Consider the following 144,179-nt stretch of genomic DNA (forward strand, 5'->3'; position numbering starts at 1 on the left):
CTTATCTGCAGGGTTTGATCTGTGATTTATTCTCCCTGGTGCCTCACGATTCAAACAAATGGATGGATAGATGTTAGTTTAGAGGAGGATATACGATCACACAGGATTAGGCATATGGTGGGCAATTTAAGGTGGTCTGGGGGAAGGGTCTTCCATCAGTTACATTCATAGAGAGTGGAGGGGCCGAGGGTCTGTAAACTGTAACTTCTAAATGTGGGGGTTGAGATGGCGCAGGCAGGTTTGTGGAGACGGATGGGCGCGCAGGCCAGGGTTTGCTCTGGTCACACAAAGGGCAATGAGCTCAGAGGAAGAGAGAAGGATACTGAATACTTGCAACAATACATGGCCAAACTTCCATAAGAAATGGGTTTGTTTGGAGCAGCCAGGAGGTGGAGGGGGAGGCTGGGCTTTCTGTGCGCAGTGCTTGACAGAGGAAGAGATGGCTTTTTAGAAATCATGGTGTGGCCTAGGAAAAGATAGGCATTTTAGGGTGGTACAAAATGGAGTCTGTACGTCTCACCAGATAGCTTTGTTTACTGTCTTTTTTGTGGTTATGTTAAGGCCAAATCATCGGAACCGACAAACAAACATGGGGACGTCTCCCGCCATTTGGGTAAAACAAGATACATTTCACGCGGGAATGTCAGAGGGGTCTGAAAAGACCACTTCTCTCTAACATTCCCCCCTTTCAATACTACTAAAGTAACAAATGCCCTGACCAGAACGCCTATGTTCCTCTGCTTTCTTTACTGCTGCATCCGCTGCTGGAGTGCCTTTTATTGGCATCCATGCACAGCATCCATTTCTCAGACTGTCACCCCTTATAGCATATTCTTCAGGAGTGCATGTTATGTAGATACAACCCCCATCTGCAGCAATGTATACCCCTACCTCCTGATTGTTTTCTAAGTCTTGGGGTTCGGCAATGGTTGTATGCCACGGATTATCTACTATATCTCCTGTATCATATACTGCAGTCATGCGATATTTGGGCTTATTATTTTCACCCGTTTGTACTTGTGTTTCCCTAGCATCGTGAGGTACCTTATTTTGGTTACCCACTGTCACCATTATCATGGCACTACTTTGGATTGCTTCAGCACAGCATCAAACCCCTACCTGGCACACACAGAAAATCAGTAGCATAAAACCATGATAGGGACCAGCAGCTTCATTGCAGTCCCGAACCATGATGGTACCCAGTTGAATACTGTGTTGAACCAGTCTCTGAACTGGACCCCTCCTTCTTTCCTCCTTCTTTCTCCGAGGTCATGCGCGGCAGCAATAACATGTGGCAGTGTCCCATTGTCAGCATCTGAAGAAGGTATAAAAGTGCAACATGCGCTCCTGATTTCTCAGCAAACACTGCTTTCCATTGCTGTGAGGAGGTCCAAAACATAATGGTTCTGCATCAGCATCAACCGCAGGCATCTGAGTTCCACCTTGATGACGTTGAACCCTTCCTCAGTGTCGTTAGCCAGTTGGATCAGCCCCCATCTCACGATCTGCAAGCATTTGGCATTCACTCGAGCTAGGATGCTCGGTATGAGTGATACAAAACATTTCTCTGCTTAATTAAATAACTTATACTGATCAGGTTCTGCGCTAGGCGGTCAGAAGTGTTTCTAGAGAGGTAGTTGGATGTTCTCTTTTTGTGCGATACCTGATCTTGCAGCTGGTCCCCTGTCAACACATTATGGATGTGGGGTTCTTCTTTTCTTGACTGGGGTGCTGATGACGCCTTGTGGGCACCCTCTCTCCCTAGACATGCCTCTCCGGGATCACTATCAGGGCAGAATGCAGCGATTCCAGAGCACAATCGCCCCTCCATGATTGCGGGAGATGCATGTATGCCTGGTTGCCACATACCCAATAATTGTCCATTAAGGCAGCAGTTCCTTTTCGCATATTAGGGATGACAAGTGTTCTATTGCAATGTTTGTGTCATCCCAAGGCCCCCTTCTCCACAAAAGCAAAGTTTGAATGTGTCTTCATGCTGTATTTTGATTGGTTTCTTGAGAGCTGTGACCTAAGTGAGCTTTGTGATGTGTTTCAACCACGTTCCAGCGCATGTGTCTTCCATCCATTTCAGTCTCTCATCTGTCTGTTCGAGTATTGCATGAGCCTTAAACATCACGGTTGCGTCATGCCATTTGCTTTCAGTAAACAGGGTCCCTTTAATTTTGAAAAACGGTTCTTTGAAGCATGAAGCAACTTCCGGCTTATTTCGCATAACTTTTTGTCAGGAGGGAGTAGTTGTAGTTTTACTGTGTGGGCCTGGAAGGTACTTTGAACTCTACACAGTGCTTGATGAAGGAGACACTGGACTTCCACTATGGAGTTTCTTGCGGCACTAATACATTAGGTGTTCCTGATGCATCGGTCATCAGTGAACACACATAACGGCTTTCATTGGTAGCCTGCTTGCTGGTGGTGCTCATATCTGAGTACCATTTGTTGGACTGTTCTGGGTGATGCGTGTCTTCAATTTCATCTAATCCCAGTGAGTGATAAGCGTCATACTTGTGCTGTTGTATTTCCCTTTTCCTCCTCCCTTTCCCCTCTAAGCCATTATGCGCATACTTAGCATTCTGGAAATAGATGTTAAAAATACCTGTGTTCGACATGTCCTCATGATTATTTTTATACTGTCATTACTGTGCATCTGGAGGAGTAGCAAGTGTGGTAAATTGGGACATAGTGTACATGAACTCACCATTTGAGGTAGGATCAGAGGTTGTCTGTAAATGAGTGTGTGGTGTTGTGAATGCTTCTGCAATTGGTTGATCGTCATCATATACATATATTACATTTTCACTGGTATTCATTATAGGTAAGTCAGGTTGGAAAGGGTTAATTGTATGGTTCTTATGCATCGTGGTGAGATTTGCCTAAGTATTGTGGCCCCATATCAATAATTTTACCCCATCCCATATTAACTTAGTGCCTTCTTGTATTAGATTTCCCCCTTGCCCCCCTTCTTTTACATTCCCAATGATAAAAGACAAGCTCCAGTATAAACCCAAACATAATAATAACATTGAAAAGACAATCGCCAAGTAAAGACCATAGTTGTATGAGTAAGCTCTAGTGACACTAACATTATCCCTACTGCAATCTAACTCTCTTCTTTCTGTATTCAGAGGTCTTGTCTCAATCATTGGCGCTCCTAAAGAGTGGAATAAAATGGGCTAAGTGCATTTTAAGTTATAAAACACTCACATGTTTGTTAAAAATACTTATACTTTGAAGAGAGAGAGAGAGAGAGAGAGAGAGAGAAAGAGTTTTTCATGTATACATTACACACTTTGATTAGCTACTCTTTTTTATTTTTCTCTTTTTTCACATGTATAGAATCAGTACACAGTACTCCTCATTGTCATTTTAGTACTTTAGCAGGTACTACTTGCCTACTCAATATTTTCATTAAGGCATGGCTACTTCATGTTCTGTGTTTCTTTCCCCTTAGTGTGCGTGAATGCACGTGCTTGTACCCCTACCCTTCAACCTTCAATATTTCACTTATACCTTCAAATCCATGGATACATCGATTACTTATGCATTGCAATTATAGGCATACAGAAACTTTAAACATTTATCCAATTAACAGTTAAACATAGACCGACAGATGGACTAACAACGTTGAACATAAAACATAAAACCGTAAAGCCTGCCCCTTCTCCCTAGTCCTTTGTCAATCAATTCTCTGTTTTTCCCGCTCACACTCAACATTCACATCACCCTCGCCCCTCCTAAGCCTTCCTCCAAAAGATTATAGATGCTAAAAAGAAGAACTACCACTGTTTTCCTAAGCCTATTAACTATGCGAGGCTCCGACTTTTATCCTTTTCCTCCTTTATATTCCTGCACTGGTCAGAACAGTACCATGCGGCGCTGCCTTCCACCCCGTCTTGGAGCGAGGTTCCTGTATCTTCTCTTATTTCATCACCTCCTTGAATTCAGCAGTCACTCTATTTACTCATGTCCAACCCAACCCGTAATGCCGCCCCCCCTTATTAAATCTGCTCCATACCCTTCATTCTTCCCACCTTTAATTCTTCTTGCATTCAATACTCACATGTCTGTGGTATTCCGAGAGGCTCCGTTTACGGTGTATCCAGAAGGGGGGCCTACCCGTTATCAACCCAAAAAGTGCCATGTGTGATGAAATGACATAGTACAAAAAAACTATTTCAATTGGTTAGTTCTCATGGCACAGTATATTTCTGTAGGTACTGCCAGACTCCAATTTGTTGCTGGGTTTCAGGCAGTCAGTTGGCACATGGGTCAGCTGGGCTCGTCTTCACAAATGAAGGTCAGGCTTAGTTCACAACTAATCTAAACTACACAATGATCATTGACATGCAAAGAATAATGTTAGACATAAAACCATTACTTGAATGCAGGTCGCTATAAAAATGTGGACAGATATATGTATATTCTAACCCATGCCTTTATGGGGGCAAGGGTACCTTTGGCCTTCCTCCCAGGTGCCTTATCTGCGGGGTTTGATCTGTGATTTATTTTCCCTGGTGCCTCACAATTCAAACTAATGGATGGATGGATGGATGGATGGATGTTAGTTTAGAGGATATACAATCACATGGGATTAGGTCTATGGTGGGCAATTTGGGGTGGTCTGCAGGAAGGGTCTTCCATCAGTTACATTCAAAGAGAGTGGAGGGGCCAAGGGTCTGTAAGCTGTAACTACTAAAGGTGGGGGTTGAGATGGCACAGGCAGGTTTGTGGAGTCGGATGGGCACGCAAGGCAATGAGCTCAGAGGAAGTATGGAAATATACTGAATACATGCAACAATACATGGCCAAACTTCCGTGAGAAATGGGTTCATGCGGAGCTGCCAGGAGGTGGAGGGGGAGGCTGGGCTTTTTGTGCATGGCACTGGACAGAGGGAGAGATGGCTTTTTAGAAATCATTGTGTGGATTAGGAAAAGATGGCATTTTAGTGTGGCACAAAATGGAGTCTGTATCTCTCACCAGATAGCTTATCATCTTTTTTTGTGGTTATGTTAAGGCCAAATCATCGAAACTGACAAGGAAACATAAGGACGTCTCCTGCATTTGGGTAAAGACAAGATCCATTTCACGTGGGAATGTCAGGGGGTCTGAAAAAACCTCTTCTCCCTAACCCAGCCATTACAAAAATAGTAAAAAGTCAACAAAAAAATGACCACCAAGGGACAACATGTTGTCCCTTCTCCCTTTCCATGGTGGCGTGTCACAGATCGGGAGTGGACACGCTGGCGACTGAAGTGTTTGCTGCATGTCTGCTCCCAAATATGAGCAAAAACTCAGGTAAGTGGGGAGAAGGAGGGATCGGTGGAGGCAGACAGGGAGGAAGGGCGGTGGGGTGCGGGAGCACTTAACTCATTCCCCGGCGGGGGAGGATGGCAGCCTGCAGCCCCGAGGAGGCTAGGAGCAGCGGGATTGCCATTTGGTAATGCCCCCATTCTGAGCCTTCTCATTGGTTGAGAGGATGCCACAACCCCCTGCATGGTACTAATAACACAACAGTCTATTTTTCTTTAAAATTAATGTTATTATTATTTTTATTTTTGTTGGTATTTAACATGATTCTTTCCTGTGTCTCTCTTCTTTTTCCCTTTCCTTTATTCTATTTTCTGATTTTGTTGTCTATCATATATGTTCATATATGTTGAATCTCATGTGCCAAACATTCTATATTTATTGTATTTATTATTTGCTGCATTAATGCATAAATAGCCCACCCTTGATAAGGACTGTTAAAAGGTCAAAAAACGTGTTGGCATTTGGGAATCTGTAATTTTAAAAAACCACATAGATTTTGGTTGGAATATGGAATCACATGGAATAAATAGTTTCACAGAAATGTACAAAAATGACTAAGCCTCTTTGATTGAATAAGGTGATCTAATTTCAAGACTCCTAACTCACTTCTACAATACAGGTTAATCAGCAGCTAGTAAGCTTTCAAGAGCCAAGAACATGTGCCTGGCCTGAGGTGTAAAAACATGTTTCCAATACTTTTGTCTATAAGCAGTGGGGAAGCCTTTATACACCGTTCCAAGCAACAGTACACACAGCATTCACCTCCCAAAGTGCAGCCACACATAATTTCCCCCACACCATTTCGACATAAATTTCACTTACATTTCTCTGACACCATTGACACATGTAGGCTTAAGAGTAAAACATAGGATTCACTTATAACTCCTTATTCTAGGGGTGGTTGTTCTCTAGACATACAGAATCATTGGTTTATAATTTGGACGAGAATACAAAATAAAGATTGTGGTATGTTTGGCTACTTTGTCTACAGGCTTGGTTTTAGGATAGAAGCTTTTAATTTTGGAGAGCACAAAGTCTTAATTCATTTATAGGGTTGTGCAAGCATGAGAGTTTACATTTGAGAGAGTAAAGTAATCAAAACATCATTTAAAGTGGCATTCAGGCGTCCACTTAAGGTAGAATGCTTCCTGTTCTCTGCAATGTTATTTAGAAAATGACATTGGTTAATCAAATTGGCAGCATTTTCTTGAAAATGTAGGGGCACTAACTTCCTTCTTATTCCAATGTAAGTGATATACAACTCTATTCAAGATGTCTCGTTTTATGTACATTTTGTTTTTCACAGGTCAAGTAGTCTATAAAGTTTGGGAAATCTATGGATCACGTTGCACACTATGTTGCAAATCCCTATATAAAGTGTCCATGTGAAAACTTGGGTATTTATTTTTGGGCTAAATCTAGTCAATATAGTATAATTGCACAATCATACAATTCTGCAGCCTACTGTGTTGAAATGGAATACGCTTTGCAGGAGTACAACGATGAGTTGGGGTAAAATGGCCCCCTCAGTCCTCACACATCTGCACACCAAAACACGAAACAATTATAAAGGTAAAAAGGGGGCAATCAAGATATATACCTCCTTCCCCTTTTGTGGCAACCTGGGCTGAGGGAAGGCTATCCTCTTAAGAGGGCTGTGAATATAGTAGTTACCCAACAACACCGTAGCACAGTCCAAAATTAAGGATATGTCCAATCAAGTTTATATAAAAATAGAATACTTTAAACATATCATCTGGAAGTAGAAAGAACATAGTTACCACACAAAAAAAGGAAAGACCAGAGAATGTAGCACACTGAGAGTATTTACAGGGGTGGTAGGTAAGGTGCTACCAAAAAAAGGATATTGGGTTGAAAACAGGAGCAATCGTGACCTAAATAGTCTCTAGGGTCCAAGTGGTCATTGGGGGCAGTTCAGTATAAACACTACTTGGATTCAGTTCTTGGTGGTCTGACGCATCAGATCCTGGAACGAACACTGATGCAAGCTGTTCTGGCTCAGTTTGGGTATGTAGGATTGTGGTGGCACTGGCAGCAAGCAGGGATTAAGTAGAGGTGCATGAGGATGCTCTGTGTGGTAGAACGGCGGCTCTTCAAAGAGGCTTGTTGGGGAGGTGCCAAGAACACTTCACAGTTGGTCAGCGTGGGTTCGGCTTGAACTGCTTTGAGGGGTCAGCAAATTACGCTCCAGCTGTCTGATTCAGCTGATGACGGTCGTCAAAGTGGTGATTAAGGGTGTGTCAATGTATGATCAATGAGGCAGCAATTCACTGTCTGGCTAGGCTGATCTATGGTTGTTATCCCCAGTTAGATTCGGCAAGTTACCCTTCAGTGATTCAGTTTGGGTTCCAGCATTGAGCAGTCGCTACTGGCCAAGTAGGTGACATGCTTCACTAAGACACAATACAGTATAGAACTGGGTAATATACAGTGCACAGGTTTGGCTGGATAGAGTAATGCAGACACCAGCCCCAACCCCTTCCCAATTATTCACGGTGCAGGGAGCATGGAGTGACCAGTTCAGTGCGATAGAACAGAGAGCTGGTCTGGCCCTCCGGTTGTTGTGATGCCTTCGCAAAGGAGTCAAGAACAGGATGCTTCCGATCAGGGACTGCTCCCCTAGCTTTAGGAGATCAATTGCAGAATGGTTGGTCCTGGTCCACAGCTCTGGTCACTCCCGATGTGCCCTGGGATTGGTTAGGGGACAACTCATCCTTCAGTCTTGGATGTCCTTGAACAGTGCAACTGTCCCAAGTGAAGTCCAGATGAGAATATTCAGAACTTCTCTTTGGCCTCAAATGATCCTAGTGGAACTGAGGGAATTCTGCTGAAGGGGTGCAAGCCCCCTTCTTGTTAAGGCACAAGTCCTCAGGTCATATGTCTGAAGCTAGCCTGCATAAGGGGACCAATCCCTGTTCCTGGATGATGTGGATTTTGCCTGGTTGATGTCACACCCAACCTGCTTTGCTCCAGAGGAAGTACTGAAGACAGAAAAGGGAAAGAGAGACAGTGAGAAACAAAATGTTGGAAGGTTTCTCACAGTGGCCAGTGCCCTCTGGCCTATCCTACACCGACCCCCTTCCCAACTTCTGACAACAAATGCCTTTGGACATGCAGCACCCAGGTGTGAGGCTACTCCCCTGAATGGGTGTGTTCCTTTGATACCTGGGCCCGGGACATCTGCCTCTTGTGTGATTGTCTCTGAGCGAGGGGGGTGTCAAATAGAGGCAGGGTCCTCTGAGTTTCGGTTGGCCAGTTGGCAGTATCGGCCCATCTGCCCCAAATACCCAGTCCCCTCCACAGCAGTGCTGAAACACAGGAGCTGACATATGTGCAATATTAATTGGGATGTGGTGGCCATGATCATAAGTGGTGCCATGAACTATGCCTCCTTAACTCAGGCATAGCTTATTTTTAGTGATTACACTGTCACCAGCATGGGGTATTCATGATCTTCATAGATTTGATACAGGGGGCATATCTTAATAGTCGCTGCTGTGCTGCAGTTGCTTGGCTATCACTGTGGTGGTCGAGTGGGAACCTTGTGACCGTTGACTCTGCTCTGTGCCATGAGCAAAGTGAGTGCTTCATATCAGGCTACTGAGGCAGCAGGGCCCAAGTACACTATTCTATTGGCATGGAGGTGTGACAAGGGGGGATCTGGTTAGCAGATTACCCCTTTGTAGAAGGAATCACCTGCATCATTTTATGTACTAATAAAAATACCTTCTTAAAGTGTTCCTCTTTTCATTTGTTAGTAGCAGTTTCACTAATTATTGGCACATGTATGATAACACACAGGGGTTATTGTTTTCACTTTTGATTTGCCGCTTTAGTAACATCAACAGCGCCAGGCATCTACACCACATAAGATCAGCTCCCACTATTTCTTCTGCTTTTAAAAATCCTCTCAGGCAATTTGATTCAGTTTTGTCATCAGGTTCTCTATGAAAAAGGCTTTATTAAGGGGGATTTTCATCAGCTACATCCTGGTGGAACCCCAATCAGCACTACTCCTGTCTGACATGCTCATTTAATCTCCATATAGCCGAAGAACCCTCTTTTTTGTGTGTGTTGGGCTTAAAAACTTGGTAAACTCTGCCCATGCAGCATCATTTGATGTGAACTATGTTAGGTTCTCCTTGGAAACTGGCACTCCTAAGTATTCTCCCACTCATTTTGATTGGTCCAATGTATTTTGCCGTATAACAAATGGGAGGTCTTTCATCTCTCACATCCAGAGTTTTGATCAAACTGTCCTGAAATCTATTTTTTCACACATAATTACAGTTGACTTGTACTATTATTCAGGCATGCATATCAGGAATTGCAAGTACGTTCTAAATATGTTTTCCAATGATTGGTAATATGAGAAAGCTATTGAAACATGTACACTAATTGATAATTTGCACATATGAATGTATTGGGGTTTATAAGTGTGTGATGTGGAGCATGGTGCTGATCACAAAAACATCTTTTCTCTTTTTTTAAATCATCAAACAAAGGATTAAAAATGTATAGTTTATAGACAAGTGTTTCAGCCAGTTGATGACACCTCCATTCTTAGAGCTAATTCTGGTGATTTCTTGGCTTACTAGTGAGTGTTAAAACTTAGTTTACGACTCAATTTGGGTGCTTGCACAGGTCAAATGGGGGACTAATTTGCCCATGTATTGTTTCTTTTGTCTGCAGTTCAGAATGTGATTCATTACACAAAACTGGTGAGTTTCTTGCCATATGTTTTTGAGATAAGTAAGCAAATAAGGTTGCTTACATTGGGTAGTACGTGGTGGTCCTGTGTATTATTGAACCCAAAAAATGTGTGCACAAGATATTTTGTACTTTTGTAGAATCTTGTTCAATTGTCCTGATGAAAACTACAACATATATAGCCGAATGTTGAAACTAGACAGAGCACATTTTCTCAGCAACTCCTGAATGAGCTCACATCAGAAAACAACCACTGTTGTTTTTGTTGTCTCTTCTAGTTGACCTTTCTTATGTGACCTTTTTGTGCTATAGAGACTGTCTCATGCTCTAGTACTTGGATTGTCCTTTACTCTTATTGAAATTGGTCTCTCCTATGAATGATGGTTTATGGTTTTTGAAATAGATTCTCTCTCTCGCAGGGGTTTCTGTTGATACATCTTGAAAGTCAGTATGTTTATGCATGTATGTGTGATGTTTACAGACACCAGCAATTACGTATTTTCTATTCAGTCTTGTTATTTCAGTTGTTCAGTTATTTGAAATTTATCTTCTGAACAAAAAATGTCAATATACTCATGCTATGTATGTTTGAAATGAAATAAACACTTTTATGGATTTTCCCACACAATTGTGGGCCCACACGTCATTCTTTATGTGAGAGTTTGATTTCTGATAGCTACTTGAGTTGCATGTTGCATTTATATTTCCTTATGACAAACGTTTTTGAGCTTTTCTTCACATGCCTTTGTTTTGTTTGGTATTGATTTCCCCTGTGTGAATATTCCCCTACCTGTTTCTAGCACTAAATCCAAACAAGGCTGACTTACATTCACACTGTAAACCCATTTCCATTTAAAAATGTTCAGCATTTCACATGTTTTATAATAAACATGAGTCTGTTTCTGTATTGGACAAGAATGAGGCAGACCTCATTTTTATATCATATATTTTAAACAGCTACTCATGCCATTGGTGGCCCAAAAATGTATTTGAGGTCACACCTATTTGGTGCTGCCTAATTGTTGCTACCCAGAATGACTGTGACATCATGTGAATGGGTGAGAGTGGAATGTTGTAGAGAGCACTTGATTTAAGAAATAATACCTTCTGTAGTGGCTGGATCCTTAGGTAATGGACTGAAGCCTAAGTTATAGGCCAGATTGAAGCATAGGCATTTACATTGGGCCCAATTGTCATTACTGGTCAATCTATCCCATATTCATGGGTATTATTGTTGGGTAACACCCAAGCTCCAAATACTGTGATTTGTTTTTTAAACATCGGCATGCACATTTCATATGCAACATAGCCACCATGCAAGTGAAAACAGAAGTTCTGTTCATGGAAGCAGGGGTTGCTTCTAAAGCCCCTGATTCAATTTCCCTCAGAGGAGATGGTGGAGAGAAGCTTGTCATGCAGGCGCAAATAAGATGCAGGACACACAGGGCAGAAGACAAGACATAATCTGAAAGGTAGGATGAGGGAGCATTGTGGATGGCTGAGAGAAGAACTGTGGAGCAAGAGCTGGGGATGCATGGTGAATAAGGATGGCACCATCGACTGGCAGCATTGAACACATGCTTAGATTGATAGCTGAAACTGTGTTCTCTTTATGCTTCTTGTCCAGCTGCCATCCTCTAGTTGCTAATATAAAAATGAATGTCAGTTGTATTGAAGCAGTAAGTGTGAAAGGATGGTCTGGACAGTGTCCCATATGACTGTAACTAGAACTGAAGGATCAAGGAAAAAACATACTTCTACAAATTAGACAAAGGTTAAAGTGACACTGCAACATTCCACCAGTAAGGTTCCCCCATTCCTTCCCAAAGTAGCATCACTTTGCAACCGACCCACCTCTATCAAGTACCAAAATCATGACAGCCAAACTCTTAAGCAGTCCAAATGAAGCAGGCCTGTCTTCTCCCATCAATGTTCCTGTCACCACAATGTGTATTGAAACTGACCTGATTCCTTGTCACCCCATCCCACTAGTCTAGTGTGTCTGGCATGTAGTACCTGGTATATGCCAAAAAGGCTTAGGTCAAAAAGACCTACTACCAAAAGTCTGACCACCCCACCCCCATTTGTTCGCATATATATTTATATATATATATATATGTGGAGGTGGTAAAGTTAATAGAAAATATATTGGCGTAAGGTGGAAGTTGTGAGGGAGGTCTCCCCCCACATGCGAACAAATGGGAAAAAAAAAAAAAAGGTCAGACTTTTGGTAGTAGGCCTTTTTGATCTCTGACTTTTCACACATGTTCGTATCACCTATGTTTGGCAAAGAAGTGTTCAAAATAGAAGGTACAGTGGATTTGTCTGTCATGAAGGGATCCTTAATTGCAGAAGATGATTTAATGTTCTTAAAGATAAGTGCCATGTTCTCTCGTCCACGCACACATACTTCACCCTTGTTACTAGCAATTATTAACTTTGCATGCCAATAAAGTGCTAACAACCCTTAAGATCTCAAATGTTGCTTCGCTTTAAAGTATCCAAGGATGCCATGTTCAATGGCAGACGTATTCAATGGGCTTTAAGAGAGCAGACATTTGTCACACCTGCACCCCACTATTTATGCTGTGTGACTCAAATTAGGTGGTAGATGCTCCCCCTAGTTTTACCCGATGGACATTTATACTGTAAAGGATTTTATTGTAAAACCTGTCACATGGATCCAGTATAGTTGATGTGTAACAGGTAACTGGGAATTTGAAAGTATAGTGCAATAGATTTGTTTAGCCTGGCAATAATTTAGGTAAATAGGTCAAGACTCATGACATAGAAATATTCATTAAAAATAAATTAATAATAAGCGACTATGTTCTCATGACTCACAAAGAGTGTGCTGTACAAAACAATACATCAAGTCACGCCTTTCAATTTTCATGCATGGATTGTCCTGTACCACATAGTACCGTTCATTTAAAATCAATAAATTATGGATGTACTGCATGGGGCTGGTAAAAAGAGTCATATGAGCACCCAGGGAATGAATGCTGATTGAGCAATGGGAAAGTATCAAGGATGTGAGGTGTCACATATTTGGCCTCATTATAGGTTTGGTGTTATCCTGTTGGTAAATCCGGCGGGATACCACCAAACGGTAATTCCGTTCACGCCACTTGGTCTGGAGGTATTACAGACAGATTACAAGTGGTGGTAAGTGTATGGAATAGTATTCGCCTACTTGACCTAAACATTTGACAAAATGACCAAATTGACCTTTTTTGTATGGTCTAAATTGACCTTTTCTTATGAGGTCCAAATTGACCTTTTTTCCTTTCTTAACTCCAATTACCACGTCAGTAAATAATAAAGGATGCTGTGAGAAAAATATGTCTTCACTAATAATTAGTTTCTGTAACTGTATTGCCTTCATTAATTTTTCGTTTATTTACATTGTAATGAAGTTCACTGCAAAGGCGATGCTAGATAAGTAATCAGACATGGTTATTGTTGCATACTTTTCAGCTATCTCTTTGAGTTTTCTCAAGTTTTGCACATTTTTAGTTTTATTTGTTGGCAGATTATGGACACTCCTTTTTTTAATTATTGTGTTTTCCTGCACTCCTTGCTCCGTTTGTAACACACTCAGAAACTTCCACAGTGTCGGTTTTGCATGATTCATGGCCACATTTAGGTCATGATGTCACCCCTCAAGTTTATTGTTAATTTTTGTTGAGCCCTTTATTACTGTGAAAAACAATTGCATGGGTCAATTTTTATCTTGGGACGTGTACGGCCAAAACATGTTTGTCCACCAATCCATGTTTCTTCATAGCAATTAAAACATTCTGCCATTTCATTCTCATTTCTTTTAGAATATGTCTCGTTTATATATGCTTCCACTACATCCTCATTTGGTTTGAATGCTAATAAGCACAGTTTTCCAATGTTGAAATTCGTTATTGTCGCTCTATTTCTTTTGAAGCCCATTATTCTGAAGGTTGCGCCCCAAGGCTTGGCTGTAGTGAAACTAGTAGCCCTGTATTGCATTCATTGGGAATATTTGGTTAATCGCTTTAACTGCTGCTAATTTATAGTCCATTGAGCATGTTTTCCCATCTTTCCCTGAATTAGGCATACCTTCTTTCAGTTTAGTAAACACTTATTTGTCGTATTTTTCTCCCTTTTCTCTCATTAATATGTATACTAGTTGGAATAATGATGTATCTATTTGTCTATGCACACTATACAACTGCACAAATGGTTTTGGACAACATTTGAATGTGTCATCAAGCATCCAGTTTTTGCTTAATTCTAATCGAGTTAAGTTTTGTAGTGTTGCAAAAATAATATATCTGTTATCCATTGTTTTTCTATCGTAATACATAAAATGTTCACCCTGTAGAGTTTTTTGTAAACTGTCTGGTATTTCTAATTGCCCCACCTTTTTCAGGATGATTGGTAATCTTCTTTTTAAATTCCTCTGGTATAGTATTCTCTTTTTTAGTCATTTATTACATGGCATCTCTCCAGCCAAATGTGGTGGGATCTCCCCCTTTACTTTTATTTTTGCTATGTTTGGTTCATGATTATGATTTCGTGTTTTTGTCAATATTGTCTCCAGTTGTTATTGCTCTTCATCTACATTTCATTGACTTATATTCTTTACATTTCCGCCATCTCTTTTCACGTTTAAATCTTTCCATATTATAAATATAACCATTTGTTTGAATTGCTCTTTCCCTCTGGTAGACACAGGGTAAACTGGCTTTTCCATTACGCCGTATTTCCTCAATAAATAAAATGAGATACTCTTCATTCAGGTCACATATTTCAATTTCATTATTTGTCATTCATTTCATTTTACTTATTTTGCATCACTTACCGTCCTTGTTTTTGTTCCAATACTTTCTGTAAACTAGAAAGACTGCAATAAATAACTATTGTTTTTATCTTCACACTTTCCGTGCCATCAGTTCAACTCCTTCAATGTTTTAATTTTCTTTCAAATCTTAACAAACTTGGTTAATCTTTGAAAGCAAATCTCGCAAGATTTCCACTGTCCATTCATTCCTCTAACCGCTGTTTCGATTCCTGTATACTGAGTACTTTCTGTTTCTTCCCATGATGGTGTATCGCGGCGCGCAGCAAGCTTTTCTATTAATATTATTTGTCTCAGATTTTATTTCCTAAGAACAAGGCATTCCCCCACACCTAGCTGGCGATGTGCGAGGAGTTACATCAAAAAACAAAGAAATTAATATCAGCATGATTGCGGAACCGAAGTGTTCTGTTCTGTTCTGTTATACATGTGTGTGTTTCGAAACATTTGATCTAATTGTCCATTTAAATGCTCCTGTGGTCAGTTTTTTTTTTCTCCATTTTACCACAAGCACATTTTTTACGCTCAAACAACACCAGTCCTATGGAATTCCACATTCAATTCAGTCCCATAGGACTCCATGGGGGTAATAATGACATGTTGTGGTGGTTGGGTGCCAAAATTACCGGCAGCTTGGACCTGCAGCTAACTCTGGCATCCCCACCACCAAACTCAGAGTATGCCAGTCTGGGAAACAGTCAGATTAACTCCGGACCGGCATACTTTTAATGAGGCCCATGTGACCTCCACATCCTCTAACACCTGCCAGAAGTAGAGGCTGCATAGGTGGTGTAACCCCCTACTAGCAGAAGGGGAAAAAAGAAAAACAAAGTGAAGTATCCCCTGGCACATAGGGGACCCTTCAAACAACACATAAATTCACTTTAAGATAGGTGGGCCCAGAGCACCGATGGGACAGTTAGAAAAGCCTAAGCCTCACAACAACTCTGCTCAGTGCCATTATTAAAAAAACATACCTGGTTGATCCTTCCTTTGTTGACTGAGATGCCCCATTCCCAGGAGGGGCCCTCACCTTTCAACACATCCACTGTGCCAGAGGTCACAGCTTGGTGCTCTCTGTTAGGACTGGGAGTGCCCAACATCCCTGTGATGTCCACGTGATGACAGTCACATGGACAAAGTAATAAATGGAAGCGTGAGCCCGCTGAAAGGCAGTTCCCGCTATGACACTGACAAGGTGCCTGAGCATGATTATCAGGGCCTGAGCTGCATCACGCTAGGCCCAACCTCCACACATCGTACCAAGCATCACATTGGCAGATAAGGACAGGATCTGTGAGACTGCCTCACACGGACCCACAACAACAACGAGCACAGCTACAGCTAGCCTGACTGGTGTCTGCATTTCTCTGTAGACCCTAAGGCCCGCCGAGGTACTTGCGCCTTTCTAGGGGCCCAGAGGGGCGCTGTGTAAGAAAAAAAACACACAAAAGAATCCACAAGTAAGTGTGCTGCTTGTGGGGACCAGCAGGAGGCTTACTAGGCACGTGTTTGGAAGAATAAAAAACAGAATTTTTCAAATTTCTCTTCCACACACAACACGTTAGGTGCACATCTAAAAAATAAATTTAAAAAAAGAGAAAAGTTTCAAGGAAATGATGTGCTGACATGGAAAAATAGAGATTCTAAAGGACTTGTCTTCTTCATATTGTAGATAGGATTTTCATTCACAATCACCCTCATTATTTATTTGCATGACTACCCTCATAGCAAATAACAAACATCAACATAACAATGCAGTGCCAGGGCCTAACAATTGAAGCCCAAAAGACAGAAAACTGGAACTAGCACATCCTGCTTCAAAAAGAAAAAAGAAAATATATGTTGCATGCACACAACTCTACGAGGTGTATCAGAACCACTGCTGCTGCCACAAAGAACAGAGGCCTAAACCACGTGACCCAGCAGAAACACTACGACACTCATAAAGTGATCAAGGAAGATCACAGACAAGTCAAAGAAAAGGAGCTCTGCATACGCCAAGCAACCACAGCTCAAACAACATAGGGACGCTAGAGTGCAGGAACACAATCCAGGTCCAACACAAAATGGCAGAGGACATCACAACTCCGCAAAGACAACAAAACCACAACCCAGATACTAGCACATGGCTAGACACCTCGCAAGGCACATTCATGCAACCATTCCAACCTTTTGGACCATGCACAGGCCTCCGGTGGGAGTTGTGGATACAGCAATTCAAACTGTGCATTCTGACGTATGACATTGGGCCTCATTACACAGACGGCGGTAAGGGTTTACCGGTACCGGTAAGGGTACCAGTGCTGGTAAACCCTTACCGCCTTACTACGAGGTCCCTTTGTGGGACCCTACTTTAACGGCTGGTTTTACCAGCCATTAAGGACGGGACCCGCACAGGTACCTTGGACGTAATTACGGTACTGCAATTTGCGGTACCGTAATTACCGCCTTCCCCATTCCTATTGAGCCCTATGGGGGCAAAATTGGAATGGGGAAGGGCCATGGTGAATGGGGAATTACCGCCCCCACACACCTTTGAATAGCGTGGTAATTCCGTCATTCACCATGGCGGACTCGGTAAAATAGCGGCGGCAACCATGGCGCTAATAGCTAATAGTAGAGATGGTCGGGCTCGAGCTATCGATGGGGTAGACACTGATAGCTTTAGCAGTAATGAAGAACAATCCAGCAGTGAAGAGTCCTCTGTTCATGATGGCAGAACTAGTAACTTCAGAAGAGACAGGGTGTACATGATCTCAGCAGTAAAACTAGGCCATAGCAGTCAGTCAAGTGGGGACAAGACACGGTGTTGCACCTTTTCAGTTGGAGAGGTCCCGGTAAAAATGATGATCGATACTGGGGTGACGGTAAACGTCATGCCAACCACCAGCTTCAATAAACTGGATCCCAAGCCCAAGCTCAGGAGACACTATGCTTTACTCTATGCATATAGCTGCAAAACGTGCATCCATGTAGTAGATTCCGGGATTGAAACTCTTCTTAGTTGCCCAACAGCGGTAAGTCTGGAAGTCATTCAGTTCAACCTAGCCATCCAACAGGATGACATTGAATGTCTACTGAAAAAACACAAGAACCTTTTCACAGGCATTGGCTGTCTCAAAAGTAGATCTGTAAAACTGCATATTGATCCTACCATTGAACCACGGCTGTGTGACGTAGACGAGTGCCATTCCACATGAGTACCGCAGTAGAAGCAGAGCTCTGCAAACTAGAAGTCCTCAAGATTATTGAGAAAACCTCAGGACCCATCCTGTGGGTCTCGCCAATGGTAGTCACTGCCAAGCCAAAGCAACCTAATGCAGTCCACCTATGCATTGACATGCGACTCCCCAATGCTGCAATAGGACGAGAGAGGCACATCACCCCAACAATAGATGAATTAATCGTTTATTTAACTGGTGCAACCATTTTTAGTAAACTTGATCTTCGGTCGGGCTACCATCAAATCTGCCTCACAAAGGAATCTCGATACATCACCACGTTCTCCTCGCACCTAGGTCTCAGGCATTACTGCTGCCTCAATTTTGGAATCTCTTTGGTGGCAGAAGTGTTTCAACACAAAATAAGGAAAGTTCTTCAAGATTTACCAGGTATAACAAACGTCAGTGATGATATCCTAGTTCTTGGGAAAACAGAAGCTCAACATACAAAACGACTTGCAGCTACCCTCCGACGACTTGAGGACTTGGGGCTCACGCTCCACAAGGAGAAGTGCGAATTTGGAAAACATACTCTAAGTTTCTTTGGCTTTGTTTTTAACAAGCAAGGAGTCTCACCAGACTCTAGCAAAGTCATCAACATCAAGAATGCACAGGCACCAACCACGGTTTCTGAAGTTCAGAGTTTTCTGGGCATGGCCACTAATTACTGTGGCCGATTCATTCCAGACCTGGCCACTACAGCTGCCCCCTTACGTGAGATTTTTCGAAAGCTAAAACTCCCTGGCAATGGGGCATCGACCAAGAACAGGCATTCAAGAAAATCAAGGAATCCCTCTCTGGTGATGCCACAATGGCGTTTTTTGACATAAACCGCACAACGGAACTGCTTGTTGATGCAAGCCCGGTAGGGCTAGGTGCAGTGTTGACACAAAGGGATAGAGAAGGAACAGTATTCACCATTACATTCGTGAGAAGAGCGCTCACATCAACAGAGAAAAACTATGTCCACATTGAAAAAGAGCAATTAGCAATCATCTGGGCGTGCACACATTTCCACGTGTACATTCTGGGACACCCAGTGAAAGTCATAATTGACCATAAGCCACTCATTCCTATCTTTGGGGGATCAGCACCACATCCTCCTGACCGGATTGAATGTTGGCTACTCCAATTACAGCAATTCGACCTAGATGTTCAGTATTGGGCAGGCGATGACAATCCAGTGGATTTCCTATCATGTCATCCTTGGCCAGCCGCTTCCACAGAACTAAAAGAAGCGAAAGTGAGAGAAGAACATGTATGTCAGGTGATTGCCTGTGCTCGACCCAAAACTATGAAGATTGAAGAAATCATGGGGGGCAGGGAAGCACTTTTGTTTCTGCCATTTTGACGGTATTCACAGCTATATTTGAGGCAACAAAAGACTAAAGATAGCCCAGGGTATGTGCAGTTCGTAATGCACGGCTATCTAGTTTGGGGTGTCAGTGTTTTAAATGTTTTTGAAAGTTCTTTGTTTAGGTATAGTCTTTCCAGGGGTGAAAAAAGCCCTGGCCTTGAGACTTGATAAGTATTAGAGACTTGGTAGGTATTAGAGAGTCTTTTTTATTTTGGATGTGTGTTTTCAGACTTTTGAGCAAGTGAGACTTTGGAGAGAAATAGAAGAAAATAGTTTAACAAAATTAATATGTAAAGGAGGAAGTGTAGTGTAGTTTTAGATGTACAATAGAATGTATTTTAGGGTGTGTATTTTCAATTATGTTTTTATATTGTATGGCTGTGGAATGTTATCCTACCTAGTTTATTGTCACATATTTTTATTATTTTTCAGTTATTTCATATAAGCATTGTTGTTCTGTACTGATTATTTGAGTTGTTTAGTAGTATAAAAGATAAAGTCAGTCCCCTTCTCAACTAACTTTTTGTAACCAGTCGGTGAAACTGCATGAAAATCTGGGATTTGATTTCAGTCTTGGTTCTAAATGGTTTTAAAAAGTATGAAGCTGTTTTGACAAGAGGGAAAACATTTAGAAGGGGGATCCCAAAATATTGTAAAGGCTTATACATGTAGTGCCATTTGCCGAACCAACACAAATGTTTGCAAAACGATTTTAAATCTAGATATACATATTTTAGTAAAGTTTGGTGGGTTTTTCTAAAGAGGGGGCTAAATTAGAGGGGGGGTCTCAACATTTTTAGATGGCTTATAACTTTGTTGCCATTTGTCGAATGTGAGCAGAAGTTTTCAGAAAGATTATAAACCCAACCTTCAATGTTTGTGTAAAGACTGCAGGGATTTAGTTAAGTGGGGGATACGTTATATCACTATTGTAGGTACATACATTTCGACACTTTTGAAAAAATAAAACATGGGCAGATTTCAAGCAAACTTGAGTTAGGAGCTTTGGCAAAGGCCTTAAAGCATGGTTTTGCAAATGTGCCTCTGTTTTATTTTTTAATAAGTGTCATAATGTAGGTACAAAAAATAGTGATATACCTTTGGTGCCTATGGCCACGGGCAGTATTCAGATTGTGCGGGTCATGGTATAATGTCATGACCTGGACAATTCTGCTACTGCCCATGACCGCGAGGGATGAAAAATGGTCTTAAAGTGTCCATGTCGACCTGTGACTGGCTATGTGGGAAAGTTATTCGAAAGTAGGATAGGTTTGAAAGGGAAACAAATATGCTTGTGATTATATGGTCAAAGGGTTCTGTCTTCGCCTTCTGCAGGATGCCATGGAAAGGGAAGAAGGGCTCTGTACAGAGCCCCACCTTCCCTCTTTTTTGGTGGCCATCTTTGAAAAGAATTTTCCTTCCTACAGCGCTGTATGAAGAAAAATCTATTTTTTAGCACCCCGGGTTCCCACTTTGGGAACCAAGGGTGCTACTGGCCTTCATCCCCCATTTCAGGGGCTGCAATGAAGGATAATGGTCCAGAGCTCCTGTTATTTATTTATTTATTTATTTGTAATGCGCCAAAGCCCACAGGCATCATGGCGCACACAGACACACTTCGCTTGGGCCGATAACTTGGTCGAACGCCACATTAATCCCATTAGCACAACCCAAAATGCTAATGGCAGTGTTGGAAAAACGTATTGAGTCTTTGGGCCTCATTACACGTTATGCAGTAAACCATGGTGCTATTAGCACCATGGTTGCCGCCGGTACCATACCAGTACCACCATGGAGAAAAGGGGAATTATCACCCGATTCCAAGGTTGGCGGGGCGGTAATTCCCCCTTTCTCCATGGCCCTTCCCCATTCCCATTTTTGCCCCATAGGGCTCAATGGGACTGGGGAAGGAGCTAATTACGGTACTGCAAATTGCGGTACCGTAATCAGCACCAAGGTCCCTTTGCGGGTCCCAACTTTAACGGCTGGTGTAGACCAGCCGTTAAGGTCGGGTCCCGCGAAGGGACCTCGTAGTAAGGCGGTAAGGGTTTACCGGTACCGGTGCCCTTAACCCTTACCACCTACCGTGTAATGAGACCCTATGTACTTTACTGAGAAATGAAAAGTAGATGGAGTCTATAAGATTTTTTTTTAGTTCTAATTTTAACTGTGAAAGGTGTTTCCTAAAGGAACCTTTCTTTTTTTTATGTTTGCAGGATAGGAGCTGCTTTCTTGATGCATATGGATAAACCTGATCTTTGACCTGGGGTATTATGTACTTACCCTTGAACACTCATAATCTGTATAATATCTATAGTTTGTGTGATGGTTTTTGTAATGCCCTTTTGTCTGAGGTATAGTATTTTGCATTGAAATTTTTGGTTTATGTCTTCTACTCCTACGCTCTTATTCTCTTTCTTCCTTTTCTTTTTCTTTTTCTTCTTTTCCTTTCTTCCTTCTTGTTCTATTTTTGATGGTTATATGTTTGGATTGTTTATGGCGAATTGATTACTTTGCTTTCACTTGGTTGATATGTGTGTATCTCATGGACTGCTGTTCATTTATTTATGTTTGCTTAATGTGAAAATAAAAATTTGAATTCAAAAGGATAGGTTAAAACAGGTGAGGAGCGAAATGAGGGAAGAGAAACCAAGCACTAATATGGAGGGGCAGGTGGAAAGGGGAAGATGTTTTGCATATGTTACTTCTGAGGTAGGAAGGCATTTTTCTCATGCTCCTTGATTACAGCTTCAAACACACTTCAAAATTATTTCCCCCTGCAGAGTGGTGTGTAGCAGTATATGCAGAGGACTGTTGTCTTCCAAAGATATGGATCAACAGCCTCTTTAAATTCCTTACAAGGTAGCTGGTGGGATTTTGAGTCCCACAGATTGGTTGAGGAAGATGATGTGGAGGAAGAAAGCCTACTTTTTACTAAGAAAGGAACAATCTTTCTGAAAGGATTGCAGTAGTTGTATTTGGTTTGGCAGCTCATGGAGGTTCTCCTGTAGGAATAATGGCCAGATAGTCCGTGACTAAGTACACATTTCACTTTTATAGCTTTAGCCTTTGGTACATTCCCAACAGTGGTAAAGAACTGCCCCACCCATGATTCTCTCTGTGTGCTGGAGGTAGGCACTTCCTCTACCTCATCTTCATGGTCCTCCTCATTGTCTTTGGAAATACTTTTATGTTGTGTGGGTCCTCCAGCTGGTGGTGGCTCTTGGGGTGGAGGGATGGCAATAGCTGATGCCATGTTTAAGATAAATAGCAGTTTTGCTACTATTCTTCCAAGTATGTGCTTTGTACTGGATTGTTAATGGATAATGAGTAAGAATAGGTGTAGGAGCTATGCAAGGGTACATTTTGAGCTTCAATGTTCCTAGATCAGTAGAAAATAGAGTTCTGAACTGTCTTCGAAGCAAGGACCCAAACGCGAAGTGCAAACGCGTTCATCGACACGTCAACAAGCCGTGCGCGAGCACATGGTCAAGTGGCACTGTCCGGATGGTCCACAATGATGTCAGAGGTTTGTGGACATTGACGGAAGCAAAAACAGTGGAAAGAGTATAGAATTGTTGAAAACGATGCTAGAAGGTGGGAAATGGCAGAGTCTTAATGTGAAACTGTGTAAATTGGACAAAAATGTTGCTATATTGGAGTAAGTATGATATTAGTAAATTGTGGGAAAATAGCATGCACTGGTAAATACCCATGGAATTCTCTGAAGATACTTTGTTAAAGAGACGTTATTGTTAAGTTGCACCAATAAAAACCTATACCATTCATTGAAAAAACTTTGTTAATGGGACATTACGGTTAAGTTGCACTAATAAAAACCTATGAAATTCAATGAAAAAACGTTGTTAAAGGGCTGTTATGGTTACAACTAAAACCGAAAAACCTCAGAAATTGGCCAGTTATGCTAAGATAAGCAACCATAAGTCGCGCCACCACCGTTCACTGCTAAGACTAATACACAGGACATTGAAGATGACATCACATTTGAATGATATGTTCTAAGCCAAAAGCTTGTCATGTCCCATCCTCCCAAACTAGACTATTTGTGAAAGATTTGTTTAAACAATTAAAAAGTTATTAAGAAAACACAACATTTTGTTTTTGGTCTTCTCCCATTAATTTTCACATGGGAAAAAAGTGCAATTTGTATGAAGCCCAAGCGCAAAAAACACTGGATGGATTTGGACCAAATATGACACTTGAGCGAAAAGTATTGACTCGATTTCTGGTACTGTTTTGAGGTTAATCCGTACAGTACTTTTTAAACCTTTCGACAGAGTAGTGCCCTCTGCTCTAAAAAAATAGCTTATATTTGCAGCACAGAGGCTGATTGTTTCCAAAATTCTATGATTAATAACCTTTGACTGGCTAGATGTATTAAGATGACTTTTATCCAAGCCAAACGTTTTCAAGGCCCTCACCCCTCAGCCCCCTCGCCCTCACTGGAGATTTTGGGAACACAATGTTAGAAAATGAAAAAAAGTTCTTAAAGAAACCCTTCAGTTTTCAGCCCAATCATTTTCCAATACAGAAAAAGTGCAGTTTCTGAACAGCTGTAGCACGAACATCACTGGGCAGATTTGGACCTAATAAGAAATTACTTGGGCACAAAGTATAGACTTAATTTCCTTGACTAGTTTGGGGTAAGTTTCAATGTAAAACCATTACAATGGCCTTTGGTAATTTGCAGCATAGAGGCTGAAAGAGGCTAAAATCTTTTGACCTGGTAGATGAATCTGGATGACAATTTCTAAACAACCTGTTTGTCATGGCCCCAGTGAAATAAGAACGTTTGGGAGCAATTTGGGAAAATAATGAAAAGATTATTAAGAAAACATAAAAATTCAGTTTTCTACCTGCTCCCATTCTATTTTCTCTAGAGAAAAAGTGTTGTTTCTTAATAGACATATGGCCCGATTCATGGAATAAAATTGCATGGACAAATGCGTGCTTTCATGCAAAACACGCTCAAGTGCCCATTCGTTGATTCATGGAACACATTGCGGGTGGCTTACCCGATACTTGCACTGAATCCGTGCAGGCCTAACACGTCACTGTGACACCAGGAAAGCCTTGCGCGAGACACCCAGTGAAGGCGCTTACCGTCTAGTGCAGTCACCTAAAAAGGGGGCGGAACACGTGGAATGGGGAACAACAAGCGTAAATGCGAGCATTAAGTGGGAAATACCACAGTAAAATACTTGCAAAGCCCACACGGAAAATGACACGCTAATCTGGAAACACGTCCGCCACGCGACAGCTGGCATAAGCGTCACCGCACACTAGCACTAAAAACAATAATGCATAAAAAGTGCACGCAAAAGCCAACGTGCATATACAGATACGATGAATGTACAATTTTTGTCAGCCGTGATCGTGGGACACCGCAGTATTAGGAGGATAGCCATGGTACGCATTTTTTTTACCCAGCACCAGTCTTTTTGGGATGCCTGACGACCAGGTCTATGCCAGGTATAGATTTCCACCTCATATCATTTTAGACCTGGTCACGGAGTAGGAAGATGACCTCCCATCCCCCACCCTGTGCTCCCAAGCACCAAGCACCGTGGAGAAGGTGCTCAATGTACTGCATTTTTTGGCCTCTTAGTCATTTCAGCGGACACCTGCCATTGTCGAGGGCATCTCACAGGCCACGCAGTCACGCTGCCTACACCAGGTGTTGGCTATCATGACTGCATGCCCCTCAGACCGCAGCCACATATACATGCCCAGAACACCCGCAGAAAGGCTGGTCGTGGTCCAGGATATTTACAGGGTGGCACACTTCCCCAAAGTTCTTGGTGCCATTGATTGTACCCATGTGGCCCTACGTCCACCTAGGGCCACAGAGCACATCTATCGCAATCGCAAGCACTGGCATTCCATCAACGTGCAGGTTGTATGTGATTCCAAGGGAATCATTACCTCTGTATATGGAAACTATCCAGGGTCCACCCATGACAGTCAGAATGAAACCCCTACACCAAGCCTTGGAAGTTGGGAGGCATGGCAACACATGGCTTATTGGTGAGTACAAATGGCCCTGTGAATGCATGCATGACTCACACAGACAAAACCACACCACTGACAACATATCTCACCTCCACAGGGGACAGTGCCTACCCTCTGAGCACCTACATGATGACGCCAATATGGAACCCCACCACACCACCCCAGGTAAGATAAAATGCAGCCCATACTGCAACTAGGGCCATAGCGGAGCGCACATCCAGAGTGCTAAAGTCAGTTATATGCACCACTAGTAGTGTGCAGGATCAATGTGGCAGCATGTGTCTGCACAATGTTGCAGCAGAGCGTGGCATACCAGTGAACATGGTGATGTCCCCACATCCCCAACCACATGCATGGCAGCTGCGCATGGGAGGGGAAAGGGCATGTGGCAAGGCTGCCTATGCCCAGCTTGTGGCACAATTTTCCACCTAAAATCCATACCCTGCAGATTGCACACAGCCCTGACACATTCCAGGTGACAATCGATGATGTCAAAGGGACAATCATCTGTCCCAACCTTACCACCCTGAGAACCTGTCCTTGGAAGTGCCACATTGTGTGCATCCCTTAGAACTTAAACCAACTCAATCTGGTGTGCACAAAAGTAGCACATGGAAGATGTAGCATGTCACTAACACCATGGCAAAGTACTCCTCTAAATACCGGTATGTCAACTAAATCATCCCACACTCCATGTCACCTGGTCGCCACACCTTAGCATGGCATGCAATGTCAAAAGTGTAAATCAAAAGCCATCACTCAATTCCACTGTCACAAAGTGCTCAACAATTAACTGAACCAGTTCATACACAAGTCACTCTCACACATGAAACTATCAATGTACACAGGGACACCAATTGGGCAGTACAACATACCAGATACATGGGCCCTAGTAGTAAATATGTCTGACCTGACAGTGACCAATCATAATTGCACAAGTGCCTCAACATGTCATAACTTGCACATGCCACCCTTCTATCATTTTGGGTGGCCCTGATAACTAAAGTGGGCAGGGAAGCACATACAGACCGAAGGAAAACAATAGTACAGATAGGCAAGCCACTACATGAAGATGGAACATGATCAAAGCATGGATCTCAATGTACAACAAAAAGGGATGGCAACCATGCACTGGACATACAATCATGATTCCCACTTGGGGTGTATACACAGGCCGGGCTTGAGATTGTCCACAGATAGAAAGGAAGCCCAATGTGCCTGTGTAAGTTACTTTCACACGCTGCCCTCCTTGCAAGCCCATGAAAAGGGGAAGCAGGAGTGGCATATTTGTCTGGACCCAAGACCCAAACACCAACACAAGACAAGCCACTATGGGTACAGCTGGAACGTACAGTGGATGCCCTTGGATGCCACACAAAGCAACACACTGTCACATAAAAGCACAATAGACAAAAAACATTAAAAAAAACACCCATGGTGGATGGAGGGCTCTGGGGGGGTGAATCAGGAGGGTGGAGGGGCAGGCTGCATGTCAACACCCACATGTGCAGGTGTTGAGAAGAAAGAAAAATCTTCATGGGTTCATGGGCTGCACGACTATCATGGATTGGGTGAGCTGTCACTGTTGTCACCACCCTCTGCTGTAGCATTAGAAGGTGGTAGTGTTAAGGGATGATCACGACTCATAGCCCTGGCCTGGTCCACCATGGCATCGGCCATGTAGGACTGATATGCTCACATCTGCAACATAATGGCTTGGAGGTCCCCATGGAACACCTCCCGGGATGCACAGAGTTCCTCTGTGATGGTATGAGTCAAATGTTGATTCTGCTGTTCAGACCGTCTACTGCGGGCTTCGTCAAGTGCAGTCAGTGTAATTCTGAGGGACCAATACTCTTCCCTCGGGGAGTTTCTGTATAGCATGACCCTCTGAAACCAGGGATGCAGGCAGAGCCCTCAGTTCGATCCGTAGGCTCCTGTTGCTGGCCTCCATGTGCAGCGTTCGTGAGCGGCATGTGGACCAGATTGCCTGCAGCTGGAGCTCCACATGTCCTTTTGAGGGCATCATGAAATTGGCCACCCTTTCCATGCCCGGAGCCATCATCTCATATGAAGCCCACTTTTGCCGTGCAGCACCATTCATGGACTGCTCCCACACAGTATTGCCAGCTGCACACAGCCACCGCGTTGGCTGACCCCACGCCTGGCAGGCCCCAGGGAACCTGGCCCTTGATGTGATGTGCCTGTCTGTGGCTGCAGGACTGTATCCCTCCCATGAGCAGCTGTCCCAGGACCAGGACCCAATACTGTGAAGTGTGACCCTGCATCCGTAACCAGCACTGACTGGCCCTGTGAGGGGTCTTCACCCCCTGCAGACCTTTGGGACACAACAGCAACCACAGTTGATCCACTGGGCTGCGACAGTTTTGGGTAACCCATATCTGGTTCACCACCAGATCCAAAGGAATCATCAGAGGTGGAGTCCGACTGCGTCAGGGCCACGATGGACTGTAGCACCAGTGGATCTTCATGGGCTACCACAGCATGTCCTCCACTGGTGGTTGGTAGCTGCTCAGTATACCGTACCACCTCCTCCTCACCCTCTGCATAAAGTGCCTCATCACCTGCACATGGAGAGAAAGGGAAATTAAGACCCATGTCAATTGCACAGCCCACACACACAGCAACCACAATGTTCACATGCAACACATTTACCTGCCATGTCACCCATGGCACAAAAAACATGCATGTACTCAATGTAAATGCAAGTGAAGGGAACTATGAATGCAGCCATGGATGCCTGCTCAATGGATCAACAACACATGTAGTGCATGGTGCATTGCACTTGCTTCACACACAAGCACCTGACGTGCAATACACAGATGCCGCATAGTCATGCAAGAACTGCCAAACGGAATCAGATGGAACCTGATGACTACAGTGCCTGAGCCATGTCCAATAGTTGTGAACTTACATTACATTGTACTCACAAAACCAAAATACACAAGTGTCAAAATGTGCAACAATGCTAGGGTGTCGGAATCGAGTGAAGACAAGCACACTGATACCATGATGCAAGGTCACATTGACGTCACACCAGTGAGTAGGCATGTTGAAGGGGATACATGGGTTTTGAAGTGATGGGGGCATAGCAGAACATGTGAACGGCCTCAATTTCAAACATAAACACGTCACCAGTAATGCAAATGTTGTGGCCTGTTGGCAGTGGAAGTGCAAATGCACACATCAGGTGCGAAGTGGCGGTAGTGTGTTGCAGGGAAACTGTAAGCACACATCAAGTGTGGAGGATGCCCAGTATGCAGTGCATGGGTGAAAATGTTAGCTCAGAGGACCGTGTCAGAGAAAAGATTGTTTCCAGGTCGCTAGTGATTCATTTCAGTCATCCTGTACTACAGCAGGGGAGAGGAGGAGAGTATGTCCAACACATGAGGAAGCATCAGATGTTCCTACATACCTGGAGAAGGTTCACCTCCAGTTCCATTGAGGCAGGGAGGCTGTACCAGAGGGAGGACCAAGCCAAAGACAGACATTAACCACCAACTCATTGCAATGAGGAGCTACTGACCAAGAGTGAATGGGAAATGGATGAGTGAAGTATGGGCCTCATTACGAGTTTGGAGGCTCCCTCCAAACCGGGCTTCATTACCGGGTTCCTTCAATGAGGAATAACCGGGTCATTCCAACTTTGGAGGACCTGGTAATTCCTCCTTGAAGGAACCATTCCCCATTCCCATTTGAGCCCCTATAGGGCTCATTGGGAATGGGGAGGGAGGTAATAACGGGCACATTACAAATGGCCCGTTATTACCTCCCTCTTCCCCTCGTGGGACCCGGAAAGGACGTCTGGTTTTACTAGACATCTGTTCCGAGTCCCGCAAAGGGAACCTCGCAATAGGCGCTCCCATAATGAAGGGTGCCGGTCCCGTACCGGCACCCTTCATTACGGGAGCACCAGGGTCGTAATGAGGCCCTATGACAGGTAAGCAAATAATGAAGATGGAGTTGAAGAAATATCGGCCGCAGGACACCTAAGGACTTGTAGACAATGCACAGGGTTCAGAAAAGACCAGTCGTAGCCACTGGGAGACAGTGGCCTCCTCACAGTCCGAGGGAGACACAATCCCTGGCCCTAACAAAAAAGGACACTTCCCACAGTCCTGGTCTGGATGAGTAGCAGAGCCAAGCAAATCCAACCATCTAAATCTAGTAAGAGTCTGTTTCAGTAGCTCATCATAGGTAAGAACAGTCCTCTCTAGACTGTGAGCTGCAAGGTTAATGAGAGGAAAGGTGGAATACTGCTGAGGAGGTGCATCCGGCAGGGTGACGTCTCAGAGACGTCACAGATGTGAGTAGAAAAGGAGAGTGTTGAGTGGAAGATTAACACAGGATACCCGCCATCAGAGGTTGGAGCAGGAAGAGGGCCACGAGAGGCTGCACAGAGTGTGACATGGACGGAATGATAATGGGTGGTGAGGACGAGCGTCAGAGTGTGCACCACATTTCATGCATGCAGTCTATTGGACAACAACCACATGTCAGTCCACCATGACATGCCCACCCATGGCAGGCATGTAAATACAGTCATAACAGCCGGATAATCACAACAATCCATCCAAGCAACATACACATGTCATGGACGCACACACATCAACACTCACCGGACATATCCTCATAATTTGGCAGGTCTCCCATGCCTTGGATCTGCTCCACATCAATCATATCACTGACTTGTTCTTCATGTTGAGTGGGCTCCTCGTCCTCTTCTGGTGGCCTACCTCCAGTCACCAGACCCAGCTTCTCTTTGGCTCAGCGTCAGAGGTCATTCCAATGCTTCAATGTCTCAGAAGCTGTGCGCCGCTCGTTGCCCAAGGTGTTGATTAGATCAGTGAGGCGCTGCCAGTGGGCCATACGCTGAGCATGCGTATGTGTGCTCCCTGCCTGCACCAGCATGTCACGTTCATGTTCCCGCACGTAGTCCACGAGGATCTTGAGCCCCTCATCAGTGAAGCTCCCCTTCCTCGATGTGTGGGTCTCCTGTGCCGTATCTTGGCTACTAAAAAAAAAAAAAAAAGGACTACTAGAGAGCTATATATAGACCTCTCAAAATGGCGGCCCAAACATAGATACTAACCAGAACAGGCGCAGGCACCCATGAAGGAGGATCTTACAGAAGGAGCTAAAATCAGCCCATAGAAGACACCAGCCCACAGGGATACCACTCCACCCTGTAGTGGCACCATTGGGAATGACTAGAGACCAAGAAACAGGTAAATCATGATACACACGGTAGCCTGTGCAAAGTATTGAAATACAGAGAAGTAAGATAGCACTTAGATTTAAACTCAGCATTTGACTTGCATTTTTTAACATCCTTTTAGCATTTTTTTAGCGCTTTTCTAGCTTTAAGAATAGCTGGAGAACAGTTTTACTGAAGTCTTTTTTTGAACTGTTTTCAGCAATGGGAAACAGGAATCCATTTAGAACTAACGGATACAACCCGTGTGGTTTATTTCAGAAACCAATTGTAGAAGCCTCTACACAGAAGCTAAAACTGCATTAACACATCCGCAAAACATCGCGGCAAGGAAAAGAACAGAGAGAGTTTTCTGACTAAACCACTGGTAAGCTGACTAAAATGCGACCTTTTTAAGAACCCATGCATAAGGGATAAGCTATTATGATCTCGCCATTATGTTTAAAATACGTTTAAAATATATAGAAACCATAACCAATTACTAAAGAAAGGACACCACTCCTCTCCAAATTAAACGACCTTGCAGAGGAACTGCAATGACCAGAATGCTTTGTGTTTTCTAAGCTGAAGGCTGGAGTAGACGATCTTGTAAATAAAATAATTTGTTGTTTGCAGATTCGGTAGGAATATCCTTCCTCCCAAGAAATTGATGCCCAACATATGTGGACATTTTTTCGCCTGCTAATCAAGAAAGCCCCCACACTAAGAAGACCAGGTAACCAAATGGACCCTGTAGTCTTTCTTGACACCTCTAAACATGTCTAAAGAAACATACATTGATTCTTTTTTAATGTTTCTTTATCAACAGTTATTATCATCTTAAAGAAGAGGCCAGAAGAGTTCATACTTAGCTGAAGCCCATTCTAAACCCCCCTTATTGACCACTCCTGAAGAAAGTCCCAAGACCTACACAGAGGACTGAAACATGTGGAGAATTTTTTGTCAGTCGAATTAGTTAAACTGTCTGAGTGAATTGAAAATTCCAATGAAGGGACAATCTAATCCCAATTATTGAATAGAATTAGAATAGAAGAATTAGAGATTAGAAAGTCATTATCTCTAAGATCTTTTAGAATTGTATGTTCTTAATGTTTGTCTTTGTCAACACGATACATGTATTTCAGACTATTTTGCTATTTCCATTAAAATGTGTACTTTTTGAATTAACCAATGGCATTCAGATGAATGGATAACTGTTGATAAAGGATTAAGTCCTATCTTTTCGAGTCTTGTATAGCCTGTCCCGCTACTGCACGCTTTGCCATCTTGCAAGACTGTGCAGACCCTGAGTGGCTGGGACCATTTGGGTCATTAGGGGCTGGAGGACTGCTGGACTGGGCCATGGCATCTCCCACTGATGTCTGGACAGGAGGTTGCCTTGCAGGTATCCGTACCTGTCTGCAGGTGGCCGCCACTTCCCCAACAAGTCCCTTCCCCTTGGAGACAGGGACTACTGCACCTGGGTCCCTGTAGAACTGTGCCTGGACCACAACAGGGCTGTCTGAGTGACCCTGAGCCTGGGCGGCGGGTGCTGCAACTGCCCCTGCAGCTTCCTGACCCTGGCTGGTAGGGACAGCAGATTAAATTGCTGCTCTGGTAACCCTGGTGCTAGTGAACACCATTTTCCCAACACGTCCCTTTCCCTTGGAGACAGGGACTACTGCACCTGGGTCCCTGTGGACCTGTGCCTGGACCACAACAGGGCTGGCTGTGTGATCCTGAGCCTGGGCTGTGGGCAGGGACGTAATTTCACCAAAATGCCAGGGGTAGCGGAAGGAAGTGATGTCATTTGACCCCACCCCGAAGTGATATTACAGGAAGCAATGGAACCCGACCTTTCACCTGTTGACAAAACAGGAAGTGGCATCACATAGCATTCTATACTACGGAAAATATGGTTACGATGTCACTATAATGTGATGTACATTTCATACAAGAATGGATCGCCCTATGTATCGTTAAGATCAGTGTGTATAGGCCCATATTACCAAATTACTGTGAATGCAAGCAGACGTCCATGACCAAATGGTAATGATGTGTTATTATACAGCACTTATTCTTAAGCGCTTTATATAGAAAAAATATACACCCAATATCACCCAACCTGTGTTGCTACTCATTTATCGACCTCAGAAGGATGAAAGGCTGAGTTGAGGTGTATAAGAACAGACTAAATCAGTGACTCACCCCCAGACAGAAGTGTGCCTGAAATAAACCTTTAATAAGTCTAGCAATTATTGTATAGAATTCCAGAAAGACACATTATTTGGTATCCCTATTTTTTCTTATTTAGGGTCAGTGCTGAAAGTGCTAGACTTGTGGCACTCCTGTTCTTATGTTTTTTCTTTTTTTTAAGGGGCCTTAACAAGAAAGCCAGCCACTCCAGAAGTGAACAGCCACATGCTGCTGGCCAAAGCCCAGGAGTTTGCATTACAAAAAAACAACAACAAAAAAAATCTTTTTTTTTAGAGGTCGCAAGAATACCACAGAGGTCGCAAGGGAGACCTCAGAGGTTGCAGTGGCAACCTCTGGTGACCCCTAAATGACGTCCCTGGCTGCAGGTGCTGCAGCTGTCCCTGCAGCTTCCTGACCCTGGCTGGAAGGGACAGCAGATGACACTGCTGTCCCAGGACCCTTGGTGCTGGGAAGTCAGTATCAGCTACATCTGCCTGACCCTGTTGGGTGGGGGGCACAGCTCTCCCTGCATGTCCCTGGCCATGTCGGCTACGTCGACCTTAACCACACGTCCCACTTGTTGCCCTCTCAAGCATGTCACTGATGGAATTGTGCAGTGGGAGGCGCATATCAATTGTCAGTGAGGTGGCAGTGTACGTGATGTTAAACGTACCAGTGTGCCCCATGCAAGGCTCAATGTAATCCCTGCGGAAAAATAAATGAGCCACGTAATGCACAGGCACCCCAAAAATTAAAATTACGTGTACGTAACCCCTCGTTAACCCACGTGTAACGTAAAAACCTAACACATAAAGCTGTGTCACCCACCAACACAACAAATTGCATACGTAAATGACACGTAGGGTAGTATGACGTCGAAAATGGGGGTACACGAGACACGGGGGAACCCACTTTATGCAAAATGTGTACGCGACTCACTGCCAGCCTCAAAAACAAAAATCAAAATGCATGTGCGCGGAGACAAATCACCCACCAAAAGAAAAAGCTTGCACTCTCGCTATAGGGTAGATATCACGTGGAAACTCTAGAATCTGTCGCACACTCACTGTAGGGTTGAGATTGTGTGGAAACGCTAGAATTGCAGAAGTCCACATGTCCGTCTGCTATCGCTAGCACAAGTGTGTGATGGTCTCCAACGCACTGATTTATACATATACTGTACGATAAGGGCCAACGTCCAGCACGTGTCGCGTAATTTAGGCGCCTTGGCCCTTTCCTCTAAATCCATGCTAACGTGCTGTTTCCGCACTTACGGAGTCACTCTGCTCCCGGCTGGCCACACAAGTAACACGGAAGACCCATGCTCGTGCCTACCAGCCAATTAACCTGCCTCCAAGTGCCCCGAGCTGCCTCCTACGAACCATCTGCTGATGCCTGCCCACTGTGTGTGCCTGCTGCTCACGTGCCCTGTAATTTTGGTGCCTGCTGTACAGTCATTGCCAGAGCTCCTGTCATTGGACCTGTGACCATATCTGCTGGTCCAGATCTGGGAAGACATCGTGGGAGCCATCAACACGGAGGTGGTGGCACCCTGCGACTACATCCATGTCCACAAGCGCTGGGAGGACCTCAAAGCCAGGACCTGCAACAAGGCCCGGTGCTTCCTCAAGGCTGGCATGGGCCAAGAGGGGCACCGGGGCCTGTTGACCACCGACAACAAGCTGGTCCTGGAGCGGTTCTACCAAGCGTTGTACCCCCAGGTCAGGGATTTGGAACTCCATCTGTAGTCGACCGGTAAGAGTCCATGGGCCTCATTATGAGGTTGCCGGTCTGGATACAACGGTACCGGTAAGGTAAGCATGCTGGTACCATTATATCCAGACCGGCAAACTGTGAGTTGAGCTCACGTGTGCCTTTCATTCCGCCAGGTCTGACCTGCCGGGCAGAGCGGAACACGTGAGCACAGCATATAGGATTCACCAGCACCGTTACGAACGGTGCTGGTGCATCCGCCCTCCCCATTCCCATTCAGTCCTATGGGGCTCAAACGGCAATGGGGAAGAATTTTTTCCAGCACCCAGGAATGGGCAAATACCAGGTACGGCAAGGCCATAATGACCCAGTAATTGCCCATTTCTGAGTGCCGGAAAAAATGAATACCAGTGGCAGCCATGCCTATATTACAGGCATGGCTACCGCCAGCCTCGTAGTGACACCCCATGTGTACTTGTCTACCATAGTGCATGTGCATGTTGATGTATGAAAAGAAGTAGTGGAACTATGTTCCCTGCTGGCCTGCACCCACTCCCCACAAACCCCATCACCACGTCCCTTCCCACACACAATACACACCCCCAAACACTTGCACCTGCTGTTTAAGGGACCGTTCAGTGCAGTGCATTGAAAGTGCAAGTTTGAACTTCTTCCTACACTTGTATTTTAAAACGAAACCATTCCGGAATGGTTTCTTTTTAGAATAAAGTATAAGAGCTGTAAAAGGTAATTTTACAAAGTAGAGGAGCTCCGCTCCCGACCCCTCCCGCTCACTTCGACCACTGGTCTGGTATGTATCTTGTACATATGTCTGTGTGCATGTCCGAGACAGTGCTGCATGTGAGTCCATTCAAGCATGTGTGACAACAACAGTGTTTGTGTAGCAATGTGTGATGCACGGCAGCATGTGACGATGTGCCCATGGTTGGTTTCATGTGTCTGGACTTGGCCATGTGAGAAGTGTCACACATGTGTGCTTTTGGCAAAATCATGGACATGCATGACACATATGTGCATGTGTCTGAAGAGTGAGTGTGTGACTGGCCAACACTCCCGTATGGATGTCACTTGAGCATTAGATTGTGTGATTGACTCATGCCAAATTGACCTCTAGTGCACTCGGACGTGATAGCTCCATGATCTGCTTCATGACTGTCAGCTGATGTGTGCGAATGAGATGTGTATGTCCCATGATGCATGTGAGGCGAATGCACAATTCTGAGGTGCTGACAGTGGTTTGTCCAAGGATGTGATTGTCTGGTGAGAATGCCAGACATGATTGTGCATGTGTGTTGATTGCACTAACCTTTGTGTTGTGGACGGTGATGATGGTTGTGACCTTTTACAGTGCCACTCATGTACATTTGCTTTATGCAAAACAGACATATGTTCAGTACCCTGATGTTTGTGCTCTATGTCTCCCTATCCACAATAACGATGGAAGAAGAGGGCAGAGAAGACACTGTGGATCAAGGCAGTGGGGATGCTTCCACCAGGCGCAGATGCAAGCCCCAGTCAGGCTCCCAGGAAATGTCATCTTCAGGGAGCGATGGGTGTGTGGGCTAGCCACTTATGTGACCCCCTCCTCGTCTTCCTCCTCTCTGCACCAGTCATCCACCCTGCCGTCTTCCGGCCCAGATACCATCAGGGCCTCCTGTGTACCTGTCCCAACCCTGGCGCCCAGTCTGGTGGAGATCCCATCCCTGTCAGAGTCGGGAGTTGAAGTTGGATCAGCCGAGGTGGTCACCACGTAGATCCAGCCGGCGACAGGAGCTGTGAAAATGGAGGAATAGCAGGCATCCAGGAGCAGGGCACATGCGCGACAGCCCCAGGGCTTGACATCATCCCGGAGACTGTCCTTGAGGCACGACACCAGGCTATTTGGCAGCAGCAGGCTCGGAGTAAGATGGTACAGGCCTCAGGGATTTCAATGGCAGAGAGGCAGGTATCAGCCATCAGGCAGGAGGCAAACATGAACCTTACAACAAGGATGTAATCTGAGTTGGAGCGTTTGGGCCAGCAGATCGGGGCAGAGGTGAAGCAGGCACGGGAGGCTAGACTCACCATAGCCAGGGCGGAGATTTCACTGCGTCGGGCAGAGAGGCGGGCTGAGGTCCTTGAGGAGACTTGCAGAGAGTTTTAGAGGAGCATGTTGGAGTCCCTGCAAGCCCTCGAGGAGGAAGCACAGGCATGCCTAGGGGAAGTTGACGCGATTTGGCTGGGTTGCGGCTGGAGTAATTGCATGAAAACAGCCAAATCGTGTGGAAACTCATTGTGTACCCCGAACGCACCCCAGCCAAGTCACGTGGAAACTCATTGTGTAGCCCAAACATACATACCCCAGTCGAATTGCATGGAAACTCATAACGTACCCCAGACACACCTCAGCCGAATTGCGTGAAAACTCATTGCGTACCCCTGATGCACCCCAGCCAAATCGCATGGAAACTCATTGCTTACCCTGGATGCACCGCAGCCAAATCGTGTGGAAACTCATCCCGTATCACGGACGCATCCCAGCCAAATCACATGGAAACTCATTGCGTACCCCGGACTCACGCCAACCAAATCGTGTGGAAACTCATTGCGTACCCTGGACGCCCCCCAGCCAAGTTGTGTGGAAACTCATTGCATAGCCCGGACGCACCCCAGCCGAATGTCATGGAAAATCATTGCGTACCCCGGACACAACCCCGCCGAATCACGTGTAAACGCATTGCATACCGCGGACACACCCCAGTCAAATCACGTGGAAACTCATCACGTACCCTGGACGCACCCCAGGCGAATCACATGGAAACTCATTGCGAACCCGAGATGCACCCCAGCCAAATCACGTGAAAACTCATTGTGTATCCCTTACCACCCCAGCCAAATCAGGTGGAAACTCATTGCGTACAATCGCATGGCAACTCAACGCATACCCCGTACGCACCGAGTTTTCACCCAATTTGGCTGGGGCGGATGTATGCTGGACCTGGGTTGGCGTGGGGGGCTTGCACCATGTTATGCATTTTGCTGGCTTTTACTGCATGTGGGGGTTTGTTTGGGGGTGTAACTGACACTGCTTGATGTTCCTTGCGCCAAGGGTAGTGATGCCTCGGGAAATCCATGAATAGCATGATGCACAATTGTTTCTTTGCACCATGGCTGGCTCACGCATGGTGCACGCTCCTTATCGGCGCAATGCGCTTGAGCCTTTTCTGCACAGATTCCATGAATCGGGCCCATAGTGTGAAAACAGGGGGGGCATATTTGGACCAAATAAGAAACAATTTGGGCACAAAGCATTGGCTGAATCTTGTCTGGTTTCGGGTATATACATCCAGTCATTTTAAAAGTATATGACAGAGACATGGGGAAGCCCCCTGAACCTTAAAACCTGTATATATATCAGCCTTGGTGCTTTTCAGTAGAATGGGTTTTAAGAAATGAACACCTGCCATTTGTTTTTGCTCAATGCAAGCTATCCCTGTGATAAATCTTCAAGAAGCTGAAAGTGAAAGAACTCAAAACACTATTTGGAGGAGGAAAACTTTTGCCATCAAGCTTAAAGAGTCTAATAATGTGGACAACTTTAGATTGAGACACAACACTCTTCTGTTCATGTAGTCACACCTTTGGGAACACTGATTGATTTCAAAGACTGCGTTTAGATGGCCTGGTCGTAGGAGCTATATAAATATCAATACAAATAGCATGTTGGGGTGGGTTGCGGAGAGAGTTACCGGTAGAACATTTTTGGCTTATCTGACCACAGGAATTTCACTAGATCACTGCAATAATGACACAGTAAGAACACAGAAAAAAGTGCATCCATGAAGTGATTACTGACAGAGGGTACTGTGAGAAGGTTAGGGAGGAATGGAATCATTGATGTCACCAGTGATATCATCACTGCTGTCATCATTGTGGTCATATGCTGTGTAAAATGGATCAAGTAGTTAAAGTGGCTTTGCCTGAATTGTCTTCCGGAATTCAAGGGTTTTGTTGCCTTAATAAAGACCTTAACATATATTTTTTTAAAAGGTTTTGTTGCAATGTAGTCTCCATCTTAACTGTTTTCAAACTAAAATATGTTTTCAGTCAATTTCAAAGGCTTTGTTGCTAAGTATTTTTCACTTTAAATGTGATCACCATTTCTGAAAAGTCACTCTGCTGCATAGCACCAAGACCGATAAATATATATAGAGAGTTTTTAAGGAGCAGGGGTGCCCCCCATTTCTTTGTTAAATATTTTGAAAACTCCTGGTTGGATTTACCCGAAACCAGTAAAGGAGAAGAAGTCAACAAATTGTTTCTTAACTGGTCTTAATCGGCCATGCAGTTTACTGTGAGAAACCCAAAGGTGTCTCACCGCTAGTCCACGCGGATCTCTCTCTCAAGTGGCCAGGGCACGACCATCGCCTCTGGATACAGACCCTGAGGGTGGACCAGTGTGGGAGGATCACCTGGGTGAGAGGTCCTTGGGAGTGGGACACCGGATGGTGAGACGCAGTAGCCCTCTCTTCCCTGGAACACCATTATCCCATACTATCTGATGGGATATTTAGAAACTCACCCCCTCCTCCTTTTTCTGCACAACACTTTCTCACAGTCAGCCTGCTCTGGGAGAAAACAGACTCACACCCAAGCCATGTACATAACCTTTCCCATGACTACGGTCAGACAAGGTCAGGCAATTATTGACAATCACTCACACCTGACTTCCGTTCCACTTCTCCACATGTATAAAAGGTGGTGCAAAAGAGCACACTCTGATTAAGTCAAAGCACACAAAGGTACAGCAGTTTCGAGTTGGCAGTTGAACGAGGGGATAAAGAGAGCCAGGCACAAGAGGTTTGGGAGAGAGGCAACACCCATGACCTTGTTGACAGGAAGACATTACTTTCAAGAAACCTCAATTGCAAAAAATGTAACACCAGTAAACAACGCCAAAGAATCCTGCATTGTGTGTCAGAGATATCAAGGGTCCTCGCACGTGACTGACCAAGGCGGAGAGGAGCAGCAGATGCTGTGGTATCGTCCTTGGCTTCAAGAACAAAGAAGAGACAGAAAACAACACAGCCAGTGAGTTGGGGAGACCGTTCTGGGTTGAAGTCAAGTTTGCAAGTGACAAAATTGTAAAGTGAGCACTGGAAGGAACATTGTTAAACACATGTGATAAAAGACGCGAGTGAGGCTAAATTGCTGGTAAATATTTAAACATTAGAAGATACAATACCATTGACAGAGTGGTCTGGCACTGTGAATGTGCTCAATCGAAGGTCTTACAAGGGTATCGTGATGAAAGGAAACAAAAGCAGAATATTGTTGTGAAGTGTCAATTGTGTGAAGTGAATCGAAGTGGTCCTGGAACGGTTTAAGCAAAACCTTTTGCACATTTGTTAGGCAGAATCATATGCAGAACCCTTTGGGAACACCAGCCACAATCAAGACTACAAGTGACAGTACAAATTCACCTTCGGTGCAAGCCTGTACTACACAGTAAAGTGGTAGTGATGGCTGAGCATCCAGACTTACCTCAAGAGTAAAGTGAGCAGTATCAACAGTTACACAAAGGACAGCAATTACTATGGTTCAAACAAACACTGACTCAAGGTTTCTGAGTAAAAGAATATACATTTATTTACACATTCATTTGTAAAACAGTTCACTAAATAAAGCAGCTGAAAAATCACACTCTTAATATACTACACAACACCCAATCAATTCTGGACAAGTTAGGCTCAAAATGAAGTGTGAGCAAAATGGCACTCCAGCAATTTAAAAGGGAGGGAAAGGAAAGGTTATACAACATTAAGCAGCATCAACAAGTAAGTAGGCAGGGCAATCTAGAAAAGGCTTGGTAAAATGAGGATCCAAATCAACCGGCATGGGCCAATATTAATGGTTCAGAGTCTTTGCAGAGGATCAAACAATTCAGAGTAGTTTGCGGTTAAGTCTTTGCCAAGAGTTCGGAAACGAAATTGGTCGAAGAAAAAGTTATTTAAAAGAGTAGAGAAGGACAGGCCCTCGGATTGGTGAAAGATTTCAAACACTTTGACTACTGCGGTCGGACGGAACGAACAACTGGGTTAGAACAGTACCTTAAATGAAGAAGAAGGCTGTAGCTGAGGCAGAAGTTCCTGGCAGATCCTACAGGCTCACGGTTCCTGATGCAACTGTCACATTGACAGGATGTAGGAAGACTGGAGGGTCCTGCACTGCCCAGGGCAGAAACCAGCAGAGCAAAGCAACAAATAAAAGGTGCACTCCTTACAACCCAAAAAGGGTCTGGTCCTCCTGGCTACCCGGTTCACTGTATATTGTTTTTCACCTCTTAGCCTGCAACACGCAAACAATATAAAATGTTAGGAGCTTCAGAACGTGTTTTTTTTGGGGCCCGCTAATTTGAAGTTAATATGGTGACACTTGTATTGTATTGCGACACATCAGTTTTTACATGTGAGAATTTCAGTGACCACTTTTTTGGCTTCACAAAAATGAGAGACAATAATGTGGCTTAACACACCTTAAATGGAATTTTTGTGCATATTTTCCTCTCTGAATCTGTAACTTTAACCCTTTTCGATTCACGCATTAAGAAGGAAACAGTAGCACCCCATTCCAAGAGGGCGTGCATGACAATTACATTTCTGAATACGCGCACGTGATGTACGCGTCACAGAGTTTGTTTTCTTTAAACTTCCGGGTCAGAATTGGTCACAGTGACAACACTGTCGATCGGCAATCGCACCGAGGACACATGCGGACCCAAACACATCGTTCTCAAGACTAAGCTAATGAAGCACTTTTTAGTCTGCATTCTGCTGCCTTACCAATATTAATATACACGCGCAACTTGGTATTTTACGTTTCACTTTTTACTTATTCCTCGAATTCCGGATTATTTACACATGTACATTGCCTCCATCTAGTGACACCATTGAAACCATTTAGGAGCCACAGCGACACAAAACAACTTACAATCCACATTTTTCCAAATACGAGCGGGTTGACCATGTAAGTTTATATATATTTTTTGGAATATGTTCTATTAGTGATTGCCCCACAAAAACCTGTTCTGAAGACCATTTTTAAATTAGCACATTTTCATTATTCTTATATTTTTTCCTTTATTCCACCAGGTACTTTGGTGTAATTTACATCACCACAAACAGACAGAAGAAAGTAACTTAGCACTTTTTTGAACTTATCACCATACAAAACCCCTGAGGAACCGCCAGACAATAGGCGGGGAAACACGTGTCGGGAGTAGATTGGATTTATATACCGAATTAAGTTGGATTTATGTAACCACAACTAACTATATTTTTTTGGGTGGAAACACATCGAATTGAATGAAATCTATAATTCAATTGAATATTTTCTTTGGAATAAACTAAGGCTAAGATAAACTGCTATTTTTTGTTCTTTCTAAAAAGCAAATTGGCTTCCAAGCTTCAACATATTTTGGCTTACTATGCAAATCGTCTTTTTCTCAAGTTGAGCGCGGACCATAGCAAGGTCTAATTTACCACTTTTCAGTTCCTCTTTCCTTCTACAGTCTGAGGGTAATAGACCTTTGTTCTGCTGCTTGTACTTTTCTAATCACGATTCAGTGAGTAGCGCCGGAATCAGCTAAAGACTGGTTGGATTTGTAAACTATCCGGTTCACTGCAGCTGTGCACAGCAAATTTGACCAGGGGAGGGAGACCTTGCTTGGTGTTTGGCAAACTGGTTGGTCCCACCAGCTCAAGGGAAGAAGATTCCTTGCAGATCTTCTCTGTTGTCGAAGTTTGGAGATTCGGACCTGCAGCAGGGCTTCACCGGGCGGTTCAGTAGTGGTAGTGGTCCTCTTCTTTGAGCTTCTCTTCGGTTCTCTCAATCCCGTGGCGACTCTGCCTTCCTAGTCCCAGAGACCTGCTTTTTATGCAATTTTCCCCCATTCACCCAGCCTGGCTGTCAATCACGCAGAAGAGTGACTGTCCTGGAGGGACAGTCACCACAGCCAATCATACAGAGTGAGACATGGGTCTCCAAGGAGGGAGTCTCAAAACCCTCCCTCACATACTGTCCCCCTCAGACATTCAGGCGTGTAAGGAGGGCTTCTATGTGGAAGCCCGCCAAAGGACGGCGGACAAAGGAACCAAACCTGGTTTGGCGCGCAGAGTAAAACACGCGAAAGACCTTTACAAAAAGAAATGGTGAATAAACCCAGCAGGAACCAAATAAAAGTAAATGGGGTCCAGCGGATTTAAGTCCTAGGCTACTAACTTAGCCTAAAACAGTATCAAGGCTATTTACATAGACCGCGGTAGGATAAATAGGGTATATCCAATGCCACCAGCCTAATCTTAAAGAAAGGGGAATGACATAATGTTCCATGAGAAGCAGGCAAAAAGGGATAACTATTAACCCTTTCCAGTACTCTATGTAAGATAGTTTGTACTGGGTCTGTGCTTTGAAAAAGACTAATAAAGTCAATGGCAACTTTACATGTTCTGGGAGACAGTAGTCAGTCCCAGAAAATGGAGTTTAATAGTGGGAAGTCTGAAAAACACAACACTGTGTCACTGCACTAAAGGTGCTGTGTAACACACAGTAAAAAGATGATGCCTATGGAGTAGGAGAAGCAACATACTCTATGAATACAAAAATGTTAAACACACAGCAAAACACATGTAAGAGTGGGAAAACAGGCTCATGCACTTACCAGGTGAAAAAAATAAATCCTACAAATCCAGCAAAGCTGCTGAGGGACTCAGTAGGTAAGGGAAATTAGCCATTCGGGAGAATTCTCACTAACAACATTTCAAGGTCTTCATTTCTGGTAAGAAAAGGATATCTGAGCCCGGACGAGGGGGATCCATGGTCCGAGCATGAAAGAGGGAGACCAAGATGTGAATATTGTGGAAAAAGGGATCTGAGTTCAAACGAGTGGATACATGGTCCGAGCCTGAACAAGGGAGACGAAACTGTGAACATTGTAGAAAAGGGGTCTGCCCCCGGACGAGGTGGACCCATTGTCAGAGCCAGAAGGAGGGAGAGCAGTCTAGAACTTGTGAAAGTAAAACCTTGATAAAGTAAAGGAACTTATGTGTTTTGTTTGCTGCATCAGACCCTGAGCATTGAGAGAATGTCATTACGAGAGAGACTTTGGTGGAAGGCCCTGATGCCTATGTTTTGAACTGTTACCTTGTGGCCAAGTAGCTAGAGTGTGTGCTAAACCTGCATGTGCCACCTTCTGTCGTTCTGAAAACATGGAAAAGGGAAGCTAACTGCTCAACTCTCCTGACATATCATTTCTTCATCACTTTTCTTTTCCATTCATTGTCATCCCATGCCATTTTGTATTTAGAAGAAAGGATTGGAAATAGGTTTATTAGTATAGGTCATTTTATTTTCACAGACTCCACTAGGACTGCATTATTATTATTGGATGATAGGAGCTTACTCCCATCCTTAGATTTAGGTTTTACCAACCAATTGAAGTTCAATAAACACCCTTGAACTGTGATCGCTTGTGTCTGTCATCACTGTTTGATACCATGCCTTCAGTACATGTGGTTCAGAAGTGGGGCGTTACTCAATTGTGACAAATTGGGGACGATAGATTCCAGAAACTTAGTCACAGAGCCTCAGATCCCTTCACCGCCATGAAAGAATCCATAGGCTTTGACATTTGTAGTAGCAGAGATACTACTATCGCTCCAGGGTAAAGAAGGATGGTTCCCACTGACTTAGTCCTAATACCCCTAAGGGTTATTATATAAGAGTGGCCGCAAAATCTGGCCAAGCCTGAAAGTTTGGTCTGGATGTTTTTGCAGGCATCATAGATCCTGACTTCCGGGGAAACATATAAAGTTTCTTCTACCGAATCACGCCGAAACTCCCTTTGAAATGTGTTTTGGGGACAAAATTGCACAGGGAATTCTTGAGAAGGCTCTATTTCCCCATGTTAAGGAAAAAAGTAAACCAGACGGAACTGAGAGAGGCCGTTTAGGCCTTGGAGAACCATCTACCTTTGAGGCAAAGAATCAAGAAGAACCTACCATCCTTCCCGATTTAGCCTTTGCCGAGAGAAATGATCGAGCACTTGCAGAGGCTTTTGTACAGATGATTCCTAAGAGAGAAGGACAGGAAAGCGGAAGCCCCTTTTTCTTCCTGAAACATTCATTACTGCATAGAAAGGAAACCTCCAGAAAAGGTCTAAGTAAGGTGCAATTAGTAATCCCCAAGACCCATCGTACGATCTTGTTAAAGATTTCACATTCTCATTTGACAGTGGGACATTTGCCTAGTATCCATGGTGATATAAAGAACTTTAACCAGACATGTGAGATATGCCAGAAAAGCAGCACATATATGCCCTTACCTGCCCCTCTGAATCCCTTACCCAGTATCGAAGTCCCTTTCTCCCGAATTGGGCTGGACATCATTGAGCGTTGGAAACCTCTCGACTGGGTAATACATACATCTGTGTAATCCTTAATTGTGCCACCTGATAACCAGAGCTGTTCCCTATGCAGAAAAGTGAAACACAACAAATCTTAAAACACCTTTTACCATACTTTTCTAGAATTGGTTTCCCCAAGGAAATTCTAATGGATCAGGGATCTAATTTTATGAGCAAATGGATGAGTGAAGTCAAGGAATTACTACATATCTCCACTTTAAGAATCTCATTTTACCACCCCCAAATGGATGTGCTGGTTGAGAGATTCCATCAAACCTTTAAGATGATTTTGAGAAAATTGTTAGATCAGGATGGAAAGGACTGGAATAGTATCATCCCCTGAGTCCTGTTTGCAGTGAGGAAAACCCCTCAGGCATCCACTGGTTTCTCTCCCTTTGAACTACTTTATGGTAGAGAACCAAGAGATGTCCCAGACATGCTCTGAGAGACCTGGGAAGAAAGGGAAAAGGAACCTTTTCCCCTTTCACAAACAGCTACCTGATTACGAGAGCGTAGTAACCAGTTAGAAATTTAGTTCACACTCACATGGAAAAAGCTCAGGCCCAATACAAGTCCACCTATGACAAGAAAGTACATTTAAGGATCTTTTCAGTATAACAAAAGGCATTTGTTTTCTTACCTACCTCTGAAAATAGACTTGTCTCAAAGTGGCATGGGCCACATGAAGTACTAGAACAAACAGGCACCTGTAACTATAAAATAGCCCAACCTGATAAAAAGCAAAAGACCCGCCTTTACCATTTAAATCTCTTAAAGGAGTGGAAAGAAAATCCTTCCACCACCTCCACCTCGATATTGTCTTGTTTAATACCGGAGGAGATATGCAGCTCAGAACTTATTGCCGAAGAGCTATCTAGATAGACGCAAGAAACCTTAAACAACCTCGTCATGATATTCCCTAATGTATTTTACAAAAAACCAAGGATAGTACAAGGTACTTAGAATTGTTTCAGAACTCCAAATGGAAACATGGTCCATGTAAACCCTATAGACTCTCAGAAGCCACAGAACAAATAGTGGTAGAGGAAGTTAAAAAGATGCTGATGGCTAATATTATTGAACCTTCTTCCAGCCCATGGTCCTCCCCTATTGTATTGGTAACCAAACTGGGTAATTCCTGATGGTTTTGCATAGACTTGAGGCGGGTTAACACCATATCCACCATCGATGCCAATCCCATTCGCAAATTCATGAAATAATTGTTAAACTAGGAAGTACCTTCTTTTATCGACCCTAGAACTGACCAATGGATATTGGCAGGTTCCCGTACATGGACCTGATAAAGAAAAGACAGCCTTCCCAAAGCCCGAGGACTATTCCAGTTTAAAGTCCTCCAATGGCTCATGAACAGGAAGTTACAGTGAAAGAGGCCCCTAGGGGGCCCTGACGTCTATGGAAACAAGGTGAGTCACTGCACACGATAGATACGCCAGACACGAGGTTGTATTCCCAAAGCTAGGGTTTATTGTAAAGCAAAAGTCTCAGTTGGCCAACTCGTTCTCACGCCCCCCGACATGTATCTCTAGACCTCGAGGGACGCAAGAGAGTGAATTACGTACATCAGTTACATATATACAAAATGCATATCAAACAATCAGCTATGACAAGTTTAACACCCCCCTTTATTGGGTTTCTTTGAACTTGGTGTGATGATGGACATCTCTGACTACTATGACACCTTCAAACATCTATTCTAGTAACAATTTGCAATTTGTGAGTGCGAAGGCATCTTTCAGTTGTTGAATAGAACACAGCGCTTCTGTTCTTGGAAGCGAGCTACATACGGGGGGAAGAGTTGCATTCCGGACCTTGCTATCTATTAGGTGCTATTCGCGTCCTGGGAGCCGACACGCTCTAGCGGGCTCAGCAAAGGGGGGCCGCAAGAAAAGCATAATTCAAGCCTTTAGCGGTATTATTCTAACATATTCTACCATATGACGAGACTGGCTGGCCGCTGCGAAATGATTAAATGCCCTGCAGCTCTGCTTCAAGGCTACATTCGGGAGGGAGCCGGGCATTCTTCCTGGCGCTGCCTACGTTTGTGTTTCAACAAACTCTTGTTATCCTCTCGGCCCTGCTGCCTTGTCCTTTTCACATACAGACAACAATGTTTTTCAGTCGAGCAGTGTAAGCGGAAAAAATACTGCGAAGCAATAGGAAAAGAAAGCAATGAGCAATGGTTAGAAAACAGAATGGCGATTCTTGTTACATCAAAATGGTCGTTCATTGGCAAACTTGAAAACCTATATTCTGTCATATCGTGCATGAGACGGTTGGCCCACGGCCACCAAAATGCGTTTGCGGTCACAAAGTAGAGGTATCCATATTTCTAGACTGACAACAGCCCTATTCCGATTTCTGTGGGGCTTACATTGAGGACATAGTCATTTACAGAAATATTTGGGAAGACCATATCTTCCACCTGTATCCCATCATGAGAACCCTCAGAGAAACCAACTTAACTGCCATTCCAACCAAATGTAAGCTTGCCCAATCAGCTGTGAAATACCTTGGCTTCTTTGTAGGGAATGGCAGTGTCCAGCCCCAATGAGAAAAAGTGAAAGCCGTCCTAAATACCCCACACCTAAGACTCAGAGAGAATTCAGGTCTTTCCTAGGATTGGTTGGTTTGTACTGTAGGTTAATTACACATTTTTCAGCTAAAACAGCAAGATTAACTGACAGATTAAAGAACACTGAACCCCAGAAGCTTCATTGGACTGATGAGGATGACATATGCTATAATCACTTAAAACACATCTTGTGCCAGACCCCAATCCTAAAGGTGGTAGAATTTTCAAAGGAGTTGTGTTACAAACTGATGCCTCTCTCACAGGGTTAGGATCAGTTTTATCACAAATGTGTGATGGATTAGAACATCGTATCCTATTTACCAGTTGAAAACTCTTCCCTCATGAAGAGAACTACTCTGTTTTCGAGTAAGAGGCCCTTGCCATCAAATGGGCAATCATTCATCTAAGATACTACCTTTTGCAGAAGAAGTTCACCCTTGTCACAGACCATTCACTGTAAGTATGAATAAGCCAACGAAAGGATTCTTACCCTCAAGTCATGCATGCTCTTAGACCTGCAACCATACTGTTTCACTGTGGAACACTGAAAAGTCAAAGACCAAGGGAAAGTCAATTTCCTTTCCCGGTTTCCCTGTAAAACAGATATGGTTTTATCGCATAGGGCAAGGGTGTGTGAGAAACCCAAAGGTGCCTCACCCCCTATCCCCTGTGGATCTCTCTCTCGGGTGGCATGGGCACGGTCATCTCCTTTGGATCCAGACACTGCTGGTGTGGAACAGTGCAGGAGCATCACCTTGGTGAGAGGTCCTCTGGGAGTGGGAGTGGGACACCGGATGGTGAGACATAGCATTGCTCTTTTCCCTGTAACACCTTTATCCCATCCTATCCGATGGGATCTTTAGATACTCAGACAACCCCCGTTTTCCTGAATGAACACTTTCTCATGGACAGCCCACTCTGGGAGAAAAAAGAATCACACCTGAGCCCTGTACATGACCTATCCCAATACTTTGTTCAGGTGAGGTTAGGCAATTTTCTCCAATGATTCACGCCTGACTTCTGTTAGACTGCCCCACACGGATAAATGGCAGAGCAGGAGAGCACACTCTGAATGAGGCAAAGCAAACAAAGGTACATCAGCTTTGAGTTTTGGCAGTTGAACGAGGGGAGAAAGACAGCCAGGCTTGAGAGGTTTGTGAAAGGGGCAACACCCTTAACCTCGTTGACAGGAAGCTGGTACTTTCAAGAATCCTTCAAGGCAGTAAACGCATGACATGGAAACAAGGTTAAAGAATACTGCATTGTCTATCTGAGATATTGAGGGTCCCCCCGCGTAACTGACCAAGGCGTGGAGGAGCAGCAGAACAAGAACAAAGAAGTGACAGAGAGCAACACAGACGGTGAGTTGGGGAGACCGGTCTCTGTTGAATTCAAGGTTGCAAGCGGCAACATTGTAAAGTGAGTGCAGGAAGTAACATTGTTAAACGAGTGTGATGAAAGACGCAAGTGAAGCTAAATTTCTGGTGAATATTTGAACATTAGAAGAAAGGATACAATACCACGGACAGAGTGGTCCAGCACTGTGAATGTGCTCAATCGAAGGTCTCTATGCAATATCGTGGCGAAAGGAAACAATAGAAGAACATCAATGTGAAGTGTAAATTGTGTGAAGTTAATCGAAGTGGTCCTGCAACGGTTTAAGAAAAACCCAACACACATTCGAAAGTCTTCAATTCTGGTATCAAAAGGGGATCTGAGCCTGGACGAGGGGGATCTATGGTCCGAGCCCAAACGAGGGAGACCAAGTTGTGAAAAGTGTGGAAAAAGGAATCTGAGCCTGAAGGAGGGGGGTCCATGGTCTGAGCCCGAACGAGGGAGTCCACACTGTGAACATTGTAGAAAAGGGATCTGAGCCTGGACAAGGGGGACCCGTGGTCCGAGCCCAAAGGAGGGAGACCAGTCTTCAACTTGTGAATGCAAAACCTTGACAAAGGAAAGGAAATGTTGTGTTTTGTTTCCTGCATCAGATCAGGCCCTCTGCATTAAGAGACTGACATTGCAAGAGAGACTTTGGTGGAATGCCCTGATGCCTATGTGTTTACTGTTAGCTTGTGGCCAAGAAGCCAGAGTGTGTGTGAAGCCCGCACATGCCGCCGTGCCCCGTGTTGAAAACATGGGGAAGGGAAGCTAACTGTTCAACTATCCTGACACATCATTTCTTGAACACTTTTCATTTGCATACATTGTTATCCCGCACCATTTTGTATTTAGAAGTAATGGTTGGCAAAAGGCTTATTAGCATAGGCCCTTTTATTTTGACAGGCTGCACTAGGACTGCAATATTAATATTTAATGGTCATAGCTTGCTCCAGTCATTAGATTTAGGTTTAGATATGCGTTTTACCAACCCATTGAAGTTCAATAAACACCCTTGAACTGTGATCACTTGTGTCTGTCTTCATTGTTTGATATCATGCCTTCATTACATTACACACTATGCCTGTTCGTATACTACACTGTTTCTCTATGGGAAACATGAATTGTAATAGGTTGGAAACTGTGGTGTTTTGCTTCTTTTTACCTTTTTAAAGTTTTAATAAATCCTTTCCAAAATGTCCTTTCTGAGGAAGGAGACCCTTAACACACTTTTTGTTTGGTAAATATCTGCCAAATGTGTCTTGCAAGTTAAATGTTATTAGCAATAGAATGTTTGGATTTCCTATGACTCATAGCTATCACCTCAATATATTTTTCTTTTAATAAGTATAAAACTTCTGACTGAAAGTGAGATTTAAATCATAAAGTGCAAATTTGCCAGAAACATATTTGTACATTTTACTGGAAGAGACCTTTTAAAGACAAAAATAGTTTGTGAGCGTGGTACCTACAAGAAAGCAGATCGATTATCAAGAACAAGCCTCTATGGAACACGTGTTGGCATGAACGTAAAAAGCAATTATTGAAAAGGATTTAATCAGATTGAAATACTAGCAAACATTCAACCAAACAGCAAAGCAAGTCTCAACAGTCAGATGATAGATGTTCACTATCCTGGATGATCAAACCTCTCAGAGGATTAGGATTTATAGTAAATTGTTCAATATTACAAAGAAATCATTTAAAAAGATTTTGAAAAGTGATAATAAAAAGAATTTCCGGAGCGGAAGTGTGGCAGGCTGTTCCCTGCTGTTCCCTGATGTATGGGAAAGCCGGAAGCCTGTAAGGTGTGGAGGAAGAATGGAGCCAAGCCAGTAACTGATGTACTTAATGTGCTGTAATATCCTGGCACATTTCAGAGAGCGGACATGGGTGGGTTGCTCCCTACTGTTGCCTGAGGTCCATGACACCCCTGCGGCTGGTCTCCTACAAGATCTTTCTCTAGTAGTACAGGGCATCCAAGAACTGGTTCTGAGTCTCACACCACCATCGGGGGAAACCAGTGAAATTATAGAAAGATTTGGAAGAACTTGGGAAACGTTCCTTGGCTTTGTGAAAATGCAGGCAAGACACCTTCCCCATTGTCATGTCTGTAAAAATTAGTGTCTCAACATCCTCCAGCAACTTTACACAATCTTTTGAAAAAGAAAAAAAACGGTGGTTGCTTTCGAAACCCAGATAGCACAAATAGAAAATACCATAGCATACTCTGGCAACTCTTCTATTGTTCTGACAACCATTCTATTAACTGAATCAAACAACACACATGTTTCAGTCTCTGCCTCCATCATAACTCTACCCCCTGATTTACTCTCTTCACCTTCTGTCCCACCTTCCATCCCTGCAGACAACACCGTTTGGAAGTTGAATGACAATTGCAATGGAAATGAAAGCCCCTTTTGGCGGTGTGTAATGAAAAAGACAACTAAGCCCCCTAAAGCACATAAACTGTCCATGGGGGGCATATAAGAGGATGGGAGAGTCAATAGCATTCATTTGAGAGGAAATTCAAACTCACTCCTTCACAAGCAGCCCAAAACATTCATCACAAAACAGGGGAGCAAGTAAAACCTTGCTGAAATTAAAAGTCGCATGAACATCTTGCAGGCCAGCCCCCTCTTCTTCCCAAAGAGAGTGCCACATTTAAGTTTATGCCAAATGGTATGCAAGTAGAAAATGCAATTGTAGTGTTAGTAACTGTTTATTGAGTGGATGACCCTGAACCTAGCATTGTGCATGGGAAGATTGTAGGTGCTACTTGTGTGCCTGATGTAATGTCATATGTGATTATCAGATATGCAAATGAAAAGGCATTTATGGAAAAAGGAACAGCACCCTCACTCCCTAAAAATCAAGTTCCTCCTTCGCAGCTCAGGGGACTTTTATATCTACACCAACCACCAATCAAAGAGGTGTGGGGTCAATAGGGTAACTGTATCCATACAAACAATACAAACAATCCTTCAATCTTCTCATTATACTCCAGCAGTACTAGTCCAAACAAATGTACTTCAGAACATGATTCATGTGTTTGGGAAAGATATGGCAAGTCTGATCAACAAAAGCATACATTGGCTAAATATAAACTTTCCTTTGAGCAAACCGATTGCAAAGATGTACTGATGGCAAGAAGGGTCACATATACTTGTTATTTCCCTAAAACCACTGAAAGAGACTGTGTGATTTTAACTTTTAAAAATCTGGGGAAATCTGCAAGTTTACTCTACTCCTTGAAATGTGTCCTTGCATCAATATCGTCAATTAAAATTGTACATTTTTTTTTTTTGTTCGACCGTCCTCGGTACATTCAGTGTAACGCTAGGATGTAATGCTCTCTTTAAATTCTGAATATAAAGATACTTAGAGAAATAACGCCATGTCCTCTACTCGATCAGGACTAATAAAGTGTGTTTGCCTAAACCTATTTCAAGCACTAGCGTTTCTTGAGAACCTTGATTGAATTCGTATGCCAAACGGGTTACCTGTACTAATAGGTTTTGATGCAATAAGGAGAAGTTGTACTAAGAAGCCTGTAAGTGATTTACTTCCCAACACAGTTACTGTTGACTCCTCAAACATAGGCGTTATAACACAATTAATAATACATGAACATTGTATTAGAAGATTAAACATCCTTAAGTTATAGGAAACGTGAACAGATAGGCAGCCAAGAATTGATGGATATATGAGATTTTATGCTTATCTAGGTTAGCCTTGAAAAGAAAGAAAGAAAGGAAGAAAGGAAGAAAGAAAGAAAGAAAGAAAGAAAGAAAGAAAGAAAGAAAGAAAGAAAGAAAGAAAGAAAGAAAGAAAGAAAGAAAGAAAGAAAGAAAGAAAGAAAGAAAGAAAGAAAGAAAGAAAGAAAGAAAGAAAGAACTGTTAGTTTGGGTTTCTACAACTGGGAGCAAAACAGCAACAGATCTAGTTATTTCCCAAATACAATTTCAATCTTTTTTTAAATATAAAAGTAGCAAAAAGTACACTTTTTCCAAATGAGTTCTGTGGACAGACATGGCAACACTCTCACAAGTTGTTGAAAATCAATGATCCTGTAGGTCACTGTTAAAATTCGCTTATCAACTGATGTTCTTTGCACTCTGACGTAAACTGCACTGAGAATGGGCGTGTGTGGCTGGCTGACACACTCCGGAGTAAACGTTGTGGGGAGGAGAGAGTTGGTGTGCTGCTGCATATTGGCACTTACTGTGCTCCCTCCCAACCTTGTGCCTTACCCTGGCGTGGTGCAGTTCGTTGTTGTGCATTGCAGTGCAAATGTCCCAGAAACCGTGCATTCTAGGGTTGAATACCGGTCCTTCTACAACCACATTGATGTTTCGCCAATTTCAGGCAACCGTCTCATGTGTGAAGGTGCTGAAATCCGGGGACACCGGTGGGGTGTCCCAACGTTTTGTACCCATTAATGTCCGGAGCGTCCTAACAGGTGACTATGCACAATTTGGTGCAGATGGATGCAACGTTGTGGAATTGTATAAGGAACAAACACTTTGCAAGGCCACAAACCCACAAACACATTTTGACTATTGCTGAAATCCAGGGAATGTGGTGGGGGGTTCAAATATCATGTAGCAAGTATTGTCCAAAGGGTCCTAACAGGCAACTATGCAAAAGTTGGTGCAGATTGGTGAAACTGTGGAATTGTATAAGGAGCAACGCTTCACCAAACCACAAACCCACAAACAAATTTAGCGTTTTGCGGAAATTCAGGGAAAGGGGTGGGGTGTCAGCCTGTCATGTAGCCAGTAATGTCTGGAGGATCCTAGCAGGTAACTATTCCAAATTTGCTGCAGATTGGTGAAACAGTGTGTAAATGTATAAGGAATAATGCTTCACCAAGCCACAAACCCACAAACACATTTTGACTTTTTCTGAAATCCAGGAAACGAGGTGGGGTGTACACATGTAATGTAGCTAGTGTTGTCCAGGCGGTCCTAACAGGTAACTGTGCAAAATGTGGAGCAGATTGGTGAAACGGTGCAGAATTGTATAAGGAAAAATGCTCTGCCGTGCCACAAACAAACCCACCCATTTTCACTTTTATAAAATATAGATAGATGGCTAGCTATCATGAATTGGTTTATGCTGATAAGTTGAATGTTTTGCATCACAAGGCAGCTACTCAACAGCTCCCACTTTCACACATCAGCTCCACTCTCTCTTCCAATCGACTCTGTCAGAACCACATATAGCACGTTCCATACTGTAGAGCAATGCAACACTCCATCTTCCACACCAGGCTTCACAGCACTGAACATAACTTTTTTGATGTCACAGAAGAGCTAATCCATGCAATATGGCTGGCAAAGTAAAAGGATCAAAGAAGGGATACAAATGGGTTTTGGCTCCATTCTTATCTTTTTGACTGTAGACTAATATCCCTAAATGTCTGAACAATAAATGATAACTCATATTAAACAACATACACAAGAATTACGAGAAGAAGTAGTGAAAAAGATCATTTGGCATATGTTGCACATATGGAAGTAGTAATTCTTATGAAGAAGATCATAATCTGTTTGCACTCAAACATACTCTCAAACAAGCAATTAAGTCTTAATGTATCAGAAGAAGATGTGTTAATGATAAGGTGACCAACAATGTCCGCTATTAGCCTATTTGACCTAAAACATTTGACCTTCTGACCAAATTGACCTTTTCTGAGTGGTCCAAATTGACCTTTTTTGCATCCAGTCCAAATTGACCTTTTTGTTTTAGGTCAAATAGGTTAATACTTACTTACCTGAACATAAGGTGCGAGGGTTGTGGGGGTGTCCCCGGTCCTCATGTTCATGTAAGTAGGTCAACAGGATGTTGCGGGGGTGTCCCCCACTTCCTTAACAATGGAGGTCAATTTGGTCAAAAAGTCAAATGTTTTAGGTCAAATTGCCGAGGGCAATTTGCATAAGGTTAGACATACCCAAACCCAACGTCCAGGGCCTTATATGATTCGATCAGCGGTTTTCGGAAAAGTGACAGAGTAAAATCCCACTATATTGTTGATGACATATTTATTCCAGGAAAATGGTGATCACATAATAATATAATATTTTGAAAATATTCATGTAACTGTTAGTATTTCTGTCACATAGATAATACTCTCGAAGGAAAGGTCCAAAATCAGGTAAATTGGTTTAAAATAGATTCAATGTGGCCATTGAACATCTTTTGTCATTGACAAAAAAAGTGCCAAACACTAAGGAAGATGTAACAAATATTAGAATGAAATACAAAAGAGTAATTATCAAATCAAAAAGGGCACAGAAAGAACCTCTGAAACCTTAATCCAATTAGCTAAATGGCAATATTCTAGACACTTCTGGGTGTTAGTTACTGTGGCCTTCAGAAACCCATAGTCGAGATAAATGGAAACAGTACTGGAGCCTTATGAGTAAAATATTTCCGTACTCTTTATGGTGCTGCTGGAAGCAGCATCTTGACTCTTGCCAATGATGTCACAAGTGAAATTATCCATTTTATGGGGGTCACCCATATCCCACACTGTTATATGCAGTTGATGCAGTTCTGTAGGTGAGTACCCCAAATGATTGTCTAAATGTGATGTGATGTGATGAAGACCTTTGTGATATCTAAGGACATAGGCATGTTCATGCATAATTCCAAGTTTAATTGTATGGCCCTTGCTCTTAAGAAAGTACCCTCTCAACCCCTTTTGTGGAAAGGTTAGATGCTAGAGTGTGCCGAGACCTATGAGTATGTGAGCATCTCATCTCAAACAAGCTGTCCTGGTCACAGTAGGTTGACAAGGTATCTATGCATTAAACAATGAGGTGAACATGGTGCTCTTTCCCATTACCAATTAAACAGAGAATATTCTGATGTTGGCAAAAATGAAGCCATATCAAGCAAAGACAGCTGCTTTGAACAATATTGGCCGGGAGTGTGGGGTTTTAAAAGTATAAATAACCATCTGTGGTGGAAAATCATTTCCAAATGAGTATTTTAAAGGTTCTTCTGTTGACTCCATCGTTCATCCTTCAGACAAAGCTTGGAGCCCTTTATATAGAGGATTGCATACAAATTCAACCAGCCTTATTATTGTGGTTAGTCTCACACCAGGATCTTGCCCAAGGAACCTATAAGCAGAACATTAAATGTAAATATCAAGAAAAGCCACAGGCTGCTAGTGAATAGACATGTCCAAGGAAACTAAAAAGAACACTCTGTGATCCATTAAAAACTACTTTATTTTCGGAACAACATATTTTCTCATTTAACCCTGACTAAATACAGATTTTATGTATTGCCATTGAAAAAGGTACAATTGCCCCGGCGAGTGGGCACAACTACACCTGAAACATTGTTGACATTTGTTTTACAAAGTATGCTGTACTTCATCATCGTACCTTGCTACCAGTTTTGAGGAAACTGGTTATAGACAGTGCTGTCCTGCACTCAACTTTTTACTATTATTAAATGTGCCTTCTGTGTGTTTTGCCGTCAAAGGGTGTCTAATTGGTGCTAAGAAAATACTATTGTCGGTCGCTGTTGTGGTTCATGATGTGCATTTAATACTATTTTTTGCTTGTATATATTGATCACGTTTTTAATATTTTAACTTTTATGAAACGTTTTAAGTTTCTGAACCAAGTCTCAATGAATGATGAATGCATGTATGTATTGTGAAATTTCAAAAACCTAGCGTTGTTTCCCATCAAAATTCACATGCAGCATTGAAGAGAGAAAATTATCCTCCAATAATTACTTAAATATGCTACATGAAGAAATTGAGCATGAAAAAATCATAGAAGCTGAACGGAACAGACTAAACATCCTTCTAACGAGCCAAAACCTTCAATTCATCCCACACTGCACTGTGAAGCACACATGTCAAAGCATAATGAATTTGTTGCAATCATTCAGGCAAGTGGGAGAACACACCATTAATAAATAAATAATGAACAATATAGAATACATATATCCTTTCAATTCAATTGTATGTAACATAGATCACTAACATTAACAAAATGTATGCTATTGTAAAATAATAGCAACGTATTTCCTTATACATTAGCGCCAAGGGTGGTACAGGTCTTAGTTAGTTGATGAAAGTCATGTTAACTTGTGTTCATGACTGGTGAGAGGCAGGAGATATCAGTGTCCATCCCCTGCAGTAAGCAAATGGCCCTTGCCATCAGAAGACACTTGTGTTTTTGATAAGGAAGAAGAGAACATCTCTGATGGCACCCCTCTAAGTGCTAAGCTTGTGTGATTTTTGTTGGAGAATGAATCAGAGATTCATGGGGGCTAGACAAACCCTTTAGTGCCTGTCTATTTACGTGAGTGAATGATATATGACATATGTCAGGAATGGTGTAGCACAGATCTAGTGACTGTGAGTGGTGCCATTCAGTGTCTCTCTGTTGTTGTGAGTGAATAAAACATATGTCATTGGGTGACACTTGGGGGAGAAGTGTATCTCTGAGAGAGGCTTGTGCTACACTCACACTCATGTCATGTCTGTCACTGAAAGTAGAATAGTATCAGGGAGATCTGGGAGGTGGGACATACTGTGAGTAAACAACACATTTGGACAGCATGTCTTTAGAAGACAAATAAGCCAAAGGCAGGACAAGATGTGCAGCTTGTGATGTGTTCACATCTGGTGCAGCTCTTGTTATGTGCTCTAGGGATGCCAGAATTGCATGTGGTCTTTTAAAGGTATCACATAGCATGTCACCTAGCCCATGCACCACACCCCTTTCACATGTTGATCTGGTGTACGCGCATCAGTACAAGTACATGCACATGTATTGTACCTCGAAAGTAAGCAGCCACCTAGTCTGACAGAGGAGATTGCATTGTATTTTTTCCGTCCACATCTGGGACTCTTAGTGGACTCACTAAGTAAACTTGTAGCGCATTCTAGCCTACCCAGCAAGAATATGGCCTCACAAACTAATGAATCCTCCTGTCCTAATGCTGGAACCCGGATAAGCAACCTGGACAAGGCTTGTCAATTCAACCCTCAAAAAGAGCTACTAGATAAAGCCTCACAATCGGACTACCGTAGCAAGGTAGTTCTGGCACCATAGACCAGAGAAATTTCATTATCACCAACATCATTAAGGTAATTGGCCATGAACCTAAAGAAGCCCTGCGATTTAAAGTCCTAGCCTGGCTCAGACAGAGAACTGGGCCGGGTGTGGTCAGATTATCAGATCTTAAAATTCTCCACAGGTTGGATTTGAGAGACTGGAGCTCACTTGACGATAAGGACTGCGTCCTAGTGGGATGTGGGACCACTTCCCTACCGGCCTTTTTAAGACTATGCAGATACATCCCGAGGGGATCCACTAGCTGTAACCTGATTATTTGACTATTCATTCGGCCTAAGGAGGTTTCCCTGGCCGTGCATATTGCTGTGGATACTTTTTTCGCTAATTTTTGTTTCATGTAAGAATTGTCTGTATTGTTTGTTTTTTCAGTTTGTCTGCGCCCTTAAGCCTACGGGTACCTGGAGCGCAATATAAATAATAAACATAACCATAAACATAAACACATAAACACTATCTCAGGGGCAAAGGAGGTAAGCAGTGCAACTTGGATCAAAAACAACTGGGTGGAGTTGAATCGCAGTAGAAGTTAGAAAATTCTACAAATCTAACTCAGATGACCCATCCACTGAGTCGGGCAATATTGATGTTTAGGGTGATATTGGTTATGATCCACCAGAGTCCAGGCAGGAATGTGCATTGCTACTGGTACATAGTGATACTGAGATGTAAGAGAATGACTCCACAGATATAGTTGATGTAGTCGTAAAAGAAGCTCATCCCAACTTTGTACAAACTCTTCAAGAAACAGCTTACATGTTACAGATCCTAAAACACATTTGTTTTTAATTTATTTTGCTTAGTTAAACAAGTTAACCTTTCAGAATAGCTTTAAAAAACTTTTTAAAAGAATCAATATGAATCCATTACATAGACAGCAATAACTTAATAACTGAAGGCATGATTACCGCTTATACAAAGTTCATAAAATTTGCAATTCATTGACTTTCATTTCAGACTTAACTATGATGCTTTTAAAGATGTTCGTTACATTAACTCATATGTTCTTCAAAATTCATGATATTTCTTTCACAGTCAACGTCGAATTTAAGAACTGCATAGTTGCTATTCAAAGTTTTATTTAGCCAGTGGTGAATATTTCGTGCCAAACTTCTAATTGGATCTTGGAAGGGATCTCACCAACATAAATTTGGAGAAATAGAGCTTCCTTTGTGTTGGGACAGAATCACATTCGACCACAAGATGTTTCAATGTCTTTCGAATACTTTTGTTTTTACACAACCGACAGAATCGTATTTCAGTGCTAATGAGGCCTCTTGTTGCTAGTATGTCGTTGATGGGACATACATTCAAACAGAATCTTAGAATTTGAGATCTCAATTGGTGCGATGGGCATTTTATAAGGTAGTCTGCCATACAACAAAACGTTTTGTGGCCAAATAGTGATCTATCAAAATCAGCCAACAATAAACATTTTTGTTGGGTGAGATGCCAATTGTGATGATATAACTTAGTTTTGGCTTTGGTCAGATTTTGAACTAACAGCTCGACTGTGATGTTTGCTTCTTCAAGGGCTACATATAACAATTTCCCAATTCTTCTGGGAATGTATGATTAGATAACAATAGATACTTAGCTAAAAAAGTTAATATGTTGCCAGTTATTAAACCCAATAAGCATTTTCAGAAAATGCAGCACCTCTTCCAGCTTACTTGTACATGTACTGACAACAAACCCAACTCAAAACGTAGTAGAGCTGTAGAAGTATATTTTGCTAAAGTTAAAATCTTCTTTCAAAAACATGAGTCTATTGTATCCCAATAGAGTTGTTTCTGTGGTATCAATGTTTCGTCCCCATAGGTTATAATGGGGACCACTTTTTGTTGAAAGAATGTCATAATGTGTGAGCATGAAAATGTACCACATTTATAGTGTAACATTTTGGCTTGGGATGTCAGCATTGTCATTTTGGAAGCTAGCCTGGCTTTGTGGGTGCCATCACTCAGAGAGTAATTACATGTAATCCCCAGATATTTGTATTCATGCATCACCTGAAGAGCCTGATCTTGAATGCTCCAAGTGAATTGATTTGAGTATTTCACCTGCGTTTTACCAAGTTCCATTATTTGCGGGTTTTTTTTCAGATTTATGATTAGATTATTCTCTTTTGCATACAATTCCAATTGGGTCAACAATGATTGGAGCCCACTTGGTGTCTGGGAAAGCAACACCAGATCATCTGCATAGAGTAACCATGCGATGACCTGATTACCAAGTTTGGGAGCACCATTAAACACTACCACAACCTCCACCACCATGCTCTGATGAACCCAAAATGTGGGATGTTATCCCACAAGGACCATGACATGTGTGAGAATTCTTCACACATAATCAATCAATCAAAATGCTGTATTCAACAGTTGTGTTTTACACCAGCATCTAGAACACACAATACATCATACCACATATAACAATAATAAAAAACAATGCCACTGCTGCAACAAAGCAAACATAAACTAACATTCCATAGGAAAGAAATCAGTTAATAACGCTGGCTGAGTGCACTTCATACAGAAACATTATATTCACAAAAATATAAAATGAATTAAATAGCAATGATTTAAAATTCCAACGATGGGAGGGCAGTAATTGTATTTCTCTTCAGCCATGCTCAATGGACAACTTTTCTCACTGCAACAATGACTTATTTTCTGGCACTCTATACAAACATATAAAAGGTCAATTAAACCTAGATATGTACACACTGGGCCTCATTACGTCCCTGGCGGTACGGGGTAAATGGCACCTTAAAAGGTGCCAGCACCGTTTACCCCGTACCACCTCATTACGAGGTCCCCTCGCGGGACCCAGGAAGCAACGCCTGGTCAAACCAGGCGTGCTTACCGGGTCCCGCGAAGGGAAGAGGGAGCAAACAATGGGCCAACTCGTAATGGCCCGTTGTTTGCTCCCTCTCCCATTCCCATTCAGCCCTATGGGGGCTGAAAAAGGAATGGGGAAGGACTGGGTCCGGGTCCTTGGAGGGAGGAATTACCGGGCCTTCCGAACTCGGAATGGCCCAGTTATTCCTCATTCTGAGGACCCGGACGCGATTTCGGCGGCAGCCATGCCGCCAATAGCGGCATGGCTACCGCCGAACTCGCAATGAGGGCCACTCTGTCAGAAAACTGTGTGCCAAGGAATGACAGGGACAAAGTTGGTTACTACATCGATGTGCTGCATCCCACCATAGACGTGGGAAGAAGTGAACATATCTAAGGTGCTACCCTGCCCATACCTTTGGACAAGCAGCATATCACAAATAGTCTTCACAATTACTGTCAATAATACTGCAACACTGTCATTGCTTGGAACACAATGGGCCTCATTACGAGTTAGGAGGTAGCCATGGTGCTATTAGCACCATGACTACCCCCTTACCGCATACCGGGTCTGGGTTCTCGGAATGGGTACTTACCGGGTCATTCCAACATTGGAGGACCCGGTAAGTCCCCATCCTGAGAACCATTCCCCATTCTCATTTGAGCCCTCATAGGGCTCAATGGGAATGGGGAAGTAGCTAATAACGGTACCACAATTTGCGGTACCGTAATTAGCTCGGAAGTCCCTTAGCGGGTGCCGTCCTGCACACCTGGTCAGACCAGGCGTTAAGGGACCCGCTAAGGGACCTCGGAATATGGAGGTAAGGGATTACCAGCACTGGCACCCTTACCAGTGCCAGTACTCCCTTACCTCCTACCTCGTAATGAGGCCCAATGAGCTATCTCTAGTACCCCAGAAATTAATTGCAGCAATCTTTCTTTCATCAGGCATGTTGTCTAATGTGAGCAGAATTGTGGTATCACTTGAGGAGGTGAACATTGATCCCAATTCAAATGACAGACGTTACCTGTTCGATATTGAATGGGCTATAATGTTGGCAATAGACAGCTTGTCCTAGTCTTTTGTAAAAAGATACTGGATTCGGGTGGCTAATAGGAAAAGTCAATCAAACCATACACGGTTTTATTCCTGCAAGGTGATACTGAAATTACATGATACGGTTATGGCTGTGGTGGGGTGTGCACTATTGCAGTTGATAGGCCCATAATTCCACTTCACCATAGACATGTGGACCAGTGGTTAGATCACCGACAACAAGGTCATCAGGCAACATTGTCCATGCAAGGATTTCAGGGATGAAGCAACAGAGAAGTTGACTTCTAGGAGAAAATGGTGAAGGTTGCGTCATAGTGTCTAAGGTCTCATTATTTGCATTTGAGCATTGTTGCAGCAGACAATGGATGGAACATCCTTGCTGGTTTACAAACTGGCACAACAATGCAATTCCCCTTTGTTCATGTCCTTCACCTTGTTACCACATGCTTGATCAGAAAATATTTCTGTCTGTGAAAGATATGGCTACTTAGGCCCAGAAGCACACATTTCAACCAGGTTTTCCATGACGAAAATGGATTGCATGATTTCCCCCTCTAACTTGGATGCTCTGCAGTGCTGCAAGGTCCATATCCATGAGCTAGCACCAATAAACAACAAAGGTTTTTCACCCTCTTCATACATCAAGAGGAAATTATCCTTTTCCTTTCAGGAGAAAGGAAGGTCCTCCAGCCAAGCGTCTTTTTTTTCCAGTGCATAAAAATGCAATTGACTCCTATACAAAAGAATTATAATTGCTGAACCAGTGAACCAAAAACAGACAGAGAACTGCACCCAAAGAACATGAAATAACACCAGAGCAAAAAGGAAGTAACAAAAATACCAAATCAGGACATCAAGAGAGATGATGACAACCAAAATGTAAGGGCGCAATGTTTTATTTGTTTGGGGGTGGGGTTTGTACGGGGAAAGCAAATTATTTTTGCTTTTAAATTTTTATCAGGAGAAACAAAAGGTACAAAAGAAAGGGGCATTGTTTTTAAATCCAATGGAAGTTAAGAAAAAACTGTACAACAACTAAGCAGGTAAATGGCTCAAAAACGCATAACAGAAACTCTTCACACAACACCAAACTACTCAAAACACAAGCATCAAAGTCCAAAACCTACTCCTAAAACTGCTCATAATGCGTTTGATGCTTTCCGATCATGAGCTGGTCTGCTTAACACTTTCCCACAGCCTAGCAAAACCACAACAGAACTGGAAGGGAGCTCAGCCTATTAGAGAGACACTAGGAGATTCTAAGGACCTGCTGGTTTAACAAACTTTACAAATCAACCCAAGAGGGCTCAGACTGTCTGAAAGAACTTCACAAATCAACAAGAGACATGAATCCATACATGCCACTCCTGATTCGATCTGCCTTAACACTCACAAAATACAACACATCATGCCAAATGATTTCATGGCTGGCAAGTTGCACTTTTACTGTTCATACGGATTAATGATGTCTTTCATTTTTGAGATAGTGTAGTTTAATCTACATACCAGCAATTATTTTCAGCGTGTTGCCCAGTGTTGTTGTAATCACTCCAAAATGCACAGCAATGCACTTTCATCCAGGATCATGGAGACATGAGAGGACGCTCAAAAAAGTCGCTCAGAGTCACAAACCATTTGCAAATTAACGATTTCTACTGCAGGCTCCTGTTGCTGAAATATATGCTATCTTTCCTTGGATGGTTGAAGGGCCATGTGTGTGTCCACCATAGGAAGAATCGTTTTGGAGAACCATACTATTGAATAAAACCAAGATGTAATGCCAAGGATGGCAACATGATCAGCTGAAAAGGATGCATGGCTGTTCATCTTTATGACAAAACTTAAAAATATATGTGGGGTCATGTAGAAACATCGGGGCAGGGGATAGTATGTGCTATGGTCACTCTGTGCTGGATGGTGAGGCAGCAAAAAATCGTGAGCAGCTTCACCCACAGGGGAATGTTATGAATTCCCTCTTGGGCTCTAAGCCATGCTCTTTTTCTGCCAGGAGGTGGAAGATGAAGAACAGGTGGTAGATGTTGATGACCTGCTGGTATGTCTAGAGTACATTGGACTGTAAGGGCCTTTAAGTCCTGGGCATGTATGCCCCCTGCCCTGTGCTGCATCTGGGGTAGCTTCATGGCAGGGTAATTGGCTGCCTGCTGTGGGGCAGCAGGGCAGGCTGAGGGACATTGTGCTGGTAGCCTTCTTCTGATGCTGGTCCAAACGGATAGCGTCCAGAATTAAAGGAATTTGCCTCATGGCAAGTCAAATGTGTTCTTCTCCATATGTGGCAGTGCAGTATTCAGAATGATGTAGCTTTGTCCTATTTATGCTGTCAATAACCCGGTATTGGCTGTTGTTACCATATGCAGCCTGCTACAGTAGCTGGTCCCGCTTATTCAGCTAATTGTGGCTTTCTGTGTGACTCCCCAGCCCTGCTTACACCTCCTCTGAACAGATGTTATTTTTATGAGTACTTTTTGGTGAATGCATGCAGGTAATAGGCGAGCAATATACTATATGCCATGCATTCTGCATAGATAATGTGCATAGAAAGACAGCCCATTTCCAAACAGAAAAAGACCCCATTTCCTAGTTACAGCAGCATAACATGTCCAGTTTACGCACAGACCGTGTTCGCCCAGACTTTACTGAATTGTACCCAGTCTGTGATTTGGTTTGAACCGTGCACATGTGAATTACAGAGCGACTTTACATACAGTGTACACTGTTTCAATATCATTTGGAGGCTACACGTCTAGTGGATCTGATGTTACCCACATGAATGTTATCTCTGTCATTTAAAATGATTTCTGAAAGAACTGCTTCTTGATACTAAATTGGCAAAATGTTCAGCCTCTGACTTTGCTTTATCCTCTTTTGGAGTATAACGTTTGCTCTGCCTTTTAGATGTCATTGTCATATATGTAATCTGATATTATTTCATGTTTGTTTTGTTCCCAATCAATTGTGCCTTGCAACCTTAAAAATCTATGGAAATTGGGGGTAATAAACTAAACTAAACGTTGGAATCTATACTTAGTTTATTTCATTAGACATTATGTTGAGGATATCTATCTCATACACATTGACTGTGAGATTTGAATGATCATTGCATTTATTTCTAATCATAGTCCAATGAATGGGACGAGCCCCCATTCTGATCATGGACTGCCTGTTTGCAGGTGCTTAGCTTGATATATACCCATGGGAAATATGCATGTGGTGTGGATAAACCATGCATACATGTCTGTTTTTTAATGGCACCATCAGCATGAACCCCAAAGTTACACATTTACCAGTGTGAACATTGATAATTGTAATACATGCACAGGCATGGGTGTAGAACCTTATTGTTTCTGAAAAACCGATATATTTCTAGATATGCGCGTTAGGACGTTTTTCCATATGTGCATATGTGCATGCACATTGAATTGCTGTTTTTTCTCTGCCTGATTAACTATTTGTGCATAACATATGCAAATGAGTACATTGTAGATAAGTATAGGATCCAATGTATTCACATTTCTTCAGAACATACTTTTCTCGTCAAATAACACATGTTGTACACGTTCTTATATACGACTTCCTGATTTATTTGTTTGCAAATCAGGTCCACCAATTCATATATAAAATGTATGGGGCCAATTGTCTAAGTAATTGTAAAAGTGCACACTTTAGTTTACTCATGGTTTTGTAGAAGTTGAAGATTTCCTGCGGGTGACGCAGCAACACATACATGCAAATGCTTGAGGTCCCCTGAATACAATGAACACTTTATGAAATATGACCTTCTATATATGCTTGCTTGTGACAAGCCTGCAAAACCATGCTGTGTGGCTGTTAACTAATTTGCATTTCGTTTGGAGGGCCTCTCTTCTAAAACTTAGGGAACCACTTTTTTAATGATGATGGGGGGAGCTTTTTTAAGTCCCATGGATCAGTAAATAAGGTGGCAAAAGGGGAGGTACACTTTTACAATTTTACCAACAATTTCTTCGATCGGCAGGATGTTCTCTGATGGCATGAAGTTTCCCCTGAAATTACCAACTCATGAAAGAATGTCGATTCCAAAGGAATCCATTGTAAATGTCTCCTGTAATTTATCATTGTGGGAGGCATCTACTCGTTCCCGGAAACATAGTAGAAATTTGAAGAATAAACTGTTTTATTTTTAACGTTTCCAGTTCGTGATGGAAAAGAACACAATTGCACAAGGGGGTACTTTTTTCATGCGTGCACACAGCGCCAGTAGCCACCATGCAATTTACACTTAAACAAACATGACCTCCCTCTATAAACACATCCAGAATATATGTATATATCCTGTCCTTCTTCCTTATTGAGGGGTCCAACGTGGATTATTTGTTGCAGGTGTACGAAAGCATTATGAGAGTTCTTGGTAGTGGCCTGAGTAAACCTAGGCCTGTTACTAGCGGTTGAGTTAAGAGTAGCACACCCTGGTATGATGGGATTTGTCGAGCTGCCAACAAGGTCCTAATTGAGTGTGCTAGGTGCACCAGGGACCAGGACTCGAGAGCCCTTGTGGATGCAATAGCGCAGTACTTCAAATTACTTAGGGGGAACAGGAGGAATACTTTGAGATAACCTTCTCCGAACTGCTAATTCCAGAGATGCCAAAGGTTTCTGGCATCATGTCAATGCAGGAAATAGTAGGGTGGACTTCCCGGCTCAGGATGCCATATGTGAGGCGACTTGGGTCTTGCACTTTGGATGCCTGTATTGCAGGGACAGTGCCCCTAATGCCTTTAGCCAGGAGCCCACCGTCCTCTATAGGCCAGACGTGAAGGCTGCCACCCAATTGGTGCTATCGATGCAGGATATTCAGAGGACGACAATGACCCAGAAGCCAGGGAAAGCTCATGGCCCAATTAAGTTCTTTTTGAATGGTTTAGACAGGAGCCGACTATATGGCTCTCCTGCCTGCATAAGCTTTTTAACACTCTGCTGGTCGCTAACAGGGTTTCCTGTTCTTGGACCCAAGCAATCCTTGTCCCCATATTTAAAAAGGGTGCCAGGAGCTGTTCAGCCAGTTATCGCCCGATTTCCCTCCTCGATGTGGGGGGAAGAAGCTTACAAAGGCGTTGCTGGGCCACTTGGAGGCCTGGTGCCAGAATGCGAGGGCTGTTCACCATCTCAAGGCTGGCTTTCAACGTGGTGCCAGCATGGTTGACCAGGTCATGAGGCTCTCGTTGATATTGCAGAAGTACACAGTGTTAAAACCTATGAAGATCTATGCAGTCTTTGTGGATTTGAAGACTGCCTTTGATGGTGTAGCGAGGGCGGGCTTGTGGGATGCCCTGTCCAATTTAGGTCTGCAATCTGGCATACTGGGGGCAATTCAGTCACTGTACTGCAATAAAAGCACAGTTATTAGGTACTCAGGGCCCAGGTATCCTCTAGAATAAAATTAAGGCTGGTGTACGCCAGGTTTGTGTTTTTGCCCTGATTCTATTCTGTCTTTTTTATTAATAGAGTGATTGGGATGCTACTGGCCGAACAGACCAATGACCCATCTTTGGCACAGGAGGAAATCCCCATTTTGTTAGTTCCCGATGACGCAGTGTTGCTTTCTCTGGCCACCATGGGGCTAGGGAAGCAACTAGCAATTTGTGAGGCTTTTTGAGTGGCCAATAAACGTGAATTAATTTGCATAAAACTCAGTCCATGGTGTTTTGCAAAATCCCGTGCCAAGAAGCACCTCCATCTGAAAGTGGCTTTGAGGGGTGGACCAATTCTACAGGTCGCAAGCTTCAATTATTTGGGAGTCCGTTTAATGGCCCACTGTGCCTGGACGGAACAGGTAAATCGGGGCAGCTTAAAGTTGTCCAGGAATAGTGCAGCCATATCTAGATTCATCAATGAGCATGGGGTGGGTCCGGTTAGTGTAACCCTGCAAATTTATAAGAGTCAGGCAATGCAGGCAGCTCTGTATGTGGCCGAACTGTGGGCTATATGCAATCTAGAAAATCTCCATGCTGCAGAACAGAAATTCCTCAAATCGGCTCTGGGACCCCATGTGAATGAGCCAATTGCATCGGTACTGTGGGATCTGGGCCTGCAGAGTATTGGATGTATATCTCTGTTGAGGCTGGTGTTTCTTTGGGCTAGACTGTGGTCCCGTGGTAAACCGGCCCTGTATAGGAGAGCAATCAGTGATGTTTTGGCATGCCTGGGTGGCCCAAGTCTACCTTGGTTCCGGGCTTTCACAGGGAGTAGTCCACAGTAGGAATGGAAGGCTACTACCTGCAGCCTGACTCCATCCCAAGGAACTTCAAAGAATTATTCAAGAAGGCCTCTAGGATTAGATGGGAGTGAGACACTAGTGTGATCCTTGCGCGCTCAGCCAATCTAGCGTCCTACCCTGCCACGAAATTAACCCCAGGATTTGAATGTTACCTGGATGTTCTACCCCCTAAACTAATGAGGGCCATGTACATGAAGATGCACATTGGCATATTGCCTTTGGCCTCTCTTAAGCATTCCTGGAATGCGTCTTATTCGGATATTTGTCCATTTTGTCTTTTTGTGGTTGAAAGCATTGAGCATTTAGTTTTATTTTTGGCCAGCCTATAAATACGCGAGGAATAAATATTTGCTACCCTTAGTTATGCTCTCTAACTCTAATAGGGCATCCTTGGTGTCACGTTTTTGCCTGGCTGGCGATCCTAGTGAGATTATGGTCCTTTAGTAACGTGCATGTAATAGATGGGATCGCAGAGTAATTCTGAGTCCAACTAATTGAACCAATTCAGGAAGATGGCAAATATACTGTTTTATTAACAATTATCTGAAACAGGGAGATTACTACGGACATCAATGGACGTTCGCTCAGGCTCTCGATGATTTTCTCATAAAAACATCCTTATACGCAAAGAATACATCAGAAGTGATGTCATACTACGTGACACATTATAGAAAACTTATCAAAGGTTAGGATTGGCTACAGGAAACATCTAAATATACTTTCTATAAGTACTAGGATTGGTATTGTTTGCCCACTGTCAGGTGGACAACTTATGTCTACCTCTAAATACATGTAATCTTTAACACTATTAAATACACAATGTATCACTGGTCTTCACACTATAAGGCCCTTTCGTTATGTGGCCCTCTACAATTGGTTGGCATGGTTGTGCCATATCTGGAACATTTGGTTCACTTAGCAGCTCAAACCCAGGTGCCTTGACTCCCCACCCAATTAGCCCAACATCTCACATCACCCATGCCTTCTGCCATGAAGATTGTCTTTGAACTTGGCCTTGAAAAGTATCCTTGTCTGTGGGAATATATGGGAGTGCAGGCTCTAACTATCGTTGTTCTAGGACTCCAAGCTCAACTCCATTTCTATCCTTGGTTCACGTGACAGCAGACCATGATTTGGTCCATTTTACAACATTTAAAGGTCTTAAATGAATAAAACTTGACACTCTGGGTGTTCTTTCTTTGCACCTAAACAAGAGATGATTCATCCTTTGCACATTCACTGCTTTCAAGAATAGATAACCAGCCTTGGCTGCTTCAGTTTTGATACCAGGCCAGACAGCCTCACGAAGTGCTTCCATGATCTCAGCTTATTCTTGCTGCGACACAGTTCTCATTCTTTCCTCTCAATGGGTCCAGGCTTACTAAATTCATGACACTGATGGCCAGCTCCTATAAAATGGCGGCTTTGCCTGCAGTCTAAATACTACATATAACCAGCTTCTATGAATGACTTAGTCTACTTGCATTATAGCATCTGTACAATTGTTAAACGGTTGATTTTCTGCAGCACTTTGTACACATGCAATCTTCTTTTCGTATATGAACGTTTACTCGATTCTTAACTTTGTCATTAGTTTCTGTAAGATCCATGCATTCTCTTCAGCCAGTATTCTCGGGGCGTCACACACTCCTTATCAGATTCCTTCAGGGAGCTCCTCCCTCAAATTGTCCTATCTTTGGGAATACTTTTGGTAGGGTTTTCTGTGTAACTGCTCCTCTACACGAGCGTGCTTTTTGGCATGGGCCCTTTCTGTTGTTGGCATGGGGGAAGCGCCTCGAGCCCATGACCGCTGGAGGGCACGCTTTATGAGCTGTATCTAATGCATAACTTTAACTGATCTTTTTTTAATGTGCATTGTTTTTACTCTCAGCATGTTTTACACTGTCGTGGTTTTATTTCACAGAGTCATTTTATTGTCTTTTTGTGTATATTTATGACTTTTATGGCCTATGACTGGTTAAAATAAGGTATTGAATTGCATGTATCATCTGTCCATCTTGATGGGGGATTGAATAAATACATGGGGGTCATGCTTGCTTTCAGGTGGATCTGTATGTATGTCGGTTTAATTTTACCATCATTTTTACTGATCTGCAGGGTTCTTTTCCATTTATCAGGTAGAGTTGGGGAGCAGGACATAATGTACATGCTTGCCTGCTTTTCCCACTCCACCAGAAAAGGTAGCTGCATTATAGCCAGCATGCATTTTCATGCTGCCGGTAAAGGAATGTCTTCCTGTGTAATCCTTTACCCTTGACTTTTGAATGGTGGAAAAGTTAAACATTGCATCGAGGGTACCTGTAGCACTTAGGTGCAAATGTGCACAGTGCTGTCTATGCAGTTTTGGATACAAAAGAATATGATGCCCCTTGCCTAATGTTCACCATTCTGACCCATTCAAAGTTCACCTGACATCAGCACATAGAAGCTATGTGTGTGGTACCTCTGACCCTATGCACATGCAATATTCCTCATAATTGGCCCTCCATTGGGCGTAAGTGCTTGTGTTTCCTGTTTGTGTTCATTAGTGAATGCCAGAGCGATCACAGTCTAAGATCATTTGTAATCATGTTGTTAGCACAAGACAGTTTGTTCACGCCTGGGATAAACAAGAGCATGCATATAATTAATAGAAGGCAAAGAAAGGTGAAGCACAGACTGTGGTTATTGCACGCTCCCATATCAATCAGTGTCGGAAGCTAAGATCTGCCTAGCCATAATAAATAGAAGATGGTCTGCGTGAAAATGCAGGGGCGCAAGGATGAAATGAGTGTCCGCTTCCTAACAATTAAGAGAGAACAATCAATTAGATCGGGCGGGCTGATGTCAAAGAAGACAGATGTGGATGGCTGAGAATAATGATCATCATGTAATTGAGATGGAAAAGTCATTATCTCGCATGCCAAAGCCATGTCCTGAGGTTCTCCTTCCTCCTTGGAAGCAACGAGGACTGCTGCATAGCAACACAAGCCGCATGTTTTGTTTTTCTAATGCTTTGAACTCATTCCACTATAGATATACATCCCGAAGCAAATACAGGCTGGTGGCCAATAACCTGTTATCTTGCAGAGGTTGTTATCAACAAGTTTTTTTTTCCTTGTCCTTCCTGCTCTTACTTTAATTGGATTGTGTATCGCCTAAATGCAACGTTTCTCACTATTTGAGGAAAATGAATGGTGTGCAAACATTATTTATATTTGAGACGTAGTTTGTGAAGCCAAAAAGTCTTCACATTTCCCCATCCGCTCATGACCTGCAGTTCTAATATAGATTTAAATTGCGTATTCCTCATATCACAACATAATGTAATAATGGCACACCGAAGTAAAACTATAGAAAATAACATACATCACAGTTCCTTGCACAGCACTTAGAATCTCTTCACCTATGCCAGCCTCCCGGTAGCAGCTGGCACGCTTTGGCTATCCCAGCCCCTGATGCTGCAGAGCACAAGTTCCCTTCCCACTGGTGATCCAGGTATCCCGACTTCTTAGTACCCACATGCCAAACTCATAGTGTGGCGGTGTGGTGGTGCAGTAATGTGCCCGTAAAAGAATTTCCGCCACATTACCACAGTTTTTTCACGCATCACCGTACTTGTAATGAGACGCCAGGTGACAAAATGGTGGGCATTTGTATATAAAGGCGTAGCGTAAAAAAACATGCATAAATCCTTTTTTACACAATGCATTCTTTGCATCGATTTGTTTAATGGGGAATGGGGGGCAGAGAAAGGATTTACTACTTCTACCAACCAGTCCGCGCCCCATAAAATTCAATTTCCACGATCATGATATTTTCATGCTCGTCAGTAGTGATGCATTGGATTGCTATGGAATCCGCTAAATATTTACACATGCTAAAAGCAGTTGGATTTCATCAAAGACATTGGGCCTCATTATGAGTCCGGCGGTAACCGAGCCGGAAAAACCGGCAGGTTACCGCCGGACCCGTATTACCATTCCACCTCCGTGATTCTCGGAATCACCGGGGTATTACGACCCCGGTGACCTGGGAATTCCAGAGGCGGAATTGTGTAAGCCCCCATTCTCATGGAGCCCCATAGGACTGCATGGGGATGGGGACAATGGAAACACCGGTTCCGTCCATGACAGAACCGGTGTTTCCATGTCCGCCTGCAGGCGGGTGGTGTTAAACCCGCCAGGTCAGACCTGGCGGGAGTGAGACCTCCCGCCTGCAGGACTCTTAATCATCTGGTCGGGAAAGAACGGTGGTGGCAGTTTTACCACCACCGTTCTTTCCGGACCGGCAGGGTCGTAATGAGACCCATTGTTTGTAAATGTTGCCTGCCATGCGCAAATTGCCTGGAGGGAAACTGTTTGCACGTGAGTGCAATGTGGGCAGTTCCCTTTGTGCTATTTATGAGCACTTGAAAAATGAGCTCCACAGTCTGTCTCTGTCCCTCTGTGCCTGTGTTAACGGCATGCCTCTCTTTGTCTTTGGCTGTAATTACGCTCTCTTTCGTGATTTCGCTGTGTGGCTCAGTGGCATGTATACTGACTCCTTGTGTCTAGTTCTTTGACAACCGCTGGTGATCTTTCTTTGCATCAGTATTTTTAGTTTGCACCACTGATGAGCCAAAATGATTCCATAGGAGTACAAATAGGAGGAAGATGGCATGTGAGGCGGGATGCATATCTTGTAGCTGTTGTTTGGTTACTTACCCACGGCTTGATTGCCCCGAGCCATGTTAATCCCTATGGCCATTGCCACTCACTACCTGCCCAGCTGTGCACAAAACATATCCACCTGGGATCTCTTTGAGCTAGCTCTGTCAAGCAGTAACATCCAACGTTGGCCTCCCAGTGTAATTTCTAAGGTGTCTACTGAGAGTTAGTGGTCTAATTGCAGTTGTAAAGTGCTACTGCTATAATACACATGTCTTCCTTAAGCCCCTTGTTAGTTTGGCTACTAGGTGGAGCAGAAGCACTACCTATATGCCAAACAATTACATTGTGGCATGGTTAGGAGGGATATGGCATTTGAGGAACGAACCACAGTGTGTGGGCGCTGTTTTATTATTTTCCCACACATTGACTGCAAATTCCTCTGGTCATTCCCACCAACTATTCATCACTCTCAGCCTAAATCACATCCTCCTAGAATCCCTCTAAACAAGCTCTACCAAGCAGTAACATCAAACTTTGGTCTGCCAGTGTTATTTCTAAGCAGTCTGTTGCAAGTTCATGGCATAATTGCTGTCGTAGATGCACTATCAGTGTAATAAAATGCATTAAACAGCAGTGCCTTCAGCCGTTTGATGTATACCTCTTCCTTAAATGCTGTTAAAAACAAACACTGACCAAGCCAAAAGTTTTGGCTGTTCTATCAGCGTAAGAGCGGCATTAGCCATGGCTGCTTAAATATTATGGCAGTTCCTGGCAGTTCCTGGTCAATGCCTACACCATGCCTACAAAAAAACCCAAACTGTTGGGTTTGCCAGTGCCGAATATTTTTGTCATTGACCCTATTGTGTGGCGATCATTATTTTTGAACTGCAATTATTGCAAAATATTTATGTGGATGATACTTTCAGGGTAGTTGGCAATATTTTACCCACCCTGTTTCCACAAGTCACTCACATGCAGTAATTCCCAAACCATGTGTAGAAATGGAACTGTAATAATTGTGATCTGCAAAGTTTAACTAGTATTGTTACACCAAGACAGGCACTTACTTTACTTGTGCTTTACAATCTTTCATTGTGCATATTGCAAAACATATATACCTGAAAAAAAAACGTTCTCTCGACTGAGCTTGGCATCTTTCTCAGTTCAAGTTCATTTCCCCAGTGATATGCTGTCACGACTCTGGAATTTCAGCAACAACAGCCAGATACCTGTTTGCGAAGTCTACGGGATGTAGACTAATCACGGTTTAAGTTTAAGTTGTTTGTGCTTGGAGAGAAGATATTTGCCAAGCCAGTGTACGTGGATCATACTGCAAAGCTCAAGGATATATGCTCCTGGTTTTATCCAGTGACTGTATCATGAATATTCACCTCACATATTTTTCAGTGCAGAATATTCAGTGGTAAACGCCACAGAATATTAATAATTAGTACCCGGTGAGGGGGAGTGGCGGTCTCACAGCCAATGGGGAGGCTCATAATGTGGGTGTTGCCAGAAGGTAATCACGCTGCCCTGAGATTCCTCAGGGCTGGGGTCCACCATCTCCCTTAACTGGCGAATAAGATATGTTTTCTGACTTCCACTCCCCCTTCCCCACATTTCCCTTTCTTGCCTCCCCCACACTTTCTTGCTTTTCGGGAGCAAACGTGCTGGAAATACTTCTGTCTCCAGTGCGTCTGCTCCCGATCTGCGACATGGCAGCCATTTTTATTTTTTTTACTTTTTCCTTTTTTTTGAAGGCCACCATGGAAAGGGAGAAGGGACTAATTGTAGTCCCTTCTCCCTTCTCATGGCTGACATTTTGTTTCTTTACTTTTTTTCATTGTTTTCAATGGCCTCCATGGAAAGGGAAAGCAGACTTAATTTTCCCTTTACGGCAGCCATTTTTTGTACTTTATTTATTCTGGTCCAAAATGCCGGCGCGATTTCTAACAGAAAAAAATGCTTTTAGTACCCTGGTTTTATGGGCCCGAGTACAACTAGCAATAAGCACCAAGCGGGGGGGAATTACCACTTCAGGTAATGCCTAGGGCCTTCATTAACTATGGGCCCCCCTGGGCATTATCTGAAGTGGTAATGCCCCCATGCTCTGGGCTTTTTGCTTGAATAACATATTGTTGGTTTGGCGAATGGCATGCTTTCGAACCTAAACAACGGTCCCCTATTTTTATTTTTTAAATTTGAGTTTTATTGATTTTTAAACATGAGGGCAATACATACATATATGTGCATGTTGCTTTTGCATTGTTGCATCAAGATTGTATAATTCAACAACAAGAAACGAAGAGAAGAAAAAAGGAACAAAGGCACATTGGTCCATGTTATTTTATCCCCCCCATTGTATTGAATTTTTTTTAACCCCGCTCCCTCCCCCCTGCCTCCCCAGGGCGGCTTTCTTGATCCTTCCAGTTCTTTGGCAAAAGTTCAGCTTGTATTTGGCACGAGACGGGTCATCTATCTCTGGCTGTCTTTCTAGGCATGGACTGTTGAGCAGAGTGTGCGACAGGCTCGGTCAACTTGTAGCTTGCCAGCTGATTTCTGCTTCCTGCAGAAAGAGTTGCTCTCTACGGTCCTTGGTGTGTTGGGTTGTTTTCTTCTGTGCATGTGATATGTAGGTTAGCGAAGTCGCACCACGTTTCTTCATGTCGTGCGGACTTATTGTGTAGGGGAGGCGTCATTTTCTCCATTGTGTAAATGTTTGCTGCAATCTTGACCCATTCCTTTTGCACTAGGAGGCATGGGGATTTCCATTTAATGACCAGACCTGCCCTCGCCGCCAATAGTAGTGGGGATGCCAGTCCCTTTATCCTGATTAGGTCCTCATCTTCCTCTTCCAGGCCAAATAAAGTCAGGAGGGGGGGCGACTTCTGTTCGATGCCATCTATCTGTTTGATCCAGGCTAGGACCTCATCCCAAAATATGCGTACTTTGGGGCAGCCCCACCACATGTGCCAGTAGTTGGCATCCATTCCACATTGTCGCCAGCATTTCAGGCTGCTGGTCTGGAACATTTTAGAAAGCCTGTATGGAACGTACTGCCATCTGTGAAGTAGCTTTGTTGCGTGGAGCTTATATTGTGCTGCGATTGATATTCGGGATGGTGTTGCGCAGATTGTGTTCCATGCCTGTTGGTCAAATTCTCTGGAAAAGTCCTTTTCCCATCTGTCTTTGATTTGGAGGTTTGGAGCTTGCTCCTTACAGATCAGGGTACTGTACATGCGAGCTATCAAGCCTTTGTGGTGGTCGTATCTAGAATTTTTTCAAAGGGCGTAAGTCCTCTTTGCATCTTGCCTTTCCATTCCCTTTTGGATAGGATGCCTTTCAATTGTAGGTACAAGAAAACCGGGATTGGGTGCGAGTGGAGGGTTCCTCTAGTTCTGTGATCGGTATGAATTTGTCCTCTCTCCACAGATGGCCAACCCTTTCAAGTCCGGCATCGAACCACGCTTGGTATCTGGCATGTTCAGGGATTTCCTCCATGATTCTGAGGGACCAGAGATGGCTCAAGGGGGGTGGCCATGTGGTGATGCCGGTCATCCCTTTCCCTTCCTTCCATATGTTCCATATTGTTCCCAATATTGGGTGATTGCGTAATCTTCTCGTGAGCCTCGGTCTGGGGACCCATAGCCATTCTGCAAGGGTTGCAGGGGTTAGGCTGTCGTTGTCCAATTGGACCCATTGTAGGTCCTTTCTGTCTCGTAGGTGTGGAATGAGGACCCTTAGTTGGGCAGCCTGGTAGTATCGCTCGATGTCAAGGAGGCCAACCCCTCCTTGCTCTTTGGGTAGGATCAGGGTTTCGTACAGTATTCTTGGTTTCTTTCCGTCCCATAAGAAATCAGTGAGTGCTCTTTTCACTTGTTTAAAGAAGTGTTCCAGGACTGTCACGGAAAGTACTTGAAAGGGGTATAAAAAGCGTGGAAGGCTCACCATCTTGATGGCGTTCAGGTGCCCTAGCCAGGAGATCGTGAGAGGTCTCCATTTTGTGAGGTCTGCTTTGAGGGCAACGGGGAGTTTGGGAAAGTTTGCCTCGTACAGGTCTGCGATGTCCCTCGTTAGGTTGACTCCTAGGTATCGTAGGGTCGGGGCTCCGATGATTAGTCCGAGGCGCTCGAGGTCGATTTGTTGGTCCGTAGTGGGTTCGTGGAGCGGGAATAGAATGGATTTGGTTTTGTTCATTTGAAAGCCTGACAATGCGCCATAATCTTCAATGAGACAGATCGCTTGAGGGATCGATGTCATTGGGTTCTGCACATGGAGCAGGATGTCATCTGCATACAGGGCCAGTTTGTATTCTCTGCCGTTCACCTGCATCCCCTCAGCACCACCTTTTGTTCTGAGAGTTTGCGCCAGCGGTTCCAGCGACAGAGCAAATAATATTGCTGAGAGTGGGCAACCCTGTCTCGTCCCTCTAATCAGGGGGAACCAGCGCAAGTGCTGGGAGTTCACTACCACGGACGCTCTGGGTGCTGTGTAAACGGCCTTAATTCCTCGTCGGAGTGCAGGGCCCAGGCCTATTTTCTGTAGCGTGGCTTCCAGGAAATGCCATTCGACTCTGTCAAACGCCTTCTCTGCGTCGATTGAGAATAGTGCTGGTGTGTTCGGCATTTTCTTGGCTTCATGTATGAGGTGAAGGGTCTTCCGGGTTGAGTCGGCTCCTTGTCTACCGAGGATGAATCTCACCTGGTCGTTGTGGATTATGGTGGGCATGTGCGACTCCAGTCGTGCGGTGAGGACCCTCGTGTAGATTTTGGTGTCCGTGTTTAGGAGGGAGATCGGGCGGTATGACACGCATAATTTGGGGTCCTTGCCTTCCTTAGGGATAACCGTTATGAGCGCCTCAGAAAAGAATTCTGGAGCAGAGCCCGTTTGGAGCATATTATTGAAGAGCTCGACCATGAATGGGCGTAGGGTGTCTATGAAGGTCTTGTAGTACCCCGCTGTATGGCCGTCGTTTCCGGGGACTTACCCTGTTGGGAGCCTTTTGATCACATCTTCTATCTCCTCACCTGTGATGGGGGTGTCAATGGCTTGCGCTATGTCCAGGGGTATGCTTGGAAGGGATACCTTGTCCATATATTCTGTGATCGCTTCTGGGTATGGGGCGGCTTTTGAGGTGTATAATTTCTCGTAAAAGCTAGCGAATGTCTCTGGGATATTCGGCGGGTGGTTTCCATGGGGCATTTCATCACTTTGTATTGTTGAGACCCATCTTTCTCTACGTTGCCCTCGTAGTCTTGCAACGAGTAGGGCGTCTGCATTGTCGCCTTTTTTGTATTGTTCTGTTTTAAAAACTGGAGCTTGCGAATGATGCAATCGGTTTCTAATTGCCGCAGTTCCTCCCTCTTGTCGTTGGCTTCCTCTATATTTCGGGTTCAATCGGGGCCGGCCGATTGGGCACTGAGATCCAGTTGAGTCACTTTGCTACGGAGCTTGTTTTCTATGAGTTGACACTCTCTTTTCTTTTTTGCTCCTTCTGTGATGAGTATCCCTCTCCACGTGGCTTTTGCCAGCTTCCCATACTGTATTTACGGAAGTTTCACCTGTGTTGTTTTGATTGAAGTACTGCTCAATGTCCTGCCCAAGTTAGTCTCGGAATATCAGGTCCTTCCAGAGAGTCTCATTGCAGCGCCACTTCGAACTTCTGTGGGGGAGCACCATCCGGTTGATGGTGGCCTGACCATGTCGTGGTTGGTCCACGTTACTGGGGATATTCTGGAGGCGGACAACGCGTCTGTGAGGTCTGGGGTGAGGTATAGATAGTCAATTCTGGTATACGTGGCATGAGGCGCAGAGTAGAACGTGAAGCCTGTCTGCCGTGGGTTTATGTGTCGCCATGCATCTTTGAGTTTGTAGGCTTCCATCATGTCTGCAACCTGTGAGCGACCAGCATCCGGTGGAGTAACTGCTAGTGGATTGCCGGCTTGTCTGTCCCGCTCTGGATCTATCCACGTGTTGAGGTCCCCTACCAAGATTACTTCGCCCTCTGCTTCGGTCATACCTTTGGGGACTGTATGTTGTAGGAATCTGGACTGCCCAGAGTTGGGGGCGTATATGGATGCAAGTGTGATGATGGTGCCCTGTATCCTGCCAACCAGTACAAGTGCTCTTCCGCTTACGTCAGCCCAGGTTTTCGCGATTTCGAACCGAAGCTCTTTGCTGATGAGGATGCCGACACTGGCTCTCTTGAGTGGGCTGGAGCCCCAGTGTTCGGAGCCTGTCTTAGCGTATAGGACCTTCTTCTCCTCTCCCCCGCTGTATCTGGTTTCCTGTAAGAAAAGTATGTTGAGCTTTGCCTGCTTGAAATCCTTGGACACCAGTGACCTCTTGGTGGGGGAATTGAGACCCTTGACGTTCAGTGTGCCAATTTTAATTGTGCCAAGTCTGTCGCTTGTCAAGTCATGTCTGTCGATCATTTGTGTTCTTTCTTGGATTACGCGTCGAGACCCGTCTTCTGTCTCTAGGTGCTGCCGTCTTGGAAGTAATCCAGTGGTTGCCCATTGCCGTCTGGAGCTGTGCTGCTTTCATTTGCCCTCCCCCCTCCTTCCCGCTAGAGGTATCCAACGTGATACCCCTCGCCCTCTGTTCACTTTCTTCGACTTTTCCCTTTTCAGCGAGGGCCTGCATCTAGGTGGCGTCCGGATTGGTCCGGCTGAATGCAGCCAGTCCAATGTCACATGACCAGTGGGGACCGTTACCTCACAGTCCTTACTGCAAATAATATCAATGTAACATTTTGAGCCCCTATCCCACACCCCCAACACTTTAAGTCTCAACAATAGCTGTTATAAAAGAAAAGACTGTAGCGATACATGCGGTTCCATGGGTCGTCGCCATCCGTCTCTTCCAGTCTGCCTCCGAGGGGAGGCCTTTCTCTGAAGTGGGCCTTGCATTGGAGGTGCATGAGTTGCATGGGGATCTGGCTAATATCGACTCCGTGAAGTCCGGATGACCATGCACGGGAAGTAGAACATTGAGGTGGGCTGTCATTTGTCGCTGTCTGGCGTATCGTTGGGTCTCCTATACTTTCTTGATGTAACGATCACCTGATTCCCACAGAGGCGCTGACCCGTTCTGGACTGCTACCAATTCTTCTACAGTAAAGCGCAGGGCCCAGAAGATGGACGGGACTGGCCCTCCCCCGAATCTCGTCTGTCTGGCTCGTAGGATAATTTTTCTGTAGGTGGGAAAGAGGGAGTTAATATCTGCTGGAAAGAGTATCTGCTCCCCCTATCTCCCCCTTCTAAATCCCCTTGTCGCTAGTTCGGATTTTGTGGGCTCTCACCTTATTTTCTGTAAGGATGAGCCCTCCATCCTGCTTCTGGTGCAGGGGCGCGTTGATTCCAGTTACTTCACTGGGGTATTTAGTGGGCGCGATTCCTCTGGCTGTTCGATCCCACTTCGGGATTGCCGTAAGTATGTAGTCTTTAGATTATATTAAATGTCTTTTCCCCTTTGGGGCCGGGGTCTAGAAAAGGCAGAAAGGCCCTTCTGACCCGAATGGAGGATTGAGTTCAACCAAAATCTGGTAAGTCCTTAGGTGAGTATTCCCTCCTGTATCAAGTCCGATGCTCACCTTCTCCCCTTTTGCAGGAGCCGATTAGCTGCCGGCGTCGAAACCGCTGTTGTTCGTGGTAAGGCCTCGTAAAGGTAAGTGGAATAGGTGTGGCACGGGGTGAAGCGGAGCGCCTCTAATCGTGTCTTTCCCCTTTTTGCAGGTGCCGAGGTGCTGCAAGCTTTGTAGCCATTTCTGCACGTGGCGCGGCCACGATAAGGTAAGAAAAAGCGGCGCTGCGGCGAGCGTTGTGGTGCGCTGCTAACCTTGTGCTTTTCTTTTGCAGGATTGTCGGAAGAAGGTTTCCCGAGTGCAGGATTCCGGTGAGTAAAGCTTTGGATGCTTGTCTTTTCTCTCCTTTTGTCTTTCGGTGTGTTCCAGGAGCTGCGGGCGTGTCAGGAGCCAGGATGCAGGAGCCGACTCGGTGAGCGTCCTGCTGCTGATGCAGAATAACGCGAAGCACGTGAATTCCTTCGGACGTGGTTTAAATAGCAGAGGAGTGCTTCAGGTGAGTATCCTTCCTCCGGCCCCACCCAGGTAAGAAAAAGAGTTCCTGAAGAGGAAAAATAGTTCCTCCCAGCCTAAATGGCTGGAGACCTCAGCCAGACTGGATTGCTCTGGGTGAGTAAGCAGCATGGTCTGCCTCAGGTAAGTCCACCCAAGCATTATGACATGTTTTGACCAAATGAGCCTGGCGCCTATGGCGCCAGGACTGAAGCCTTTTATGAGCCTGGCGCCAAAGGCTCCAGGACGTGGTCCAAAGGGCCCAGTAGCGGTCTGCTGGATCCGGTGATGTGGGTGATAGGTCTGCTTCCGGGGACGCTGGGCCTGGCCTGGCTCCCCGGGAGCAGCCATCATGACACTTGACCCCTTCACCCTTTTCCTCCTTGCACCTTGAAGTTCCCATCGCATTCCGTTCCGTTAGGGTTCCTCTTGATCTCATTCTTTCGGGCCCGCTCCGAGGGGTCTGAAATACAGTCTCGGATCTCCTCTTCGGATCGCAGCTGTATCCTTCTGCTTCCGTGCTCGAAAGTGAGGGAGAAGGGGTATCCCCACCTGTATCTTGTGCCTTGCTCATTGAGCCATTTCGTTAGGGGACTGCAGAGACGCCTCAAGGCTAGAGTGAGTGAGGACAGGTCCTGGAATATGGTTATCTGTGCCCCCCCAGCATGAGGGGGCCCCCGACCTGGCTTTCATAAGTATACTTGTTCTGTCTTGATATCAGTGAAATCGAGCGAGGACTGACCTCGGGCCGCCTGGTGGGCCTCTGGATCTATGTATTCTCTCAGTTTTAGGCTCGTCAATGTCCTCATCTGCTGTCAAGATTTTGATGATATCGTGTATTTTTTTTTAGGTCCTCCTCTGTTTCCCCCTCTTGCTCCGGTATCCTGAAAAATCGTAGGTTGTTCCTTCTTTCTCTGTTTTCTAAATCGTCCATCTTCAAGCGAATTTCGACTTCTCTCTTCTCTATGTTGTGTATCCTGAGGTCCATCTGGGTTTCAAGGGTGTCAATTGAGGCTTGATTGTTCTCGACACCTTCCAGTCTCTCTTCAATGTTATCCATTCTCTGTGTAATCTTGTCAATTTTGCCTCTGAGGCTGGCGCCCATGTTCTTGATTTCGTTCAGGAGGGCCGCAATGTCACCGTTGGTGGCTGCCGCCCCCGTCTCTACAACATCCATTGGCATTGTGGTTCCGAGTTCAGGGCGCGAGGGGGGTGAAGTGTATGCATATCTGCCTAGCTTGCTTTTAGTGTTCATGAAGCGGTTGTTATGCCAGAGGAGGCACACGCCCCTGGTATGGGGGCCTTACCCCCTGTACCACCGCTTGGGTGAGTGTCTTTAGTATGCTTCCATGCCATAGGGCCGAAACATGGTCTGCTGAGCTTGTTGCGTCTGCGGGACAGGAGGGGGCAAACGCCCTGGGATCAGGGGCCCTTCCCTCCGTTTAGTTGATTGTCAGTTGATGGCTCTGGCATGATTCAAATGGTGGGCCAGTGCTTTGTGGATCTCGTGCGGGGTCTCTGGTGGATGCACGTGCAGCCGATATCTTCTCTGGATGTCTGCATAGTGTCGGTTTTGCAGGGGGGACGTGGTTGCCCTGGAGTTCCTTCTTACTGCGAACCACTAAGGTTCCCCCTGGCCGGGGGCTATTGGAGTTCCTGTCTACTACTGGGGGGTCCCAGTACTGTGGGCCATTAAGAGGGGGCACACAACCCGTATTTTGGGGTCCAACCCCCTAGACGGTCCACAGAGTGGCAGTGATGTCTCTACCTTGACTCCCCATGGACCACAGCGGTGTGCTTTGCAGGGATTGTGTCATTTAGGCTGGGTGGGGGAGGATCGACGACACCGTGAAGTGCCCCAGTGGTGAGATGCCCGCCACAGCGGGTGGGGAGGAGGTTTCCACGGCCTCAAGTGTTCTGGTGCCAACGGAAGTTGCGGAGGAGGCAGCTTTATGCCCAGGTCAAGGGGGGTCGGCGGCTTCAATGCAAGTACTGGTGTCTTACCTTGTGGGACAGAGAGTCGCTTTACCTTGCACGGTTTGCGCAGGCTTGTTGTGCTCTTGGGCTCCAGGGCCTTTCAGGAAGGTACGAGGCCCTATGCGTTCTTGTCCGAGCCCTGGTGCGTACTTTGGAGGCAGAGGGTTGTGATGTTGGAGGCTGGAGTGGGGGCCTCCCCAGGAGTGGTGGATCCCCTACATATTCACTTGGGGGGCCGTGTGCATGCTCTGCTCAGGAGCTGCGGCTGGGCCACGGGGCGCCGCAGCTCTATTCCAGGGCCCCGTGTGACCCACGACGTCGGGAGAGTGTGGCGTGTGGCGGGACCTTTTCGCGGGACTCTGTGCCCGTAGGCAATGGGAAGGCAGAGCGGCCTAACCGCAAGTCTGTTTATTAAGTGGGGGGGGCGCTCTCCCCTCGCTGGCTAAATGAATATCATGCACCCGATTCACGGATCGGGTGCATGTTAATGGTTGGTGGGGTCCCCTTTGTGCGCACAGTGCCGGCAAGCGCTTTCCAGAGGGGGGTCTGCAGACCAATCCTTTTGTTTGATCTGGCTGAGCGGGACGCAGGGCCTCGCTCCCTCGGATCCTCCCACGTTGGCTGTCAACTTCTCCTGGCGGAGCAGTGGGATTGCGAGAGGCAGTCTACACGCTGATAGGGGACTATGGGACTCGATGGGAATGGGGATCATGGAAACACCGGCAGCATCTCGTAATGCTGCCGGTGTTTCCTCGTCCGCCTGGAGGCGGGCGGTGTTAAACCCGCCAGGTCAGACCTGGCGGGAACATCACCTCCCGCCTGCAGGAGTCGGGATCAGGCGGTCCAGAAACAACTGTGGCGGCGGGTATACCGCCACCGTTATTTCCGGACCGCCTGAGTTACAATGAGGCCCATTGTCTCAGTTTAGTTTTTTATTATTTGTTACTGACATCTGGTTATATATGTGTTAGATTCAACAAGAGATGATTTGATTTGATTAGCAAAAGAGTATGGGGTAGATTGAGTGTTTTCTGTCTTTCATATTATTTTGCATGGTTGCTCTCCTGACTATAATTTCCTGGTTTGCCTCTGCAGTCTTGGTTTTAAATACTGCCCATTTTAAACTTCATTGGCTGAAGCAACAGTATGCATGGAAAGTGGATCTGCAATTGCTGTCTAAACTAAAATGCCATAAACCTCCCGGAAGAAGGGAACATAGACGGTTTGGAAGCAGTACACATTCTGAGAGTGGAATTTAACAAAACAAAAGAAATAATTTTCGCATGTAATAGTTAAGTTAGGCCTAGGCAGTCTTAAGGTGAACCTCCCAAGTTGCCTACAATTACTGAGTGAGAGGCTTGAAACACATAATGGGGAAACAGGGTTGTATTTAATGTTCCTCACATAGGGCCTCATTACAGGTTTGGTGGTATTTCTGTAATAAAATCCTCTGAGATAGGGGTGTCACCTGTTGCTAGAAGTACTATCTCCCTCCCTTGACCCAAACTTATCTACCAACTACAGGTCGATTACCACAGTGCCATTTATGCTCAAAATACTGGACTGTGCAGCCTACCTCCAGATTCAGGAATATTTGGAAGCTAACAATCTCCTTGGCTTAAGGCAATCGTGCTTTCAGCCCAGGCATGGGACGGAATCTGCCCTCATCGACTTAAAAACTCAGATCGAGACACTGAAAGACAAAGGGAAAATAGCCTTGCTACTATTACTTGATCTTTCTGCAGCATTTGATTTGGTTAATCACCACATCCTTTGTCAGCATCTCATATCAGCTGCTCACTTTTCAGACACTGCAACCTTGTGGATCAGCTCCTTCTTAAGCAACAGATCTATATGGGTTTTCTCTCTGTCAGCATCTGCAGAGCCTGCTCCCATCAACTGTGGTGTACCTCAAGGGTCATGTGTGTCACCTACTCTTTATAATGTGTTCACTAAACCTCTCTTTGATGCTCTTGATTATCTGGGTGTCTTGTACACTAACTATGCTGACGACATCCAGATACTCATCCCCATCACAGGTGACTATACAGCGGACGCGAAAGCCTTGAATGACGTCTACAGTTTATAGTGATAATTTCGAATTACATTATGTCGAAAGTCATAATGTCAGAAAAAAAAGTCGCAAAAATAATTTCAAATGTCTATTTTTGTTTGTTTTTTGGTTCGAAATGGGGGGGTTCCCCCATCCCTCCTTTTTTGTATTTTTTTTGTTTTACCCCTTTTTTTTAAAGCGGAACCCAAAAAAACATGTAAATAAAAAAATAAAACATTAAAAAAAATGTTTTAGACATTTTTTTTTCTTCACATTTTTGGCATTCGACTTAATGTTTTCGACTTTTTCACTGCACACCGACGTCTACTTGGTTGTTCAGGCCTGGATGGCGCAACATGAGCTTTGCCTCAATGATGACAAGACGGAACTGCTTATTATGGGTTCACACCAATGTCTAAACAAACTTGACCCTGCCTTCAAGTCTTTCATCATTGACGGCAACGTCATCAAAGTCACTAAGGACACTAAACCCTTAGGAAGATACCTCGATTCTACATTCTCACTATGCAAACAAATCAATGCTGTCACCTCAGCATCTGCATACACCTGCAAACTTATCGCGGCTTGTAGACCATTCTTGTCAACTCCTAACTGCATTACCTTGGTGAGAACACTAGTCATGTCCAAGATTGACTATTGTAGTGCCCTTTACCTAGGGACCAGTGAATCTAACCTCAACAAACTACAAGTCATTCAGAATAATGCCATTAGAGCAGCATTTAACATACAGAGAAACCACCATATCTCGAACCACAGACGCGACCTACACTGGCTCTACCTAGCCAACCTATTCACACCACATATGTCCATTCGGCCCATGAGAGCCACCCAAACGCACAGCTTACCCATCCTAGGTTTAACAAACAAAAAGCAGGCGGCGCCATTTTCCCAGTCCTTGCCGCCAAGCTATGGAATACTCTTCCTAATGATATTAGAGCCGAGCCTTCCTTCCCAGTCTTCAAGAACAAAATCAAAGGATGGCTCTCAGCACAAAAAATATGAGACTTTGATGTCACGCGAGGGCTCTCGCCTTCTTGTCACACACTGTAGAACTTTGTTGTATATATATAATGTGTGTATTCCCCTTGCATCCACTTCTTGTATTATGTTTTTTAACACATTAGTATATGCCCTTGCTTATCCCCTTGTACTCCTATGATCCTCTGGATAGAGGAACTGTCTGCTTTTCCATTATGCCTGTACTTGATATATTGTATATTTTGTGCCGGTACTTGAGCCCTTCCTGCACTTTTCTGTAAGCAGGCACTGTCTTCTCTTCCATGTATGTAATTTGCAACTTTGCCTCCTACGTTATCCGCCCTGATGCCTTAGGGCCTGACGCGCTATACAAATAAACAAAATACAAAATACAAAAAATACAAATACTATCCATCATTATGGTACGGATGGGAGGGGATCCATCTATTCTGAGTGAACAATGTACATTCAGGAGTGAGAAGGGGTAAGGAGATGTGTGGCTGTTCACAGAAGGGAGATCAGACCTTTCTGCACTGAATGAGAGCCCTCCCCTATGCCGACTGCCTCTGGTGTTAAGGTTAAGTTCATATCGCCTCTGCATCTTTGGTGCGCCTCGCCAAACAATTAAGAGCATCACTGCAGGAGCGTTGCACATTTTTATATGAGCACATCATGACACAGTGACATTGACTGCATGTTTGTGTCATAACACAGATTGCAGCTGGGACATGGTGGATGTACTGAACTTCTCTCTCTGGATCTATAGTGGTGGAAACAATTAACTGCTATATTGGAGTGTCTTTGTGGTGTGTAATGTCACTCAGAAAAAAATTAAATAATCTAAAAGTATGAACTTCACAGTCATTATCCATCTGCTTTTATACTAAGCTTCACTTGGCTGCTTCTTTATATGCTTCAAGATAATGTATTTCATTGGAAAAGATGACAGACTCGTCTACAGCCACAGAATGCACTCTCTTATGTTCAAATAATAATAAAAATACATTTTCTATGAATGCAAACAGTATTTTTTCTTTCCACACTAATGGCACACGGACCAAGAAAAAGACGTGCTGATTTAGATCTACTCAAAGTAATCTTCTACTTTCAAAGAATCCTCAGCATGTTTCTTGGCAAGCAAACATATTTTCAGGGTAATTCATAGAATTTCGCAGAAAAGTGTCGCAAGCGGCTGGCGTAGAGTGTCCGCGTGCGATTGTCTACGCCAGGCACGTGCGCTAAAACCGATTTCCGCGTACAGCGTATTCATGGGTTTTAGGCTCCCAAACCAGCCGTGGCGCAGAGTATCGCAGCGACCCTGCAGCAGCGCCAGTAACGCCCCCAAGAACGCCCTCGCGCAAGGAAAAGCCATCAAAATCGCTAAATCATCGCAAAGGGCTGCGCTAACCCTGGACCAGTTTACAGGGCTTCCAAACAAGGAACGCAAAGCGGGTAACGTGCATATCAGGGGTACGCGTGAAGTTATACACGCGATTAGCCAGGGTACGTGTATTACAGGGGTACGCGGGAAGTTTAACACGCGATTGGCCAGGGTACGTGTATTACAGGGGTGCGGGAATTATCACACGCGATTTGGCTGGGTACGTGTATTACAGGGGTACACAGGAAGTTGTACACGCGATTCGGCTGGGTACGTGTATTACAGGGGTGCGGGAATTATCACACGCGATTTGGCTGGGTACGTGTATTACAGGGGTACACAGGAAGTTTTACACGCGATTCGGCTGGGTACGTGTATTACAGGGGTGCGCGGGAATTCTCACATGCGATTTGGCCAGGTACGTGTATTACAGGGGTGCGCGGGAATTATCACACGCGATTTGGCTTGTTCGTGTATTACAGGGGTACGCGGGAAGTTTAACACGCGATTGGCCAGGGTACGTGTATTACAGGGGTACACGTGAAGTTTTACACGCGATTAGCCAGGGCACGTGTATCACAGGGGTACGCGGGAATTATCACACGCGATTTGGCTTGGTACGTGTATTACAGGGGTGCGTGGGAAGTTACACACGCGATTAGGCTGGGTGGGTCCTCACAGGTGTTCCCTGTACACCCTCCACGGCCCCTGCAGGCAGCCCACAAAACAGGGGACTACCCTGCACACCTGCTCATGTCCCCCTGCACCCCCACCCCCCAGCAGTGCAGGGGCACCCTCCACCAGGCCCCCACTCATGTCTACCACCACCCCCACCCCCCAGCCACCAGGGGCACCCTCCACCAGGCCCCCACTCATGTCTACCACCACCCCCACCCCCTGCCACCAGGGGCACCCTCCACGAGGCCCCCACTCATGTCTCCCACCACCCCCACCCCCCAGCAGTGCAGGGGCACCCTCCACCAGGCCCCCACCCATGTCTACCACCACCCCCACCCCCCCAGCAGTGCAGGGGCACCCTCCACCAGGCCCGCACTCATGTCTCCCACCACCCCCACCCCCCAGCAGTGCAGGGGCAGCCTCCACCAGGCCCCCACTCATGTCTCCACCACCCCCACCCCCCAGCAGTGCAGGGGCACCCTCCACCAGGCCCCCACTCATGTCTCCCACCACCCACACCCCCCAGCAGTGCAGGGGCACCCTCCACCAGGCCCCCACTCATGTCTCCCACCACCCCCACCCCCAGCAGTGCAGGGGCAGCCTCCACCAGGCCCCCACTCATGTCTCCACCACCCCCACACCCCAGCAGTGCAGGGGCACCCTCCACCAGGCCCCCACTCATGTCTCCCACCACCCACACCCCCCAGCATCCAGGGGCAGCCTCCACCAGGCCCCCACTCATGTCTCCCACCACCCCCACCCCCAGCAGTGCAGGGGCAGCCTCCACAAGGCCCCCACTCATGTCTACCACCACCCCCACCCCCCAGCAGTGCAGGGGCACCCTCCACCAGGCCCCCACTCATGTCTCCCACCACCCCCACCCCCCAGCCACCAGGGGCACCCTCCACCAGGCCCCCACTCATGTCTACCACCACCCTCACCCCCCCGCCACCAGGGGCACCCTCCACCAGGCCCCCACTCATGTCTCCCACCACCCCCACCCCCCAGCCACCAGGGGCACCCTCCACCAGGCCCCCACTCATGTCTACCACCACCTCCACCCCCTAGCCACCAGGGGCAGCCTCCACCAGGCCCCCACTCATGTCTACCACCACCCCCACCCGCCAGCCACCAGGGGCACCCTCCACCAGGCCCCCACTCATGTTTCCCACCACCCCCACCCCCTAGCCACCAGGGGCAGCCTCCACCAGGCCCCCACCCATGTCTACCACCACCCCCACCCCCCCAGCAGTGCAGGGGCACCCTCCACCAGGCCCCCACTCATGTCTCCCACCACCCCACCCCCCAGCAGTGCAGGGGCAGCCTCCACCAGGCCCCCACTCATGTCTACCACCACCCCCACCCCCCAGCCACCAGGGGCTCCCTCCACCAGGCCCCCACTCATGTCTCCCACCACCCCCACCCCCCAGCCACCAGGGGCACCCTCCACCAGGCCCCCACTCATGTCTCCCACCACCCCCACCCCCCAGCCACCAGGGGCACCCTCCACCAGGCCCCCACTCATGTCTACCACCACCCTCACCCCCCCGCCACCAGGGGCACCCTCCACCAGGCCCCCACTCATGTCTCCCACCACCCCCACCCCCCAGCCACCAGGGGCACCCTCCACCAGGCCCCCACTCATATCTACCACCCCCCCACCCCCTAGCCACCAGGGGCAGCCTCCACCAGGCCCCCACTCATGTCTACCACCACCCCCACCCGCCAGCCACCAGGGGCACCCTCCACCAGGCCCCCACTCATGTCTACCACCACCCCCACCCCCTAGCCACCAGGGGCAGCCTCCACCAGGCCCCCACCCATGTCTACCACCACCCCCACCCCCCCAGCAGTGCAGGGGCACCCTCCACCAGGGCCACACTCATGTCTCCCACCACCCCCACCCCCCAGCAGTGCAGGGGCAGCCTCCACCAGGCCCCCACTCATGTCTCCACTACCCCCACCCCCCAGCAGTGCAGGGGCACCCTCCACCAGGCCCCCACTCATGTCTCCCACCACCCACACCCCCCAGCAGTGCAGGGGCACCCTCCACCAGGCCCCCACTCATGTCTCCCACCACCCCCACCCCCAGCAGTGCAGGGGCAGCCTCCACCAGGCCCCCACTCATGTCTCCACCACCCCCACCCCCCAGCAGTGCAGGGGCACCCTCCACCAGGCCCCCCACTCATGTCTCCCACCACCCACACCCCCCAGCATCCAGGGGCAGCCTCCACCAGGCCCCCACTCATGTCTCCCACCACCCCCACCCCCAGCAGTGCAGGGGCAGCCTCCACCAGGCCCCCACTCATGTCTACCACCACCCCCACCCCCCAGCAGTGCAGGGGCACCCTCCACCAGGCCCCCACTCATGTCTCCCACCACCCCCACCCCCCAGCCACCAGGGGCACCCTCCACCAGGCCCCCACTCATGTCTACCACCACCCTCACCCCCCCGCCACCAGGGGCACCCTCCACCAGGCCCCCACTCATGTCTCCCACCACCCCCACCCCCCAGCCACCAGGGGCACCCTCCACCAGGCCCCCACTCATGTCTACCACCACCCCCACCCCCTAGCCACCAGGGGCAGCCTCCACCAGGCCCCCACTCATGTCTACCACCACCCCCACCCGCCAGCCTCCAGGGGCACCCTCCACCAGGCCCCCACTCATGTCTCCCACCACCCCCACCCCCTAGCCACCAGGGGCAGCCTTCACCAGGCCCCCACCCATGTCTACCACCACCCCCACCCCCCCAGCAGTGCAGGGGCACCCTCCACCAGGCCCCCACTCATGTCTCCCACCACCCCCACCCCCCAGCAGTGCAGGGGCAGCCTCCACCAGGCCCCCACTCATGTCTACCACCACCCCCACCCCCCAGCCACCAGGGGCACCCTCCACCAGGCCCCACTCATGTCTCCCACCACCCCCACCCCCCAGCCACCAGGGGCACCCTCCACCAGGCCCCCACTCATGTCTCCCACCACCCCCACCCCCCAGCCACCAGGGGCACCCTCCACCAGGCCCCCACTCATGTCTACCACCACCCTCACCCCCCCGCCACCAGGGGCACCCTCCACCAGGCCCCCACTCATGTCTCCCACCACCCCCACCCCCCAGCCACCAGGGGCACCCTCCACCAGGCCCCCACTCATGTCTACCACCACCCCCACCCCCCAGCCACCAGGGGCACCCTCCACCTGGCCCCCACTCATGTCTCCCACCACCCCCACCCCCCAGCAGTGCAGGGGCACCCTCCACCAGGCCCCCACTCATGTCTCCCACCACCCCCACCCCCCAGCCACCAGGGGCACCCTCCACCAGGCCCCCACTCATGTCTCCCAGCGTGCTACGTGTATTTCAGGGGTGCGCGGGAAGTCCCACTCGCGAATAGCCTGGGCGCGTGTATTTCAGGGGTGCGCGGGAAGTTCCACACGCGAATAGCCTGGGCGCATGCATTTCAGGGGTGCGCGGGAAGTTTTACACGCGACTTCAGCAGGGTACGTGTATTTCAGGTATGCGCGGGAATTCTCACACGCGATTTGGCTTGGTGCGTGTATTACAGGGGTGCGTGGGAAGTTACACACGCGATTAGGCTGGGTGGGTCCTCACAGGTGTTCCCTGTACACCCTCCACGGCCCCTGCAGGCAGCCCACAAAACAGGGGACTACCCTGCACACCTGCTCATGTCACCCACCACCCCCACCCCCCACCATCCAGGGGCACCCTCCACCAGGCCCCCACTCATGCCCGACTCATGTCTCCCACCACCCCCACCCCCCAGCACTGTGGGGCACCTGCCAGCAGGCCCCAACCCATGTCACCCACCACCCCCACCCCCCAGCAGTGCAGGGGCAGCCTCCACCAGGCCCCCACCCATGTCTCCCACCACCCCCACCCCCCAGCAGTGCAGGGGCAGCCCCCACCAGGCCCCCACTCATGTCCCCTATCACCCCCACCCCCCCAGTCACCAGGGGCAGCCCCCACCAGGCCCCCACTCATGTCCCCTATCACCCCTACCCCCCCCAGTCACCAGGGGCAGCCCCCACCAGGCCCCCACTCATGTCCCCTATCACCCCCATCCCCCAGCAGTGCAGGGGCAGCAGGCAGTCAGGCAGCAGCAGGTGGGAGCGTGCTCGGGCTCTGGGGGGCAGTAGTTCGGCCTTCCGGGCAGGAGCGTGGTATTCCGTGTGCGTACGCGTGGCCAGCTTGGTACGGAGTGATTTTGCACGTGAAAATCCTGCACGTCAGCGTGAAAACTGAGGAAAGGCCCTCAGCGCGTAAGCGCGTCTGTGACGTGACCCGCACAGGTGTTTCCCACACAGCACGTGATGACAGAGCACACGTGGAAAGACTGCACGTCAGAGTGTAATCGCGTGTGATTGGTGGAAATGGCCCTACACGCAGAAGTGACAAAGCGTGTGATTGGTGGAAATGGCCCTACACGCAGAAGTGACAAAGCGTGTAATTGGTGGAAATGGCCCTACACGCAGAAGTGACAAAGCATGTAATAGGTGGAAATGGCCCTAGCGCGTACACGCCGCGTAAGTGACGCTGGACGTGTGGGCCTGCATAAAAGGTACGTGTAGAACACCATTTCCTTGTACGTGCTTTTCGTGGAGAGCGAGTGGGTGAATTCTGTACTTCTTGTCGTTTCACCCGCGATTTACTTCACGGCGTTTCAAGTTCGTATTCCCTGTTACCTCTGACAGCTTTTTCTCTTTTTTCTCTTTTACTGGTTTACCTGGGCCTGTTCCCTCAAACAGTGTTCCCTTCTACTGTTGTCCTGTCTCCTCAGACAGCGGACAAATCTTCTTTTGGCGGGGGTGTTGCCAACCAAACGTGCTCCTTTTACACGCTTGTTTACCAGGCAGACGGTGAGTCACGCACGTATCTAACATCTGTGCTTGCCCCGTGTGTAGCCTACCCCTTCAGAGGTCATTCTAGGCTGCGTGTGACACGCATACGTTCATTCTTGTGTTTCTGGGTGCCACAGCGTAGTGCAGGTTTTTCTTTCTGCACACGTGGTCTAGGAGGGGTTGCGTGCACGTCATCTCCCTTTTTTGGGCCTCCTGTGCGTTGCGTGACCCGTCATCTTTCCCCAGGGGTTACATTCAGCCTTGCTAGAGCACTAGGGTACAATTACCATCTGGTACCCAACCCCTTTGACCCCCAATTGCCCAGGACAATAGTCTACATCCACTCCCATACGCACATTAACATCAGTGCCATGGCTGGGAGGCGAGGATTCCGTAAGGGTGGCAAAGGTGGAAGAGCCACAAGTGGTGGCCGTGGTGGATCCGGTAGGGGACGTGGTCATAACTTGCAGGGTGAGCCTGTCCCCCCATGTGTGGAGGACCAGTCACGGGCACCCATAATCCCCCCCCCCTCCCATTGAGGCTGATGTGGCTGACACCATCCATGCTCAGCCCTTGTTGGACCAGCCCATTGTGGCACCAGACCTGGCTGACTCCATGGCTGACTTCCAGGTCAGCAGGGCTACGACACGTGCGCTGGTGCACGTTGATGCCATCATGCCACGCGGTTCTGGGGCAGCAAGGTCATCTGCTGCACCAAGGAGGCAGGGCGGAGAGGCTGCAGGGGCAGCTGCGGCTCCATCCACCGCAGCCCTCACACACCCAGCCAGGACAGTGTCGGTCCTAGTCCATGCTGCTGACATTCCCCCTGACACCATCACACTAGAGCCAATGCCTGCACCAACTCCCATGCTGAGTGTGCAATCCCACACTCCTGATACAGAGTCCACCAGGGCTCCTGCCCCTAGTGTCCAGAGCGGCGCAGGACACTCAGGATCACCACCACCTTCCTAGCGGAAGAGGAAGAGTGCTCGTCCGGCACAGGCTGATGCCCCAGACACGGCTACACAGTCCGGCACGTCCAGGAAGCCCAGCTTCACGGATGACGAACTGAATGCACTTGTCGAGTATGTGTCCGGACATGACAACGAGATGGTCATTGTTGCAGGATCCAAGACCACACCTGCACAACGCCAGGCACACTGGCAGACCGTTGCGGACATCGTAAGTGCCCTGGGAATTGTGAGGCGCACAGCCAATGATTGCTATAAGCGCTGGAATGACCTAAAGCGCAGGGCAAAGAGTAAGCTGGCCTCAAGTCATGCCGCAACTCTAGTGACTGGAGGTGGGTCTCCAGTAGTAGACATGGAACTCACTCCACATGAGTCAGTCGCTGGGACCTACGTCACGGAGGAACAGATCCAAGGCGTGGGAGATCTGGCTGATTACGAGGCATTGTCCGGTGAGTGCACATGCATGTGTGTGTCATCCATGTGCATGGTGTGTGTGTGAGGGCTTCTGTTCGGGTGCCAGGTGAGAGTGTGTGCGCCTGAGTCGTATGGGTCAGCCATGTGCTTCATGCAATCCTTCCTGCGCAGCTGCATTTGGCCATAGCAGTATCCCTTCTGCCAACAGTAGACATCTAGCCCAACTGCACGCCAGTTGCCCTTGAAGTGTCACCTTGCCACAACATATTTGCTTCTTTTTCACTGTTCATTCAGTCAGTTTGTTTGCATTCCACCACTTTCACTCGGCATGTCGCTGTCCACTAGTCACATGTCTGACATGGGTATGGTAAAGTGGAGTGACTTTGTTACCTGGATATCATTAGTACACACATGTCCCTGTGCAATTGGACCATTTCAGACTGGCAGCTCCAGGTGAAAAATCTGACCTGTTAGAATTAGAAAAGCAATTACATGCGGGAACTGGACTGAATGAATAGGTGCTGCCCTCCTCTCCATCTTCACTCAATAGCAATGGTACATGCCATCTGTGTGATGGCATGTGTGTTTCACCTGCCAATCACAGGCCAATGTGTGATGCCACTGCCAGGCAGCATGCAGAAAATGTGTTCATCTTCCATCTTGGTGTCATCAGTGTGTGCCATTTGCCTGCACTTCATACGCAGTGAGGGTGCATGCATGGGAGGGTTTTAGTCATGTGGGACATGTGTCAATCAAGTACTGGTTCTCTTGCTTCTCAGCCCTCAATGTGTGCCATGGTGCTAATGCCTGTTTCCATTTCTTTGTTTTCATGTCTTTGCAGGGGAAGACGCACCTGATACTGCTGGGGTTGTGGAGATGGTGCAGACCCAGGAGGGGTCCGAGGGCCGACCAACCATCAGTGAGGGACGTGGTGTGGTGGTGGGGGAGAACCCACAAGTGCTGCAGGTCGTGCTCTCAAGGGGTGTCTCTGGCTGCACCTCCCCCGAGCTGTACTCAGGTGTTGATTCGGATGAGACCTACGTGCCGTCGCAGGTGAGTGTTCCAGGGAGGGATTCTGTTCTGTCTCACCCACCTGCACCAGGGTCAGAACCCTCCATGGGGATGTCAGTGTTGGCAGCTACGCCTTCGGTGGTTACGGATGCAGGGTCACACTCCGCGACATCTGATCCTGTTCCTGGGCCAGCAGATCAGAGGGGGAATGCAGTCCTGCAGCCTCAGGCAGTGCCGGCACAGCAAGGCGCAGTTCGCCTTGCCCCAGACAGGTGTGGTGCCCGCCGACGTGGTGGCCGTTCGCCACCCGGCAATACCGCATGGGAGCAATCCATTTACGGTATGGCAACCCAACAGGCTGCATCATCCGAGATGATGGCTCAGGCCATGGATAGGGTGGCCACTTCCATTGTCCCCCCAGAAAGGCTGATGGAGCGACTAGAGCAGGCAACCGACTCCATCTGCCAGTCACACAGGGAGGACATGTTGGGGTCCAACAGGGACAGGCGGGCGGCACTGGCGACTCTGCAGGAGGCCATCTCCATTGAGTCCCAGGGCCACAGGGAAGCCCTGAGGCAGGAGCTCCTTCACCTCAGGACGACTCTTGTTGAGCTTGAGGCTTCAGCACACCAAAGGACAGAACAGCAGCTGGAGCGTCTCACCCGTACGCTCTCAGCTGAGATGCAGGCAACGAGGGCGGAGGTCCTGGCATCCCGTGAGTTGTTGCATGGGGACCTCCGCACACTCATCCTCCAGAACCAGACCTACCACACCCGCATGCTTGCAGCCATGGAGGAGCAGACTAGGGCCTTGCGTGGGCTGCCTCCCATAGTGCAACCACCTCCGGATGCAGCTGCACAGGGTGATAATAGCGACAGCAGTGATACTCCCACAATAGGGTAGCCGTGTGGGCCATGAGCCCATGGAGGTGTGTTATCTTCCCAGGATCCACGCAGGTGGGTTCTGGTGTGCATCCTGTCCTCGGACCTCCTGGGTGGCCTCCCCAACCCCCCCGGGCCCATCAATGGCCATTTTTGATTGTTTCTTATTTTTATTTTTATTTTGATTTCTTTTATTCCCAATTTTTTTGGGACGATCTGTTGGCTTCCGTGGTTCCTGTGGGCATACGCTGCATTGTGGCTGGGCACATGCAGGCTTGTAATGCATTTGGTTCAGATGCTTGGGTTTGAGTCACACACACCCCTCCTGCTTCCCGTTTCCATGGGCTTGCAAAGGGTGTGCCCAAGTGACAGTGAATTACACAGTGACGTTGGACTCCCATGAGCTGTGTGGCCAGTCTGTAGTCAATACTGTGTATACATTCCTAGTGCATATTGCTGTTGTGTTGTACACTGCATGTTGCATTGATGTGTAACTCTTCTTCTGTGTCTACCTCCCAATTTGCAGGTCCCTTCCTCATGTCCACACAAGGACCTCTAGTCTGGAGATGGGGTCCATGTTGGCAGCAGTGCACCTACAACTCTACATGGCGACAACACTGCACAGTTGGTAGTGGTGGGAGTGCAGGCATTTCCAGGTGGTGAGACTACTAATATGTAACATTTGTGATGTCATGTTAATGGTACTACGTGCTCAAGTATGTTGTTGGTCCGGCATTGCTGTGAGCATTTCAGGTGTTGCAGGTTTCTAATAGTGTCACTGTACATAGTGAGACTGATGTCATGTTGTGGGGATTACTTTGTTTACCTGCAATTAGCATGATATGGCACGGTGTGTCGTGTGGCGGTGCTGGGGTTGGGTTGGCTGACATGGCACTGTCCTCTTGTTGCATTTTGCAAGTGGGTATTCATTTTAGCTGCTTCAATGTGTAACTTCACAAAACTGCATTGGTGGTGTCTGTGTGGGTAGGGATGCACACATTGTGACACTTCCAGGTGAACAATCTCAGGCTGACATGGTATTCCCGGTTCATTCTCCAGACATTCAGGATCAGTGTCAGGTTGAGTCATCATTGATTGTCAGATGGAATGTGCCAGGGCAGTGTGCACTCCACAGGGGTGTGATTTCTATGTGAAGTAATTAGCCACTAGCTGTGTACGGGCTGCCTCCCCCCGTGCCCTTTCCCCTCCCATGCGCAGCGGCTGTGCATGTGGTTGGGGATGTGGGGCCACCACCATGTCCACGGCCAGGCCCCGGCGTGTTGCAACGTTGTGCAGGACACATGCTGCCACTATGATCCTGCACACTACTGGGGGAGCGTATAACAGCTGCCCGCCAGAACGGTCAAGGGAGCGAAAGCGTGACTTTAGCACTCCGAATGTGCGCTCCACTATGCCCCTGGTTGTAATGTGGGCTGTGTTATATCTTACCTGGGGTGGCGTGGTGGGGTTCCGAATTGGCGTCATCATGTGTGGGCTGAGAGGGTAGGCACTGTCCCCTGTGGAGGTGGTGATTGGTATCATTGGTGGGGTTGTGACCTTGCTCAGTATCCAACATGCATGCATGTGCAGTGGCATACATACTCACCAAGCAGCCATGTATCGCCATGCCGCCCAGCTTCTAGGTCCCGGCTTAGGGTGGACATTCGGTAAATGAAGCTGTCGTGGGTGGAGCCGGGATAGTTGGCATATACTGAGGTGATGATTCCCTTGGCATTACATGCTACCTGCACGTTGATGGAATGCCAGTGCTTGCGGTTCCTATAGATGTGCTCAGATGCCCTGGGGGGACGTAGAGCCACATGGGTGCAGTCAATGGCACCTAGCACTTTGGGGAATCGTGCCACAGCGTAAAAATCCAGGGCAGCAGCATGCCTTTCTGCAGGTGTTCTGGGCAGGTATATGTGCCTGCGGACTGATGGGCGTGCAGTGATGATGTTCAAGACCTGGTGTAGGCAGCGTGACTGGGTGGCCTGTGACACCCCACCCACTATGGCACTTGTCCGCTGAAATGATCCAGTGGCTAATAAGTGCAGTACATTGAGGACCTTCTCCAGGGGGCTGAGTGCTTGGGAGCACAGGGTGGGTGATGTGAGGTCATCCTCCCACTCACTCATCAGGTCCAGTATAATGTGTGGTGGAAACTCCCATACACCTGGTCATCAGGCATCCCGAAAAGGCTGGTTCTGGGTGTGAATATTCTGGCCCTGACTATCCTCCTCCTCCTCCTTTGGTAGCCCACTGCCACTGCTGCTAGGAACGGTATGTTCATCCTGGCGTCTGAGCTTGTTATTGTTAAAGTCCGCAAATTTATGCTTTGTGCGTGTTCTAGGCGAGCGTGTGACCCTCGCATTTTCACGTGCCAAATCACTCCGTATCAAGCTGGCCACGCGAAAACACACGGAAGACCACGCTCCTGCCCAGAAGGCCGAGTTACTGCCCCCCAGTGCCCGGAGCAGCCTCCCACGTGCCATCTGCTGCTGCCTGCCTGCCTGCCTGCTGCCACCGTGCCCTGCCATTTGGTGCCTGCACATCAGCCATCTGCAGGGGTCCAGTTGCTGTGTCCACCCCTGCTGGAACTGAAGACTCCCGACTGGGATTACATCGCTCCACAGCCCAGCCCCAGGACCCAGTTGCCCACCCACACCTGCCTCTGGGGTTGCCATGTCGGGCACTTCCACATCTGGCACCAGTGGCAACCCCAGGCCAGAGGGGCAGAGGGGCACCAGCTTCACTGACACCGAAGGTGGTGTCCTGGTGGAGCATGTCCTGGGGCAGTATGATGCCCTCTTTGGATCGTCCCGCGCCAGCAAGGAAGGACGGCAGAGGATCTGGGCCGACTGTGTGGTTGCCATCAACGCGGAGGGGGTGGCAACCCGCGACGTCCTGAAGATCAAGAAGCGCTGGGAGGACTTGAGGTCCAGGACCCTTGTGAAGGCCCGGCGCCTCGTGGAGGGGGGCCGGGGCCGCATGAGTTCCATCCAGATGAGGGTCCTGGAACGCGTACGCCCAGCGCTCCACGCCCAGATCCTTGAGAGGGAGGCCCGTCTGGAGTTGAGCGGTAAGTGTCCATGCATTACTGTGTGAGACAGGGCATGTTGCGGTGTGCTGGTTCTATGATACTTGCCTGTATGTGTGCCATAGGCCATGTATGCATGTATGTGTGCAGGGACATCATGGTAATGCATGTGCGACCAGTGATGTGTGATGCACATGGTTGTTGCATGTGTTGAAATGCCGCATGGGGAGCCCTATGCAGATTTTGAACATGAGAACATGCCACTCTCTGTACCTGGACATGGGTGGGGGTGAGGGATGGGTGCTGATGCCAGGTACATATATGGTAGCCATGTCTGTGTGCCTGACCTGCGTGTCTGTGACTTGTGCATGCCATGGATGCATGACACATGTGTGTGACAATGCACAGATTCAGTAAAGCAGCCAAATTACCCTTGTATCCGCTGTGTTTGGTGTGTTTGGGGCCAGATGGATGTGACTGAGGTGAAGTGTGTGCATGTGATAGGCATGAGCCATGATGCATGTGAGTTACATATCATTGAATGTTTCAAGAGTCCATTGGACATGCATGGAAATGTCCATGGCATGCACCATGCCTGTTACTGTGTGTGTTTTGCCTGGACTGACCCATGTGTTGTGGAGGGACATGATGGAAGTGTACTTTGACAGTGGTGCTCATCTGCTATTGCTTCCTGTCTAGGGGACCATTGTACAGTGCCCTGATGCTTGTGTTCTTTGTCTCCCTCTACGCAGCGGCTAGTGAAGAAGAGGGCGGAGACGGCGCTGTGGAGCAAGGCGGCGGGGATGCCCCCACGGCTGCAGCGGAAGGGGTGGGTGAGCCCCCACAGGGGCCTGCTACAGTGGGAGATGGTGAGGAGCCATCCAGGTTGGTGGTTTGCACAGAGGAGGAGGAGGCCGCCACTGGGGCACACATGGGGCCTGGTGGGGGCATCCCTGCTGGTGCAAGTGGTGCAGTCCAGGGCCAGGTGCAGGAGGCAGCACAGGTCACCGTGGAGGGGCCTGTGCATGTCGCTGTCCCTGACCCTGTGAGTGCACCACCATGCACCAGCAGGGATGCCCCGTCCCAGGCCTGTCCGCAGGTAGAGTGGATGTCCATGTCACCTGACTCCCCTCCACCTGCGGACGTGGGAACCCCTGGGCGTGCGGAGAAGGTCCTGATTGGGGTCGCGATGCGCACGGCTGTGATTCGTGATGCCGTGCGTGCTTCCCGGGAGGAGCACGCACGTCATCACGAAGTGCACCGTGCCGACGTGGCCCAATTGGGATCGGCCATGTTCGGGGGTTTCCTGCATGTGTTGGCCAATGTGGCGGCCCTCTCCTCCTCTGTGCAGGCTATCCACCAGTCATTCTCCTTGCCGTCTTCCAGCCCAGATGCCACCAGGGCCCCCTGTGGACCTGCCCCGACCAATGCAGCCAGCTCGGTGGGGATCCCATCCCTGCCACAGTCGGGAGTCAGAGATCCAGCAGGGGTGGACACCACAGCAACTGGACCCCAGCAGATGGAGGATGTGATGGCATCATCGGGCAGGGCACGTGCACGACGGCGTCGGTGGTTTCCATCAGCCTGGATGCCGTCGTGCTGGCACAGGCAGTTGCGTCGGAGGCAGCAGCAGGCTCAACGTGGGAGGCATCATGGCTCGGGGCCATCAACATCAGGGGTGCAGGCATCGGCCGGAGGGCAGGAGAACCCTGGAATGGGAGTGGCTTCCATGTGGGAGCGGTTGTGCCAGCGGATAGGTGCGGAGCGGCAGCGGGCAGAGGAGGAACGGCTCACGATGGTCAGGGCGGAGGACTCCATGCGGAGGGCGCTGAGGCGGGCTGAGTGCCTCAAGGGTCTTCGCAGGGAGTTTGAGCTTGACACTGCGTTATCCTTGCGGGACCTCGGGGCCAGGGAACATGCCCGCCTCCAAGCCATTGACCAGGAGTTCGATGATGCCCTGGCCCATGACAACAACCAGTGAGCCGTCCGAATAGCCCGCTCCCTTTGTATATAGTTGTATAGTTAGGGTTAGGTTTCCTTTGTTTTTTTGATTTTTTTTTGGTTGCGATTGGACAATGCACCACTTTTTTGTATATAGTTCAGTTTTTAGTTAGTAGTCATAGTTAGGTTTAATTTGGTTGGGCTCATGGACCCAGGATGATCTTCTTCATGGTTCTTCATTGGCTTATTTTAATTTTTCAGATAATTTTCTTGGACATTCATCTTGTTTTGTTTGATTTGCTTTGTGTTTTTTCTTATTTCATTTCCATTGTACTTGCTGTTCAATACATATTTTTTTTTATTCTTCAATGTGTCGTATCATCTCATTGCTTTCAGGCATGTCATGTTGGGTGTTTTGTCATTCACTTGCAGCCATTGTGTGTGACAGACATGTGTTCAATTGAATTATTTAAATTGGGGGTGTAACATGTAATTGCCTTTGATATGTGGGTGGGTGTGATAGTTGGTTGGGCCTTTTGGCAGGGGAGGATGGGCATTACGGACATGATTGGGGAATGTTGGGACCCAGGTGCAGGGGGGCATGGATTGGACATGGGTGGGGGCCTGCTGGCAGGTGCCCCACAGTGCTGGGGGGGTGGGGGTGGTGGGAGACATGAGTGGGTGCCTGGTGGAGGGTGCCCCTGGTGGCTGGGGGGTGGGGGTGGTGGGAGACATGAGTGGGGGCCTGGTGGAGGGTGACCCTGCACTGCTGAGGGGTGGGGGTGGTGGGAGACATGAGTGGGGGCCTGGTGGAGGGTGACCCTGGTGGCTGGGGGTGGGGGTGGTGGGAGACATGAGTGGGGGCCTGGTGGAGGGTGACCCTGCACTGCTGGGGTGTGGGGGTGGTGGGAGACATGAGTGGGGGCCTGGTGGAGGGTGACCCTGGTGGCTGGGGTGTGGGGGTGGTGGGAGACATGAGTGGGGGCCTGGTGGAGGGTGCCCCTGGTGGCTGGGGGGTGGGGGTGGTGGGAGACATGAGTGGGGGCCTGGTGGAGGGTGACCCTGCACTGCTGGGGGGTGGGGGTGGTGGGAGACATGAGTGGGGGCCTGGTGGAGGGTGACCCTGCACTGCTGGGGGGTGGGGATGGTGGGAGACATGAGTGGGGGCCTGGTGGAGGCTGCCCCTGGTGGCTAGGGGGTGGGGGTGGTGGTAGACATGAGTGGGGGCCTGGTGGAGGGTGCCCCTGGTGGCTAGGGGGTGGGGGTGGTGGTAGACATGAGTGGGAGCCTGGTGGAGGGTGCCCCTGCACTGCTGGGGGGTGGGGGTGGTGGTAGACATGAGTGGGGGCCTGGTGGAGGCTACCCCTGCACTGCTGGGGGTGGGGGTGGTGGGAGACATGAGTGGGGGCCTGGTGGAGGGTGACCCTGCACTGCTGGGGGGTGGGGGTGGTGGGAGACATGAGTGGGGGCCTGGTGGAGGGTGCCCCTGGTGGCTGGGGGGTGGGGGTGGTGGGAGACATGAGTGGGGGCCTGGTGGAGGGTGACCCTGGTGGCTGGGGTGTGGGGGTGGTGGGAGACATGAGTGGGGGCCTGGTGGAGGGTGCCCCTGGTGGCTGGGGGGTGGGGGTGGTGGGTGACATGAGTGGGGGCCTGGTGGACGCTGCCCCTGCACCGCTGGGGTTTGGGGGTGGTGGGAGACATGAGTGGGGGCCTGGTGGAGGGTGCCCCTGGTGGCTGGGGGGTGGGGGTGGTGGGAGACATGAGTGGGGGCCTGGTGGAGGGTGCCCCTGGTGGCTGGGGGGTGGGGGTGGTGGGAGACATGAGTGGGGGCCTGGTGGAGGGTGACCCTCCACTGCTGGGGGGGTGGGGGTGGTGGGAGACATGAGTGGGGGCCTGGTGGAGGGTGACCCTGGTGGCTGGGGGGTGGGGGTGGTGGGAGACATGAGTGGGGGCCTGGTGGAGGGTGACCCTGCACTGCTGGGGTGTGGGGGTGGTGGGAGACATGAGTGGGGGCCTGGTGGAGGGTGACCCTGGTGGCTGGGGTGTGGGGGTGGTGGGAGACATGAGTGGGGGCCTGGTGGAGGGTGCCCCTGGTGGCTGGGGGGTGGGGGTGGTGGGTGACATGAGTGGGGGCCTGGTGGAGGCTGCCCCTGCACCGCTGGGGTTTGGGGGGGGGGTGAGAGACATGAGTGGGGGCCTGGTGGAGGGTGCCCCTGGTGGCTGGGGGGTGGGGGTGGTGGGAGACATGAGTGGGGGCCTGGTGGAGGGTGCCCCTGGTGGCTGGGGGGTGGGGGTGGTGGGAGACATGAGTGGGGGCCTGGTGGAGGGTGACCCTGCACTGCTGGGGGGTGGGGGTGGTGGGAGACATGAGTGGGGGCCTGGTGGAGGGTGACCCTGGTGGCTGGGGGGTGGGGGTGGTGGGAGACATGAGTGGGGGCCTGGTGGAGGGTGACCCTGCACTGCTGGGGTGTGGGGGTGGTGGGAGACATGAGTGGGGGCCTGGTGGAGGGTGACCCTGGTGGCTGGGGTGTGGGGGTGGTGGGAGACATGAGTTGGACATGGGTGGGGGCCTGCTGGCAGGTGCCCCACAGTGCTGGGGGGTGGGGGTGGTGGGGGACATGAGTTGGACATGGGTGTGGGCCTGCTGGCAGGTGCCCCACAGTGCTGGGGGGTGGGGGTGCAAGGGGACATGAGTTGGTGTTCATTAGTTCAAGGAGACATGTGCCTTTGCTGGGGGGCATGCCCATGGTGGGTGGGCTGCCTGCGGGACATGACCAGGGATGCAGGGTAGTCCCCTGTGGTGTGGGCTGCCTACAGGGGCCGTGGAGGGTGTACAGGGTACACCTGGGAGGACCCACACTGTCAAATCACATGTGGAACTTCCCGCGCACCCCTGAAATTCACGCGCCCAGGCTATTCGCGTGTGGAACTTCCCGCGCGCCCCTGAAATACACGCGCCCAGGCTATTCGCGTGTGGAACTTCCCGCGCACCCCTGAAATACACGCGCCCAGGCTATTTGCGTGTGGAACTTCCCGCGCACCCCTGAAATACACGCGCCCAGGCTATTCGCGTGTGGAACTTCCCGCGCACCCCTGAAATACACGCGCCCAGGCTATTCGCGTGTGGAACTTCCCGCGCACCCCTGAAATACACGCGCCCAGGCTATTCGCGTGTGGAACTTCCCGCGCACCCCTGAAATACACGCGCCCCCAGGCTATTCGCGTGTGGAACTTCCCGCGCACCCCTGAAATACACGCGCCCAGGCTATTCGCGTGTGGAACTTCCCGCGCACCCCTGAAATACACGCGCCCAGGCTATTCGCGTGTTTAACTTCACGCGAACCCCTGTAATACACGTAGCCCGCTACCCCAGGCCCGATCGCGTGAGGAACTTCACGCGAACCCCTGTAATACACGTAGCCCGCTACCCCAGGCCCGATCGCGTGAGGAACTTCACGCGAACCCCTGTAATACACGTAGCCCGCTCCCCCAGGCCCGATCGCGTGTGAAACTTCACGCGAACCCCTGAAATACACGTAGCACGCTCCCCCAGGCCCGATCGCGTGAGGAACTTCACGCGAACCCCTGTAATACACGTTGCCCGCTCCCCCAGGCCCGATCGCGTGTGAAACTTCACGCGAACCCCTGAAATACACGTAGCACGCTCCCCAAGGCCCGATCGCGTGAATAACTTCACGCGAACCCCTGTGATGCACGTACCCTGCTGTAATCGCGTGTTAGATTTCCCGCGCACCCCGGTATACACGCACACGTATTTTTTGTCAGCGGGTGTCCGTGTTTGTGGGTACCCCTTTGCACGTCATTTTTCCTGGAGGGCCACAGTATGGGACATTCATCATGGCAGTATATAGGTGCTATTTGTTGGCGCACCTTTTGGCGCACATTTCTTACAGCCGCAGAGACGCTACCGCCTGCTTTCTTGTGGCGGTCGTGTTTGTGCCTGTGCGCTGGTTTGAGCGTGCGCTTTTTTGCCCTATTCTATTCCATGAATACGTGTTGTAGGCGAGCGTGTGGGCGTTCCGCGCACTTGTGCCCTGTACTTCCCCCGTGACGCCCACGTTTTGGCAAGTTGTTCCCCATTCCGAGTGTTACGCCCGTGTTCCGCCTACTTTTGTTGCGTGCGCCGCGCTATGTGCGAATTTCGCTGTGGCCTGTGCGATTTTCGCTGTGACCTGGCGCACGCTGTTAGATGGCCTGTGCGCCAACGTGCGCCGCGCACTTTTTTATCGCACATCCGCTGGTTTTCTCGCGCACGGCCTTCCATGAATCGACGTGCGCTGCTTTTCGTGCGATTTTCGCAATTGCACTGCGATTTTCGCTATTCCACTGCGATTCGCATGTTTTTGCCCACTTGCGCCGCGCTAATTATTCCATGAATCGGCCTCAAAGTCTTATTACAAAGAGCCATCACACTCAGTTACAAACGCTGAATACACTCCCTTTGCCTATAAAGGATTCTAAGGTATTATGTTACAAACCTTACCAGCAAAACATATTTTACAGCTGCCAAATGTACTCTGCTCATTCCTTCAAAGGATTAAACATCTTTTGTCCTGAAATTAATATTTTGTCTCACCACAAAAAAAAACAACACTGTCAATTACAGCGAGGCAGATGTACACGTCATCTATACTGCCCGCCCCCTCATCCTCCTTCATATTGGAATAACAGCAAGAATACACTATGCGTGGCACCAGGTATCATCACAAAACAGCATTGAAGTTATGAAAGACGTTATACGCTCAGACAACCGTATCTTGTAAAAGGATGTCTGTATACACCATTGAACGCAGAATGGCTATAAGTGAAGTCTGACAAGTGTAATGTGACATCATGAAGAGAAGACATGAGGACACACTTAAAACGATATATAAATACTTAAAGAATGAAGATGTGACATAAGTGACAAAGTGAACATATATGTGAATACAAAGAAATAATATATACCGAGGAGGTATGTGAAAAGAGATGCAATATATGTATAGATGCAGAAACACAAGGTAGATGAGATATATAGAAGCTTTCTGCAGTAGAAAATATAACATAGATAAAGCAGCCATGATGAGAAAATGGACATCGACTCTGTATAAATAGTGAGCGAGAAGCATGAAGGAGAGAGACCAATGCTGCACAGCTGACAGGCGCTGGAATACAGCTCTGTGCAAAAACAAAGAATATTTGCGTGGCCCGGGATCAAGGATGCCACAGTCAGAGCCAATTGCAAGGTACATAAGGAGTCGAAGAGGGTGAGCTATGTATGTAGGACATATTTCTCTTAGATTAAGTAAAGGAGTGAACATTTGCAAGTGCCAAGTATTGAACAATGAAAGATGCAAAACGTATATGTAAGACAGAGCAACCAAGTCTCCAGAGGTCAAAAGAAGTAATAGAACCCATTATAAATAAATCAAATAGCACTTAATAGAAGGTCAGAATGGACAAAATGGTGGTCTTCTCACATGTGGTATAAGACCAGGAAACAAGGCCTATTCATATAGCTCCAGACGAAGATAGCAATGTACCTTCACTCCCTTTAAAGTTCTGAGGCTGAGGAAGAGAACAGTCACCAAGGCCAACTAGAAAGAAGAGGCCTTAGCTTAGTGCCTAACTGATGAGAGATGGTAGGCAAATTGGCCAAGTGGACAGTTGTCTGACATTGCTCCCTGCACCTGGGTTTCACTTTGCTTACATGCTGCTAATGTGATGAATGTCCAAGGTTGGAAGAGAATGCCATCCAATAATGAGGGCCTATGTAATGATGGATTATACATTGTTTCAGAAGCCAATCCGCTGCTGTTATTCTACTATTATCTGTATTATAGGTCGTTAGTGGTAGTTCAAGGCGTGCCAACCAGGTAAGGGGCAGCTAATGATGTTGCTAACATCTAAACAAATGATATGTATATATGTCCCCTTAACCAATTCCTCCATTCAATAGGTTTTTACTGTTTGCCGCGTAGGATGATGTCATAGCAGTCTTTTGTGCAATGGAAATGTATTCAAGAGTGTGTGAGCAAGAACCTCTTTGTTCAACATGTTTCCCTACTTTATTGAGCTGATAATAAAGTAGTATTTTGCCATATTCCTTGAGTCTGTTATTTGGGCATGGGATTATTTATTGGTAATCCCATCTGGCAATTGAAATGCTCCATGTGCTACTGCAAATATTGGTAGCCGTGCGGATGGTTGTGATCCAGACTCTCGGATTCTTTAAATCTTTGACCATCAACCAGAAGACTGCAGAGCTTCCTGTGGAGAAGGGAGAAAAACACATGCAAAAGTATATTGTCTGCACGTGCTTCTTAGAAGAAATTCTGTCCAGATGTAAGTAGAAACATTGAAAGTGGCAAATGAAAGAGGAGGGACAGTAGTGCATGTGTGTGTGTGTGTGTGTGTATATATATATATATTTATATATATATATAGGGGAAGGAAACAACATTTGATTAAGGAGAGATACCTTGTTTCCTATTCTCAAGAGTTAGAAGGGATAGAAGGGACTGCATCAAACTCTGGAGCAGAGTATTTTTAAGGGGTTCCTGTGGCAAGGCCAAGGAAGGATGCTTGTGTGGTATATTTCAACCCCTGCCAATGCACCCTACTACACCCTTTTGCCAATGGGGAAGGAAAACTGCCAAAAATGGAGGCGATAACCCCTGTGCATGCCAAATCTGAAAAACTGCGCAGGGTTCATAAGCCACAAAAGAGCTGCACACCCTGACACACACAGGCACACAGTTGGTGTAAAAACATAAATCACTGCTGTCACCTGTCACCAGTCACCTGTCATCTGTCACCTGTCATCTGTCACCTGTCACCTGAAGAAAGGCCACAGAAGGGCTAAAATCTGAAAATGCCCTTTAAAATTCAGTAATTTTCCCAGTGAATTATTGAAAGAAAAAGTGTGCTGAAATAAGAGATTCTCCAGGCAGTCAGAGGAATCCAGGCCTCCCTGACTGACAGCTGCTTAAGGAAATTATCTGTCAAACCCAGTTTAAAGGTGATTCTTTTTCTGGAAGAAATTGCAAAATGTGCCTATTTAAAGTATGTTTGTGAAGGGCTTAATTCTTTTAAATGTCCAAATCCCTTATAAACGGTGCTTGTTTTCATATGTATTAAAGACAATTGTGAATCTTACAGTAACCCAGTGGAAGTAACTGTTTCATTCTGATTGGGCAGTGCCTGACCTGGGAAAGTTGACATCTCAGCTTGACACTCCCTTGAAAACAGGAAGCCTAATGGTTCTTGCATAATGACAACGCACAATGAGACCTCAGTAGACTTTCGTCTGTGGCTGAGCCAAGAGCACGAGAGGCTGAGCATTGACTTCTGCTGGGAGGGGCAGGATACTTCCCTCCAGGGGACACACCTCCTTGATCAAAGGACTGGACAGCTGTTCCCTTGAAGGTGAGGTACAAAGAAAAAAAAACTGCTGTGAATGTTTCAATCCTTATAGTTGATTAAAGTTGAAACTCTTTAACTGAGCAACCTAAAGAGAGATACATCTGAAAATTGGTAGACATTAACCTAATTGCAGGCTTTTGACTTGAAGACATTGATGAAACCTGGACCATTTAAGGAACCAAAGTTATGAAAAGATTTTCATTGTAGCAGAACAATTAATGTTGCAAATCTAATATTGTATGTACATGATCCACTGATAAGCGCCCAGAAATGTACTGAATTAAAAATGATTAATCCAAACTGTTATGTCTAAAATTGATAAAAATCCGTAGAATAACAAAGACAGCTCCCACAAAGATGGGGATTGAATGTGAATATAGACAATCAAATATGAAATGTATGTGTCCAATTTCATTAGGGTACATCATTTTAAAAAACATACATTTGTGCAAAAGTTATGTTTTGGTCAAAATCAATGTGGGAGTTCCTAAATCCCATTGTAAAGATGACAGCTCTGTTCTGACTGCCAACCAAAACAAAGCACGTGCCTGCAGCCACTCACAGCCGTGGGGGTGTGTTTTGAAATTCTGCCCACACCATAAACTTGGGGATGGCATTTGATAGTATAAATATAGGAACTTCACAACACATAGGACACACTGCTTCCAGAACCCATCCAGATTCCCGTGCAGCACCTTGTTCCAGAATTATTCATCTTGTAGCTGACTCCAGGCTTCTTTGAAGATCCAGATTTCTTTGCAGAATCCAGACTTTAGCATTATTGAACTCTTGCAAGCTAGACCCAATTTCAAACCTCCCAAACTTGAGGGGATAGAATTATCATTCAGCTTGGCTTGCTACCATTACGGCTTGCCCGCTGAAACTTGCATCCTGTAATCTACCGTATCCGGTGACCAGAAGGGCCCATCCAAAATCCAGTCTGAGGTGCAGTCCAAATTTTCCAGAACCGCGCCGCTGATCCACCCCTCCAGAAGTGCCCTGCTGCCGGTAGACCTGACCCGATCCAATGACCAGAACTGTGATGGTCCAATTTAATTACAAGGGACTGTAAGTATAAATAGGAAGAACAGTGACCCATAGTATATCTGCATTGTATCATCCCAATCTCAACCTGTCCCATCTTTAAATTCAGAACCCTAGTATTGTTAGAAGCCTTCTGGTGCTGATTTTTCTCATCTATTTTCCAAAACCATAACTCCTTAGTGATTTTGAGTAACTAAAGTAAATCCCAGAAAGAAATTGAGTATCCATCATGTAAATGGTTGTGCTGGCCACGTAATTGTGAAGATTCATGTGTTGCTGCCTCTTTTTCATAGTCATTAATATGGTATAATAAAACCTATCTATCATTTTTAAAACCAAATTCCTGTTCATTTTCACACCTATTTTGTAAAAACGCCTCTTACTAAAACCACTATAACTTCTTCAATTTCAAAGATAGAAACAACATTTCAACCAACTCTCACTGATACCTAAAACCCTTAGCTACATCAAAAGTTTGCTACAAATTGACATTTTAGCAAAACGTTTCCCACGTTTCTTTTCCCATCCAGAGGTTTCTTCAATCCCATCCTGATCTAAAGTGTGTATTGTTGTTTATATTATAGCTCATGAGTGTTAAGACCTGTTTAGTGTTGCTTTCTTCAGAATTTCTATCCAGTTAAGCATTTTTGCACCCATTTGCATTGTTTCACAAAGCCATTTCACCTGTCAGTTTAAAAGTGTCATTTTTTCAAAAACGGTGTTCTCTCTTGTTTGGGGAGGGAAGAGTGCATTTAAACTCTAGACATTGGGCCTCATTACGAGTCTGGCGGCAACCAACCGGTTTTTCCAGCTCGGTTACCGCCGGACTCGTATTACCATTCCGCCTCCATGACTCCCGGAATTACCAGGGCATTACAACCCTGTAGTCCCAGGAATTCCGGAGGCAGAATTCGGTAAATCCCCATTCCCATTGAGTCCCACGGGACTCAATGGGAATGGGGAAGTGGAAACACCGGCACCATCTCGTGATGGTGCTGGTGTTTCCACGTACACCTGCAGGCGGGGCGGTGTTAAACCCACCAGGTCACAGCTGGTGGGAACGCCACCTCCCACATGCAGGACTTGAGATCGGGCGGTCCGCAATTAACAGTGGCAGCGGGTTTACCGCCACTGTTATTTCCGGCCTGCCCGACCCGTAATGAGGCCCATTGACTTTAATTCCTGAGTACCTGCTGATTACTTACATCTGTGTAGGATTGTTCACTTGTATTTAAAAAAAAACTTTGCAGGGGGAATAATAACCTAAACGCTATCTGTTCACAACCCAACACTGTTCTTTTTCCTGTGTTTTCTATTATGCAACATTATAAGTCAATTTAATTGCTTTGCTTATTTCTGAATTGTATTGTCACTATTAGGTGATTACTGGCCCATATCTGTATATATTAAATTTATGTGTGATTTGAATATTAAATAAATAGATAAATATTTACTTCTACAAACTAGCCTGATTCATGGTTCAGTGTGACCTGGGAGGTATTTTGAGACGGGTGTGATATGAGTGGTATATCATTCAGAATATCAAACTTATAGACACAAATAAATAAGGGTTTCCCTATGCACTACATGCTAGGCGAGATTTGGGTGTGTGCCTGATTGAAATCCCTAACACGTGGCACACTCCAAAATGGAGTAAAATAGAGATTAGATACTTTTACTAGAGGCAGTAAAGAAGACAATTGTATAAATTGTTTTGCACATTTTTTGGGGGGATGTAAAAAATATCAGTGTAAAAAGTTGACCTATTTTGTATTGGATTGTGATAATATACGTTGTAGGCTAAAACTAAAGAATGATAGGTTACCAGACCCTAAAAAACAAATAATTGGTGCCAATCATAGTAGGGTAGCAGTTGAGAAAAAATATAATAAAACACGATTTTTAGATAATGATAATGAAATAAGTATAGTAGGAATTGATAGAACCATAAACTAAGAAACAAAGAAAATATTATTGTATAGGCTTGGAAATTCTTTGAAGAATATTTTGGGTTAATGGGCGGAGATTGATGGTGCTGGACCAAATTGATTGTTGTGTTATAATTAATTAAAGTAATAACAGAAAAAAAGAACCGGTAAGTATTGACAGTTAAAAACAACTTGTCATTATGTCTATGCATACGTGTAGAAGAGGGACATGCCTCTTCTACACATATGCAAAACATTACCGACACACACAGCCAAGATTAGTTAATACAGCACATTGCTGAATGGGTAAAAGGCGTGGCTGATAAAATGTTCATGCCTTGACCCTAAGAAGGTTTGCTATCAAGAACAGTATTGGAACACATGACAACATACTTACATGCTGGATACACTGGGAAGAAGTTACAGAAAAGGTTAGCCATTTTAGAACTATGGACAATGTATCAGAATGAGAAAGAAGACCTGCCCGAAAAAGAGCGGATGCTTAACCAGAATACAGGGGAGGATTTAACGCCCTATGCTCCTCTTTCTGCTCCTAAAAATGATAGTACAACTGAGGACAAGTAGAAATGTTATCCTCTAAAGGAGTTAAAAGTAGTGATGTGGTATGTTAATCCGCCATACATGCCCCCCGCTTATAATAGTGAGGACAATAGAGAAGAAAGCAAAATTAAAGAATGTAAATGTATGTCAGCATGTGAAGAACATAAAGAACATGATGAAAGTAGGGACAGACAGTTAGAAATAGAAGAGGAAGACAAAAGACAAAAAGAATAGAAGGACTAAGCCAATGCAGTGACAATAGTACAGAAAAAGTGGATGGTAGGACAGATACTACTTAGATTAGACAAAAAGGGTATTGACGATGTTAGAGAAAGAGAAGAAAGAGTGGAATTTGTATAGAAGGAAAAGGAATGAGAAAGGGCATGCAAACAGGAGAAGGAAAAAGAGAGGGCACTAAAGGAAGAACAAAGAAGGTATGAAGAACAGAAAAAAGAGAATAGAAGAGATTGAATGTGAAGAAATATAAGTACAGAGATTGAAAGAACATAGGTTGCAAAGAAGTCGAGAGGAAGAAGAGAAAGGGGGGATGAGAAGAATGGAGGAAGAAATGAGAAGGAGTAGGGGACAGAAGACGAAATACATCACATTGTTAGTAGATGTATAATATCAATTGAAGCACAAGAACAATGGGATGAAGAGAGTCACAACTGCCCCGCAGAGAGCTGCAAGGGATACCGAGAATACAGACATGGGCTGAGGAACATGAGGCAGAAATCATACAGAAAAGGATTGGGGATTTATATAGGCAAATGAGGGTTAAAGATGGTTACAAGTCCAAGGGGAGCATCAAAGGATCTCCACCAAAGGAAACAGCAGGTAGATTGAATGATATGATGGGCACGCATAGAAGCTGTCCCTAAGCAGACTAGATCTTGATGATGAGCAAAGGGATAACACCCATACCAGCTCGGGTCTAATGATGTGAGATGAAGAAAGGGAAGAAAACAAAAGAGTGCAAATGGAAGGCGCATGCGGTTTTTCAATAGATTCAAAGATAGAAAGAGGGGTAACGTGGTCAGATTTAGAAGATCCCCCAAAAAATACACACCATATTCCAAACGACCACAGGCACGGTCACACTTTGCGGGGGATATATACCCACTTTATGTAATTTGATTAAGTTCATTGCCAGGACAAAGACCATTGGGTGAAATTAGCCCCACTGGGAAGACAAGAAGTTTAGGTGGGTACGATTGTAGACCAGGATTTCACAGTTCCCGGTATTAGAGAAAGGGGGAGTTCAACCACAATATATGCAGTGGTGACAAAAGGACAAAGATAATTTGAAATGTAAATTACCTAGTTTGACTGCAAGTGTGGGAAGATGGATTTATGCGTTACAAAGAATGACACCGGGAATGATGTTAGCAATGGGTGAAAAAAGGTCTACTAACAGCTATTCTAGGGGAGAGACCTGGCAACATTTGGAGACGAGCAGGATATGCGAGTGTGTCTTGACACATCAGACATGGGTGCGATTATGGGTGAGGACGAAGATCCTGTTGCTTTTATTCAGGACATTCCAGAATGTTGGTGTCTTCAGACGAGGGAACAGTGGGATAAAACAGTAGTGTTATTCTATCATATTTTATGTCAGGGAGGGCCCGAGCCAGTGCAATGGGTGAAGAAACAGGTAGGGATGGAAGCGAAGCCATGGCCCGAAATACTGTTGACTATCATCATTGTCCATTATTAAAAGATAAGAATAAGAAAAAAGCTGAGAAATGAAAGCAGGAGGAAGGCTAGTTTAGAAAGAAATGTCGAAATTTGACATAGAAGGAGCCGTATTGATGAGTGACAAAAGCATGGCCACACAAGTGTTACAGCCAGCACATCTAGGTAATGTAGGGTACCCTTTAGATCAAGGTGGGTAACATTTTTGGCCATGAGGTAGAGGGAATGGACCTAGAAGAAGAGGCGATGGATTTCAAAACCTTTAAAGGGAGGAGGATTTAATGGAGGACAGCGCAATAATGCTGAATGTGTAAAAGTAGAGGAGCATGCAGCAGAACGGGCAAGCATCAAGAGGGGGGATGGGCTATTCTCCCCAGTATAATACAGAACTGCAGGAGTATTATGCCCAAAATCACACAGAGAATCAGTCAAGTGTGCTGCAAATACAGCACATGCAGCAAGTTATGTTACAATCACAGTCATCACAAGGACAACCACAGCAAATACCTTTGCAAACACAATTACAGACCCAGCAAGCAATGGTGCCACAATGGAATGCAAATACAGGAGTCCCACAAACATCTGCACCCAGTATAGGGAGTGCAGCACCAGTGGGGGAAACCAGTGAGGGGGACAGGTATGAAATTATACCCATGATAGGAAAACCCACAGAGTGACCTGATGTGTTTAGCATTATGATTTAAACCAGAACCCAAAAGGAACCGAGTATCAGGGTCGAGGGTCAGGGTAACGATAGGAGGCAAGACATTTTTGTTTCTTTTAGACTCTTTCCTGTGTTCAAAAGGGAACGTACGCAATGTCTGGCATTGCCATGAATGCACAGGGATTCTCTGGGGCTATGAGTTTAGTTCTTTTTACTGACGAATTACCAATTTCTATAGGAGAATATGACGTGTCTATGCCACTATTGTATTCTCAGCAGACACCAGTTAACATATTAGGATGTGAATTGATGACACAACTTAACATCACAATGTCCTTCACTGACAAAAGGATAGTTTGTTCCACTCCAGGGATATATTATAGGAATGTAAGAGAATTCATATTATCATTTAAAGAACATGAAAGGCACTATGAGGAGTTCCTTTTTGACCCAGAAATGTTTTTGTATGGAGTAAATATCTTGTTGACATGGCTTCCTGGATTGATAGGTAAACTGTTGAGAATACCTGACACATTTTTTTCTTTAGGCCAGAAATACCTATGGATGATTAGGAGGGACAGATTATTCCCATAGAATTGGTGGAAGTGATAGTGACAGAGGAAAGGGTGATTATTCATGGATAGACGATGAGAGAAGAGCATGGAAAACAGTAATAACCCTTGATAAAGGATACAGACTAACACACTTGATAGATGAGGAGCTGTTTAGAGATAATAATTCAGATGATTAGTCAGTATTTTTCATAAGTCTCACTTATTGGATTAAAGTCAAGAATAGAGAAATACTAGAGAGAATGGCATTGGCAAAAAAGAAACCACGATTTTCCCAGGAGGATTTGGGAAAGATGCCAAGAATCTTATGGACCAACAGTCCATAAGAAGTGGGTCTATTTAGTGGAGCAATAACAGTTGAAATTAACCTCAAGCCCGGAGCAATTTTGCCACGAGCAAAGCAGTACCCAATGTCCAGAGAAGCAGCTGAAAGTATACTTGAAACCATTTCTGCTTTAGTACAGCAGGGAATATTGGTGCCATCATAATCCCCATGTAACACCGCTTTGTACACAATGAAGAAATCAACATGGGGGTCATGGAAATTTTTTGAGGATCCATGTCCCCTAAACAATTTTGTCAAAGCAGAGTTTCCTCTGGTTCCAAATCCAGCTGCAATATTATGTAACATCCTAGATAAAGCTAAATATTTTACAGTTATAGACTTAAAAATCATACCTGGAAACATACCTCAGGGGTACTGTGAGTCCTCATCGATCTTTAATAGGGTCCTTCAGATGGACCTAGGTAACATACAACTTGGGAGTGCAATAATTAAGTATGTAGATAATATATGTGTACAGCGAGACAGAAAGAAAATGCAGTAAAGATTTGGTTCAACTAATAACCATACTAGCAGAGAAATGATATAAGGTAGACAAAGAGAAAGTACAGTATTGCCAGGAAGAGGTGCTGTACATAGGACATATAATCTCTCAAGAAGTGAGAAAAGTGGTAATGGGGAGAGCAGAAGCAATCATGAAAACTCCAAAACCTGAAACACTGAGGGAAATGCAACTTTTTTTAGGCCTATGTAATTATTGTAGGGCCTGGTTGTTTGATTACCGAACATATATTCAATCACTTTTAAAAGGACTCAAGGAAGCACAGATGGCTAAAAGGGAGATAATATGGACAGATGAGATGACTGAAGGATTCAACAGATTTAAAAGGGTGATTTGTACAGCCCCTGTGTTAGGAATTTCTGACTATAATGAAGAGTTTTACTTATTCTTACATTCAAATGGAGAAGTAATGACAACAGTCCTCACGCAGAAGACACAATTAGGACATGTACTTAAACCATTAGCCTACTATAGTGAGAAAATAGACCCAGTAAAGAAAGGACATTATCCTTGAGAACCAGCATTAGCTGCTGCTGCTTTCTCAATTGAAAAAGCTGCGAGTATTACAGCTGGGTGATCAATGTTGTTCTTCATCGAGCATTACTTCTTCGCCATTTAAGAGAAACCCAAAAGCAGATTGACTATGCAAAGAGCATCCGGATATAGATCAATTATTTCAAACCCAGTGATCAAAATTGTTAGATGCAGAGTAAAGAATCCAGTGACATTTATAGCAGAACCAGTAGTGAAGGAGGACTATGTACATGATTGCACAATGTATACTTTCCCCATGTTAGGGAAAATGCTCTTGGAGGGAGGGACATTTTATTCATTGATGGTTCTTCAAAAATTGATCAAATGAAAGGAGAAAGACATACGGATTTGCAATAGTGAACCTAAAAAGGAATGGTGAATTTGAAGTAGTGACACAAACAAGATTGCTCAGCACAGGCTGCAGAATTAGTGCTGCTTATTGCTGCACTTCAGATGTATGAAGATGAGGAAGTGACAGTGTACTCTTACTCCGCCTATGTAACATCAACCATACATGCAGGATTGTCAAGCTGGAAAAGGGGGTTTTCCCCCGCACACACAGCACTTCAGTGCAACATGCGTCTCTATTGGACAAGCTCACTAATGTACTAAAGCTCCCATTGGTTATCAGTGTGGTGAAATGCGCAGCCCATACTAAGTGGGCAGACATGATTTCTCGAGTCAACAAAGCCGCTGAAGTTAAAGCGAAACGGGTGGCATATTTTCAAAATATTTCTGATTTGGAAGTAGAAAGTCTTAAGCAAATGTCAGAGCGGTGTAGGATAGTTTAGTAAGGTTTTAATATGGTATCCGTTGTACAGTTAATTGAGCTACAAGCTCAAGCCCCACAAGAAGAGCAAGATTTATGCAAGAGACAAGGGTGTTCTTTATGCCCCACTTAAACAATATGGAGACAAGAGAACACTGCAAAGCCAGTTATGCCTATGGCATTATTGAAGGTGGTGATGGAGCAGCATCACTATCCCGCACACACAACTAAGAGAGTCTTACTGCCATGGTCGCACATTTGTTAGAAGACGCAGCACAGTTTATTGTGTAACTACATTGTATGCCAGGAATTTGCAGCAGGGCACACCTTGGGAACAGTGAGTGGAGCAATCCCTAGACCCAATGATGCTTTTCACCATCTACATATAGATTATGTGCATATGTTGCAAATATGCAATGACTATAAATACATGTTAATGCTAGTATGCCCCCTTTTCTAGATGTATTGTGGCAGGTCCATGCATGAGCCCTGATGCCACATGTGCTGTAATGTTTCTTGTATGTGAGGTGCTTCCTAGAAGGGGTGTGGGCAAATAATTGTTGTCTCATAATTGGCCACATTTTGTAAATGAAATGTTCGGACAAATAAGTCTTTTGTTAGGTATAAAGCACGGGCTTTCATTTGCCTATCACCCACAGGTAAATGGTATCTGTGAAAGGCTAAACAGACTCCTTAAAGAAAGGATAGCTAAGATTAAGATGACTTTGATGAAGGGATGGCTACATTGTCTACCCCTTGTATTATTCGCACTGAGAAACCAGACTGGCTCAGATCATTGCCTGACTCCTCATGAGTTGGTGACTGGACACCGCAGGAGAGTACCCCTTGCTCCTTCCACTCAAATTGAAACTAATGCCCAAAGTGTAGCAAAAACATTATGGGATGAGATGTGTGATTATTTGACAATTATGACCGCTATTGTTTCTTTTATTTTCCAACAGATCAAAAATCAGAGGGAAGGGTCGAAGACGATTGAAGAAGACAGCCAACCAGTTGATCCCATAGACTTTCTGAATCAACCTAGTTTGTACGCTGGTCATCAAGTGCTTGTTAAGTCCGCAATTGGAAAAAGCCCTGTTTTGAAGGACTGTATCTAGTAGAGGGGGTCACTCCCACTGCAGTGAAGATCGAAGGAAGAATGCTTGGTTACACCTGAATGACGTAAAGCTTTGCAAAGGAGAGACCCTTACCCCCCTGCACTAACTGACCGTGAAGCAAGAGAACGCGATCTGCGAATGCAGACAAGGTTGTCTAACAAGAGCCAAAATAAAGAACAGATGAAGTACAAATAATTTCATCTATTGACAATTGCCAAGTTTTAAAGGAAACAAATGAGCTTTGCGAGTATCTACTGAACAATTCCATTTAGGGTAAAGAGACAATGCTTTGAAGATTGAACACAAAGATTGCACATGACACTTTGGGGCCGATTCATGGAACAAATGTGCACCGGAAATCGTGACGCAAGCTGGCGCAAGTGTGAAAAAGCAAGTGCACATGCACGCGTGCAATTCATGGACGGGCCAGCGTGGGATGTGCGCCAAATCCGTACATGGCGCAAACGGGCACACACGTCATTGCAACATCCAGAATGCCAGGCGCAACGCACACAGCAAAAGCGCACAATGTTACCGCACACACCAAAAAGGGGACAGAACACAGGGCGGAACGCACGGAATGGAGAACAACGCATGAAAATAAGGGCGTAACTTGGGATGAACTGCTGGGAAGTACACGGAACACCCACACGCATGCGAACCACACATATTCATGGAATCGAATAGGGGGAAACCCGTGCACGGCCAAAGACACGCACAGGCCTAAACACTTCCGCCACACGAAGGCAGGCAGTAGCGTCCCTGCGCATTACAAAAGTGTGCGCAAACAACAAACACGTTTATACAGCTACGATGAATGTCCCATTCTGTGGCCCCCTAGGAGAAATGAGGTGTCACGCAACGCTCAAGCATCCCAAAAAAGAAAGAAGAAGAGATAAGCGACCCCTGTAGCCCACGTGCATGTAAAAAAACACATGCAGTATGCTGTGGCAGCCAGGAACACAAAAAATACCTACGTGATCAACACTCAGGCTAGTATGCCCGGAAAAAAAGGAGTACGCGACTAACAGTGAAACTCGCATTTTGAAAAATAGCGTGTGCGACTCACCATCTGCCTTGCATGTAGAAGAAGAACGCGTAGCCAACATGCACTGTAGCCGCTGTGAAGTAATCGCGTGTGAACCCCAATGCCTGGAAAACACACACACCGCTTTCCACGAAAAACACGTACAGAGCGATGGAAACCCATGTGGGACCTTCAACCCGTGCCAGAGACGCCTGCGCGCATGTTACATCACCTACGCGCTTACGCGCTAAGGGCCTTTCCTCGGAATTCATGCAAACGTGCTGTTTTTCACGTGTCAAATCACTCCTTATCAACGTGGCCATGCGACAACACACGGAAGACCACACTCCTGCCCAGAAAGCCAAATTACTGCCCCTGAGAGCCCCGAGCAGCCTTCCACGAGCCAACTGCTGCTGCCTGCCTGCCTGCTGCCACCGTGCCTTGCCATTTGGTGCCTGCACATCTGCCATCTGCAGGGGTCCAGTTGCTGTGACCACCCCTGCTGGAACAGAAGACTCCTGACTGGTTTTCCGTCCCTCCACAGCCCAGCCCAGGACCCAGTTGCCCCACCCACACCTGCCTCGGGGGTTGCCATGTCCGACACAACACCTTCCGGCACCAGTGGCAACCCCCCAGCACAGACGCAGAGGGCTACCAGCTTCAGTGAAAAGGAAGTTGGTATCCTGGTGGAGGAAGTTCTGGGGCATTATGATGCCCTCTTCACACCATTGCGCGCCGCCAATGAAGGATGGAAGAGGATCTGGAAGGACATAGTGGGTGCCATCAACATGGAGGGGGTGGCAGCCCGTGACATGAAACACGTCCAGAAGCGCTGGGAGGACTACAAGTCCAGGACCCTCAAGATGGCCCGGTGCCTCTTGGAGGCAGTGGATGCAGTGGGGCACCGGGCCCGCTTACCAGCCAGCAGATGAGGGTACTGGAGTGCATTTGCCCAGTGCTTCACCACCAGATCCTCAGGATGCAGGCCCGTCATGAGTCGAGCGGTAAGTGGCCATGCATTCACGTGTAAAACAGTGCATGTTGCAGTGTGCTGGTAGTTAGCTACTTGGCTGCATGTGTGACATGGGTCATGTATGGATGTGTGTGAGCAGGGACATGATGGTGCTGCATGTGAGTCCAGTCAGGTGTGACCCACATTGATGGTGTATGTGTTACAATGCATCATGCAGAGCAGCATGTGGAATGCACGCATGTATGCATGCCTGTGTCTGTACTTTGACATGTTTGGGGTGTGAGAGATGTGTGCTGCTGTCATGGACATGCATGATGTACATGTCCATGTGTCTGAGTTGTGTGTGCACCAGGGATGCATGACACATGTCCGTGACGATATGTTGCATCACTGATACAGCTTACTCACCCTTGTATCCACTGTGTCTGTGGGCATACGTGGCCAGATGCTTGACCGTCCGGTAATGCGTGTGCATGTGATCAGCATGTCCCATGATCTATGTGAGTTTCACCCCACCAGTGGATGTTTCTACGGTGCGGTGGACATGGATGCAAATGTTTGTTGCATGTGCCATGCCGGTTCCTGCATATGTGTTGCCTGCACTGACCCATGTGTCGTTGGGAGACATGATGGAAGTGACGTTTGACAGAGTCACTCATGTGCTATTGCTTTCTGTCTAGGGGACTATCGTACTGTACCCTGATGCTTGTGTTCAATGTCTCCCTTTACACAGCAGCGAGTGAAGAAGAGGGCGGCGACGGCGCTGTGGAGGAAAGCGGCAGGGATGCCTCCACCAGCCGGCAACGCAAGGCCCAGTAACCCTCCCAGGAAATTCCATCATCTGGGAACGAGGGAACTGGTGCCGCGTCTGCCACTACGGCTGCAGCGGAAGAGGCGGATGAGCCCCCACAGGGGCTTGCAACGGCGGAAGACGGTACAGAGACATCCAGGTTGGTTGTGTCTATAGAGGAGAAGGAGGCCGCTACAGAGCCGCACATGGGGCCTGGTGGGGGTGGTACCACTGGTGCAAGTGGTGCAGTCCAGGGCCAAGAGAGAGCACAGGTCGCCGCGGAGGTGCCTGTGCAGGTCTCTGTCCCTGACACCATGACTGCATCACCATGCACCAGCAGGGATGCCCCATCCCAGGCCCCTCTGCAGGTAGTGGGGAGGTCCACGTCATCTGGCACTCCTCTACCTGCGGACGAGGGGACCCATGACCGGATGGAGTCTGTCCTGATTGGTGATACGTTGCACACACGTGGCATTCGTGATGATGTGCGTGCTTCCTGGGGGGGATCACGCATGTCATCACGAAGTGCTGTGTGCCAACGTGGCCCAGTTGGGAGGGTCCATGGTCGGGGATTTCCTCCATGTGTCGGTCAGTCTTGCGGCCCTCTCCTCCTCTGTGCACACTATACGCCAGTCCTTCTCCATGCCGTCTTCCGGCCCAGTTTCCACCAGGGCCCCCTGTGGATCTGCCCCAACCAGTGCAGCCAGCCAGGTGGAGAACCCATCCCTGCCACAGTCGGGAGTCGGAGGTCCAGCAGGGGTGGCCACCCCACCAACTGGACCTCAGCGGATGGAGGATGTGCCAGCATCATCGGGGAGGGCATATGCACGACGGTGCCCAGGGATTCCATCAGACCAGATGCCGTTGAGGTGGCAGAGGCAGTTGCGTCGGAGGCAGCAGCAGGCTCAGCGTGGGAGGCATCATGGCTCGGGGCCATCAACACCCCGGGGGCAGGCATCAGCCGAGGTGCTGGAGGACCCCGGACTGGGAGTGTCTTCTGTGTGGCTGCGGTTGGGCCAGCAAATAGATGTGGATAGGCGGCCGGCGGAGAGGGCAAGGCTCAGGATGGTCAGGGCGGAGAACTCCATGCACTGGGCTTTGAGGCGGGCGGAGGGCCTCGAGGAAACTCGCAGGGATGCAGCCATGGAATCCCTCAACTCCCTGCGAGTTACCTCGAGTCCAGGGAACAGGCCCGCCTCCAGGACATCGACATGGAGTTCAATGATGTCCTGGAACATCTAACAGTGAGCCGTGGGACTAGCCCGCCGCCTTTGTAAATAGTTATGTAGTTGTAGGTTTCCTTTATTTATTTTTTCCTTTGGGACGCATGGGGCCTCATTACGACCCTGGCGCTAATGGGTTAACGGCGCCGTAAAAGGCTGCGGTGCCTTTAACCCATTAGCGCCTTACTACGAGGTCCCTTTGCGGGACCCGGCCTTAACGGATGGTCTACACCAGCCGTTAAAGTAGGGACCCACAAAGGGACCTTAGTGCTAAGTACGGTACCGCAATTTGCGGTACCGTACTTAGTGCCTTCCCCAGTCCCATTGAGCCCTATGGGGCGAAAATGGGAATGGGGAAGGGCCATGGTTCAATGGGGAATTACTGCCCCGCCAACCTTGGAATGGGGTGGTAATTCTCCATTGAACCATGGCGGACCCGTTACAACACCGGCACCAACCATGGTGCTAATAGCACCATGGTTTAGCGCCGGTGTTGTAATGAGGGGACTATGTCCCGCCTTTTTGTTAATAGTTATTTATTAGGTAGGTTTTTTCTTAGGTTTCCTTTGGATTGTTGGGCACATGGACCCTTGATTTTTACATTGTATATAGTTATGGACCAGATTTTACATCATTTTATTCATCATGGAGGAATGGTTTTGTTTTTATTTTGACTTTGGATTTGGTGTTATGGAAGGACACTTTGGAGGCATTTTTCTTTGCATTTTATTCATTTCACCATAACTAATTTTTCCTTCATTTCGGACATCCTTTTATTTATCATTTTATTCTTGTGTAATTTTGTTTCATTCAAATATATAATACATTTTTATGTTTTACTTCATTTGTGTAGTCTTCTCTCATTGATTTTGTGCATGTCACGATGTGGGTTTTCTCAGTCATGTCTGGCACAAGCGGGGTACGTGTATTCTGAGGGGTGCACTGGGAGTTTTACACGTGATTTCGCTGGTGCGAGCGGGGTATGTGTATTCCGAGGGGTGCGTGGGGAGTTTTACACGTGTTTTTGCTGGCGCGAGGGTGGTACGTGTATTCCGAGGGGTGTGCAGGGAGTTTTACACGCAATTTCGCTGGTGCGAGCGGGGTACGTGTATCCCGAGGGGTGTGTGGGGAGTTTTACATGCGTTTTCACTGGCACGAGAGGGGTACGTGTATTCCAAGGGGTGCGCGGTGAGTTTCACACATGTTTTCGTGGTTGAGGGGCTGTATGCTGGTCCACTGGACTTTGCGCCATGTACTGGATTTGTGTGATGTTTTTGGCGCACGTGGTGGGGTTCGGGGCATAACTGGCGCTGCTGCAGGGTCGCTGCACCACTCTGCGCCACGGCTGCTTATGGATGCATAAATCCATGAATACGCTGTGTGCCTAAATGGGTTTTGGTGCACGCGGCTGGCGCAGGCTGCCGCACGTGCACTCTGTGCACCAGCCGCATGCACCACTTGTGCGCCGAATTCTATGAATTACCCCCTTTATGTTGCCTATAACGTGGCACACATTTCTGCATGCTGTTTTTGTATACATACTTTGATCTTATCCAGCTTTAGTGAGCCAACCCGTTGATATTGTCAAATTGTTTGGACATCCTAAAAACGGTCCTATGATTTGCAGGATCATCATTGCAATAATATCACAATTTCTATTATAAAAGAGTGTGGTTGTTATAATAAGTAACAAGAATTACATGTTGATAAACAAAGAATGGGAATTTTCCAATTTGTAAGAGACACATTTCCAGCAAGAAGATCAATTCATTATTTTGCTATACTTCTTGTAACTTCATTGTGTTCATGTCTTCCTTATTATTATAGCATTTCATCAAATCATGTTTTGTAATGCAGATGATGTGTTTAGCAATGACACATCTATTTTTATCACTAACAAAAGCACAAATTACATTTTCCCTGATATTTCCAAGCAAATTATCCAACTCAAGAGGGATGCTGAAGAATATCATGAGGATATCAATATATACCTTGATAATTCCGCCCATTTAACGAATAACATGTGTTATCAGCACATAAAGTAGCTGGGGAGAAGAACGTCAGATGAGAGCTGCTATGTGTCTTCTCTCATCCCTTATGCTATGAGCACAGCCAGAGCATTTATTGCAAGAGAAATACCAATATATGATGTGAAGTGCCTCAGCCATCTTGCAGCATGCACAACAAGAGGACAATTTGAAAGAAGATGGGCAACTCTACGATGGAGGTCAAAAAACACATTCCCATATGAAGATACATACATAAAAAAGCATAAAATTAAAAAGGACTTAGATTGAAAAAGCAGAATGCTCCTATACTCATTCAGTGATATGACTGCACAATATATAAGGACGGTTGAACAAAAGAGACTGGGTTGTGCAGACACATGAGAATCACCACGATTGCCAGGATGATGGGAGAGACCTTGGCTATTAATATACAGAAGAGTAGCCTCCAGTACAGGATGGGTAGAAGGAATGTAGGCATGCAGAGCACATTTATCGATGACAGCACCAGTCACATAGGACAAATAATGAATGATGAATGCCTGAAAGTCAAGTATTCAACATTATTAATATGGGTTGAAAATGAAGCAGGACCTGTGTCCATAATGCCAATGAAGAATACAACACTGTGGTTCAGAAACACGGGTCTCACTGAAGTTGGAAAAAATACAGGATGCAGGCAAATAATTGATGTACCATGAATGCATGGAGCAAGTGATGTGCTAATGGGCCTCTATTGGACCTATGGATCCAAAGCTTATGTGCAGCTACTTAAAAATTGGGAAGGAATATGTTCTACAGTGATCACATATGTTTCTGCATTGGGTGGTTTGCCAAAGTGATCTCCCTATCAACAGCTTTCCATATATTGATGCACACCAAAGAAAGAAGAGGTCGCTCAACCTCATCCGACAGAATAGAGAGAACTATTTTTCACCAAAATTAATAGAAACTTATTACGACATTCCAGATTAGCATGAATTATTTAGTAGAACAGCAGTGAAATGTACAGCTGTATTCATGCCAGGAATTCAAACTGCAGTGAACTCCAAGTTTTTACAAATAACCGGGTTGGAGCTGTTGCAAACAATTAATGTGACAATGACAGGCTTGAATGCGATTAGAGTAGAATTGAGGGCCATCAGACTCATGACCCTCTAGAACAGGAATGTCTTTGACTTACTTACAGTAATGGAAGTTGGAATGTGCGCCAAGATCGGGCCTTTGTGAGGTACACACATAGCTGATGGAAAAAAATGAACCCTGGAAAAACAAAAGAGGTGATGGTTGGAAGGTTTAGAATGAAACTTAAACACTGGCAATGCTCTGGGCAACACTCCAGACCATCTTTCTTCGCCTGCCAAGCCATTACAAAAGGAGAAAGACCATATGCAAATCAGGATTGTTCCCACCCCAAAAGGGGCAGGCCAGCCCGAACTGCTAGGTCAAATCCCTTCTGCACAAAACTGCAAGCATCCCCAAAAATAATGTTGGGCCTCATCAATAAAGAGTAGTATCAGCTTGTGTGTCGACAGGATTAGTTTTAGTACAAAGAATTCAGTGACTTATTATTTTGTGTTTGTATATTGTTAAGTTATATCTTGTGAGATTTTGTATGAATACATTTAATCATGCTGTTAGTTTGATGGTTGTATTGGATCAGATTTCCCAATTGAATTATGACCAAACAGAGATGCCATGTGAAAGTACGTCTTGAAGAAATGTGAACTGAGATGCATCTCTGTGAATGTTTTTGGTGTAGTGAAAAGATTGGTAAACATTTTGATGGGATCGAGGTGTCTGTGCTCAGGGTTGCTATGGGCAAAACTTTCATGTGCACTTAGAAAGGGGCATATGTTGCATGTGTTTTATCATTTCGTAGTTGTGTGGGCGGGTATGTTTGTGTGTTGGTCTTTCTGATGTCTCTGACATTGAGCCTAATATACAAAACGTTTGGCGCAGCGCAAAGTGATCAGACTTTGCACTGGCCCTGGCTGTGCAGGAGCGTTTTGCACGACACTGAATGCAACGTGCCGCAAGGGCCAGCGCAAAGAACAAAATAGGCTTGGGAAATCCAAAATCCTCATTAATGAGGAAGAACATGGGCGTGGGGAAAGAGGCACCATGAAAACAACCAACACGCCACACCAAGCGCTAAGTAAACCTTATTCACAAAAAACAATGCAGCTATTGTTTTGGCTCCAAAGGAGCATGAATAAACCCCCACCCCATCACACCTCACAAAGCACAATGAAAGCTGATGCGTAAAAAGCAAAATACAACCTTACTGAACATACAATTGCCACAATGCCGAATTCTGCATTGCTAGCACTGATACGACCCTCTTGGATATTGCTGCATGAAATGGTACATTTTGCGGCATGAAATGGGTAATTTTGCAGCACAAACCTTTACTTGTTGCAGCATTTTTGCAGCACATTTTTTATTGACTGGAGGGTGTAAGATTGGTGCTTTGCAGGAAAGACTACCGGTGATGGAGTATTGAGCTTATTGTACTTCCTACCCCCAGGCCACTTGTCTGGTCTCCTCTTTGTGCACTATTGGCATGTTATGTAGGTTTATGGCACCGGTTCCCAGGTGAGGCACCGCCTGCCAGCTCCCTGGTGTCACCCTAGGCTCCGAAGGACACCCAGCCAGGCCACCTCCAACATCCGGGCCCCTTGCGCACTACCAAGTCTCTTAGGTCCACCCCGGGACAAACCCAAATCTTATCCCTGTATGTGTTGACTGACCGCTGCTCATCATGTTGCTTAATAACTAACTCTGCTGCGGGCTCTGCTAACTGCCAAGTCCCTCAGTCTGTTATGGATGGCCCACAGCTCTGTTTGCTGGTTTCTCCCTCTCAAGGGTGGCCATTAACTATCGTTGGGTGACTTCCATTCTCCTTCCAGCACCTTCGTAATGGCTGCTGTTGGGGTTCTCCCAGGTCTTCCCGGTGTCTCCCCAACTCACCGGCTGTGTTAATCTTACTGGTGCTGCTTTACTCTTGGAGTAAATGGCGGTACAACGCTGGCTGCTGCTCTTCCTTACACGTTCAGCCAAGCTTGAGGGCCCAGGATATCTCCGACGCACAATGCAGGATTCTTCAGTCTTGTTCCTGGTCTTAAGCCTTTCAATCCAACAGACTTTGGAAAATAATGGTTTTACGCTGGAAAGGTCAAGGTATCTCCCTCCTGGTGCAGCCTTCTTGGTTTGACATATTTCTGCCATATCCAAAACACTGTAACTTTGTGTGCTCTGCCTCGCTGAGTGTGTGCTCTCAGGCTCCACCTTTTATCTGTGTGGGGAAGCTTAATAGAAGTCAGCTGTGAGTGGTTATGATTAATTGCCTGACCATAGTAGTGGCACATGTCAGGTACAATGCTCGGCTGTGAGTCTGTTTTCTCCCAGAGAGAGCTGTCCATGTGAAAGTGTTCATGAGGGCAAAGGGGGGTAGAGGTGCTAACTATTCTACCAGGAAGGATGAGGTGAAGGTGTTCCACGGAAGGGGATACCACGCCGTACCATCATGTATCCCACTCCCCAAAAACCCCTCCCCATGTGATCCTCCCGCACTGGTCCACCCCACGGTCTGGATATAAAGGCGATGGCTGGATCCTGTCCACCTGGGAGAGAGATTCCTGGGGAATAGTGGTTGAGACACCTTCTGGTAGCTCACATATCCTTCCCTTATGCAATATAGCCACATCTGTTTCACAGGGAAACCAGGAAAGGAAATCAAGGCTTTCTGTTGACTTATCTATACTAAAGTTGAGAGGTCAGTGACAAGTATGAACTTTCTTCCTAGAAGGTAGTGTCTTAGATGGTTGATTGCCCATTTGATGGCAAGGGCCATTTTTTACACTTCCTCAACCACTATTTGGTTTCAAGCTTTTGGGAGTCTATTATGTTTTAAATGGAGCACTTTGTTCTCTTTGGAGTTCTGATATAATGATAAGTACCATGCACTCTCCCTGGTTTCTTGCAGAACACATCTGGGATGTCATAACCAGGTTGTTTAAATCTTCTTGCTACTGTCTAGATAGTTACTGGGGAATAACTTCTGTAATGTCTATCTCCTCCAGTACCAAAACAAGACAATATCCAGGCTGAGGTAGCAGAAGGATTTTCTTTCCACTCCTTTAAGAGATTTACATGGTAAAGGTGGGTGTTTTGCTTCTTATCAGGTTGGGCTATTTCATAGGTGCAGGTTCCTGTTTGCTCTAGAACCTCATATAGCCCATGCCACTTTGAGACTCGTTTATTTTCACAGGTAGGTAAGAGGACAAATACTTTTTGTCCTACTGAAAAGGATCTTAAATGTACCTTCTTTTCATGTGGCATCTGTTAGGCTTGAGCTTTTCCCATGTGAGTGTAGACTAGATTTTGAACAAATTTCATATGGTCTCACAATCGGGTAGCTATTTGTAAAAGGTGAATAGGAGTCTCTTCCCTCTCTTCCCAGGTCTCCCGCAGCATGCCTAAGACATCTCTTAGAGGCTGTCAAGTGGCACAGCGAGTACAGCGCTTGCTTTGACATCCGTGCAGAGCCTGCTAACGCAGGTTCGAATCACGGCGGGGCCAAACTCAGCCTTTCATCCTTCCGAGGTCGATGAATGAGCACCACACACCGTGGGTAATAATAAGCAGCGCTCAGATACCTGAGGGTTCGTAGCGCTATATAAGTGCCAAATTATTATTATTATCTCTTGGTTCTCTACCGCAAAGTAGTTCAAAATGAGAGAAAACAATGGATGCCTGAGGGGTCTTTCTTACTGCAAATAAGGCCCAGGGGATGATTCTATCCCAGTTCTTCCCATCCTCATCTACACATTTTCTCAAAATAATCTTAAGAGTTTTGTTATATCTCTCTACCAATCCGTCCATTTGTGGTTGATAAACTGAGGTTCTTGATATGGCGATACATAGTAATTCCTTGACTTCACTCATCAATTTGGTTATACAATTGGATCCATAATTCGTTAGACTTTCCTTGGGGAAACCAACCATAGAAAATAAAGGCAGTAGCTGTTTTAAGATCTGTTCGGTTGTATTGTTCTGCATGGGGAACACCTCTGGTTATCTGGTAGTGTAATCAATGATTATGAGGACACACTTATTACCCAGTCTAGAGGTTTCCATTGTCCAATGATATCTATCCCAATTCAGGAGAAAGGGACTTTTATGATTGGTAAGGGTTTTAGAGGGGCATATTAGGGAATATGTGCGCTGGTTTTCTGGCATATTTCACATGTCTGCATGAAGTTATTTATGTCAGCATGGATACCAGAACAGTAACATTTCCCACCGATGTGTGCTTTGGTCTTAGATTGTCCTAAATGTCCCCCTGTCAAATGGGAATGTGCAATCTCACGCACAATCTCACAATGGGTTTTAGGGATTACTAATTGAATTTTACTTAGGCCATCTTCTGGCGGTTTCCTTTCTATACAGTAATCCCTGTCTCAGGAAGAAAAATGGGCTCCCCTTTTTATTCCTTCTCCCTCGGGAATCACTTGTACGAAAGCCTCTGCGAGTGCTGGATCATTTGCTGGGCAAAGGCCAGATTGGGAAGGATGGTAGATTCTTCTTCCCCCTTTGTCTCAGTGATGGGTGGTTCATAAGCCTCCCCAAAGACTAAGCTTTCTCTCAGGTTCTTCTAGGTCACTTTCTTCCTTAAAACGGGGAAATAGAGCCTTATCAAGAATTCCCTGTGCAATGTTGTCCCCACTATGTATTTCAAATGGAGTTTCACCATGATTCTGTAGGAGAAAACTTTATGTCTCCCTGGAAGTCTGGATCTATTACACCTGCTAGGGCATCCAGACCAATCTTCCAGGCTAGGCCAGATTTTGGGGCTTATCTTATATAACAGCTCTCAGGGGGTATTAGGACTAAGTCTGTGGGAATCATCCCTCTTTTCCCTGGAGGGATAGTGGCAAAAATGAGGTTACAATCATTTCAAATTATTTTAGTCTAGAGGTTGGGAGGTCGCTGCAGCAGACCAAGTGCAATTTGGGAGTTATAGGAGTTCCAGTGACTCATTTTGCAACACAAAGCTTTCTGCAGCCGTGGCTATAGCCTTGAATAGCCAGCATCTCAAAGCAAACTGCATTACATAAACAGCGTGTGTTTTGGGGGGAAAGGGAGAAGGAGGTAGAGGCCATCTGAGGAGTGGGGGGCGCTGGCACAAATGGGGGCACTTTGTTGAGGGCCTCGGGGGGCAGGAAAGCATTTTCTGGTTTTCAGCCATTTCCCCGATATTCACAGCTATATCCGAGGCTACGAAGGACTACAGAAAACCAAAGGAAAGAGCAGTTCTGTGCCTGCAGCTATACATTTTGGGGTGTCTGTGTTTTCTTTCTTTTTAAAAGTTATTTTTATAGGTATAGTGACTTCAGGGCTGAAAAATCAATTGTCAATGACACAGTAGGTATTTGGGAGTCTTATCTACATTGGCTGTGTGTTTTCAGACTTTCTTACATTTAAGACCATGGAGATGAACAGATGAAAATTGTTTAAAAAAATCAATACAAAAAGGTGCCACACTGCTCTAGTTTTAGATACCGCATACATTGTATTTAGCCTGTGTATTGTCACCCATGCTATAATATCTTGTGTAATTGTACCTATTAATTGTATCTCCACGTGGTTTACTGTCATGTATTATACTCTGCTTTGTTTATCTTCATTATCTTCATTACATAACTACATCAGCATTATTTTACTGTATTGATATGTTAACCTCTATAGTATTATAAAACCCGAAGTGAGCCCCACTCCCGTTAACTAACAATTTGTAACTGCGGTTATAAAAAAAGTATATGAACTCTAACCGTAGTTATATTAAATAAAATGTTATTGCATTTGGTATTTATATGTGATAAGTAGTCCTTAAAAGGACAGTTTTGGGTACAGTGAGTGTAGTGTTTTTGCACATTTGGCGGACTGTTTCGATGTTATGAAGGAGAATCGTATTTCCTTCATTGGTTAGGTGTACTCTGTCCATAGAAATTGGCCATGTAGAACTGTCTGTTGTTGTTTGAAATCCATAATTGGTTTGCGGTCTCTCATGGATGGTAAAACTACTTTATGAACGCTTCTTGATTTTTCAATGTTACCATTACATTTGGTGGTCCAGCTCCATTTTTGCCTCTGATTCAGATTGGAAAAGATAAAGATGGTGTGAGGGAAAATTCTCATTAATTTTTCCAAGTCTTGTTTCATCAATAAAGTAAGGGACACACAGTGTACATTACGCAAATAATAACCTTCACAATCAATTTGCATAATGTCTGGGTGTCCTGTACTTTTCAGACTGAACAATTTTGGAAAAACTTGGAACCAATGCAATCCCCTTAATTCAAACCATGTAATTGTAAAATCTCGCACACCAAGGTTCATGTTAATATTTAGTTTCTCACAAAAAGCCAGTAACCAAAACAAGCCAACTGTCTCTGATCAGCCACACAGTTATGAAACCAGCCCTGATATATGCAGTCTTTCTCTGTTTCCAGGAAACGTATTCCTAGTTTGAATGTCTAGTGATTTCCCTGAATAGGGTATGTAAGATATATGTGTGTTGGTGTTTGTAAATGGTTGATGTCACTGTTGTAATTCTGTGTTCATCTGTTATAGGATACACTCAAAATGTGTCATAATTTTTATATTTTGGTGAGTAAATATAGTAATCTTTGAGTGATGTTGAGTGATGTTGATATTAGAAAGTATAAAAGCTATCATTTTATGCAGTGTTGTTCATCTGATTGTACAACACTCTGTGCACTATTCTCGCATTGTTAGTATCCAACCCATCCTTCACCTGTGTTTGAACGTTATCCACCCTACCTAATCCCAATCTTCTGTAACTTAACTACTATGTATACTTTATCATCATCAACTTTAAATAACTCCATGAGCCGTTATTTACTGTACTGACACCTTTTAATTATCATTGTATCACTACTGTCTTTTTGCCATTTATATTTAAAACTCAGATTAAAAAAAAGAATTCTGTTAGCCACAGCTATACAAAAAAGGGGATTGATTGGTGTACTGAGGATTGCGCCCAGCAACAGCAAAGATGGAGCATATATCCACTGCTACCCAGCACCCGCTCTGTGCTGGCGTTGCTACCCACAGGCACAGGCACATGTGCAGTTCCGGTTATATTCCGGCAAATGGCGCATTGTGTGTTTGTTGATGTCTGGTAGCCATGGCTATGAGAGATGCAGGCCAGGAATAGAAAGGATTTCAGTTAGTTTGATTCTTTATGATTGGTTGTTGGTATATATGTGTAGCTGTCTGTGATAGGTTGTGGTGAAAATGTGTCATCCATTTTAGTAGTTTTTTTGTATATAGTCCTCTTGTTGTGGTATTCATTTTTGAAAGTATAAAAGCCACTATTTTCTGCAAAGTTATCCTTTTGATTCCAGAACTGGCAGTGTGCCCATGGCAAGAGTGTGGCTGATGTGAAAGTAAGTGTTAATAAATATTTACATATTTGAAGGTTGATTTTTTTAATAGATTTTTTTGATTTAGAATTGAAATAGCACAAATCTTGTAGGGCAACCAAGCAGCAGGCCACACCTAGGCACAGATCTTAAGATCTTAAGTGCAGTACAGTAAACCATCTAATAGCCAATCGCATGATCTCAATCAAACAAAAAGAGTTTGAGCTGCTTTCTAAACACAATCGGGGATTCTTTCTTGCTTAGATAGTGCAGAATACAGTTCCATGCACAAGGGCCGACCACCGAAAACCTTATATCCCCCCAGTGGACACATCTAGAAGTAGGGACCACCAGTAGATTTTGCGTCATAGACCGCAAGGGTCTATTAGTGGTGTAGGTTTGAATCTTAGCAGTTAGATAGGAGGGTGCAAGGCCATGTACAGATTTAAAGACCAAGCACAAGAGCTTAGACTGGATCCATCGATAGACCGGAAGCCAGTGGAGTTTCTTCCTACATTCTGAAACTGACTTTTTCCATGATAGGGAAAATACTACACCTACTGCTGCATATTGTGCCACTGAAAGGCGGTGCTGCAACTGGTATTTAGGGAATCATAACAGGAGGCCATTGCAGTGGTCCAGACTGGCGTTGACAAGTGAACCCACAACCATTGCTCGATACCCTTCTGGGAAAAGAGGGAGAAGTGGCTTCAACATTTTCAGATGAAACTATACGGATTTAACCATTTGGTTAAAATGCTAACTATACCCCAGGTGTGACTGCCAGATGCACCCTAAATTCTTTAGGACTCTGGTACTTTGAAGTATTTTCAAATATCAAGGGGCATGGGACCATTTTAAAGGTGGTTCCAAGTTTCTTCTTAGAGCCAAAGATAATGACCTCAGTCTTAGGGTTAAGTTGGAGCTTATTATCTAACATCCATGCTCAAATTGCTTCTGCACATTTCAAGAGGTTCTCCACTTCCTCTGCTGGTGGTTTTAGGCTGAAATAAATATGTGTGTCGTCCACATATGAGTGATACCGCAGATTGAATTGTGCAAGGATCTTTAGTAGAGGATGGATGTAAAGATTAAAAAGCACTGATGGCAGAGAGGAGCCCTGAGGTTTATTTGCAGTGTGTGTGTGTGTGCACATTATATTAACCACTGCTATCAGATTGTGTTCATTATCATTTTTTCGTGTGCTCTGATTGTGTGGCAAGTAATTTTTAATGTATCTTTAACTGTCACTAACACAGACCTACAAAATTACATTTGTCACTCACTGGCATTTTTAATGCAGAGATGTAGATTGTGTATTCATGTTAGTGTCGTTGAATGTTTATTTTATTGTATGTGTTGTAATTTTAATGCAGTTTCAGCTATGCAGTATTCTTAGTTGTTTTTACTTTTCTGTGTGGTAGTACAATTGATGGTGTTTTGTAAGTTAATTTTAGAATTTTCTCTCATTTTTCTATTTTCTTGTGGTTGCTTATTTTAGTATCTGTTGAAAGAAATGTGGATTCTTTGCATTTATTTTCAGTTTGGGTCTTTATTGTTTTTATGGGGGGCAGATGCTGATAGGATTCAAGTACTCAATGTGCTCTGGCTACTGAAGAAGTTGTTCAGTTAACTCCAGTGAAAGGTTGATCTATAATCAAAGTGTTTTCCATGTTCTCCAAGTTTATTTAACCTATCCTTTCTTGTTCTGCATGTTTACATAACCTACCTCATATTCTCTTGTTTTCCACGTTTAATTAACATGCCCCATTTACTCTATTGTAATTCCTTAGCATAATGTCCCTTGTTAGTTCTCACCCAGTTTATATATGTATGTTTATTGATTATAGTAACAGTTTTTATACTTTTACTGTACCTCTATTTACCTTTATTGTGTTAGTGAATTAGTGATGGCAATGTGCATTATGTTTTGAGATAGTTATTTGTCAATAGATTAGTGTAGCACCTTCTGGAAGAAGCCAATTGTGGTGTAGGCAACTGTGATGCTGGAAATGCACTGGAGGGACAGGGCCTCCATGTCCTTGTCCTGTACTCCATTATCATGCATCTTCTGTGTTGTTTTCTGCACAGGACTCCATTTGTGACCCATGGCAGTGCAGCACATTCGCTTTTTGGTCATGGTAAGCAGAGACCCTCGGGATACCTTTATGGCACCCATGGGTGGGGGTACATCCCTGTACCCCTAATTATGTTTTTGGGCACCTGTGTGTTGCCCACAGAGAAGGGTATAGCCTGGTGGCAGCTCCATGCTGAATGTGGCAGGTGCTCTCAGTATCCTACATTTTGGTTGAACCCGGCCCTCCCATAGGAATCAGTTGATTCCTAATAGAAGGCAAAATGCCCCTGTGGCTCTTTGGTTTCTAATGCCTGGTTATTTGTTTTCCCAAAGTCCTTGGAAGCCCTCACTTTGTCCCTTCCCCTGACTGGATGTTGGGTGGAAGAACCATATATGGTATTGTGGGGAAGTCCAGGCCAGACTGACTGGAGCCTTCCAAGTGATGGTGTGTTGTGGGCACACCCTTGGGGTGGGACCTAGGTGAATAGAGTGTGACCAATAAGCATTATATTTATGGGTGTCTGGTTTCTGTGTGTGTGACACAATGAATGAGACAGCCCTGCCTGAAACTGACATGAATGCTGTGTTGTGTGCTTAAGGGCTGGGTATTTGCCCCAATCCATTATTGGATGTTTGGTCGTTTGGTTGTTATGGTTGTTTGGGTGCAAGTGAATAGCCTGAATGGATGTGAGTCTGATTGGCTGCCTGCATGCATGAATGCCCTTCTGTGTGATTGGCTGACTGAGCCTTGCTCAGCCAGAGTGAATGAGGGACAGATGTGTATATCTGGGGACTTGGCTGCCTGCATGCATGAATGCCCTTCTGTGTGATTGGCTGACTGAGCCTTGCTCAGCCAGAGTGAATGAGGGACAGATGTGTATATCTGGGGACATCTCACTTAATAATTTGTTCAGAAGCTGAAGTTGAAACTTGAAGCTCATCCTTGAAGCCCAGCTGGAAGAAGAAGAATTGCTGCTGCATTTCCTTCGACGAAATCTAAAACCTGTCGAGTTTGTCGAGGACTAATTCGAGAGAGGACCTAGCTAGGAGACATCTCCCTGAGCTACGAGGGACCATTGTGCAAAACTGCTGTTTTTCACATAGGCACCCTGGAAACCAGTCCTGAAATGCTGTTGACCAGAGAACGGGTCCTACAAGATTCCTGAAGAAAAGCAGCAGGACGTTGACACCATCAAAGTCCATTGCTGTTGACCGGGTTTCGGAACATTTCCATGAGCGCTGGAAACCAGCTGAGTCATGTCACCCAGAAGTGGGGACAGCTGGACTCCATGCTGCTTGAAGACTGGATCCGCGAGGCTCCACCTTGCGTAATAACATTTGACAGAGGGCTCCCTTGCCATCACCGTCGCCCGCTTTGTCCCATCAGAGAAAGTTGAGGTTGTTGGGTACAGAGGAAAGTCCTCCGGTGGGTTTCCCACCACCCGAAGCTGATAAAGACATACCGAGGACACTGACGGAGTATAGTTCCGAGGTCCAGCAACTCTTGACTCTCGATGCCGGCTGCTGGGCCCACATCCATCACTGAATCTTCTTTGCAGCGCTGAACACTTTGCATCAAAGTGGACCACATGCCTCATCTTCCCAGGACTTCCTCAAACGATCGTCGAAGAGCATCATGAAAATTGACAATGCTGTCTGGTCGCCAATGTTCCACTTTTCTTCGAGGATCTCGATGCTCTGTGCTCTTATTTTAAAGAGAGTCCACCTTTGAGGGATCCGTCAATGAACCATCGAATAAACTCTTCTTGTAATTGTATTACATGTTGCCCAGGTGGGGGTATCCTCAAAATTGTATCTTAGTAGCTAAAGAAAGCATTTTGCCATTGTTTAATCTAACCTAACCTGCCTTCCTTCCTTATGATCTATGCTGTTTGCTGCATGATTTGTATGCCATTATAACTGTCAGCAGTCAATGCATTTTAAAGGAATCTAAAGCTAAGTGTGGTACCACATAGATATTGTATATTTTTGCCATATTAGAATTGCCAGAGTACAAAGCTTGTTATTAATTGTGTATATATCTCTGAACCTTATTTTTATATAAAGAACTGTGTTAGCACATAACATCTCGCGCCTTGAAACACTTGTGTATAGGGGCGTTACAAATGCCATATCATATCATATCATAGTGTGTGGGCATTCCTTTGTGGAGGCGTGGGCACTCACTGTACTTAAGAGCAGTCTGCATCACCTCCTGAGAGCTTAAGGCTTGGTTTCTCGTCCATGTGCTACCATATAGAGAACCTTGGCTGGGGTGCTCTGTGCCTCTACTCTGCCATATAGAGGCAGAAGTAGAGATACCCCCTCCAGTCTTTACAGCAACACATTACTCTTATAACTGAAACATTTGAATAGGTGAAACTGACAATATTGCAGAAGTGGAGGGTTCATTCACTGTTGGTGGGGTTCCACTGAAACTGGATGTTTTCCAAGTTTGGAAATGGAGCATTTGAAGGTCCACGTCTTAGTGTCTTTTTGCAAAAATTGCATCGGAATTTCTCCTTTAGTTAAATAGTGTTCTTTGTTCTTTAAATATTTCAAACTATTTGCAGGAGTCTTCTTGGAGGTTGTTTTTTGTGGGGTGAAAAATTCTGCTTAAAAAAAGTATAGTACTATGGGTTCTACCTGTGTGATTGTTTTCTCTCCCTTGTTCTCCAAGTTTACTTAACCCACCCTATTCACTTTTGTTCTCCAAGTTTACTTAACCCATCCTTTGTCCTGCAACAACCCAGTATCATGTGCTTTGTTTATTCTCACCCAGTTTATATATCCATGTTTGTTTATTGTAGTGGTAGTTTTTATATTTTTGTAAGTGTTTTATATACGTTGAATTTTCTTTTCTAATGACCCAATGACCAAATGATTAGTATGTGCGAAGGGAACAACAGAATTGTATGCACAAATGTTGTATCTTACATAGTGCATGTGATGCACTGCATACAAGATATGAGGGTCATAAAAGCTTTTGTATTAATTTGTGTTCTTAGAGTGTGTGTGTTCTTTAATGTATTATGTTTTCTTTATTTACAGATAGAAGGACATCATTTTGTTTTAATCATAGATGAATAACCACAGATACGGTACTGGCCAATGGGGTGTTGAATGTTGGATGCACAGTTAACCTCAGTATAGACTGGAAAGTATGGTGGCAGCAGGTTTGTTGGAATAAACCCGTAGCTGTAGGCCTCAATTTTCCAAAAAAGTATGGTGTTTGTGCCCGAAAGAGTCCTTTCTAAGAATGATCTATTATGTATATATGTATGAAATTCTATGTGACCTACTTCCCCAAAGTTTCATATTGTTACCACGGGTAGAAAAAAGTGAATGATCTCTAGCACGCGCATGATGAGTCATTTTAGACAAAGTTTGTTGAGGTAATTTCACTGGGCCTCATTATAAGCTTGCCGGTCCGGTAACAACAGTACCGGTAAGCTTGCTGGAATCATTGTTACCGGACCGGCAAACTACGAGTTCTGCTTGCGGGTGCCTTCCTGCACACCAGGTCTGTTCTGGCGGGCATACCAGCACCCACGATCAGACAGTGTCGGATGCACCGTCACCATTCATGAAGGGTCCCAGTGCATCCGGCCTCCCTTTCCCATTGAGGCCTGTTGGCCTCAAATAGCAATGGGGAGTAATTATTACTGGCACCCAGCAAAGGGGAATTACTGAGTCTGCCGGGGCTGGAATGCCCCGGTAGATCCCCTTTGCCGGGTGCCTGTAATTTCATGACTCCGGCGGCAGCCGTGCTGGTATTTACTGGCATGGCTACTGCCGCAGTCCTAATGAGGCCCATTGTATCTGTGTATTTATAGGTGATGGGAGATATTTCATTGTATTTGTATATTCATATGTGATAGGTAGTCTTTAAATGGACTGTTTGGGAGTACACTGAGTTAGTATTTTAGCACATTTGACATGCTCTCTTTATTATCATGTATCTTACATAACTCTTTTTAACTACCATTGTATCACGGTTCCTAGTCATTCCATCGAATCCTTACCATCGACAGACCATTCCATCGAAAAAAATGCATCAAAAAAATGGCATCAAATGCATTTTTTTATTTGCTTTGTTTAATTAAAATAAACCCTTTACCTTCAAAAAACATGCATTCAACGTTTTTTTTGTTCTGCTACTTTTGAGATGGAAAGGCATTTGATGGTATTGCATTTGATGCAATGACCAGATACCTTGTATCACTACTGTCTCTTTTGTCATTCATATTCCATACTCACATATTTTCTTTTTTTATATCTAATAACTATGGCGACACAGCACCCATCATTTACACAGCATTGCTACCCACAGTTAAAAGTGGTACCTATGCAGCCGTGGCTATATATACCGGCAAATGGCCCGTCGAGTGTTTGTGGACGTGTGATATCCATGACTAGGAGAGGGTTTCAATATGAGAGGACCGCGGCTATACAAAAATGGGGAGTGATTGCTATTTTGAAGATCGCTCCTATCCACAGCAATGGGCTGGTGGGTTTAACCGTGACTATCCTGCACCCACCTGATGTGTTGCATTGCTAACCATGGTTAAAAGTGGTATCCTTTGCAGCTGCAGCTATTTACCAGCAAATAGCACGTAGAGTGTTCATGGACGTGTCTTGGCCGGGGTAATAACAGCCAAACTTGTGAAGCATATCTGGAATTGTAATTGGTTGTTTATAACGTGCTTAAAACCCAGAGGTTTCTAAGCACGGACCCGGGGATCGAACCTGTGTTACGCCATGGCGTCTTGCTTCCAAGGCGAGTATGTTGCCCCTGAGCTATCCTCCTGAGACAAAACATCTATAATCACAGCTGTAGCAAGCATGTGAGTGAGCGCATCACTGCTTTTTCACCATTCTGTTGGTTGTTCTGCTAGAAGTTTCTATTAAACCGTACATTTTCTGTGCAATAATTATATTTTTATGCGGATGATACAGGTCAGAATGTTGTTTGTGTGTGTTATGTTGCATGCTTAGGTATTCCCTTGTCTTATTTGAAGTTTTGAAGGTTGGCTTAGTTTGGTTTTCAGTTTGTAGAAAATGTTTGTGATATTCGCGGCTATGAGAGGGTTTCAATATGGTGGGACCGCTGCCACACAAAAAAGGGAGTTATTGGTATTTTGAGGATTGCGCCTAGCCACAGCAATGGGTTGTCAGGTTTAACCGTGACTTTACTGCACACACCCAGTGTGCTGCATTGCTACAGGTGGTTAAAGTGGTACCCTGTGCAGCCGCGGCTATATACCAGCAAATGGCACATCAAGTGTTTGTGGTGTTAGGCAAAGTTTGTATGCAGTACCCTCTGGGAACACTACAAACAACTCTGACTACAGGTATAGCAAACCCAACCTTTAATAAGCTTGTACTACAAAGTTTTGGTAGCATGTAGAGCAACCAGGCTTATCTCAAGAGGGGTCAATGTGAGCTGTAGTGGAGTTACACAGAGATTTACAGTTACACGTATTCAAATAAACTCTTACACTCAAGGTTTCTTGAATAATCAATTATTAATTAATTTATCAGTCAGTTAGAATAATCCTTCTTCAGAAGGGAGCAATATAATAGTAACACTCAAATACATTTCATGAAAGACACACTCTTAATATCTCTAAAATAGTAGATACCCTTTTGTGATGGCCCACAGACACTACCTACACCCTCAGGTGACTTCAATTGCTAGGGTGCTGGACACATTAATATATCACTGTTGCAGTTCGGATAATATAGTAATACTTTAAAGGACAAGGTTATTTAGAGCATACACAACACCACAAATATACTTAAGCAAGCAAATGCTTTTGGATCCCCCCAAGAAAAGTCATTCAGTACAATAGGCAAGGCCAAAGTCAATGGGCTAAAGTCTTATATAGGATGCAGCACTTTTGGTAGGTAAGTAGAGAAAGTATTTGCACAATGTCTTGGGAGCCTTTGAAGAAAAGAAGAATCAGATATAGGGCCACAAGCTGATTAGACTTGTGAGTAGTAGAATATGCAAGCAACTCTACAGTAAGAGGTAAGTTCTCCCAGACTTTTTACAGTACCTTTGTATTGAAGAAAAAGTGCAGCAGATGACTTATGTTCCTCTGGATCTCTAAAGATCTCACTGTTCTTGAGCCTCAGTCGTGGGGACAAGAGGGAGGCCTTCTGGGGACACCTGCACTGCAATGGGATGGTCACAGTTTGCAACCGCCAATCTTCAATTCAGTGGCTGTTCAGTGTTTCAGCTCCTTGCGTCTACCACAATTAGCAACACTGCGGTTCCTGGCTGTCGAGATGGACTTTTCTTAATCTGGGATCACGCACTCTGTTGAGGGGGCTCACGCTCGGTCAGTCCTACTTCCTGCGAGTCCAGAGGATCTTCCTTGAGCTCTAGGCCAGCTTAAAAGTGACACAGACAATCTGGTGTTCCTCTCCCTGGCTATACGGTTTCCGACAGCAACTCTGTGGAAATTCAACCAGCTCTGAGATGGATGTGCAGGTGGCTTACTTTGAAGTTGATTGGTCCCACCAACTCAAGGGGAGAGGTCATCCTTGCAGGGGCTTTCTCTGTCTATACGAATTTGGAGTTTCAGCACAGCAACAGGGATTCACCGGGCAAATCAATGGTCCATGAGTTGCAGCAGGCATCCTCTTCAAGTTCTTCTTTGGTTACTTCGTCCAGTGGTCGACTCTGCCTTCCAAGCCAAAAGCCTCACTTTTTATTCAGTTCTCTCCCATTCAATCCAGCCTAGATATCAGTCACCCAGCAGGGTGGCTGTCCTAGCCGGACAGTCAGCCAGCCAATCACCACAGAGTGCATTTGTGTCTCCTAGGAGACTAAGCACAGGGAGTTTCAGAGAACTCCCGCACTTCCTGCCTACTCCAGACACCCTGGAGCAAAAGGCGGGCTTCACCCCTGAATCCTGCCAAAATCAAAGCGAACAATGGGACCAAGCCTGGTTTGGCAATCATAGTACATCTCAAGAAGGATCTTTCTACAAAGAAATGGTGAAAAAAGTAGACCGGGGCCATTTTGACAAAAGCATGCACTCTTGGGTGCTTTACTGCAGCTGTGAACGCAGCCCGCGGTAAATGCACACCACAGTAGTTCACATGAAACCGCTACCACCAGCCATTCAATGAGGAAAGGGTAACATAAAAAATGTTACATGAGAAGCTAAACAAAGGGTATACTGTGTAACCCCTCCAGCATCCTATTATAAGATATTTGTGTGCTGGGTCTACAAAGTTACAAATGTTAGTAAAGTCAATTTCTCTTTACTGCTCTGGAAAACAGTAGTTTAACCAAGAGAAGGTATTCAAAGCTTTGGGAAATCTGAAAGACTTCCCTGTGCCACTGAAGGTACTGTGTGACACAAAGTAAAAGATGATGCCTATGGAGTTTGTCAGACTCCACAACTAAAAGAAACACAGGGTTAAAAAAAATCACATAAAAATACATAAGAGAGTGGGAAAAAGGGTTTCACTCTCTCCATGTTGAAAAAATCAAGTCCTCAAAATCCAACAAAGTTGCTGGGGGTCTCTAAATTGGAGGGAATTAGAACATTTCTGAGAATTCTCCCTAACAGACGTGTTTTAGCCAGGGGTAATAACAGCCAAACCAGTGAGGCATCTCTATAAACGCAGCTATATCAAGAACATGTGTGGGTGCGTCAACGCCTTTTTGTTGGTTGTTCTGATAGACGTGTCTATTGTACTATGCATTCTCTGTGCAATTATCATATTTTCATGAGGGTGATACAGGTCAGAATGTTACTTGTGTGTGTTATTTTGTGTGCTTAGGTGTTCTCTTGTCTTATTTGAAGTTTTGAAGGTTGGCTTAGTTTGGTTTTCAGTTTGTAGAAAATGTATGTGTAGCTGTGGCTACATGAAAGATTTGCAGCTGTGTTGAATATCTGCGGGTACTGGAGATGCTGGGCAGGATTGTGTATGTGTTTTGGTGTTTCTAATTGGCTCTTGTTAATGTTGTACATGTGTACTTCTTTGTGATAGTTTGCAGTGAATATGTGTCAGCCATTTTATTAGTTTTCCTACAATACAGTCATCTTTTTCTGCTTTTGATTTTGGAAAGTATGAAACCCACCATTTTGTCTACTTTTCTCATTTTGACTGCAGAACTCACACTATGCAGTTCATGTTACCTGTGACAAAATATTATTGGCAATAACTAGTTGTTTGTCATTGGTTTGTTGAAAGTAGTATTTGATAATATGTTGGTAATGGGGCTTTGTGATTTTGTTTTTGTATCTTACTGTATTTGTTAACAATGAAGTGGTCCTAATGTATATGTAGAAAATGGGTGGCGACAATTGTTGGAAGTTATTTATTAGGAAAGAACATTTATTTCAGTGAGGTTTATGATATAGAATCACTAAGTATACTTCCTTCACTCAAAATAAAAGAATGATCACAGAGCAGTAGAAATGTGTTTTTATTTACAATGCTTTTATAATCACTTATGGTGTGTATTAAAGTGCTTGTTTGGGTGATCTGAAAATGTGTGTGCTTTAAAAATATATTTTTTGCTAGAGTGGGGTGATCTAAAAATGTGTGTGATTTAAAAATATTTTTTTACTTTTTTTTTACTGGAGTTACTGTGTGGTTATCTATGAAAGAAAAACATTGGCCCTGATTCATGGATTATTTGTGCCGAAAAAAACGGGATTTGTGCGCCATTCTGCCTGCAAATCCCTGTTTAACAAATGGGGATTTTTGGGGAGAATGGCGCACAAATCCCGTTTTTTTTGCGGCGCAAATAATTCATGAATCAGGGCCATTGTCTTCTTGTGTTTGTTGTTTATTGAAACCTAGGACCTCATTATAACCCTGTCGCTCCTGTAATGAAGGGGGCCGGTACAGGACCTGCCCCCTTCATCACGGAGCGCCGATTACGAGGTTCCCTTTGTGGGACCTGGATCAGACGTCTGGTAAAACCAGACGTCTTTTCCGGGTCCCGCAAGGGGTAGAGGAAGGTAATAACGGGCCACTTGGAATGTGCCCCTTATTACCTTCCTCCCCATTCCCATTGAACCCTATGGGGGCTCAAATGGGAATGGGGAATGGTTCCTGCAAGGGGGAATAACTGGGTCCTCCTATGTTGGAATGACCCGGTAATCCCCCATTGCAGGAACCCGGTAATGGAGCCCAGTTTGGTGGCAGCCATAGTGCTAATAGCACC

The sequence above is a fragment of the Ambystoma mexicanum genome, chromosome 10 (assembly GCF_040938575.1).
Source record: "Ambystoma mexicanum isolate Mex_15411 chromosome 10, UKY_AmexF1_1, whole genome shotgun sequence".
In the NCBI taxonomy this organism is placed as follows: Eukaryota; Metazoa; Chordata; class Amphibia; order Caudata; family Ambystomatidae; genus Ambystoma; species Ambystoma mexicanum.